The sequence below is a fragment of the Mesoplodon bidens genome (genome assembly GCF_964165515.1).
Source record: "Mesoplodon bidens genome assembly, chromosome: 13".
Classification (NCBI taxonomy): Eukaryota; Metazoa; Chordata; class Mammalia; order Artiodactyla; family Ziphiidae; genus Mesoplodon; species Mesoplodon bidens.
In genome coordinates this window covers 81,240,121-81,384,299 of record NC_138169.1, presented here as the reverse complement: position 1 = coordinate 81,384,299, position 144,179 = coordinate 81,240,121, and the positions used below count along the sequence as shown (strand labels likewise).

At 37.6% G+C, this 144,179-nt stretch overlaps 1 protein-coding gene and 1 long non-coding RNA gene across 3 annotated transcripts; one reads left to right on the top strand and one right to left on the bottom strand.

Annotated features, from left to right (window-relative positions):
* Positions 1-33,535: 33,535 nt before the first annotated feature.
* LOC308627013 lies at positions 33,536-46,082 on the bottom strand. 2 transcript variants are annotated; one of them, XR_014017339.1, is made up of 3 exons: positions 45,844-46,082; positions 41,473-41,613; positions 33,536-33,855 (listed from the first exon to the last, which is right to left on the bottom strand). It is a non-coding gene; the product is annotated as an uncharacterized lncRNA (long non-coding RNA). The 2 variants fall into 2 exon arrangements; XR_014017340.1 differs by lacking the exon at positions 33,536-33,855 and adding an exon at positions 35,273-35,597.
* A 53-nt stretch (positions 46,083-46,135) lies between these two features.
* On the top strand, positions 46,136-92,080 carry TMX3 (thioredoxin related transmembrane protein 3; the record flags this gene model as incomplete). Its single annotated transcript, XM_081251787.1, is given in 17 exon segments — positions 46,136-46,177; positions 46,179-46,368; positions 47,583-47,637; positions 54,500-54,539; positions 55,969-56,092; positions 63,908-63,953; positions 65,513-65,593; positions 67,721-67,820; positions 68,506-68,583; positions 71,106-71,172; positions 74,686-74,784; positions 77,601-77,658; positions 77,856-77,909; positions 81,242-81,298; positions 85,612-85,741; positions 87,071-87,139; positions 88,619-92,080. Coding segments are annotated over 17 exon segments (1,551 nt in total). The 3' UTR covers positions 88,880-92,080.
* Between the last annotated feature and the right edge of the window lie 52,099 nt (positions 92,081-144,179).

Here is a 144,179-nt window from a genome sequence, read left to right as displayed (position 1 = left end):
AAAGAAAGAAGAATGAAAAGAAATGAAGACAGCCTAACAGACCTGTCACACAACATTAAACGCAACAACATTCGCATTATAGGGGTCCCAGAAGGAGAAGAGAGAGAGAAAGGACCGAAGAAAATATCTGAAGAGATTACAGTCAAAAACTTCCCTAACGGGGAAAGGAAATAGCCATCAAAGTCCAGGAAGTGCAGAGAAACCCAGGAAGAATAAAACCGAGGAGAAACACACCAAGGCACATAGTAATCAAACTGAAAAGAATCAAAGACAAAGAAAAATTATTAAAAGCAATGAGGGAAAAACAACAAATAACATAAAAGTGAACTCCCATAAGGTTAACAGCTGATTTCTCAGCAGGAACTCTACAAGCCAGAAGCGAGTGGCATGATATACTTAAAGTGAGGAAAGGGAAGAACCTACAACCAAGCTTAATCTACCCAGCAAGGATCTCATTCAGATTCAATGGAGAAATCAAAAGCTTTACAGACAAACAAAAGTTAAGAGAATTCACCACCACCAAACCAGCTCTACAACAAATGCAAAAGGAACTTCTCTAAGTGGGCAACACAAAAGAAGGAAAGGACCTACAAAAACAAATCCAAAACAATTAAGAAAATGGTAATAGGAACATACATATCGATAGTTGCCTTAAATGTGAATGGATTAAATGCTCCAACCACAGACACAGGCTCGCTGAATGGATACAGAAACAAGACCCATATATATGCTGTCTACAAGAGACCCACTTCAGACCTAGGGACACATACAGACTGAAAGGGAGGGGATGGAAAAAGATATTCCATGCAAATGGAAATAAAAAGAAAGCTGAAGTAGCGGTTCTCATATCAGACAAAATAGACTTTAAAATAAAGAATGTTACAAGAGACAAGGAAGGACACTAACTAATGATAAAGGGATAAATCCAAGAAGAAGATACAACAATTATAAATATATATGCACCCAACATAGGAGCACAACAATACATAAGGCAAATGCTAACAGCTATAAAAGAGGAAATCAACAGTAACACAATAATAGTGGGGGAATTTAACACCTCACTTACACCAATGGACAGATCATTCAGACAGAAAATTAATAAGAAAACACAAGCTTTAAATGACACAAACGACCAGATAGACTTAATTGATATTCATAGGACATTCCATCTGAAAATAGCTGATTACAATTTCCTCTCAAGTGCACACGGAACATTCCCCAGGATACATTACATGTTGTGTCACAAATCAAGCCTTGGTAAATTTAAGAAAACTAAAATCATATCAAGCATCTTTTCTGACAACTATGCTATGAGATTAGAAATCAATTACAGGGGGAAAAACACAAAACACATGGAAGCTAAACACTACGTTACTAAATAACCAAGAGATAGCTGAAGAAATCACAGAGGAAATCAAAAAATACCTAGAGACAAATGACAATGAAAACACAATGATCCAAAACCTATGGGATGCAGCAAAAGCAGTTCTAAGCAGGAAGTTTATAGTTATACAAGCCTACCTCAAGAAACAAGAAAAATCTCAAATAAACAATCTAACCTTACACCTAAAGGAACTAGAGCAATAAGAACAAACAAAACCCAAAGTTAGCAGAAGGAAAGAAACCATAAAGATCAGAGCAGAAATAAATGAAATAGAAACAAAGAAAACAATAGCAAAGATCAATAAAATTAAAAGCTGGTTCTGTGAGAAAATAAACAAAATTGATAAACCATTAGCCACACTCATCAAGAAAAAGAGGGAGAGGACTCAAATCAATAAAATTAGAAAGGAGAAAGGAGAAGTTACAACAGACACTGCAGAAATACAAAGCATCCTAAGAGACTACTACAGACAACTCTATGCCAATAAAATGGACAACCTGGAAGAAATGGACAAATTCTTATAAAGGTACAACCTTCCAAGACTGAACCAGGAAGAAATAGAAAATATGAACAGACCAATCACAAGTAATGAAATTGAAACTGTGATTAAAAATCTTCCAAAAAACAGAAGTCCAGGACCAGATGGCTTCACAGGTGAATTCTATCAAACATTTAGAGAACAGCTATCACCCATCCTTCTCAAACTCTTCCAAAAAATTGCAGAGGAAGGAACACTCCCAAACTCATTCTATGAGGCCACCATCACCCTGACACCAAAACCAGACAAAGATACTATAAAAAAAGAAAATTACAGATCAATATCACTGATGAATACAGATGCAAAATCCTCAACAAAATACTAGCAAACAGAATCCAACAACACATTAAAAGGATCATACACCATGATCAAGTGGGATTTATCCCAGGGATGAAAGGATTCTTCAATATATGCAAATCAATCAATGTGATACACCATATTAACAAAGTGAAGAAGAAAAACCATATGATCATCTCAATAGATGCAGAAAAAGCTTTTGACAAAATTCAACACCAATTTATGATAAAAAAAAAAACTCTCCAGAAAGTGCGCATAGAGGGAACCTACCTCAACGTAATAAAGGCCATATACGACAAACCCACAGCAAACATCATTCTCAATGGTGAAAAACTGACAGCATTTCCTCTAAGATCAGGAACAATACAAGGGTGTCCACTCTCACCACTATTATTCAATATAGTTTTGGAAGTCCTAGCCACAGCAATCAGAGAAGAAAAATAAATAAAAGGAATACAAATTGGAAAAGAAGAAGTAAAATTGTCACTGTTTGCAGAGGACATGATACTATACATAGAGAATCCTAAAGATGCCACGAGGAAACTACTAGAGCTAATAAATGAATTTGGTAAAGTTGCACAATACAAAGTTAATGCACAGAAATCTCTTGCATTCCTATACACTAATGATGAAAAATCTGAAAGAGAAATTAAGGAAACACTCCCATTTACCACTGCAACAAAAAGAATAAAATGCCTAGGAATAAACCTATCTAGGGAGACAAAAGACCTGTATGCAGAAAACTATAAGACACTGATGAAAGAAATTAAAGATGATACCAACAGATGGAGAGATATACCATGTTCTTGGATTGGAAGAATCAACATTGTGAAAATGACTATACTACCCAAAGCAATCTACAGATTCAGTGCAATCCCTATCAGATTACCAATGGCATTTTTTTTGGAACTAGAACAAAAAATCTTAAAATTTGTATGGAGACCCCAAAGACCCCAAAGAGCCAAAGCAGTCTTGAGGGAAAAAAACAGAGCTGGAGGAATCAGACTCTCTGACTTCAGACTATACTATAAAGCTACAGTAATCAAGACAATATGGTACAGGCACAAAAACAGAAACATAGATCAGTGGAACAAGATAGAGAGCCAGAGATAAACCCACGCACCTATGGTCAACTAATCTATGACAAAGGAGGCAAGGATATACAATGGAGAAAAGACAGTCTCTTCAATAAGTAGTGCTGGGAAAACTGGACAGCTACATGTAAAAGAATGAAATTAGAACATTCTCTAACACCATACACAAAAATAAACTCAAAATGGATTAGAGACCTAAATGTAAGACCAGACACTATAAAACTCTTAGAGGAAAAAATAGGAAGCACACTCTTTGACATAAATCACAGCAAGATATTTTTTGATCCACCTCCTAGAGTAATGGAAATAAAAACAAAATAAATGAATGGGGCCTAATGAAACTTAAAAGCTTTTGCACAGCAAAGGAAACCATAAACAAGACGAAAAGACAACCCTCAGAATGGGAGAAAATATTTTCAAACGAATCAACGGACAAAGGACTAATCTTCAAAATATATAAACAGCTCATGCAGCTCAATATTAAAAAAACAAACAACCCAATCCAAAAATGGGCAGAAGACTTAAATAGACTTTTCTCCAAAGAAGACATACAGATGGCCAAGAAGCACAGGGAAAGATGCTCAACATCACCAATTACTAGAGAAATGCAAATCAAAACTACAATGAGGTATCACCTCACACCAGTTAGAATGGGCTTCATCAGAAAATCTACAAACAACAAATGCTAGAGAGGGTATGGAGAAAAGGGAACCCTCTTGCACTGTTGGTGGGAATGTAAGTTGATAGAGTCACTATGGAGAACAGTATGGAGGTTCCTTAAAAAACTAAAAATATAATTACCATATGATCCAGCAATCCCACTACTGGGCATATACCCAGAGAAATCTGTAATTCGGAAAGACACATGGACCCCAATGTTCACTGCAGCACTATTTAGAATAGCCAGGTCATTGAAGCAACCTAAATGCCCATCGACACACGAATAGATAAAGACGATGTGTTACATATATACAATGGAATATTACTCAACCATGAAAAAGGAATGAAATTGGGTCATTTTTTAAGACGTGGATGGATCTAGAGACTGTCATACTGAGTGAAGTAAGTTAGAAAGAGAAAAACAAATATTGTATATGAATGCATATATGTGGAATCTAGAAAAATGGTACAGATGAACTGGTTTGCAAGGCAGAAATAGAGACAAAGATGTAGGGACAAATGTATGGACACAAAGGGGGGAAAGTGAGGGCAGGGGGTGGTGGTGGTGGTGTGATGAATTGGGAAATTAGGATTGACATATATACACTAATATGCATAAGCTAGATAACTAATAAGAACCTGCTGTATAAAAAAATTTTTTTTGATGTATCAAAGACCTAAATTTAAGAGTTAAAACTATAAAACTCTTAGAAATAAACATAAGGTCAGATCTTCATTACCATGGATTTTGTCAGTGGCTTCTTTAATGTGACACCAAGCATAAGCAACAACAAAAAATAGATAAATTGAACTTAATCGGAATTTAAAATTTTGTGTTCATGAAAGAACACTATGTAGAAAAGAAAAAAAAAACCCAGAGTATGAGAGAAAATATTTGCAAATCACATATGTGATAATGGCCTAGCACCCAGGATGTATAAATAACTCTTACAACTCAACAACAAAGAGATAAACAACCCAATTAATAAGTGTTCAAAGAACTTGAATAGACATATCTTCAAAAAAGATACACAGACAGATAAAAAGCACATGAAAAGATGCTCAGCATCTTCATCATTAGGAAATGGAAATCAAAGCCACAATGAGACACTATATTATATCCACTGGGATAACTATAATCAAAAAGACATATAACGAGTATTGGCAAGGATGTGGAAGAAATGGGATCCTCATCTGTTGCTGGTAGAAATGTAAAATGGTCCAGTTGCTTTGGGAAATAGTCTGGCAGTTCCTCAGAATGTTGAACATAGAATTTCCATATGACCCAGTGATTTTACTATTAGGCATATATGCAATTGAAATAAAATCCTACATCCACACAAAAACTTGTGCTCAAATGTTTACAGCAGCATTGTTTATAATAGCCAAAAAATAGGGAAAAAATGCTCAATGACTAATAAATATATAAACAAAATGTTGTATATCCATTCAATGGAATATTATTTAGCAATGAAAAAGGATGCAGTCCTGGTACATGCTATAACATTGAGGAAAACTGAAAATATTATGCCAAGTAAAAGAAGTCGGAAAAAGAAAACATGTTGTGTGATTTCCTTTATATGAAATGTCCAGAATTGGAAAATATATAGAAACAAAGTAGACTATTGTTTGCATATAGTTGTGGTTGGTGGGAAATGGAGGATAACTGCTAAAGGTCACAGATTTCTTTCCTCTTTTTCTTTCATCTTGGGTGATAAAAATGTTCTAAAACTGATTGTAATAATGGTTGCACAACTCTGTGAATTTACTAAAGCCATTGAATTATACATTTTAAATGGGTGAAATGTATGGCATAGAATTATATCTCAACAAAGCTGTTTTATTAAAAAAAGTCAACCCATGTGTAAGGCAGCAAGTCTGCCTAAGTTATCAGAGCTCCTTATAATCAATAGCAAGGCTCTGTAGAATTATTAATATAACTCATCTCTATAGTCAGCTATATTTTTTACTGCTTTTTTCCTTCCCTCACTGCATGATTTTCTGCTTGTCTACATTAGTCCTCTGCAAGCATTTTGATTATGAAGTCACCAGCAAGTCATTCAATGTGAACCCATAATACAAGTACATGAATTCATGTATAAAATACAGCATTTATACCACTGTGCCAGTATGTGATGTATATTATTAGAGTACTATGAAAATACAAATTTAAGAAAAATAAAATTTTGAAATGTAAATAACTGTTTATTACTTTCTTTCTACTTTCCAATTGCCTTAAGCAATCCACCCACATAGTAAGTGGAAAGGATATAATTCCCAGGATCCACTGCTCATAGGTTTCCTGCTGTCATACCCCCTTATAATGATTTTGTGATGAAGACTATACTTTTCATAATTTCTGGCTACACTGCCAGCTCACACACCTCTATAAAGACACAAACACACATGTGTGCACAAAGATTTCCTACCAGAGTAAACTGTTGGCATTTGCATTCTTTATTTACCAAGGTACCTGGAGGGTGAGAGCAAAGTATTTGGAAACAACACCTGCCACCCTCATAAAAAAACACTTGAGAGTGGCTGGTTGCCAATTTCTCAGGGTGGTATACATCATTAAACAGGAACACGAAAAGCATCTTCATATTTTTATTCAGAATAATCTCTATCAAAATTTAGGATGGGTCAGATGTTGAGGTCTAGTTTTTCACATACGCACCTTATTTACCTTATAATTATCTTCAATTCTTCAAAATTCCAGCACTAGGTTTTCTCAGTTTTTGTTTTGTTCTGGTGTTCCCTTGAGTTTTCTCCTTTTTCTTCCTTGTAATGATAAATTTGGAAAGGAGGCTTTGAAGGCTATAACTAGACACTATTTTAACCGGGAGTCAAAATTATTTCTTTATAGTTATACTCCTCTGATCTGTGAGTTCCTTCAGAGCAGTGCCCATGCCTTGTTCACCTTTTATACCAAATTTCCAGTACACTGGCTTGATAAGTACTAGGTTTTCAATAAACACACTTTGAATAAGCATATGAGTTACTCAATCAGTTATGCATCAGGGATTTGGATAGTTTTTTTAATATAAAGATATTTAATTAATTAAATGACTTTGGGAAAAGTTCCTCAAATCACTGTGACTTTGTATTTTTTGTTTGTTTTTTTGTACTTACTTTTTTAAAAAGGATTTGGCCTGATGATACCCCAAATCCTGTTCATATCTGACATTTGGTGAGGTAGCAAACTAAAACTGAGTACATCTCACCCAAAATGGTGGCAACTACTCAATTACAAATACAGGATTATCAGAGGTAAAAGAAGGCATTCTTGGACCTCTGGTTCATACAAAAATGGTAGATAATCAATATGAACTCAAAAAGAGTAAATCAGTTGATGAAAAGGAAATGAGAAAACTTAGATAAAACTAAATGATGTTATATTTGGAATATTAATCAAGAAAATTATTTTGCTGGCAAATAAAGATTTTGGATCCAGTAACCAGTAATTTTTGTCAGTAATTAAAGGACAGTCACACATATGGGAAGGAAGCATGTTGATTATCTCAAGATTCCCAAGTACAGCAAACCGTCATGAAGTTGTTTCCTAATATTAGACTATAGGTGCAAATATTTCGAGTTATATCTCTCACTTTCTTGCCAGAAAGTGCTGCCTCCCTTGTTAAACTTGTGAATCAGTGGTTTAATTAAGACCCTCACACAAACCCTATCGTTTTTAAACTAGTTTCTAATCTAGTCCCTTTAACACGCTAGCAAATGATAACTTAGTAATAATAATTTTCCTTTAAAACGGTAAAGAAAAATTTCCATTGAATTTACTGCAATATGCTTGCCAACCCTGAGTCTTGTTTCTGTCCCTAGGGAATCCAACAATCGTAATAACTGTGTTTGATGTATTTAGGAAACTCTTCTTAATTTTTGTTGTTTTTTTACTTCCAGGCAAGAAACTCTTAGAGTTACTTTTTAATCTGCTTCATTTGAGGTATGTGATGCTGAGTCCTTTGTTTTAATAGCTTATCATATATACCAACTTTAAAATTCTGTATACCATGAAATAGTTCTCTCTGGCAGCACAGAGATCTAAATATCTCCTTAAGATTCTCTAATGATACGATTTTAAATAGCTGGTATAAAAAGAAACAATGTTTTGTTAAACTGTAAAGAAACTAAGAAATATTAGGCCAAATGTGAAGTGAAAGTTAGAAATCAAGGAATAGAATGTTAAAGTCAGTTTTCATTGTGAGGTTATTTTCCAAAAATCGGTAAACTTGAGCCTAGAACCTGTCAAGGTGGGGATCTAATAGCAGAGACCCTCACATTGAACTGGAACTCCAAACAGCTACCACTTCAGCACAAAAGTAAACGATCAATTAGCCTGCTATGCAGGAAGTAAATGTTCAATTAACATCTGCCTGTCTTGAACTTATGTTGAATATTAGAGGTGGAAATATCCCCTGAACATCTGGAAGCAGAGCTGGACCTGTATGAGTGTGCTGCTCGACTTCCTGTGGACCTGCTTAGTCCAAAAATTCTCAGCAAATTTATTTTAAAATGATTCTGACTTGAAAATATTCCCAAGACCTCAAACAACTCTCACAGACAAAGTTCCAAGGAAAATTATCTGCACACACACACACACACACACACACATATAGAGAGCACAGTGCATGAGTGTATGTGATGTGATGAGTAAAACCAGGAAGAAAAAATGAAGTGTAACAAAAACTATAAAGACTTCTGTAGTAGAATTATGGAGACAGACACAAAACAACTATGCCCAAAGTGTATCCATGTCTTAAAAATATAAGCAAAATCAAGAGCTATGAAAGTTGTCCAAGTAGCTTTAAAATAAAGACATTCTACACGTAAAAACTAAATGATTGAATATTTAAAAATTCATTGGAAGGGTTAACCAGCAGATTAGACTCAGCTGAGGTGACAATTAGTGAATTTGAAAATAGAATCAAAAGAAAAACCTAGGATGTACCCCAGAAATAAAAGATATGGAAAATTTGAAATAGAGGTTATGAAACATGTAGGATGATGAGGAGATATAGGACATACATCTAATCATAATTCCAGAAGGAGAACACAAAGAGAACAGGGGATATAAATAATCAAAGATACATTACAATAGAATTAGAGTATCATTCTGTGAATCACTAATTAACAATGAATCCAGGAGATTGTTATCAGTGACTATCAACATCACAACATCACACAAGGAGAGCCGTCCAGTTGTTACATGTCTCCTTGTGGAAATACCCAACAGCTCTTGTATAGAAGTTTTGGGCACTTCATGCCAAAAAAAAATAACCTAAACCAAATCAAACCTTTAAATCAACCACTGAGTTTATAAGAAACACAGGAAAGAGAAGAAAATGCAGTTCTACACATGGTTACATCAATAAATAAATTTCAAGGGAAAAAGAAAGAAAGAGATATACAGATTAAAAGAGAAAAAATATATATCAACTCAATGTAATATGTCGATCTTATCTAGATCAATTCTAGAGAAACAACATAAAAAATGAGATCACATATAATGAAAGGAACTTGGTACTATAAATTAAATATACCTTTTATCTTTTCATGCTGTAGCAATGACCCTTTTACAAATATATACCAAAGATAAACTGGTTAAAATACAAAAAGACATATACACAATACCATTAATTGTAAGAATAATTTAAAAAGCATAGATAGGAAATAGCACAAATATGTGTCAATATTAGAATGGATGAATAAGTAGTAGCATATTAACACAACAAATTATCCAGTTATAAAAAGGAATGAGGGATATTTCCACACATGACTATAAAGTGATATCTAGAATATAGTGCTTAAAAAACAAAACAAAAACTAGAAAAGAAAATATTGTATGCTATAAATTACCTAGGAAAGACAAGATATGAATATATACATATAATTTTAATATATATTTTATATATGATTATTGTAAAATAAATGGTAAACTATATAATATTTTTAAAATGACAATTATTGGAGTTCTTGGATAACGAGAACAGACGTTAAACTTGTTTGCATTCCTTAGTTGGTAGATTCAACTTTGGGACCATGTAAAAATAAATGAAAGAGTAATCAATCTCTAAAGCTCCAAACTAAAATGAAACAAATGAATTAATATGTATATCCAGTTAGTGTCATAGCCACACAGTGATTAATGATTCCAATTTATTTAAATCATGATAATTTGACCCCCAAAAACCTGCAAACATTTTACACTGTTTTCAGTGGTCAAATTCTTGGTGGTAGTGTTGGTATTGTTATTCGGAAACTGTTATGTGTATATTGTGCAGAAAGTCAATGAAAAATTATGTTTTCTGTGATATGCTTGTTATCATGCCAGGATTTGTAACATGGGAGAAGAGAGATACAGACGGAAGATGAAAGAGGTTAGTATAAATCCTAGTCCTGATTGTTAATGGATACATCTGTTAGAATTCATTCTGGTTTTTTTTTTTTTTTTTTTTGCAGTACCCGGGCCTCTCACTGTTGTGGCCTCTCCCGTTGCGGAGCACAGACTCCGGATGCGCAGGCTCAGCGGCCATGGCTCACGGGCCCAGCTGCTCCGCGGCATGTGGGATCTTCCCGGACCGGGGCACGAACCCGTGTCCCCTGCATCGGCAGGCGGACTCTCAACCACTGCGCCACCAGGGAAGCCCCACCTGCCTGATTTTAAATTTTGTTGTGTTCTAGTGTTTCCTTTTTTTATCAGATTTTAAAACTAATAGTATTATGGTCACTTTACCCCTTAACAAATAATAAGTACCATTTAAAGAAAAGGTGTACATTTTTGCAAACATGTTTTCTCTCTTAGGCACAAACAAAATTTCAATCATGGGCAAAATTCATACTGAATTAATTTAATATTTGGCTACATTGACTTTGGTATTATTATTGTTTTTATTGTTCAAAGAAAGGAATGGATGTTTGAAGAAGAGAATATTTAGTCAAAACTAAGTGTATGCTAATGTGAAAATCAGTTATGACATCTTAGTGTTTTTTCACTCAAATATTTTAATACCAGTCACATCAAACCTGCTTATATTTCAGACAACTATCTTTAAAATGAAAGAGTGTTTTTACACCTCTCAAAATCTTCACCCTTAATGATAGCCAATAAAGAATATGCTTTATATTTTTGTATACTTGAAAAGTACATATTTATTAGAGAAATTGTATTCAATTTTAAGAAATAAAATTATTCTAAGGAAAGCTGCTTAAAAACAATCACAATTTAGTATTAATTTATTATTAGGGTGCTATTCAACAAAGGGTTTTAGTCATTTAAGTTTTTACAAATTCCAGTAGGTCCATTTAAATTAAAACTTTATGGAAAAAAATTAAGATATAGAAGATTAACTTTAAAGCTATTTATTTTGGGTAGATTTGGATCTGCTTTTACCGCATATGAAGTAAACTAATTTCCTGGATGCTGCAGGACCTATCAAGTTAACCTTCCCTTTCTCTCTGGCTCCCCTCCTCGCTGCCTTGTTCTTAGCACTTTCCTACAAATTATTTACATCCTGTAGATATCCTCTTACACTGAAAACAATGACCAGGTTTAACATTTAAGGGAGATAGATACTCAATCCAATTCCATTGTCTTGGCATTTTTTTCTAGTTATGAAGAGATTATTTCCAAGAATGAAAACATACTATATTACTCTGGAAGAAGCTCTTATAGCTAATGATACATTTTTGAGTGCATGTTGATATTGATTCATTCCTTTTCTTCACTTGGTAATTCTCTTTTAAGGTCCACCTTTCATGGTCTATGTCCCAGGAATCAAAATTCTGTAACATTCATTTGCCCTTTTTCCACTTACCAGAGAGTTTTAAATCCCTTTTCCAGACTCATGCCATTTTTTTTTTCTCTCTCTCTTTTAAATATATTTTTCATCTCTTTTATATTCTTCCAGGATTTTTTTCTGTTAAACTATTGAGTGTTCTGGCAACACGTACTAGCTAGCTCTCCCAAAGAAAATATTAAGCCTATTCTTTTAATTGGTCTGTTTAGAGTGATCAAGACAAATCTGGCTCCAGTGTTAACATTCCTTCTTTCCTTGGACTAGACAAATTATTTCCAAATCTCAATTTCTAAATAAACATAAAATTAATGTTTGGATTATTTCAATCATTTATCAAGAGACAGTATATCTCAATGAATAATAAATGACTTGTTAAATAGTTCAGCTTTATTTTACAAAATTAAGAACAAAATTATCCAGTTTCTTAGCAGTCCAGATTTTGCCCAAGTCCAGAAAGTACAAAACAAAATGGAAAGTTGGCCATAATGCTTGTGGAGAGAGCCAAGCTATACAGTTTGGGTCAAAAGCAAAATGTTTACCCAATGCTTAACGATTAGAAGTTATTCACAGCTGCAGATAATTTGTACTCTACAGGTTCTAAGAATATGGTGCTGAGTGTAGCTTTGTGCTAATTATCTCGTTTGGCTACTTATGCTGACTAGGTTTTCAGGCTTATTTCCAACTTTCTATTTCACCTTGTGCTGGCAACAACAACAAAAAAGATTTTAGTAAAATAAATCCACTTGAGTGAACAAATCTTCATTCTGTTGAATGGTACTAGACTGTGTACATGGCTGTTACTTTGACAGCCAAGCCAGCATGTTCAGATTTGGGGTTGCGACCTCTTGGATCTTTGGCTGATATCATGGGAGAAGAATTTGATTCTGCTCCTCGTTACATTGGATTATGTACTTTGTTACATTAATCTCTAACCTTGGAAATGCATATAACTGAAACAATAAAAATCAAAACAACTGCGTGGTGAAACAATAATCCTAAAGTATTACAAAACAGGGGAGACTTATTTACCTTAAGAGACTCTGACCAGACATTTAAGAACTAAGCATCTTGGGAATTCTTATTTCCAAATGATATGTGTGTGTTTATATTTCATAGTAACAACTCATACGTGCAGAAATCTAACTTTCCCTCTTATGAATAAATTCAATTTCCAGGTGACCTCAATTTTGACGTCTAATTCCACTGATGGCAGAAAGCTCTTATTTTTCTCAATTCAAGGTAACTCAGTAACTTCCAGGTTGAAACTTTAGGTTCTGCTGCTAGATATCCAAGTGTATTCACAGCCACATGTCTGCATAACTCCAAGGTTCATGCTCCCCTGACACCACCCCTCCTCATTCTGCAGAGCCAGTGGTCCCATCGCCCCGTTTTACAAGCTGGCCCCATGTAACACAAGCATTAAAAACAATGTATTCAAGGTTTCTCCAAATTTCCTTCTCCTATGCTTTTTTCTAGGAGTTACGGAAATCCAGGGAGCAAGAGGTAAGGAGAGGCACTCCAGTAAAGGATGTGTGATTTGCCTTTCTCCTGAATGGGCAGCACCTTTAGTCATTGCTATCTGGTGCCCTGACATACTACATCCCTGATGATTTTAGGTATTTAGAAGTGGTACCGTGGGTGTCACTCCTCCCTTAAGGCTGCTCGTCTTGACTTGTCATAAATTCTACATTTTCTCATCTGGAGGTAAGGTCTCTTCTAAGGATTTCTTCTCCCCTTTATGGGGCTCGGGAACTCCCTGGCTACTTCAGCCACACCACCCCGGGCTATGCCACATTCTACAAGGCCATCTCCAGGTCCATTTGCCTCAACACCGTCCCTCAGCTGCTGATAATTTAAACAGATTTTATATTTTTCTCCTTGCAGTCTGGAAGGCCAGGCACAAAACCCCTCATCGATGAGTCCCCCAAATCAGACACCGTCTCGCTCAGAGGCCTTCTTAACCTACAAGCATTGAGACCAGTCTAGGTACCCTCAGAACTGTCTCTTCTAACCTACTGACAACCGTTCTTTCTTTCAAGGTAGAGCAACTCGTATTTTGTGTAAAAGCCTGTGCTCGGTACTCTGGACTTAGTTCTCAGTTTTTAAAACTTAGCTTTTGGGGCTTCCCTGGTGGCGCAGTGGTTGAGAGTCCGCCTGCCGATGCAGGGGACACGGGTTTGTGCCCCGGTCCGGGAAGATCCCACATGCCGCGGAGCGGCTGGGCCCGTGAGCCATGGCCGCTGAGCCTGCGCGTCCGGAGCCTGTGCTCCACAGCGGGAGAGGCCACAACAGTGAGAGGCCCGCGTACCGCAGGAAAAAAAAAAAACTTAGCTTTTGAAAATCACAGAAAATCCTTTCTGACTTCTACTAAGCCTGGCTCTTATGAATAAATATATTTGTCTTTACAAATGTCGTTGCAACTTCGAATTTGAGAAACACCTTACAAAATTACATAGACTTCTCTGTGAAAGAATTTATCAACCATCCCTTTAAGAAAAAGGTACACAGAACCACTTTTGGCTAGTTAGGGAAGAATTGAGGTAAAAGGAACTGTCAAAATTCTTTCAGCTTTTGTGGGGCAGAGGTGGCCCTGGTGTTATTTTCTGTGATAGGCTGAGTATCAGCCACGATCCTCCCCTCCTGTTAATGGTAATTTGCATCCACAGTCTTGCCTTGGCCTCTTAGAGGCAGAGTACATGTCCCCAACTCACAGATAGTGGTCTTCACCTTGTGACTTCTTTTGTCCAGTGGAAAATGGAAGAAGAAGCACTCTGCCACTTGTAAGCCTCGGAAGCATGAGTTACTCCTTGTGCTTCTGTGGCTGCTGCGACTGCAGCCCGGGCCTCAGGATGCTGATTATTCACGGCTCACACCTGAGCCCAACCCCCAGCAAGTTCCAAGCCCAGCCAGACACACACCTTGAAGGAGAAACCACAGCGGTGCCTCTCCTAGATCAGCTGACCCACAGCTGACACACGGATGCTCAAGCAATAAACACTTCCTGTTGTATGCTATGGAGATGCTGGAGTGTTGGTTAAGCTGGCTGAACGATACTGTTTGGAATGGAGAAATATAGATGTTGTTTTCCTTGTGTTGTATCAACTAGTAGCGATTTAAAAGCAAAAGAAGACTGAGGAAATCAGGATTTTTATTAAGTGGTTTCTTGCTTTTTAGTGAAATAATCAGACACTCTCAAAGGGTATTCAGAGGGGCCACTACAGTCAACTGGTCAAATCTTCCATTAAATGCAGAAATGTTTGTTCTTTTTAAAATTCCAGGCAAGGTCCCTATGGCCTCTGCTTCCCGCCGACCTCCTGGTCCAAGCTACCACCCTTTCTCCCCTGGACTAATGCAATAGCCTCTAAACCCACCTCCCAGGGTCCTCTCTTGTCACCACCCACCCCTTTCTAGTCTGTTCCTCATGCTAATACGTTCAATGCAAATATGACCATGTTGCTCCACAGCTTAAGGTCCTTCTATGCTTTCCTATATGCTTTAGGAGAAAGACCAAACTGAAACATGTCCTACAAGGATCAGCATGATCTGGCCCCATTTTACCTCTCCAGCCTTGGTTCTTGGGCTCAGCCGTGCTCTGTGCAGTCCAGCCAGGACAATTACTGTCAGTTCCTTGAACAGAACTTGCCTCTTTTTGACTCACAGCCTTCACTTACCACTAGCCACAGTCTTCTTGCCAGTTGGCCAGTGAGTTCCTCAATTCCAGCGTCAACTCCTTAGTCCGGATTCCTGTTGAAAACAGAACTTGAGACAAAAGTTTGAATGCAGTTAGTTCATCTGGGCATGATTCCAGCAGCAAGAGTAGGAGTAGAGAGAGTGAGAAGTGGAAAATGGAAAATAGGGTGTGCTATGAGCCAGTTGTGTCCCTTTCAAAATTCATGTGTTGAAGCCCTAACCACCAGTATGATGGTATCTGGAGATGGAGTCTTTGGGAGGTAATTAGATTCTGATGAGGTCATGAAGACAGGGGGCCCTTATGATGGGATTAGTGACCTTATAAGGAGAGATACCAAGGAACTTGCTTCCTTTCTGTCTCCACCATAGTGAGGACACAGCCGGAAAAGGGCCACCTGTAAGCCAGAAAGAGGGCACTCACTGGGGAATCGAACCAGCCAGCCACCTTCATTTTGGACTTTCCAGCCTCCAGAACTGTGAAAAAATAAATTCTTGTTGCTTAAGTCATCCAGTCTGTACTATTTTGTTATGGCAGCCTAAGCTGACTGATAATTTTTAATTATTGAAAAATTGGTAAGTTTTTAATACTAATACATTTATAAATATTCTCTTTCATGTTGGAGATTTTCATGTCTTGTTTAAGAAATCCTACCCTGCCATACTGATACGTTATCTATCTAGATCTAAAAGTGTTTTACTTTGGCTTTTTATATGCATGTGTGTAATCTACCCAGAATTTCTTAAAGAGGTGAAGTAGGAGTCCAATTTCATTTTGTTCCCCATACGAGTATTCAATTCGCTCTGGTATTACTCCTGACAAATTCATTTACATACCGCTCCATACTAGTTATCTAGTGGTAAGACTTACCAGGCTGTTCTCATACTTAAAAACCTGCAATGATTCCCTATTACTTATCAAATCAAGTCTAAGTTCCTTGGTATTTAACGTAAAGTTGATTAAAGTAACAGCTCCCACCGTAGGCTTCCTACTTCTTATACTCTGTGAACACTTAATTACCTAATTTCCCAAATACATTCTTTTCTCAGTGAACACACCCTTGACTCATCTTCATTTCTAACTCAGAGTTTGTCTCACGTATGTTATCCTCCACTTCAGGATTAATACACATCAAACCTTGTACACCCTTTGCCTTTGGTTATTCTCTCCTTACTCTGTGATGGTTTTCATCGTCTTCTGTGCTTATAAAAAACATACTTATCTATAAAGTCCATCTTTACATGTTACCTTATTTCTCTTTATCTCAGTTAAAATTATGCCTCTGCAATATCTTCTACTGCATGCTATGGTGTCATACTGAATTCTTTATGCATGTTTTCTCTTTAGCTTGAAAACTACTTGAGTAGTTTTATCTCATATGTTCATTAGATATTAATACAATAAACATTAATTAAATTAATCAAAAAATGTTAATATATCTAATTCTGTTTACTGAATCTAGAAGTACAGACTACATGAAATTTTGAGGCAGGAAAAATAGATTGTTTGTATATATTTACCTTGCATTTAACAAAACCATTGAATGACCCCTCTTTGAACTTTCATGCTTTTGATTTTTGTTACCTAAGTTCTTTTGCTTCCCATTTAGTAATTACATGCTAAATAACTTATAAAAATGTGCAATATTCCAAAGGAAAGTCATCAGTAACACAAAATAAGAGGATATAAGGCCAAGGAGGCACTCAGCTTCTTGACTCTGGGTAAGAGACAAAGAATAATGTGACTCTATATGTTTAGGTATAGAAAGGTTATCTTGGGTAATATTCACTAGCTGCTTTTCCTATCTGAAAAGGAGAGCATGGATTTAATGAGATCAAAAGAGAATTGTCTAAGTGAATATGTGATTAAACCCTGGAAAAAGCTGTCATCGAGGAGCAACTACTGTTCCTGTGATAATAAAACCCATCATTGCTGGTTTAAGAATAGTCTTTAGAAGCAGGAAATTGGATCCATTGCCCTATCATTTAATGGGAGATCAACAACTTCACTCTTTAAAGTCTTTCTACTTGGATTATAAATCCTTCTAGACTCCCATTAAGATATATTTAGATTTGTAATGCTATCAATGTGATTACCAGTTGTAATAAATTAGCCTGAGAGTTTAAATTGCATATTGATGACTGTAAACCACAAAAAGATTCAGAAAAAAAGGTCAGTCTCCAAAAATAAGTGCTTATTTAAGTACCACCATTTTTTTTTTTTTTTTTTTTTTTTTGCAGTACGTGGGCCTCTCACTGTTGTGGTCTCTCCCGTTGCAGAGCACAGGCTCCAGACGCGCAGGCTCCGTGGCATGTGGGATCCTCCCGGACCGGGGCACGAACCCGAGTCCTCTGCATCGGCAGGCGGACTCTCAACCACTGCGCCACCAGGGAAGCCCAAGTACCACCATTTTTATTTTGGTTTATTCTTTAAGTATAGACAAGTACAATAATGATAACTTGAAACCTCAAATTTAATTATTCATTCAATATACTAGAGATAAAAACATTTTTAAGTTGCTTGCACATATTTTATCATAAATGATTTTAATTTCTCTTACTAAAATGTGTTCTGTGGAAGAATCAACTTTAATATATTTAACATTAATTTTGCTTGTATTTGTTAAAAAATTTAAATGACTGTAAACAACTATTATTATTACACTATTCTTTGTAAATCATATCTAATGATAAGAATGAACTTTTAAGAACATTACCATGAACTTTTAATACTTTAATACAACATCGTGAGTGTACTCAATGCTACTGAATTATATTCTTTAAAATGGTTAAAATGGTGAATTTAATGATATGTGTATTTTCTCACAATAAAAAATTATATTGTGATCCTTGGATGGTAGATTAATGTTTGTTAATTCTTCTGTAAATATTGTTATTATCGTTTCTTTCAATAATTCTTTCTTCTCACTTCTCCTCTTCTAGAACTCCAGTTACTCACATTCTATGCTCCATATCACCCCCCCTCTCTTCAGGTGTCTCTTTTTATTCTCTTTGCTGCACTTTGGATTATGTATACATGGTTCTGAGCTCTGAGTTCACTAATTCTTTTTTCAACCTGTTCATTGAGTTTTTGTCTCAATAGTGATTTAATTTTCATTTCTAAAAGTTCCGTTTGTGTTCTTTTTCAAACTTATGTGCACAAATTCCTTACTGTATAACTGCATTTTAACTGTATCCTTTATTACTTTAAATATTTTACACTCATTTTTCTCACGTTCTGTATTTGACAGTTCCAACACCTAAAGTTCCTTCATGGTTAAATCTGTTTTTTCTTGTTACTGCTGAATACGTGACTTATCTCAATTTTTCAGAGGCAAGCTCTTTTTAATTCTCTTGACATATCAAAGACCCCAGTTTTAGTCCCCCCCACCCCGCTAACTCAAAACAAAAAGGAATTCCATTAGTGAGTAAGTAGAAGAAAATTGTCTCTGCTGCAGTGTTCCTGGGAAGCTCCATGCTACTTAAGGTTTCTGAGCATCTGTGTATGTTTCTCAATCACCTGGAATATCATTCTCCACATTCTTCACATGGATAATTCCCTCTTTTACCTCCCAGACCCATCACAGGTACATCCTTCAGAAGGCCTTTCTTGACACTCCCTCTACTCTTACAAAGTACTCTTGGGCACCTCATATCCACTTCTTCAGAAATGTTTATTTCCTTGTAAAACTTTCTATTTTAATTTTTCTAACTCTCTCACTAAACTACAGAATCCCTGAAAGCATATGATATTGTTGTTCTCCTGACTTACAGCCCCACCCCCAATCTTATGGAGTATTAGGCGATCGATATATGTTTGCTGAATAAAAGGCTGAATAAAGTAAAAATCTGGAATGTTGAAAATGAATTTATCTATCAGGGCATTTGGTAACTGTACTGGATATTTCGTCTCTCCCTTCTCAGCTCCCACAAGCACTCTCTGTTCTACCTGCTCTGTGCCCAGGAGGCTGACATCAAGCTCACTGCTCTCTAGCCTCCTGTTGGGCTTGGTCAGTGAGAAGCATGAGTCAAGGATGTGAAGCAGGAGGGTGTTGACTTCCCCAGTTTTCTCCTGGTGGAGTCAGCACATGTCAGCTATGTGACCTTCCACCAAAGACCACAGCTCCTTTCATGAACTGCTCTCCATTCAGCTATTATTTTGGGTTCTGTGTACCCCTCCTTTCTCCCCCAGCCTGCCCCCCACATCTGAAGTACGAATGGTAAAGCCACTCCACTGTGTCTAGTTCCAGGATCATGTGTTAGCTCTTGTTAGGTTCATTATGCCTTACCAAAACCTTTGCAAATATTCCCTTTAAACTCTTGTCTGAGAGACTGTTGGCTCTTGACGGGTAACAATAATGTCACAATGCAGAACTGACTGTGATTGGGGGGAAATCTAGCCTTCCTTATGAAAGATAATACAATTCAAGAAGAATTTTTTAGAATGTAGTACACTAAATTTAAGTAAAATGTTCAAAATGACATGGATGAACCTGAAGGACATTGTGCTAAGTAAAATAAGCCAGTTATAGAAAGACAGATACTCCATATTTCTACCTATATGAGGTATCTAAAATAGTCAAACTCACAGAAGCAAGAATCGAATAGTTGTTCTAGGTGATGGAACGGGGTGTAGGAGAAATGGGAGTTGTTGTTCAATGGATATAAATCTTCAGTTATGCTCAGTGAGTAAGTTCTAGAGATCGGCTGGACAACATAGTACCTATCGTTGACAATACAGTATTGTGCACTTCAAAATTTGTTAAGAAAGTAGATCTCACGTTGAGTGTTCTTACCACCAAAAAACAAAAGGGAGGTGGAGACATAAGAAACTCAGAATGATGTGGGAAATGCCTGTTACGTTGATGGTGATAATGGTATGGGTGTTTTCATATGTCCAAGTTAATCAAATTGTACACATTAAGTATTCTCAGTTCCTTGTATATTAATTATTCCTTAGGAAAGCTGTTAAAATTATATAAATTATTTAAGGTTTACCTTTAAGGCAGAACCAAATATAATAGTAACTGTTTTTTTTTAAAATAAAAGATGAAAACCTTGTAATGGTATAGATTCTGTGGGGCTAAAGAGAAAAAAATTAGCAGGTAATTTAAGGGCTAGTGTATAAAACCAAACACTCTGAAGGAGAATTTCAGAAGTAAATTTTAGCCTATAGATGTACAAGTTTCACGACTGCATTTATCTTAAGACCAAAGAAGATGCTGTGCTATTGCTAGTTCTGAAGCCAGACCATCACTGCCCCTCAGAAATGCTGTGATCAGGGACCTTGGTATTCTTTTGCACAATCTCAGTATGGTTTGGATTAGAAAAGAAGCATAGCACACTGAGTAAGAAACTGTTTAAGATTCCTTTCTGAGAAAAAGTTAATAAATATTCCAACAGCCCTTTGAAATTTCTTTTTGATAGAACAGGATTCCCAGCCAAAAACACTTAAAGTGTCTTTTTAGTAATCTCCAAATGTTTTATCACCTCTTTAGGTGATGAATTGTATTCAGAAATAGTGAAAGTAAGGGTTAGTCTAAGGGCCCAGAAATTATGCAAAGGTTGTTTCTTTTGAAAGAAACTCTTAATCTGGTAGTAATATATTGAGAGACTGGTGTTCAAGCACACATCTGGAGCCCATTTCTAAGGATTAAGACAAGACGTTGTACACTGTATGTATTTTTAAAATTTGCTATGTTAGTACAAACGTTAAAGGTCTACTCTGTCCTGTGTTAGGTAATTCACATGACAGTGCAAATAATATGACTGAGTGTAAGAGATAAATACAGAGAAATTGTCTCGGCATCTTAAGAGAGTCCAATAAATAGCACCCTTCATCCCCATCTGAGTTCTGAACATAATAAAAATTAGGCTAGGAATAAGGCCTTTGGAAACATCATCTTTATTCTTCATGAGAGTAAGTTGCAGGAGGTAGCATGTAGTAGGGGATGAAATAAGCTATCTGACCTGCAGGCTTAGTCCTAGTCACAGAAGAAGCTGGAAGGTCACATGATTTCCTCACAAGAGCTGGGCCCCTGAGCACAGGACATGGTCAAAGCAGCAGAGAATGTGGGTTGCCTGTGGTCAGGCTGGCTTCCAAAGAGGATAGCAGATCTGAGCTTAACCAAGCCTAGTACATTCCTTCTTCTCAAATTTCCACCAGGTACCTCACTCCCTCCCACCTGAGGGAATGACTGAGAAGGTAGAGGGACCAGGAGTGTTGAAGGAAAAGCTCCTCCCCTGACCCCAGAAGTAGGGAAGGACAGGTCAGCCCCAACATGGCTCAGTTCTTCTTTCTCTTAGCTCACTGAGCCAACCCCACGTTCGATCAGGTCGTGGCTATTCTTCTAGGGGAAGGAAACCAAATGTCAATCAGCCTTAATGGGACTGAATCCACAATACCAACTGCTGCTCCCTTGGATAGACTTCTGAGCCCCTGCCCTGGTTACACTTGCTGCATGACTATATTGCTGAAAACATAGTGGTATACAGTAACAATATTTTAATGCTCACATAATGACACAGTGTGGATGTCTTGTCTCTGCTTCACCTGCTCTGGGGCCTTGACCAGGGTGACTCAAGAGCTGGGGGTAACTGGATAGGTGGGAATCATCTGGAGGCATCTTCACATGCATGTCTGGGTTGAAGCTGTTGGATGGACCTCAGTTGGAGCTGTCGGCAGGAGCGCTGCACATGGCCACTCCATGTGTCTGAGCTTCTTCTCAACCTGGACACCTCAACGCGGTGGACTTCTTACATAGCAACTCAAGGATTCCAGACAAGTGTCCCAGGAGAACTAGATGGAAACTGCATGGCTTTCCTTTATCTGGTCCCAGAGTTTAAGCACTTCACTTCTGCTGCACTTGATTCTTTACAAGCTAGTCACTAAAAGGTCCAGATTCCAGAGGAGAGAACATCATCAACCCTCAACTCTCATGAGAGGAATAGCAAAAGATTTCCAGACATGTTGTAAAACCTCCACAGTCCAATAGCTGTTAGAGTTGATTTTGTCTCATAAGATCTGAAATTATTCAGAAGAATATATTATCTCCAATACAAGTTTGCCACTAAGACTGAAAATTACCTCTCTGTTCTATTTCCTATCTAACCTGTGTCCAGTTAAGTAATTAAACAAAGCATATCAGAAGACCTTGAATGAGATTAAATGACACCAATAAGGTAATCCAATAATAAGTTACAAAAAGATATTCCAATAATAAAATTCCAACAGTATAGAAATGTTCCATATGTTGAATATAGTTTCTCATTAATGAAATTCCCAGGAAGAAATTAATGTAAATACTAAAAGTTTTCAATTTCAAAGACTTCAAAATCTGAAGGAATTAAAATCCAATAAAATTTTCTTGCACTTTTAAGTTAAAGTTCAAAGAAATTAATTCCTCCTCAATTTCTTTTTCTGCTCAGTCTCAGCTAAAAATGATTCTTAATAACTGGATAAATTGGAGGTTCTTTCTGTAGCAGCAGGCTAGGGAATCACTCCCTGAAATGACTAAAGTTCCTCAGGCTTCAAAAGTTGTGTTAATTCAATCCCAAGTTTTCCATCAGCCTCCACAAAGATTTGAGAAGTTCAGATATCTGAAAGGACACGAGTCCACAGAACTTACTCTGACCTGGCTCTTATATAAAGTCAAAGTATATGATCCATTAAGAGACAGAGAATGGGGGGCAGGCAGCGCTGAGGCTTTGAGAGACATCTAGGTGCTGCCTCCCCAGGGTTCTTACTCGCAAACTGACGTGCTCTCTGGATTGAACCATCAAGATGTGTGCAATGAATCTAGGCTTCCAGAGAGCTCAAGGCAGAACTTCCAAGAGATATTTTCAATCTACCTCTGATCACATAGTCAGGTCAGACGGTCTAACCCATTATGCCAGTTGAAAATCATAAGTAAACAAAGCAGCCCTCTGGGTCAGAATTAAATGGCACATTATAAATTCTATTACCCTTATCTTGGCCTAGAGTCAAAGCCAGACGTCTAGGCATCCCCAGAAATAAAGACAGATCCATTACAGACCAACTGTACATTTCCTTATCCTATAGTCTCTCTTTCAAAGATTATCACTACACTGTCCCTATACCCAGCAAATTTAGAAAACAAAGCAATCTGCAGCCTCGAAAAGCAGTTAAGTAAGCAAAATTTGATTCATACTACCCAATACTTAGTAGAACATAGTAGAAGAATGAAGAACATAGTAGAAACCCACTGGCATTGAGGGAAGGAGTGTAGATGAGAAAAATGACTGCTTTCATCTCTGTCAGAACACCCACACCCACCAATCTGCAGTATGGTCCACGAGCAATTAATTTAAACCTACAGAATGGATAAATTAGCCATCAAGAAGTGAATTCTGCCATGGTGTTTATCTTACATCCAGGCATAAATCACTTCTATCAGAGTGACATATGGAATTTAATGGTCTTTTGTGACTTGAATTGTGTCTCCAAAAGGGTACACTGAAGTCTTAACCCCTGGTATCTGTGAATGTGAACTTCAGAAATAGAGTCTTTGCAGAAAGCCTTAAGGTGCTAGTTAAGATGAAGTTATCCTGGAGGAGGGTGGGCCTTTAATCCAACATGACTGGAGTCCTTACAAGAAGAGGAGAAGAGACAGAAAGGGAGAACGCCATGTGACGGGAAAGGCAGGGATCTGAGTGAGGCATCTATAAGCCAAGGATGCCGAGGATTGCCTGCCATCACCAGAAACTAGGAAAGAGGCATGAAACAAATTTTCCCCCCAGAGCATCCAGAGGGAACCAACCTTGCAGACATTTTGATATTGGATTTCCAGCCGTCGTAACTTAGAGACAATACTGTGGTATCATTTTAAGCCTTCACTTTGTGGTCAATTGTTAAGCATACCTAGAAAACTAATACACACCCTGACTCCATTTTTTGACTTGACTGCTGGCAGGTATTAAGCCTCACCTCTCCCTCTTTTCCTCCTGCCCCGTATCTGGGAAAGCAGATACGGATGCCCAGCGCCCCACCCCGCCTTATCACCTGCTGTAATCCTCACCCTGATCCCACCCACTAATCACAACAAAAGCCCCAGCCTCCTTTCCCTGCCCCCTCAAGCCATTCTGCACCTCTCACCAGAAAGCCCCGTTATGTGAGTAATAAACATTTATACTTTCTTTGCATGTTTATGGTGTCAACACTCTTGACATCTGGACCAAATTTTGGATAGTGGTTCTTTCTCTTTCTTCAGGGAGGCCACATGCGGAACATACCTGCCTGTTGCAAAGTTGAGACATCTGCCACATTGGCGATCCTATCCCTGAGTCTTACTAGTAGCACAGTAATTCCTACCCCATTCACCATATTCAGAACCTCTTCATTCCTGCTTCCTTTTGGATCCCGTTTCTCTGCTACCCCAGGATTGCACTGGAAGTGGTCCTGTTTACTGACAGAGGCATCAGGTTCTCTTGTGAGGAAGAATTCAATCCCTGGCTCAATCCTGTCTACTCAGGAAAGATGCATGTCTTTGGTTCAGCTCATGAGTGTTTGCTGGAGCTGGTTCGACCCCCTGGGTATAAGTCACAGCGTTGGAACCAGCTCTGCAGCAGGGGCTACCCTTGGTCCCATCAGCCCTTCTCTTACAGTTTTCCCAGAAAATGTAGCCAACTGGAATCCTAGAGAATCAGAGCCTGCGTTGAAAGAATGTAATGTGAGAACAAGTGTACATGAACAGTGCAGTGAATACTTAGTTGAATACCCAGGTCCCCTTCATGGCAGGTACACCCACCTGCCACCTGGCAAAACTCACAGACGACACTTTCCCCAGAAAAATGCCCTCAGCCAAACAGAAGCCACTGCCCTTCTGGGCCACCCTACCCAACTCTCTGAGGGTAACTTATAGCCAATAACCGACTGAAATATGGGAGGTTACAAAGGTTGACTCCTTTGTCTCAAGATAGGGCCAATCTTGTGCAGTTCATGCTTAGAGCTGTGCTGTTGAATATGGTAGCCACCAGACACACGTGGCTATCAAGCACCTGAAATGAGATATGCTGTTTAGCCATGGGATTTCAAAGATTTAGTGTGAAAAAAGGGAAGATATTTCATTAATAGGTTTAATATTGATATATGCTGAAATGACAATATCTGGTTTAAGACATAGATATGATATAAATCATCAAGATAAAAATGTATGAAGAAAACATAGTGCAAATATAATAACTAGCACTATGGCATAAAGAAGAAGTTCCAAGTGTGATGTGCTTAACTGATAGCATTAGGACACAATGCCAAGTGCTGTGCCCGGAGCAACTACATGAATAATGGTTTTGATCAGAGTACTACAAAAACACTCCTTAAGTCAGACAGGTCTTATGTTGGCTCACACTCAGTTAACATGAATTTACTCTCAAGTTGGGGAGAGATCTTCGTGTTTTACAGATGTCATTCCGGGGCTCAATATTTAAGATTATCATCATTGTTTTGATGAACAAAAAAAAATTCACACTTCTTTAAAAAGGTAGGAACCCACAGAATAAGATGGGACTAGGATTCAAATTTTAAATACTTTTAAATTTGAGACTTTCTCAAAAATGACATCCACTGGGGAGTTTTGCACTTTTTTTTTTTTTTTTTTTGCAGTACGCGGGCCTCTCACTGTCGTGGACTCTCCCGTTGCGGAGCACAGGCTCCGGGTTCACGGGCCCAGCCGCTCCGCGGCATGTGGGATCCTCCCGGACCGGGGCACGAACCCGTATGCCCTGCATCGGCAGGCGGACTCCACCACTGCGCCACCAGGGAAACCCTTCACTTTTGACTGGTGTTTGTCATAGGACAGCCTTTTGTTACTCCAAATACTTACTTCAAAAAGAATATTTCTAAACATTATGAAAATTCTTGTCCAGTTTAACTCTATTATGCAGTGATAAAATATTGCTTATGTACAAAAAGGTATGGTATTTGGTAAAAAAGAGCTGTTAGAAAAAGTGTATCCGGTCACTAGATTAAACAGGTGATGTTACCAACAACGCTGCCTGCATAACCTCATCCTGCCACATGATGTCGCTCTAACGTAAGGTTCAAAGGATGGAACAAAATCTCTAGAAGAAAATGCAAAAGACATACTTTGCAAATAAAAATGTTCAGTTAGAACTACTGTGAGCAACACATATTTTACAACATTAGGCGTTCCTAATGGGTGAGTTTATACTGTATCTCACATGTCACTTATCAAAAAAAGGACTTCCTGTTAGAGAGTCCTGAACATATGGAAACCTGCAGCTTGGTGAGAGCCCCCGGTAAGAAGTGTCCAGGAAAGTCATGGGTGTGTGTGCACTTGAGTTTCCTTACCAGATCTGCCTTCATGCCAAACAGGTTATATAAAAAACAAAAACAAACAAACAACAAAAACACTACACCAGGAAATGCTACAGTAGAATTTAAGTACATCAAAGACATAGATGAATTTATAAAGCTTACAGTGTGTTAGAGCAGATCACCTGCAAAGGAACAAGGATCAGAAAGACATTAGGGGGCTTCCCTGGTGGCGCAGTGGTTGAGAGTCCGCCTGCCGATGCAGGGGACAAGGGTTCGTGCCCCAGTCCGGGAAGATCCCACATGCTGCGGAGCAGCTGGGCCCGTGAGCCATGGCCGTCGAGCCTGCGCGTCCGGAGCCTGTGCTCCGCAATGGGAGAGGCCACAACAGTGAGAGGCCCACATATCGCAAAAAAAAAAAGAAAAAAAAAGAAAGAAAGACATTAGGAATCACACACACGGAAAAAACGGACACAAGAAAACAAGAAGTAGAATGATTTTTTAATATTTAAGGAAAAGAATTTTGGATATAAAATGATATACCCAGGACTTCCCTGGTGGCGCAGTGGTTAAGAATCCGTCTGCCAATGCAGGGGACACGGGTTCCAGCCCTGGTCTGGGAAGATCCCACATGCCGTGGAGCAACTAATCCTGTGCACCACAACTACTGAGCCTGTGCTCTAGAGCCCGCGAGCCACAACTACTGAGCTCACGTGCCACAACTGCTGAAGCCCGTGCGCCTAGAGTCCGTGCTCCGCAACAAGAGAAGCCACCACAATGAGAAGCCTGCGCACTGCAACAAAGAGTAGCCCCCGCTCGCTGCAACCAGAGAAAGCCCGCATGCAGCAATGAAGACCAAATGCAGCCAGAATTAAATAAAATTTAAAAAAGAAAGTCAAATAGAGACATGGAAAATATTAAAAAAAAGAAATTATATACCCAAGCAAATACCCTTTTAAATATGTTGTTATAATAAAAATATATATATATCAGCAATATAAGGCTTCAGATAATTGTCTAAATTAAGTCCTTTATAAACACTCATGAAGGAAATACTAAAATGAGTTGTTTCAAGAGATATGGGAATGATGATCACATGACATCATAAAGTATTGTGTAGTGTAAAAAAACCAAATGCCAAAGAAATTCAAAAGAAAGAATATCCATAAAAGCTCTGTTCTAAATTCTAGACAATATCAGGAGGAAGAAGACAATGTAACTACTCATACCTTTCACTCCCTCTTTGTCCTGCCAGGTTGTAGGAAATAAGATGGAACATGACTAGAGAATGGCACATAAAATGATCAAGTGTTTCTTTCAAGAAATGCACTTATATGGTTGTGATCTTTGGCCTGAAGAAATATCTGAAAAGGTTAACATTTATGAAAGTCTGAATGGAAATAAATGGGAGAAACTCATTTTGAGAAGAGTTTAGGAAGCATTGCTTTAAATCTGAAATAGACTGAAAACTGCACATAAAAAACCCTTGGCATTTGTGGATTCCTATTTGTGGTTTAAATATACGTGATACATAAAATTTCTCCCTAAGCAAGGTGATGACAGTCATTGCTTGCTATTGTCATCTTGTGGCATTCAAAACATACTGCTGACTCTAAAATGCAGGTTGGATTTAAAATAATACATATATTGGTCCCCTGCTGTTTTGGCTAATCTCTACTTCTGATGCTGCAGCCTTGTGTAATAAACACACTTACAGAGGACACTTCTCTAGCTGTTTGTGTTTTCCAAGCTAGGTATCTCTTATCACCCTGGGCCTCTTAATGAGCCCTGAAACCAACTTCCTCAGGGGCAGCAAACTATTCTTTTCAGTTCTTCCCAGAGGACAGGTTTATTTTTGCAAATATAGCAACCACTGCTAAATGCTTTTTCTCTGGCTTTTTAAGCTTCTTATTGTTGTGTGTCTCTTTGCAAAGATAATGTAGAAGGTTTCAGCTCTTTAGAACTCTTGCCTTAAAAAGCCAGGCTTTGTCCATAATAAATCTTTATTATAAATAAAGCATGGACTTTCTTGCTCTCCATTTATTTGTATGTGTATCTGTAGCCTCTCCTGGGAAATGCAGGCACAACTTGGGCAAATAACAGTAGTCAGTTGCTCTTTGATGTTGAAACCCATGGCTCCAGCAGATGTCGCCATTCTCATTATTAAACAAAATTTGAACCTAAGGGTCCTTCCAGGTGGATAGAAACCACCTTAGCTCTTATGAAGGAAATATCACAAAAGAGAAGTAAACACAGGCGATCAAGTATAAATTTTCTTTTTTAATAATTGAAATTATAGAGACGGTTGGTTGGAAGACCTTTTAGGTAAGTTCTCATTTTAGGAAAGTTATTGGTAGTTTATTTCCAAAGTCTTAGTTTACTTGTCTATAAAGAAGAGTTACCAATTCATAACATTTGAAGTTGCTACGAGTGTTACGTAGTAACACATGCCATGAGCCCAGCATGCGTGGCATGCGGTATGCATTTAACAAAGAATTTTGCTGTGCTTCAAAAATAGGATTTGCCTGGCAAAGCCAAATTATCAAGAACTCAATCCCTAAGTAGTCAGCAGTGTGAGCAATACAGTCTCAACAGAATGATAGTTCCTTAATATTTTATTAGAAAAACGTTTATGGTCCCATTGAAATCTACATTTTCAGTGCCTCTCTCAAAGAACTTTTTTTTTTTTTTTTTTGCGGTAGGCGGGCCTCTCACTGTTGTGGCCTCTCCCCTTGCAGAGCACAGGCTCCGGATGCGCAGGCTCAGCAGCCATGGCTCACGGGCCTAGCCGCTCTGCGGCATGTGGGATCTTCCCAGACCGGGGCACGAACCCGTGTCCCCTGCATCGGCAGGCGGACTCTCAACCACTGCGCCACCAGGGAAGCCCTCAAAGAACTTTTTGAAATTTCCAAACTTATGACTCGAAGTTCAGCCTTCCTCTCCCTTGGTTACTATCACAGTATCTTCTCTTCCCTGTCTGTTCCCGGTAACCACGAGGTAATTCTCAAAGGGACTTAAATAACCAGATTTGTAATTTTGATACATTAAGAAAGTAATATGTGATGTGTATTCCTCTCCTTTCCTTCATTTATTTCTTCATGTGTTTCTTAGTGAACAATACTTATTTTTAAGTCTGAATATGTGGTCTTGTTTTCCACAACAAAGATTATAAGTATGCCAGAGGTATGAGTAATTGGTATCTTACTTTCAGGCCCATCTCATATCTCCCCTTCACCGCCTGAGGCTGACCTGGTTGGCCTTTGGCTTCATTTCTGAGCTGCTTTAGTGCAGAAAGACTTGTGAATTCACATAAGGATCACAAACTGAGCTTGTTTAGCCTCTGCATAACCTTTTCCCCAGCTCTTACATCTCTATATAGTTCTCCTTATAAAATGGACGTCTTCCTCTTGTCCCTAGCCTAGATCACTCTAGGGCACATTCCCAGTCCAAAGATCAGGTCAGGTCAGGCCCTGACTGGGTTCCATCGATGTTAAACCTTTATAGACCCAGGTCTGTAAATATGCAACTGGCTTGGCAGGGATGACTCAAAATTATGGTTTTCTATCCATGATTCTGAGAGCCACAATATTCTGAAACATATAAGAGAGAACTGGAAAACTTCAACCCTGAATAGATGAAATCATATTATCTGTGGGCAGGTGAGAGTTACAAAAGAAAGATAACCTGGAGACCTTCCTACAAAAGCCCTCAAGAAATGCCAAACACCCATTTAGAGGAATAAGACCTCAAGGTATGATTACTGTTTTCTGAGCCCTTTGTGGGGTCCATCTTAGAAATACCAGAAACGCTTAAAATACACAGGGTACTCACATAAAAGCCCTGAACTCCAGAAAACTCTGCCTGGCCCACATAAAGGAGATTCAGGATCACTTCCCCAAAGCACTATATTTTATTGAAATTAACTCGCCACTCTCTGAATTTTAACACTTGAGTAACTGAACATGTATCAAAATGGAGACAGTTCCTCTGAGTGATTTTAGAATACTAAAGTCAGAGGATTGAGAAATTATTTTTATTTGAAAGAAAAACATCAGGAAATATATATTTCCTCCAAAAAGAGCTTGGACTACACCAATTCAAATAATTGTCTGCATTTTAATTGAAGTGGAAATGGTGTTCAGACGCTCAAAGTGGAACAATTGTCTGTTTGAAGAGCTTTCCTCTAAATGAATTTGACAATTGATATATACCTGAGTTAACATTATTATGTAGCATATTATGTAACAGATATATATTTACATATATATAATTATTAATAAAATTAATGGTTTCTCCCTCTGTCCAGTGAACTGGCCTAAGGGCAATGGCATCTCAGAAGGGACCAGCCTAATACGTAAATTAAAGCCCAGATTATAGTTTCTAAAATTAATTTTCCATGAAAAGGAAGCAGGATGTTTTGAAAGATAATTGATTCCACGTCTGGGGAAGGAAGGTATAAAAGAATGTAGAACTTCTTCATCAGAAGCCAAGGTTTCATTCAAGGGTTAGTGAAATCAGATCAAAAGAGAATAGGAACCAAATTATAGAGGTTTGCTTGTGACAAGACGAGCATCAAAAACAGAATAATGGGGCTTCCCTGGTGGCGCAGTGGTTGAGAGTCTGCCTGCCGATGCAGGGGACACGGGTTCGTGCCCCGGTCTGGGAGGATCCCACGTGCCGCGGAGCGGTTGGGCCCGTGAGCCATGGCCGTTGGGCCTGCGCGTCCGGAGCCTGTGCTCCGCAACGGGAGAGGCCACGACAGTGAGAGGCCCACGTACAGCAAAAAAAAAAAAAAAAAAAAAAAAAACAGAATAATGACGGCCGTTAACTGAAATACATTAAATCTATTAAAGTCCTGAGTCCATGATACACAAAAAGATAAATATTAATTAAATACACCTTCTTGAAGAAAGTCAAGAGATCAGAATATATTCCTACTGGATCTTACTAGTTATTGTTGACACACTGATCATACTGATGAATGATACACAATCTAGGAAGCATTAAATATATCACCTAAAAGACATTTTTTGACTCAAGGAAATGGCCTTATAAGTGAGACATGCAGTCAGATTGAAGGCATATGACAACTATGATCAATCTATCATTTTAAAAATCAGTCAGATTTGTATGCTTTTAAGAATATGAATGAGTCGAACATTGCATTAACGTTTAAAAGTCCTTAAAATTCAGAGGAAAAGATACTTACAGATCTAAGTGTTCTAATCAGCTACTTATCCTGGGTGGAGCTGCAGACTTCTATGAGCAGACAGAATTACGTGAGTCAATACTCTGTTGAAATTATGAAGGAATTATAATAACTAAAAAGGTTTAAAGAGTTTCTGCAGATCGACAAGAATCTAAGTTTATTCCTCTGGGCAAATTCTCTAGAAGTGAATAACCTAATTAACTAGACTATTAACTGACTTCCATAATTGGGTTAGCCCCTTTCAACCTTAGGGAGATTTAGTAAATACAGGCATTTTTGTGAAAGTTAAAATAGAGCATTGATATTTTTGCATTTCTAAGAGAATCTGACCTATTATCATAGCTTGGAATCTAATCTAAGATATGTAATCAAGGAGTTTATTTAGATGAAACCTTACATTTTATATTCAGGATTAAAACATCTAAGAGAACCTTAGGTCAACTGTCTTCATAAATAAATTTTACTCACAGGGTGTGAGAATTCCCAATGTTCCACAACCACATACAAAATGAAAGCCAAATGGTATGCCAGTGAAGTTAATGCCTTTTTATGAAGTAGAGCATTTTGCAAATTGTTTGATATTTGTGTTTCCTTTTTGTAAGATGCCTGGTCATGTGTTTTGCTCATTATTATATGCTTTGTATTTTTTCTTTCTTTTTTTTTTTTTTTTTTTTTTGCCGTACGCGGGCCTCTCACTGTTGTGGCCTCTCCCGTTGTGGAGCACAGGCTCCGGATGCGCAGGCCCAGCGGCCATGGCTCACGGGCCCAGCCACTCCGCGGCACGTCGGATCCTCCCAGACCGGGGCACGAACCCTCATCCCCTGCATCGGCAGGTGGACTCTCATCCACTGCGCCACCAGGGAAGCCCTAAGTGATATGTTTTTAAAATGTATGTTTTCTCTTTATTGCTATTTTTAAAAAATACAGTTAATTTTTGCATAATGATCTTAACCTAGACATTTTGCTGAACCTTGACTAGTGCTAATAACTTGCATGAAATCTTTTTAAATTTTTCAATATACATAGTTTTATCTAGGATTAATAACTGTTTCCTTTTCTTCCCATCCTTTTGCTATCTCCTTTTCTTCTTTATTTTACTAGGACTTTATTTAGCTAGGACTTTCAGTGCAATATCCAATAGGTGTGATAATAATAAACTTTTAATCTGGTTCCTGATATTAAAGGAAATTCTTCTATTTTTTTTTTACCCTTATAATGTTGAGTGTAAATTATTGACCCTTGTTATGTATCTGGTACTTCCCAACCTTTTGAGCATGATTAACACCCACAGAAAATACAGTTTTTAGCATGCAATGATGGAAATGGATGAGGCTTCTCAAGGCAGGAGACAACAGACCAGGTTGTTCTGCCGACTCAGGCCACACCAGCTGCACCTAAGGCTGAGGAGATAACATGGTAGCATAGCTGCAACATATTCTTGTTTTGCAGGTTAAAGCTTTATCTTGATCTGAGGAATGTATTGGGTTGGCCAAAAGGTTCGTTCCTTTTTTTCCGTAAGATGGCTCTAGTAGAACTTAGTTGTCTTTAACTTCATTCGAAACAATTTTGTTAGATTGTATGTGACAGCTGTCATATCAGTGTGCATTTAAAAAAAGACATCAAAATTGGTGAGTTTTTGTGTAGCCATTTTAATACTGAAGATGGAAGAAAAAAAGCAACATTTTCACGCCTATTGTGCTTTATTATTTCAAGAAAGGTAAAAACACAACTGAAATGCAAAAAAGATTTGTGCAGAGTATGGAGAAGGTGCTGTGACTGATTGAACACATCATAAGTGGCTTGTGAAGTTTTATGCTGGAGATTTCTCCCTGGATTATGTTCCATGGTCGGGTAGACCAGTTGAAGTTGATAGCGATCAAATCTAGACATTAATTGAGAACAATCAACGTTATCCCACGTGGGAGATAGCCAACATACTCACAATAGTCAAATCAAATGTTGGAAATCACTGCATCAGCTTGGTTACGTGAATCGCTTTGATATTTGGGTTCTACATAAGTGAAGACAACATTCTTGTCCGTATTTCCTCATGCGATTCTCTACTGAAACGTAATGAAAACGTTCCGTTTTTAAAACAAATTGTGGCGGGCAATGAAAGGTGGATACTGTTCAATAATATGAAATGGAAGAGATCATGAGGCAAGCTAAATGAAACACCACCAACCACTCCAAAGGCCAGTCTTCATCCAAAGAAGGTGATGTTGTGTATTTGGTAGGATTGGAAGGGAGTCCTCTATTACAAGCCCCTTCCGGAAAACCAAACGATTAATTCCAACAAGTACTACTCCCAATTAGACCAACTGAAAGCAGCACTTGACAAAAAGCATCCAGAATTAGTCAACAGAAAACGCATAATCTTCCATCAGGATAACGCATGTTTCTTTAATGACCAGGTAAAAACTGTCAAATCTTGGCTGGGAAGTTCTGATTCATCTGCCATATTCACCAGACATTGCACCTTGGATTTACACTTACTTAGGTCTTAACAAAATTCTCTTAATGGAAAAAATTTTATTCCCTGGAAAACTGTAAAAGGCACCTTGAACAGTTCTTTGCTCAAAAAGATTAAAAGTTTTGGGAAGATGGAATCATGAAGTTGCCTGAAAAATGGCAGAAGGTAGTGGAAGAAAAGGGTGAATACGTTGTTCTATAGTTCTTGGTGAAAATGAAAAATGTGTCTTTTATTTTTACTTAAAAACTCAAGGCACTTTTTGGCTAACCCAATAACTAGGAGGACCAAACTGGCCCAGTATTTTTATTTCTTTTTTTCAGTCCTTGGGTACTATTAGCAGCAGTGGTTTCAGTTGCTGGGTATACAAAGGCAAATCAAGAATAAATATCACACCTGCATATTCCATTCGAGTCCTCTTGGAACAATAGGAAAAAAGTCAGTGTAATCTGCTATGTGCTGAACCTTCTCCCCAGGAATATTTCTCAGAAATAGCTGCAAATGTTGCTTTTCCTATTGGAAAGCAGCATAATTTTATGAACTATTTGAACTTCAGCAGAGCCCAGTGGTATATGTTGCCATTCAGCCCATCACTGCATGGCTTGAGTTCCACTATGTCTACTCCTTTCCTGGGCCCACTTTGCTACTTCAAGTGATAGAACTAGAGCATCAACTTGATTTCAGTCACCTTCAGAACCTAGAAAGAATTCTTTGGTGAGCAAGAGTTCTACCTTGATTTGCACTCAGGATTGCCATAGTGATTTCTGAAGAATGGTACGTGACACAGGGTCCCTTTATCATTCAGTTATCTATGTCCACTTACCAGACCAAACGGCAAGTCCATAAGCAACTATTCAAGATTCAATAAGCACGTAATTGCGGGGATTTTACTTGTGTCCAGTTCTCTTACTGCCAGGAATAGGGACTGTAGCTCAGCCCACCGGGCTGCTGACTTGCTTTTGCCTTCTTCTGTGAAGGGTTTGTGATTTGCTGGACACAGGACAGCTATTTTCCTCATGGAGCCACGGCTCTCCATTCTGGAACTGCCACCTGTGAATCAGGCCAAGTCCCTCATATCCTTGGGAAATCGTTGGAATGATGAGCCCCATCAGTAAGAGCAGCAGACACGTCTTCAGATGGCCTTTTCGGAGGTCCTAGTGGAAAACAGGCTACTTGCTCATGAATAAGTTATGAATAGGTTGAGTCCCATTGTGTATCATGGCTGTAATATCGCTTCCATTTTATGAAGGAATTCAACATTTCCCTTCTTGTTGGGATGCTTTTTTGATACTACTCATGACACGGGGGTAATTCAGCAGTTGATATAATTTTATGTTCTTCAGTTAATGGGGCTGTCATAGTAAACACCCAATAACTAGCTAGTAACTATCTTTAAAATAAATACACCACAGTATATCTGAGCAGTATAAGATAATTTTCTAGTTGACCATGATTATGGGCTTTTGCCAAGAAGACTTGAGTCTGCATGAAGGCAGGTGGTTGACACTTTGAATATCATTTCTGCATTGGTGTCTGTATTAGTCAGCACAGGCTGCTTTTAACAAAATATCATAGAGTGGGTGGGTTAAACAACAGACATTTATTTCACAGGTCTCGAGGCTGGGAAGTCTGAGATGAGGGTGCCAGCATGGTCCGTTTCTGATGAAAGCTCTCTTCCTGGCAGGCAAGTGGCTTCCTCATATGGGGGAAAGAGAGCTCTCCTGTCTCTTCCTCTTCCTATAAGAACACTAATCCCAACATGGGGGCCCCACCCACCCCATGACCTCATCTAAACCTAATTATCTCCCAAAGACCCCATGTCCAAATACCACCACATTAGGAGTTAGGGCTTCAACATATGAATTTGCAGGGGGGCACAAACATTCAGTCTATAACATTATGCCTCTTGATGCCCCAAATTCATGTCCTTCTTGCATGCAAAATACATTCACCCATCCCAACAGCCCCCCAAATCCTAACTCCTTCCAGCATCAACTCAAAATAAGTCCAAAGTCTCATCTAAATTAGACGTGGTGAGATGTGAGGTATGATTCATCTTGAGGTAAATTCCTCTCCAGATGAGAACCTGTGAAACCAGCTGCTTTAGTCAGTTCAGGCTACTGTAACAAAATACCACCAACTGGGTGGCTTAAACAACAAAGGTTTACAATTCTGGAGGCTGGAAACCCAACATTGGAGAGCAGCATGGCTGAGCTTTGGTATGGCCCTCCTCCTGGCTTGCAGGTGGCTGTCTTCTCTCTGAATCCTCCCGTGGTGGAGAGAGAGCATGAGTTCTGGTCTCTTACTGATCTTATAAGGACACTAACCCCATCATGTGCCCACTGTGATCTCATTTAAACCTAACTGCCTCACAAACACCCACCTCAAAATACCATCAGATTGGGCATTAGTGCTCCAACATATGAATTTAAAGCTCCAACACAATTCAGTCCATTACGGTCCACACAGGATAGTTTGAGCTACAGACTCTGCAGTTTCAAGAAGGCTTGTGTTGTTCCAGCTTCTAACCAAAAATGACCTTTTCCCAGGTGATGTAAATTAATTAGGCCCAATCACGTCTTTAAGTGGGGGATATGATTTCTCCAAAAGCAAGTAGGCCTATTAGGCATTAGGCCTCTTGTCTAGTCTAATAAAGGAGGTTGGGAAATAAGAACATTGTATTCCTAGTGGTCTGCAGTGTATCACAGGGCACTCCAGCCCATATAATCCTCCCAAAGTTTATAGTCTATGTAAGGTTCTGGATTTTTTTCAGGGTTCATAAACCATCTTCCATCAGTCATACGATCATAGTAAATTTGCTTTCAGGTTGATTCTCTGTTTCAGAAATAATCATAATGTCATCTCTATTGAGCACTAGAACACTGTAATCTAGTTGTTATTACACTAGATCTGCCTCACTATACTTGTGACAGTACTTAAGGGAGTTCAAATATCCTTGAGGCAAATGTACATTGGAAAAAATTCCACATGAATGCACACTGTTGATGACACTCCCTAGCAACCGATATTGAAAAAAGGCATTAGCCAAGTCAACTATGGAAAACTGGTCATCTTTAGTTTGTTGAGTAATGTGTAGCAGTTGAATAGTCTGGACTACTGGGGACTGCAGAAGCTATTAGGGCTGCTGTTTACTGGAGTCTCCTGTAGCTCTGGGTCAGCCTCCAAGATGCATCATCTTCCTCACAGGCAACATCAGCTTACTGTGGAGTGAAGGTGTGGGATCAACACACCTGTCCTTAATTAGGACGGTAATTTTTTGTGGCTGTAGGTACATGACCGTGGTTCAAATTAACCACTTCAAAACTCTAAAGGCTCCCATTATTCAAACCCAGTTACTACTGGATTTAGGGCAGATCTACAAGTTGTTTATCTTCCTTGTTCTACTCAGTACAGGGAAGGATTTTTAGTCAATGACTACATAGATAGCAATGATACATTCAGGTGAGGAAGTTACCCCCACAGCAGAATTTTGAAAATCACTTATTCCAACTTTTAATGACTTTAATTTTTATTCTTCTTATAGTAGCATCATTCTATTCCCCTAAATTAATTCTATCACCTCCCCAAGGGGCTCACGAGCAGGCCAAGGCAGTGCTCCTGTATCCAGCTGACCTAAAAGAGTTTCTTCTCCATCGGCAGGCCACCTCACCCACACATTTGTAAAAGGCCTTGGTTCTGGCACAGGAATTGGTCAGGAGAGCCCATCCTTCGTGTCATGCTCTTCCTCTATTCCTGCTGGTGGTTGGCAGTATTCTAAAGATGTCCTATCAAGATTCACATACCCTGTTGATTCAGTTGAAAACTAATCTAGGCACTTCCCTGAAGGGACTTTAAAGATGGAATTAAGGTTACTAATCAGGTGAATTTACAATGGCGAGAGCATCCTGGATTATCCAGGTGGACCCAGTGTAGCCACATGAGCCCTTGAAAACTGAAGAGGAAGGCAGAATCCAGAGAGTTGCAGCAGAAGGGAAAGTTAGAGAGATCTGAAGCATGAGGACTGGATCGACTGCTGCTGGCTTTGAAGGGGACCACAATCAGGGAATGTAGGTGGTCTTTAGAAGCCGAGAACTCCCAGCCACCAGCCAGCAAGGTAGCGGGCTGCAGTTCCGCACCCACATGGAAGTAGATTCTACCAGCAACTGGAATGAGCATGTAAGTTCTTTTCCAGAGCCTTCTGACACCTTGACTTTGGCTTTGTGGGACCTGGAGCAAGGAAACTAGCTGAGCTTACTAGGCTTCTAATCTATAGAACCATGAGATAGTAAAGTCTATTGTTTCAAGAAGTAGTAATAGAAAACCCATACCTTGCCTTATTAGTAAATGTGTGCATTTTGGAAACTCGATGTTGTAGGCTCATGAGAACCTTTCTCTATCTGAATTTCCCCTAATTTTGGACAAGACAAGCATTTCCGCTTTGATATTTTTATATCTTTGGAAGTTCAAGGAGAGACAGTTGTGTTTCCTTGGCTACATATAAAATTCTATCCAATTTCCTCCTTTTTAATACCATTTTAAATTAACCATCTAAAGACTTCTATACCATTAGGTCATGAATTCTTGCCCTTTACTTGTTTTGATTACTTTTTTTGGTAAAACCCTAACATTTGTATTATCTTGAAGTCTTATGGGAGGAAGCTAGGATTAAAGATCCCAAACGGCCTCTTTTATATCCTCTGAGGTCTCAAGAGCAAAATCACATATGGTGTCAATGGTGGTGGGACATCAAATAGTGAGTTTGTTTCACTGTCACAGAGCCAGTCCAGCACTGCCTGCATCAGCAGCATTTCTGCAGCTTCAGTAGATACTGACATTTCAATGACAAGGGAAGGACACAGCAATTACTCTTCTCTTCTATTCATTCTAGGAATGAATAGCTCCTGTCCTAATCCACTCTTGTCAGCAATGATTTTTCCTAGAACTATCCCCACAAAGATAGCAGCCAAGAGGATCAGGGATGAATGCAAACATCCCCCTCTACTCAACAGTGTTCCAAGCCAGAGACACTGCAACTTGATCTAAAATTCTCAGGAGCCATTTTAACAAGGGTCATCAGGACAGTGCTTGTAACAATTTACAAAATGCCTCCACTTTGTTACTAATTAATCCCTTTCTCCACTGGCTTCCTGCCCTCCATGATCTACTGGCCCTGCCTGGATTACCTTCTTGGCTGTAGTGGGTCTCCCAGGCTAAACTGACCCATCAGAAGTTATATTGCCCAGGTTCCTGTGGTTGGAGCTCCACTTGCTAGCCAAAGAGGATGAAACTCAACCCAAGGATATTCTGAACCTTTACTTTTGCTAACGTTAAAAGCTTCAACTGGAACGGATTTAGCCAACCTGCCATCAGTTTGCTCTTGTCTTCTAATTTTGCTTGCTCTTGGCATTTAGGTTCTATCATTTCTAGATTGCAATGGAAAGTCTTATAATCAGTAACTGATTTCAAACCCTGTGCAACTTCAAACCAAGTGTGGAAACCACCTCTGCACCAATAGTTCATTTTCATCCCCTTTCTCAGAATCATCCTTTTTCTTTCTAATTAATGCCTAAGCCACACTTTCAGCAAAAAGGAAGTCAGAAGTCTACTAAGCAATCCCACGTCTAATGCCAACTGTACCAGAAGAGTGTTTGATTGCTAAAGAAGACTGCTTAGGACCCCGAAACAACAATGCTTATAAATTTATACTCTACTATAGGAAAATGATACAATATAACTATAGTGTTGAAATAAAGGTTCAGATCACTGCCAAAGACTATCTCATAGCGAGGGGTCTGGGAAGGCTTGGTACAAGTTTCTGTCTTCTATAAGGGTCATGGTTGTAAGCACTTTCTTTCTTGGATCAGAAAGATCTACACGTGCATGGAATGCCTTGGAACTAGGGAGCCCAAAATGGAATATCACTGGGTTATAAAATATTTTGCTGGTCATATACACATATTCTTGCTACAAAATCAGCCTTAACAGTAGAAGTTTGCAGGTGGGGGGAGATGCAAATCATCAGTCTCATTCTTGCCAATAAACAATGCTGACAGGCTCGTAAAAACCACCCTAAAACTCCTCCAAACCATGGTTACAAAAGCGACATTACTAATCAGCATGTTTCACATGTTGGAACCAGAGGTTAGTGTCATGCAGGAACTTTAGCAATACAGTTCAGACAGATTCCAGGTCTGCCAGAAATTAACCTGCACAGCACATCATGTTGAAGAATGGTCCTATTCTTAATTTTCTATTATGACTGGGGAGTTGATAGATATCAAATTCTTTCACTGCATTTAATCATTTCAATGACTACATATTTTTCATCTTTTATCCGTTACTATGCAAAATTTACACTAATTTTCCCCCTAATGTTAACCCACGTTTGTTTTTTCGGTGCTTTGCTAGATCTGGTCTGATAATATTTTATTTGGAATTATTTTCCATTTTTGTTCATGAATGAATTGACGTGTATAATTCCTTTCTCATTCCATGCCTCCTCTGGTTTTGTTACCAAGTTTATACAAGCTTTATTGAACCCACTGGGGGTGTTACCTATTTTTCTATTCTCTGGAAGAGTTTGTAACAGATTTTTTTTTCCATAAAAGTTGTATAGCATATTTTCTTTTTAATTTCAAACTTCTGATTTGACTTTTTAATGGCTATCCAATTACCGTCTTTTTAGTTTTAGAATCTCTCTTGGTATGTTGAATTTTTATAACTTTCCGATTTTATTTTTTCATAGATTTTGTGATAAAGTTGATCTTTTTAATCTTGGCTATCTATATTTATGTCCCTCTTTTGGTCCTAATATTATTAATTAGTAATTAGTTTATTGAATAATCAATAATGGCAACATTTTCTCCTTCCCCTCCAAGAGACTGTTGTAGGCTGGAAACATGCAGTGGGATAGAGGGTCTTGATTTACCTTCTCTCTTTTTGCCTTTCCAAGCTAGCTAACTGGGCCTGGACTCTTCAAGACTTGGTATGTAGGGAATAAGAATGGGATGAATGAAGGAGCTGTCTTACTTTAACTGGTCCAATATTAAAATGACTTCCACTTCCCTGGGCCTGAAGAATGATTCAGCCTGTATCCTGGTGATTTCTGAATGCTTTAGATGTATTTTCATTTTTTCATCCTCTTTCATGTCTTCTCTATTTCTGGATTCACTATAACAAGAAATGTACCCATTTTATCGATTGCTTCAAAAAACACACTTTAGGACTTCTTTGAGTCTCTCTTCTGTATCTTTTTTCCCTATCTCTCTAAATGAGTTAAGGTTTAAAGCATTTAGAACACAGCCTGACTGTATATGTACCATAAGTGATAACTCTTATAACCCACTAGGAAATAAACTTCACTAAAGTCCACTTTGTTCAATGCTATGTTCTCAGCCCATAGAACAGTTCCTAGCACAATAAAATAAAATGAATGTTTTTTATCTTTTGAGCCTTCTTTTTCTGTTGTTTCTCCCACTTCTTAAAGAGAATATTTATTTCACTAATTTTCATTCTTTTTCATTCTAAAATAAAAGAACATTTACGTCTATAAATTTCTCTAAATGTACAGATTTTCCTGAATCCTACAATTTTAATAAGCATATTTTCCTTTCTTGTTTTGTTCTAAGTATATTTTAGTTCCTATCATTTTCAAACATGTTATTTGTGTTTTTAAATTTCTAGATTTGGGTAATATTTTCTTTTGTTATAAATTTATAAACTAATTGTGTTGTGGTCAAAGAATATATTAGTAATAACAAATTTTTTTCAATCTGTTGAAACTTACTTTATGATACACTGGGTATATGATTTTCTCTTACTTTTTCCATGTATATACATTCCCTGCTTGTTGAATGTAGAGTTCTATAAATGTCTACTTTGTTTTCAAACTTTTGGTCTCAGAAACTCTGTATATTCTTAAAAATATACCGAGGACACCAAAGACCTTTTTTAAAAAAATGTGGGTTGTATCTAACAGTATTTCCCATATTAGAAGTTAAAACTGAGACATATAAAATAAAACTTTTTAAAATTGTCATTTAAAATTAACAATAAAATCATTAAACAACATCAAGAAACAACAACCATAAAATGTATTTTTTTCTAGTTTTTTTCCTCATATATGTTACACAAATCAATCTAAAAATTAATAGTATTTTCTGAATTTATTTTCCCTCAACACCACTAAGTGAGATCTGCAGACCAGAAGCAACAGCATCACCCAGGAACTTGTGCGAAATACAAATTCAGAACTACTGACTCAGATTCTGTAAGGAGTGGTTGGAAACTGTGTTTGATCAGGCTCTCCAGGTAACTGATGCTTAGTACATATGAGAAGCATCGCTTTAATGCTGTACAATGATATTTCCATTTAAAAAAATATAGTTTTATTCTTATTTTTAAACTTTTATTGTTAGAGTCTATATACAGAAAAGTACATGAACCATAAGGGCAGAGCTCAATGCATTTTCACAAAGTAAACACATCTGTGTAACAGCACTCAGATCAAGAAACAAAACATTAGCTGTACCCCTGACTTTTAACACTCGATTAATTTGCTGTTTTTTGAGCTTTAAGCTCAAATCATATCATGTAGTGAGTACCTTTCTTTGGTTTCTCACTTTTGCTCAACATTTTGTTCATGAGATGCATCAATGCAGTTCCCTCCACAAAAGTTAATTCATTCTCTATTGCTACATAGCACATTGCTATAGTATCCATTCTGCTATTAGACATTTGAGTTGTTCAGTTTTTTTACAATTACAAATAGACCTGCTATAGACATCCTTGTACATGCCTTTTGGTTAGGATGTGTATGTATAACACACAAGGCATATATATGTATAATATGTAGTTCATTTGAAAGGGTTCCTAAAAACATGTCATATTTAATACAGAACCTTCTAAATGTCAAGGAAATTCATCACCACTGGAGACAGATAATCAGGAAAAACACACATTTTTAATTAAAAATGTATTCCATATTGTACTATGAACCTACTAAACACAAGTTTTAGCATTTGTAAATTTAGCCTGTTTTCTATACAAAAACCTTTAAAAAGTTTGTTTTGTTTTGACCATTTTCAGATCAATGCTCTATTCTGATTATTTTCAGGTTGTCTAGGTCAGCAGTGTGCAATGGAAATATAATGCAAGCCACATATGTAGTTTTAAATTTTCTAGTAGTCTCATTGAAAAATAAACAGGTTAAATTAAGTTTAATACATTTTATGATCTCATATCTAAAATATTATAATTTCTACATAATCAAGATAATGAGAAACATTACATTCTTTTTTTACTGTCTTCAAAGTCCAATGTATTTTTAGGTTTTTCCAGTCATACTTAAACATTTTCCAGTAACTGAATCAAGTATCAATTTAAAATGTAAGTTTATCAAAATTAAATAAAACTAGTATTCAGTAACTGCATCACACTAGCCATATTTCAAGAGCTCAATAGCCACATGTGGCTAGTGGTTATGCTATTGGGAAGCACAGGCCTGGGTCAAGAGTGGTTTTGTTGTGCTCCACCTGCTAGTTTAAGCTGTGATGAAAATTCTAAAAAAATATATTTCCTTTTACACACTGTGGAAGACAGAATTTTGAAACAGATGAGAATGAGAATTGTTTAGTCTACTTCTTTTTGGGGGATACCTTTGTGCTTTCCTCTCAATTTGTGAATCTAAAACTGCTTTTAAAAAAGTAAAGCCTTTTTTAAAGAGAGTGCAATATAGGAGATTTTTGCTAAAATAGCAAACACAAAATAGCTGATGATAATAGGATTCAATCTAACTAATGAAGATTATTTTACACAAGGTACAAGGGATGAGAACAGCAAGGCTAGTTCAGTAGGGAACTGTTGTGAGCGCTGCATAGTTAGTGGAGGACGGGACTAATGGGGGAGAAATTAGAGGAAACAACAGATAATGAAAGTACTAGCACATAGTATAGAGCTAGGATTTTATTCTGTATCCCAGTGAGCAGTGTTAAAGTTTAAAGTAATCTGATTTTATATTAAAGTTCTGAATTGTATTTCTGAAACATCCATTTAGGAAGTGACACACAGAGTGCCTTAAGAGGGGAAACTAGAGGCTAGGAGCCCAATTAGGAGGCTATTTCAATTATCCAAGCAAGAGAAGATGAGACCCTGACCTGGGGATAACGGACATGAAGAAAATGGGGACAGATTGAAGAGATATTTAGGCAATAAAAGCAACAAGATGTGGTGAGCAGTTGAATATGGAAAATACTAAGTAGGGAAATACCTAGCATAACTTCCAGGGAAATTGGTCAAACATTTGTACCATGAGCCAAAATAGGATGACTGAAAAAGGAGACAAGCAAGGGAGAGGGAGAAAATTCCAGGGCAGAAAGAAATCCTGAGAGGTAAGTCCAGCTCTGGAGTCTGGGACTTTGTTTCAAATGGCAACTCCATCATTTTAAATTATTAACCAAATTAGCTTCTGAGCCCCTTGGTCCTCATTTACACTATTTCTTTGAGAACTTTCGTGAGGATTAAATATTTACATATGTTAAACTTTTACAATAAACTAGATGTTCAATTTAAAAATATACGTATTTGAATCTGCTGAATGCCTCCACTGGCTACTATGCTGTATGCATAAAAGGGATGAAACCTAGGGTTTGCTCTCAATCAGATTATAACTTAATCTTCTAGTCATTAGGAATAGCACCCTACAGTGAATGGGCTGACATCATAATCCATTTCCGTTCTCACAACACACGTTCAATAATTGACTTAATCTAAATCCTCTGCTATTTCTCCTCCTATAAAAGTTTCATGTTAAGTCAGATGTAGTTCCCGCAGCAGTCACTACCGTATAAAACTAGATCCCTTTTATAAATTACTTTTGTTACGCAGAAAAACAGATAGCAATATAATTTTTTTTTTTTTTTTTTTTTTGCCGTACGCGGGCCTCTCACTGTTGTGGCCTCTCCCGTTGCGGAGCACAGGCTCCGGACGCGCAGACTCAGCGGCCATGGATCACGGGCCTAACCGCTCCGCGGCATGTGGGCTCTTCCCAGACCAGGGCTCGAACCCGTGTCCCCTGCATCGGCAGGTGGACTCTCAACCACTGCGCCACCAGGGAAGCCCCAATATAAATATTTTATGGTAAGTGTCTTATTTCAAAAATCAGGAAACTGGAACAAATCATCAAAAAAAAAAAATCCCATGATTAGCTTCATGTTTTCAGGCTTCAAGAGAAGCACTTTTTTAAAGGGGACTCTTGGCAAAAACGCATTCATGGAGCAAAATGAGACAGACCCCGCATTTTGCAAACAGGGCCAAAGAAAATTCCAAATTCATTCTGGAGACATATGTAAGGTCACGCAGCACCCAGAGCCTTCCATCTTTCTACCCACTGCTAACACCCACCTCTTTTCACGAATTTGATTGCTAACTGCTCAAGAGCAGCAGGTGAAAGAGACGGCAGGATTCAGCCTCAAGCGTGGCCAGTCTCCCTCAGCTTCCGCTCAAAGTCTAGCAGGCGTTTAACTTCCCGGAAACGCCCCCGACCCCCACGCACACACACGCAACACTCCGCCCCCACAGGATAAGCGCCCCTACACTAGGTTCCCACGCTCCCCGAGGCGGTCCCCGCAGCAGAAGCTTTGAGGACGCGACCGCGCAGGCGTCCCAGTTTCACGCAGGCGCCGTAGTTCCGCGCATGCTCAGAGGCGGAGGTCGGAGGGGTCCTGGGACGGTAGCGGAGGTCGGCCTGTCCCGCCTCCGCCGCGCTTCCCTTCCACGCCCAGGCCGGCCGGCTTCCCTTTCCGGGAGCGCAGGCGGCAGCCGCTGGTGTCTTTTTCTCTCCGCTCTGCAGAGTCGGCTCTTGCAGCTCCTCTGCGGCGAGCATGGCAGCTCGGAGACGCGGGGCCGCCCTGCGGCTCTGCGCCACAGGTAAAGGCCGCGCGGGGCAATGCGGACGGGCGCGGGGACCCTTCCCCGATGGGATCGGGTGCGGGGGCCTGGCAGGGTCTTGGCCCGGGGTGGGGAGACGCCTGCGGGGCCGCCGAGATGCCCTCCGGGTCCTGGGTCCCGAGACTGTGCGGACGCCTTAGGGTCCTTCCCCGGCGCAGCTTCGCTGGGTATCCGCGCCTTCCGTTTGCTTCCGTTCTCGGTGCGGCAGGAAGTTTCAGGAGCGCTGACTCCGTCGATGGGTGTCAAGGATGCTGCCTTCCCAGCTGGTGGCCAAACCTGCTTTGCTTTTAGGTTCTGAGTCTTGTCACATCTGAAGAGTCTTTACCCACGCGGGGGCCAAGAGAGGGAGGTTCAAGGACGGGTCCTGGTCGGGCCTCCGGGGGCTGTGCGATGTGAGAAGTGACCTGCGGGCGTGTTGGCCTTTCTCATCCTCCGGCCGGCATCGGGTACCCTGGTTCTCACCTCAGTGTGTCCACTTACACAGCAGCCGTTTAGTTCCCGCTACGTGCCAGGCACTGTTCTATAATCAGTATTAGGAGCGTAGCTCAATTTTGTTTCTATCAATTTGGGGGCGGGGGAGACGGTATTTTGAATGGCGTTTGAACTTTATACTGAGAAGATAATTGTTACTAGAGAAAAAGAAATATAGAAGAACAATTTTCATCTCTACTCCAAAAAGATGGAGTAGTAAAAAGGAAAAATAGGGCTTCCCTGGTGGCGCAGTGGTTGAGAGTCCGCCTGCCAATGCGGGGGACACGGGTTCGTGCCCCAGTCCGCGAAGATCCCACGTGCCGCGGAGCGGCTAGGCCCGTGAGCCATGGCCGCTGAGCCTGCACGTCCGGAGCACCGCAGTGGGAGAGGCCACAGCAGTGAGAGGCCCGCGTACCGCAAAAAAAAAAAAAAAAAAGGAAAAATAGGATGAAAATAAACATATATTTAAAGAGAAATTCGGTGTCTCAGATTTACTAGACTACATAGAACTTGCTGTCACCATACGGTCGTAAATATTTATTAAACAGGTGAACTGCAGTACTTATGCTTTTGCATCATTTGTGCCCTGGGATGGATGAATGATGAGTTTTTTGGTAGGCTGTAAAAAACCAAAAACATTTTATAGGTGAATAAGCATATAAGCCAAAAGATAAATCAGCATTTATTATACTGTATACATTTTGTCTTTTTATTTTTTTCAGTTTTTTTACTTGATATGGCTTTCTGTAAAGGATATGTAGAAGATTTAGATGAATCGTGAGTATATATTTTTTAAAATAGTATCTTCACTTCCAACTGTGATGTTATCTGAATATTTGTATGAATCTAATATTTTTTTAAATAACACTTGTTTTATTGAGCACTTAATCTACACTACATAATTTGCTAATTCTGTATGGAGGTAGATTTTTTTTTAAAGTATAGTTGATTTACAATATTATATTAGTTTCTAATGTACTACGAAGTGTGAATGGAATCTTTTAATAACAGAGACAGTAATGACCAATGCTGATGTAGCACCAGTTTTGTTCCAGGAGTTGCCTTAAGTGCTATATATGTATGAAATGGGATTGTCCTCAAGAGTTTTATGAACAGTTATAAGAATAAAAAATTGGCAAACTCTTCTATCTTACCATTTTACCTGTACATTTGTTAAGTCTTTTGGCCTTAGTCACTACTGAGTGGGGGCTGGAATTTGCTAACCACACAGTAACACAGCATTAATCACAGGGCCTTGCTTATAGTAGGTGAGGAGTGCTGCTTCAGACCAAAATCCTGTGTGTGATTGATCTTTCAGGCCTGACCATAGGCAATTACAAGGCTTTTCCTGGCAGGCCTCCAGCGGGAAGCTGCCCTCCCCACACCAGCCTTGGGGCACAGCCAATGCACTGCAGTCTCTGGAGGGAGTTGTAGTCATAGACTCAGGCCCCCAGGGCAGCCGTGCTCATGTGTGCGTGTCTTCATTCTTAGCCCAGTTGCCTCTTTTGAAGGCCTCCTTGTTGGGGGTCTCACCTAAGGCACTTCTTAGGAAAACCTCCTCTGGGAAACTCCTTATCGAGGGGTGTGGCTGAGGCACTTTCCTCCACTTGGACTCAGTACCCTTCCATTCCTGTCCTTTCCCTCCTCCCTCCCTCTGCCCACGGGTCCTGAGAGAGGCAGGAGCCTTTGGTTCAGGGCTCCTCAGCAGTGAGGGGAATTTCTCCGACTGTGCTGTGTTCGCCTGCCCCTCGCCTCTTCCAGTTCCACTCAGAAAAATGGGACACTGAGGAGCTGGCACCTGTTTGTTCTGCCTCTTGGCTTGCACTGTCGTAGTAAGTGAATAAAGTCTTGATTGTGACTTTCAGTTTGGCTTGTTGTCCTAATTAACCACCTGTACACGACAGAATTGGTACAGCAGCAGGGTGGTCCGTTGAGCACAGTCCTGCTCTGGAAGGGAGGAAAGCCCAAAGATCCCACGGGGCACTCGGCAGCCTTGCTAATGGGTACTGGGGCGCCCTAGTGGGTTGTTGATGGGCAGTTTGATTCTCAGGGAAACCATTGTTAACACAGAGGTGATTCTGTTAAACTTCATGGTGCCTGGAAGGGTGTTGCTCTAGACCTGGTCCTTGAGAACGCCCCAGCAGCGTGACTTTGCTCAAGGAGGGGGAAGCAGCAGGGATAGGCAGGTGCGGATGCCCAACGCCCTAACCTTCCTCGGCCGGGTGCCACGTGAACTAATGGTTTGGGCCCATCTGTAGTGAGTCTCCGGGACCTGAAGAACACACGTGGCCCACCTTCACAGAGGCTGAAGTGGCCCTGCAAGCCTCCTGGTGGTCTCCTGGGCCTGTGGGGAGGGCTAGGAACAGTGGGTAATGAGACTGTTAGACTCAGAGTTGTAGGTTTGTCCTTTCTGTTCCTGTTTGTTACTGGACCCAGTTAAGCCTCCTCATGAAGTCAGGTCAGTCAGGCTGTGACACAATCGAAGCCTTAACTGACAAATTTCTGGACATGGAAAAAGCAGCCACCGTGAAGAGCACAAAGGTTGACCAGCACAGAGTGACAGTAAGTGGGAACTGGGTGCCCTCTCCGGGTGACCCATGCAAGAGCCTTTCCAGAAGCTCTGAGTGAGGTTGCTCAGTGATGGGGTCTCAAAGGAGGGGATTGATAGGCTCCTTACCAAGGACCTCATGGCCAGGTACCAACCTGTGAGGGGTCTGATGGGATTTTTCAAAGGTCAGCATGATGACAGCCCTTTGGCTATTAGAATTACACCCACCATCCTGCCTGTGAGTCTGGAGACAAGTCAGAGAGTCCCAAAACCTTTACCCAGACCTTGACAGGGTGTTCAGTTGAGGCCTCTCTCTCCCCCAGGGGGCTGCCAAGGTCAGAGTTGATTGGGGAGGTGGAGGGGAATTGCACGTCTTGGGCCTTTTGGAGATGAGTATACAGGTGAGTGTGATGCCTAAAACCCCTGCTCCCAGGAGGAGCAGGGTACACATAATGCCCTCAGGGTTTGAGTCTGTGATGACCAGTACCAGCACGCTTGCCCAGGCCCGGTCCTGGCTGAGTGCTTTTGGGCCCCTACTCATCAACGTGCTAACTGGCACAGTTGTGTTAGCTGTGTGCAGTCCTGCTCGCCTTGGTCCCCAAGCCCCAGTGGGGATTGCTGCACTTCAGGCCATCTTCCTGCAGCACTGGAAGACTGAACCTACCCAACATTCAGCTTTCAGTGCCATTGTCTCCCCAAAACGGTGTTGGCTGCCTGGTGAGTAAAAGAAATAACTGAGCTGAAGGAAGCCACAGTGCTCTGTGAGCCTTTTTCTATTCAGGAGCCCCACCCCCCACCCCCTTCTGGCCTGTGCACAAGGTCTTGGGTACCTGGAGACTCAACATTGATGACAGGTGGCTCAGTACCATGGTGGCATCTGACATCAGGAAGATGCTACTAGAGGGAGCTTGGTCTGTGGCATTAATGATGTCCCGTGCCACCATGTGTCTTCACTGGGCTGATAAGGATCAATTTCCTTCATTTGGAATGGATTCAACACACCTTTAATATCCTATGCTTATCTAAATTCCCTGCCTGTCTGCTCTCAGTAGGTAGGCCATGACCTGGAAAAACTCCTAGAGGGAGTACAGACCTTCCACTATATTGATACCAGCTCCTAGATTGCCCAGACATGGTCACTGTCCAACAAGGACCCGACACCATGATGACTCACAGGTGGCAACATGGCTGGGCTGTTAATACCGACAAAGTGTAACAACTGAGATTCCTGGGGGGTGATCTGGGAAGCTGTACAACATCTCATTCTAGAGGAGATCATTACCAAACTCTTGGCCCTTTCTGACCCCCAAAATAAAAAAGGCTCAGGGATTGATGGGCTTATTGGGCTACTGATGTTTTCACATAACTCGTGCAGGGACCTGGCACCCATCTGTCAGGTACTAGAAAGGCCACTGCCTTTGAGTTGGGCACCAACCAACAGGATACTCTAGAGGCCCTTAGGCCGGCCGCCAGGCTTCCCTTCTCCTGGGTCTCACTGGTCCACATCTGCCATTTGAGTTACACGTCTCAGCAACCTGTCAGTTGACTGATGGGAGCCTGTGGCAGAAGGATGACATCACAAACCAGCACAGACCTGGAAAGCCCCCCAAGTTGGCTGAAAGATACGTAGCTTTTTTTTTTTTTTTTTTTTGCGGTAAACGGGCCTCTCACTGCCGTGGCCTCTCCCGTTGCGGAGCACAGGCTCCGGACGCGCAGGCTCAGCGGCCATGGCTCACGGGCCCAGCTGCTCTGCGGCATGTGGGATCTTCCCTGGCCGGGGCACGAACCCATGTCCCCTGCATCAGCAGGCGGACTCTTAACCACTGCGCCACCAGGGAAGCCCAGATACGTAGCTTTTGAGAGGCAGTTACTGGCCTGTTGGCCCTTGGTGGACGAGTGTGGTAGCAGACTCACGAGCAGATGTTCTAATCATGTTGCTGAAGAACCATAGCTTTGGAATCTCATGAACTAGGAATGGCACCTCCAGGAGCTCAGCTAGAGTCTCACAATTCAGTGAAAAGGTCTCCCGAGTGTCCCTCCACCTCCCAGGAGTGACACCCAAGGAGCCACTGCCTCCTCTGGCCCAAGGGGGACCCAGACATAGAGACCTCCCATACCACACCACCTGTGGGCCTGGTTCACTGGTGGCTCCTCCTGGGATGCAACTCGAGGCAGCCCACTTCCAATCTGAGAGAGACCTGTCCTTCCCAAGCGTGGTGAAGGACCTTTGCACAACGGGCAGCTTCATGCAGTGTGGAAGACTGAGATCTGTTCCGCTGTTCCCCCACCTGCTCCTTGCTCCAGCCCTCGCATAGGCCCTGCTGTATGTTCACCGACTCGCTGGGCTCTGGCAGATGGCTTGGCCATTGGTTGTGTGGCATATAAAGCAAACCCCCTGTGAGGATGGGACATTGGGATGAAGATCGGTTCTGCCCCTACTAAGCGTTTTGTTCTCTCCATGGTTGCTCACCAGTAAGGCCCCCTGTGCTGACAAAGGGAAACGACCAATGAGCATCCCATGCTTGTCCGCTGAACACGGGAACTGAATTGTTCTCCACCCCAGAGCAAGCAGATGTGCAGCTAACTGCCTCCTCGTGGATCCACAAGAGGATGGCCCTTGGAAATTCAGACACCGTTGTAGGTTGAGCTGGCAGGCACAGATTGCCACTGCTGTGGGAAGACTGAACCAGTGTGAAAAAGCTGTCCCGCTTGTCAGACCCTGGTCAGGGCTAAACATAACTACCCAGGAACACGTTACTTCACGTTGGGCCAGGGCGTTCTCAGTAGATAGAACACATTAGGCACCTCGTCCCACCCACAGTACCCCCGGATCCTGACCGCAGTTGACACTTTGTCTAGCCATCCCCACACATTCCACTGACTCGGGCCACACTGTCAGGCCCTATAGGATGACATTTGTTTCCTATCCAGGTTTCCTGAGAGCACTGTATCTGGTAACAGCCCTGGACTTGCAGTCCAAGCTACACATCAGTGAGCTCAGTCATGGGGCATACAGTGGACTCTCTGTATCACCCCTAATCCACAGGGGTGTTGAGCATTTTAATGAACAGTTAAAGGACAGGTTTAATCAGCAGATGGGAGGGGACAAGACTACCACGGCCTGGATTACACATCTCAGGCAAGCGGCCTGGGGGCTGAAGGCAGCAGTTCCCCAGTCCGGTACTTCTCATGAACCCTGCACGTGCGAACACGTTGTCTGCCCCTCCCTTTAACTGTGTGCCCTTCTACAATGACGACACTTTCCACTCCATGTGGGGCCCTGTAAGGGACTTCTGTACCCTTCGACTCCTTCCCAAAGACTCAAACTGGTGGGAGAGGAGGATGGCTATTAAACATCAAGGGCGGGGGGACGGCAGCCTCCAACATTGGCCGCTGGGTGCAGAGCGTGGGGTTTTGTCTACAAAGACCTCAAGAATAATGACTGTGAATTAGAGGGCTCTGGTTCAACAGCTTGCTTAAGGTGGCCGTGACGCTTTCCTGGGTAGCCCCACGAGATGAATATAAAATAGAATTTTTTACTATAAACCACAAGGGGAGCCAAGCCAGAATATTTGGGGGATTGATTAAGGGCGCTGTCCTTGTCCATGGTACACAGCAGACTGTGTTGCAGTTGTGTAGATGTGAACACCTTTGGGCCTAACAGCTATGATATGGGGATATGTTCTCTGTCTTACCTATAGGGTTAAGAATCTTATTAAAATATCCCCACAGAGAATTTTTGTCATTCATCTAGTACAAATTGAATATAGATCACTGTGCAAGGCACTAGGAGATGAAACAAATACACACTCCTTCTCACTTAGTGTATCTGTGGTTGGATAATATGTAAGTAACTACAACGTGTGGAAATTGAGGAGAATCATAAAGAGGGTGAAGATGATATGGAGAGATGGTTTCTAGCTTTGAGGAATTTAGGAAGGCATTACAGAGTTAGCAGTGCTTTTGGCTGGATAGGATTTGAATACGAAAGAATGTAGAAAGTCAAACATTGTGAATTTAGCTGTGGTAAGTACCATAGTCTGATTGGAAATCATACTCATATTTGAGTATGATTATATGCTCAAATATATAATAATATATATTGGATTGGGTGCTTATATTTGAGTGGTAAGATAAGTTGGAGCCAGAGTAGTGTAGCAATTTGTACTTTTTTTTGTAGGTGGTGGCAAGGGACCTAGAAAATGTCAGATAAGAATAACATGATCAGAACTGTGTTTCAGGAAAATTCTTTGTATTGTGTCAGGGTTCCCCAAAGCACCCCCAGCTTCACTGATTGACTGGGAACACTCAGAGGACTGAGCCTGTCTGGAAGTCAGAGCCATGATATGTTACAGTGAGAGAACACAAAGCAAAACCAACAAAGGGAAAGGGCACGTGGGGTGAATTCCAGGGGAAACCAGGAACAAGTTTCCAGAGTCCTCTCAGTAGAGTCACACAGGACATGCTTAGTTTCTTCATCAGGAGTTGCAACCACAAGTGTGAAATGCTACCTAACGAGGAACCTCATTAGAGACTCTGCCCAGGAACTTTTATTGGGGATTGGCCATGCAAGCACCCCTCTGCCTATCCATTACCAAAATTCCAGAGCCCCTGAAGGAAAGTAGCTGTTTATCACAAAACCACATTGTTTGTACAGTGGGAGACCAGTGAACCACCCTTAACAGGAAATGGTGGGAACCCTCCTGAAATTCAGGTTCCCAGATGCCACCCAGGGACCAGTCCTGCAAGCAGACCTTTCTAAGGCTAACCCCTCAGGCCTGCTCTGTAATGCACAGGTATAAGTGGAGTAGCGGGGCTACAAGCTAAAGCATTTGTCTGTCGGTGTTTCTACAAAGTCCCACTTTAATTGTTTTTTTTTTTTTGACTCTTTACTCCTAATTATCATTTCTCTACTTTTATTAAGATGTTTAATGGATAAGATCTAGAGGTCTCTCAGTAAAAATAAAAATTTATTGAAAGAATTTGTTCTATGCTCCTATATTTATCAATTTATTATCTTTACCTGTACTATTCAGTTGTAAAGTGGAAACCTACAATCAAAGATTTGTTTTCTTGTTTTTTGTTTTTTAGATTTAAAGAAAATCGAAAAGATGACATTTGGCTTGTAGATGTGAGTATGTAAACTTTTTGTACTAAGTAACCGTCCCTACCATTTTAAGTGTTATTTTGCATTCTCTTCACCCCAATATGTAATAGACAGTACTAATGTATATTACCCACTTTGTTTGCTCAGGTAGTACCATTTGGGTTTTTATATTAAAGTGAACCTCAAAGCCTTAGGATTCCTGGCAGGGGAGTGATGAAATTCAATGAGGTCCACTTGTGGATTATGTCTGAGGTAGATCATGGTATGATTTTATTACAGAATTCACTCTTATTTTTTTCATATTATCCAAGAGATTGAGTATATTAATATCACTTGGCAGTCAAAATCATATTTTCATCTTAGTAGTGAACAAAATCAGATTTTCATCTTCCTTTCCTCACTTTGACACTTTGAATGTATTTAAACCTTACGATGTTTTGGATTCATTTTGACATGGCTCAGTAAAAAAGTAGAGTGGCAGCAAAAGAGATGGAATGAGAATGGCAGAGCTGACAGTTATTGAAGCCAGGCAATGAGGCGTAAAGGTCCCTGGTTTAATTCTGTCTGTTTTCCTTTTGTATATGTTTGAACATTTCCATAGTGTAATATTAAAAGAGAGATAAGTCTTGTTTCATAAAAGTACAACAAGCAGTTTGTTACACCATTTTACTGGAGGAACCTCAGTACCACCCCAGCCGTCTGGTGATTCTGAAGAACGAACTAGGGTTTTCGTTTCATCAGCCTGACTTGTCACTGTACCGAACCAGTCGTCCTCATGATCCCCCACGTCTCACCAGTGATTACGCTTAGAACAGCAGAGGCACCTACTGTGTTGGAATTTTTGTAATATAAATTTTATCATTAACACTTAAGGGGTGTGCATATGATATATGAAGTGTATTTGGTGGTTTAATTTTATATATAACATGGACATACTTGGGAGCAAAGATGCTTTATTGTAGATCATCTACTTTGAATAGGTATCAGTAGTCATTTAAACTTAAAGTAGTATCAGTGTTGAGGTATATCCTAGGAGATGACCTGTCTTGTTTGTGTATATGTGTGTTCTTTTATTTTGAAACCACTTTTTTTTTTTTTTTTGCGGTACGCGGGCTCTCACTGTTTGTAGCCTCTCCCGTTGTGGAGCACAGGCTCCGGACTCGCAGGCTCAGCGGCCATGGCTCACGGGCCCAGCCGCTCCGCGGCATGTGGGATCTTCCCAGACTGGGGCACGAACCCATGTCCCCTGCATCGGCAGGCGGACTCTCAACCACTGCGCCACCAGGGAAGCCCCTATTTTGAAACCACTTTAAAACTTACATTTAGACTTCTTGTCTAAAATAGATTATTATCCAATCATGTAGTCAAAAAGATTCTTTTAAAATTAAGATTGATACCCAAAGTAGCACAGCATCTTAGTGGTTTTCTCTCTCTCTTTTTTTTTTCAAACAAGTTTTATGCACCATGGTGTGGCCATTGTAAAAAACTGGAACCAATTTGGAATGAAGTTGGTCTCGAGATGAAAAACATTGGTTCTCCAGTTAAAGTTGGAAAGATGGACGCTACTTCCTATTCCAGTAAGCATCTACTCAGTTTATCATTCTACTGTTCTCGTAATGAAAGTGTTTTAATTACATGAAGCAGTATTCAAGGTAAGAGGAAGAAATATATATATATATATTTTTGCTCATGTAAAATTAAAATAATCTTAGAGATTTCAAACTATATTTTATGAGTTAGATGAATTAACCATTGAATGTGTAATATGCAGTCTATGTTAATCTTATACCCAATATAGATGTATGAGCCATTGTTCCTATTTTGAGCCCACTTGAGATAATCAGTTGCCTGAGACAGCCACAGAAATTTGAGTGTTGAACTCTTGATATAGCTGCATGGCTTAAGAGTGAGAGTTTGCTGTCTGAGTAGCCTGAATGGCATGGAAGAGGAGTAATGGGAACTCGAAGGACAAGCTGAGTTAGGATAAATACAAGTGAGGATCGGGAAAGTGTTCACATTAGAGAGAACATTAAACCCAAATCATAGAGCTGAGAAAGAGTTTAGTGAGTCTGTACCAGAGACTAATGTCTTCGAGCAGAAACTGGCAAACCACAGCGCTGGACAGTCTGGCCCCTGCCTGCTTTGTACGTACAGCTCGACTGGAACAAGTCACTCTCCTTTGTTTACCCTTATTTATGGCTGTTTTCATGTCCCAGAGGCAGATTCAAGTAGTTACAGCAGAGACTGTAGGCCCCACGAAGCCTGAAGTATTTATTATCAGACCCTGTACAGATAAAGTTTACCAACACCTGTCTTAAAGGATTTGGGAAAAGGCAAAATTAAGTTTAGAGAAGTATGAGGCATCACACAGATTTGGAAAGAGCATGGCTTCAGAAAGTAGATCAGATATGGCTCTCCTACTACTTTTGCCCTGTAGCATGGGAAAGTTTCTTGACGTCTCTAAACTTTGATTTCCACACAGGTAAATATTTAATTATAATGAATTTTTTATTGGTTGTTTTGAGATTAGAGTGAGGTAGCACATGTACAGTCCCTTGTAGTATGCAATAAATGTAGGTTCCCTTTTCCTTTAATTAATGAAGAAAGTGGAAGTATGAAATGCAAAATGCATATTTCATTTTAGGAAATCAGCATTGTACTCTGGATATAAGTTTGGAACAAGACAGACGTGTGTTTTAAGCCCAAGTCTATCATCTCTTGCTTTTGTGGCTTTGGGGAAGTGCTTAACCTCTCTTAATTTTAGTTTCCTTGTCTGTAAATGAGAGAGTGATAATTCTCAAGGTTGTGAGGACTGTATTAATATTTCTTATTCAAAACCCCTAGCACAATGGCTAGTACTTACAAGGTGCTAAGGGATAATACCAGATTTTAAGAGCCTCTCAGGTGGGACAAAGTGTTTTGGATTTTATCAGTTGTCAATTGAGAGGTAATAGACATATTTGAGAAGGCATATGATTTGATAAAAATGTTTTTGAAAAGAAGAACAGATGAAAAGAAGAACAGTTAGAGACAAACAGATCATCTAAGTGGACTTTTTATGCATCTTGGTATAGGGTGCTGGGAGGGCAGACTTGGGTGGTTGGCAGGGCAGTAAAGAGGAAACAGTAATTCTTATAGACATTTGCAAGGGTTAAATCACGGATGGTATAAAGAAAAACAATTGAAAATAGTGTAAGATTCCTAGCACAATTCACATTGAACTACATTACCACTGGTTAAATGGAAAAGAATAATACATTTAATTTTGTGTGTTTTCATGTTAGCAGCTGTTTTGAATTTGTGGTATTTTGCTTTATTGATGTTTGGGAATATGGGGAACTAGAGTGCAGGTGTGAGATGTTAGAACTGGAATTACTGAGTCACACAAGTGACTTGCTGCGACTTTGAGAGGGAATGAGATCGATGGCAGGAAGTTATCTTAGAGAGAGATAAGATAATATTCTTGAGTTGGTATTTCTTGAAATAAACTTTTACAGTGTTTAAGAAATTATTCCTTTTAACTGTTGTGAAAGTAAATTCTTGTGTCTAGGCATATATGTTGATTAGACATGCATACACATACATTCGTCCATAGAGTCATTCATTTATTTCAGTCAGTCAAAGGATAACTAATACACATAAATAAATTGTCTGGCATTTAATGTTTGATGTCAGTGATGGATGAATTTTTCATTCTGTTTTAGAATCAAGAAGATGTTTTATGTGCTATGGAGAAAAGAAATATCATCTTCCTAAAAAAAAAGTAGTTAAGTATTCAAAAACTACCGTCTAGAGATTACAAATAGATTTTTGGCATATAATTCTTAAAGTTTTCTTAAATATTTCAAGGCAGCTCAAATACAGGCATTTTAGTAGAACTTGGAATCAAATAGGTGAAGAAATTGAATTTCTTTTTTCAGGCTAGCTGTTGGCAGTATTCTGCATCTAACTATAGAGCACTAAATGATTGGTTGTTTTGTACATATTTCTTCCATCCCCATAGATTGCTTTTTAGACGGTTATAGCATCGGTGTTTCCCAGAGTTTATTCTGCAGGCTGCCTGTATTAGGATTTCCTGGGGTGCTCAGGATAAATTCAGAATTCAAAGGCCCACACCAACCCTACCAAATGAAAATCAGATTGAGTCATAAGAATCTGTATTTTTAACATGGACTTCAGGTGATTATGCTGCACACTCAAGTTAGAGAATCACAGAGTGAAGTATTATTTTGATGGATAGTTATTTATAGGATCTCAGTTTAGGGTGGGATAGGATTATTCAGTGATCAAGTGTAGAAAATCTCTTAGACTGTTTGATGGTAGCTTATTTCCCAATCATGTAATTGCAGTGATTGAAATAAATGCCATCACACTCAGTCCAACAAGTCTCTGTGTATAGAAGTTTTGAACAGGAGAGATTTGAACTTTCATGACTTACCCTGCCCTGTGTGTATCAAAAATTTCTTGATGCATGGTTTTAATTAATACTATATCAAATAACATTAAAAAGTTGTATAATGTTCAGTGTAAATTCACATATTATTTTAGCCTTTCTTTTTCTACATATTCCTTCAAAAATGAGCACAAAGGGCTTCCCTGGTGGCGCAGTGGTTGAGAGTCCGCCTGCCAATGCAGGGGACACGTGTTCGTGCCCCGGTCCGGGAAGATCCCACATGCCGTGGAGCGGCTGGGCCCGTGAGCCATGGCCACTGAGCCTGCACGTCCAGAGCCTGTGCTCTGCAACGGGAGAGGCCACAACAGTGAGAGGCCTACGTACCGAAAGGAAAAAAAAAAAAGAGCACAAAAATTGTTTCTCATTCACCGGTTAAAATGTTATGATGTTACCTGTAGTCATGTACTGATTTCTATTATGAAACCACTGAAATTCCATTTATTCCTCAACCTAAGTGTGACATCATTTTATAGTAAAGATCATATTTTACCCCCCTTTCATGTATAAACTTTCAAGGGCATTTGGCCAATAACATTCTTATTCTGATTCTTAGATGTCAGATATATTTGCAGATCAGTCTTACCTTTCTAGATTATAAGCCCTTTTAGTCAGTGATTATATTTTAGGGTTGCTCAAACTTGGTACTGTTGACATTTTGGGCCAGATAATTCTTAGTTTTGGGGTGGGGGGGAGAAGAGTTTTCCTATGCATTGTAGGATATTTAGCAACATTCTTGGCCTCTACCCACTAGATGCCAGTAGCTCCCTTCTCTCCCCACCCCCTAAGTTGTGGCAACCAGAAATGTCTCCAGACATTGAGGGCAAAATCACCCCCAGTTGAGAACCTCTGCATTATTTTATTGCCTTCCCATTTTAGACACATAGTGACACTCAGTAAACACTAAGAAAAATAGTATTTTTTAGCTGAAAAGGATTTCAGGTTGAGTTCAACTCCTCACTTTTTCCCTCCTTTCATTGTGTAGATGAAGTAACAGAAGGTAATTAGCAGTGAACTGACTTTACTAATTTCAGACATCAAAGTTAGCAACAGAATTAGGCCCAGAATCCAAGGTCACCATGATTCAAAACCAGGCCTATCTTCACCATCAAGTTGTTATCATTTCAAGGAGAAAACAAATGAAATAGGGAGCTTTATGCTTGACCTTATTTTCTGAACATTTTAAAATTACAAAATTTCAGGGGAAGTTACTCACGTTGCACATGGATTCTTCAGTTTGTAATGGAATCGATCTCAGGTTTCTATATAAACCATTGTTCTTCGATAGGAAAAGATAAAGAACAAAAGATTTAAACTCAGACTTGAGTTTCAGTATCGGCCCTGCTGCCTAATCAATGCTTGCTTTCTAACAAGTTAACAAGTCTTCCGAAGTATTAGCTTATCTGAAAGATAACATTAGCATCTGTCACCCCACCTCACAAAATTGTTTTGAGGGGTAGTTGAAGGCATATTAATGCCAGTTATAAGATATCTACACATGCTAATTCTTATTAATATTTTTTGCACATTAGTGTGTCAACAGGTAATTACTTAACAGTGAGGTCAGGACCAAGAATAGAAGAAAATGGACTCAGCATTTGAGCATCTGTATGTGCCGAACTCTCTGTTAGATTCTTTTCCACACTTCCTTGTTTTAAATGCCACCCATAGCCCTACAAGATGAGTGGTATCCCCAGAAGTGGAAACAGAATCCAAAGTGAAGGAGCTTACACTGAGCTGCATGGACAATAAATGGAGACGTTGGAACCCTAACCTGGGTCATTATGTGCCTGTAACTCATGCCTTGCTGTGTGCCTCTTTAATTATACAATCATTTACATTTAGGAAAACCTACCTTTGAAGTTTTAGCAGTCATTGTCAGTTGAAATTCTGTCAGAGATGAAAGTAATGTTTAAAGAACCAAAAGGGGTGGGTGGTATCATCTCCATCTTATAGGTAAGAAAACTGAGGTCAAGGAAATTAAGTGATGGGGTGATGTGTGGAGCTGGGATTTTTCTCTCTGAAGCCTATCATGAGAACCATGACGTCAGCTATAAAATACCACCACTGTATTTTCTCATTGATTGCATATTTCACTTTTTAAATTTGATTTGTGTACAGTTAAATTTTACACTAAATTATGTAAGCAATTGCTACTGGGCTACACCACCCCCTCCAGTCAATTTTATTAGTTTTTATATTTTGGCAGTTTTTAATGAGGTTTAGTTGAAAGTAATAATGGCTTATATTTACCTGTCTTCTTAATTTGGGATGGGGAGCATTAAGAACATACATTACACACATAATCTGTGTTTTTTCTTGGAAGAGGGCAATCTCAATAACAGCAGTATTCAATTAGAATATGCTTGACCTGAAAATACTTGCAAATGATGTAACCAATAAGGGTTTAATACCAAAATATATAAACAGCTTATACAACTCAATATAAAAAAAAACCTGATTAAAAAATGGGCAGAAGACCTAAACAGACATTTCTCCAAAGGGGACATACAGATGGCTAACAGGCACATGAAAATATGCTTAACGTCGCTAATTATTAGAGAAATGCAAATCAAAACTACAGTGGGATATCACCTCTTACTTCTCAGAATGGCCATCATCAAAAAGTCTACAAATAACAAATGTTGGCGAGGATGTGGAGAAAATAGTTGTATACTGTTGGTGGGAATTAAATTGATGCAGCCACTACGGAAAACAGTATGGAGGTTCCTTAAAAAACTAAAAGTAGAGCTACCATATGATCCAGCAATCCCACTCCTGGGTATATATCTGGAAAAAATGAAAACTCTAATTTGAAAAAATGCATGCACTCTAGTGTTCACAGCAGCACTATTTATAATACCCAAGACATGGAAACAACCCAAGGGCCAACAGACGATTGGCTTAAGAATATGTGGTATATATATATACAATGGTATATTACTCAGCCATAAAAAAAGAATGAAACTCTGCCATTTGTAACAATGTGGATGGACCTAAAAAGTATTATGCTTAGTGAAATAAGTCAGACAGAGAAAGATAAATACTTTATGTTATCACTTACTTGTGGAATCTGAAAAATAAAATGAATGTGTATAACAGCACTGAAACGGACTCACAGATAATAGAAAACAAACTAGTGGATACCAGTAGGGAGAGGGAAGCAAGGAGAGGCAAGATAAGAATGTGGGATTAAGAGCTACCAACTAGTATATATAAAATAAATAAGCACCAAGGATATATTGTACAGCACAGGGAAATACAGCTATAATAACTGTAGATGAAGTATAATCTATAAAAATATTGTCACTATGCTGTACACCTGAAACTAATATTGTAAATCAACTATACTTCAATAAAATGTATGTGTGTATGTATGTATGTGTGTGTGTGTATATATATATATATAATATATATGTATATACTTGACAGAATAAGTCCTAAATTAGAAATAGGCACAAATAAATTACGTAATTGGTCTAAGTTCACATGACTATTCAGAGGCAGAGCCTGTATCTTCATATATATATATACCAAGTTCCTATTTTTGTTACCTCTGTTGTTTGTGTTGCCTCTAATAAAAACCATTGTTGATCACTGTCTGGAACCTTCTGGTCACCTCTCTCCATGCGTTTAAGGGAGAAGCTCTAGAGTTGACAAGGAAAGGAGGAGAGATTTTCGATATTATTTGCCACAAATTCACTTTGTCTTTATTATTGTGTATTGATGGGGAGTGATGAGAAACCAAAATTAATGATTACTAAAGTGATGAGTAAATCAGAACTCACAAATAGAGGTAGTTTTCTTATACCCAGCTATCATAAGAATATATTCTGGAAATAAAAGAAAATTAACAAAAGGAGAGATCATGTGAGTAAATACAGTATACTTTGCATATACTAGGATAAGTATAAGTATATTGTATTTTGTCTACTAACTGAGAATATTTTATTTCTTCTTTCCTGTCCTAATTGCCTTGAATCTGTAAAGTAGTATAGTATTAATTTCCCATAGTGATTACTATCTCTTAAAGCCCTAATTCTCTATTGTTTGCTTGTTTTCATTACTATTTCTCCTTTCCCTCAAAAAGATGCCACTGTAGTGACTGCGTCTCATTTTAATTAACGTGCGATTTCATAATAATCTTTGAAATAACTGGAATTACTCTAGGTTATTACAGAAGCAGAAACTTTTAAAACAAGTAGATAAAGTTGCTTTTAGATCATATATTAAATTAATTTTGCAATTATGATTTATGCTTTTAACATTAAAATACAAAGCAATTCTTTTAAGACTCAGAAAACACTAAAGTAAGAGACGGGCCTTTTTTTTTTTTTTTTTTTTGTGGTATGCGGGCCTCTCACTGCCGTGGCCTCTCCCGTTGCGGAGCACAGGCTCCGGACGCGCAGGCCCAGCGGCCATGGCTCACGGGCCCAGCCGCTCCGCGGCATGTGGGATCCTCCCAGACCAGGGCACGAACCAGTGTCCCCTGCATCGGCAGGCAGACTCTCAACCACTGCGCCACCAGGGAAGCCCCAGAGACGGGCCTTTTTTGAAGAAATATTTGTCCTGGAAATGAAGTCAAATGAGGAGTGAGTCTTTATTTATATATGTGTGTGCGTATATATATATTATTTTTTTAAAACAAGAGTATCTTTTAAAGTAAGTACTTTAGAGATAAAAATTTACTCTTTTGGCTTTTTAAAATTTTGTTATAGTATTTTTGTGCAGGTCATAAGTTGGATTATTAAGTAATTACTTTGTATGAGAATGTCATGTTTTTTCTTTTTTGTATGTGTTTATATTCTTTTATAAGAATTGAAAACAGCATATCTATATGGGTTTGTATAAATATATATATATTTTTAAGTAAAAGGCTCATTTATTACCTAGTTTCTCATTTTAAAACAATTTAGAATTATTTATTCTTTTTCTTATCAAGGCATTGCTTCAGAGTTTGGAGTTCGAGGTTATCCAACAATTAAGCTGTAAGTTGAGTGTTGTATGTTTATATGTGTATTTTTATTAGTTCACTCTACTTACATTTTATTACATTAATTTCTAGTAGCTTCCTTGGAGGACTGAAGATTTGGGTTCCGCAGTTCTTTCTAGGTGCAGTGTGTGATCCAGGGAGAGGGACTTCATCCGTGCTTTTCTTTGCACTTAAGTTAATGTGTGGTTTATGGCTAATTCACCAAATGTGTTTTGAGTTTACTGTGACAGGTGCTGAGCAGGACAAGGTATACAGTTGTAAATTAGGAAAGCTCTACCCCTGAGGAGCTCAAGGGTATATTCTGTTTAACTTGTGAATCCTGTCTCCTAACCAATTTTACTTTTCTGTGATTGAAATAGACTTATTTCACTAGAGATGAAGGAAAAGAGAATCAAACTGATGGATGTTAATTCTCATCTGTAGATGTTGATCACGTCTAAGACAGAGCATATACGGTAGAAGAAATACTGTGATAATTCTAAAGGACTTGTGTTTTATAATCATAATGTTGTTGAATTTTCTCATGAGTTTAATCCTGATCTCATCCTTATTTCAATAATGTGGAGAGTTAAGGAATTATTTTGAAATTTATTTTTATTATAAAGTAAGTTATTTTAGTATTTTAAAATCTCAGATTTTAAAATTTGACTAATTTTAATTTTTGTATTTCTTGGATTTTGTGTTGGCCTCCCTTCCTTCCCCCACTGTTTAAAAATGTTTGCTAAGGGAATTCCCTGGCAGTCCAGTGGTTGGGACTCTTTGCTTTCACTGCTGAGGGCACAGGTTCAGTCCCTGGTCAGGGAACTAAGATCCCACAGGCCACACGGCGTGGCCAAAAAAATAAATAATATAAAATAAAATTAAAAAAACACACGCACATACACAAAATACTTCCAGGGCAGAACCTTTAAAAAAAAAAAGTTTATAAGCCTCTTTGACTTTCTTGTGTTCAGTAAATTATCTTTTCTATTCTTTCTGTTTAATTATAGATGTTCTACTGTGCTTTCACAATTTTCTTTAAAATTTCAGTTAGTTGGACACAATTCATTGGCAGGCTTTTGGAAAAATATCTAATTTTCTAGAAGAGGTATTTTTATGCATTGTTTTACTCTTTAATCTTGGAGCATCTGTCATGTTACTCTGATGTTGTATTGCTTAAAACTGGTTTTACCTTTACAAAAATACTTTTAATTCCCTGTCCTTTCACTTACTTTTTAATAGAGAAGATAGTGAGAATTAAGCTTTGATGAGTTCTTGACTGTGAATGTATATATTTTTCATTTATCAGAAGGCATAGACACAATGTAATTATCAAATACAGAGTAAAATATTTTCATGTAATTTTAATAAAATACAGCCTTTTTCTTTGCATTTTGGTTGTTGGTTCCCTGAAGCCAGTTATTGGCTGTTTTTTACATGATTATGCTACTTCTAAAACTCCACTGCATTTACTATTTTATATGCTGTAATTTGTGTTACAATAGAGAGTGATTATCATTAAATGTGAAAATAGTTGAAATAATCTAAACTTTTACCCTATTTTCTTTTTTTAAGATTAAAAGGGGACCTGGCATATAATTATAGAGGACCACGAACTAAAGACGATATAATAGAGTTTGCTCACAGAGTGTCTGGGTAAGTTCGTATTATGAAGGGCCTTTACTATATAATATTAGTATTTGCAAGTTAAATGTATTTGAGTAGGCAATATTGAACATACATATTTTTAGGTGTTTAGCCTAAATAAAATTTGTCTATTTATTTATAAAGGAAAGCTAGGGTTGCATAGCATAAGCAAAGAGCTCCTCGAGAGGAATAAAAGGGTCCGTGATCTTATGTACTTGTTAGCCTCACATTTAAATTCACTTTGTGTATAGAAGAATATTTTCCCCAATGGATTTTTAATACATTTTCAAAACTTGATTACTTCTAACAACTTTGTGAATCTCAATTTTTTTTATTATAATTTTGCCTTTGTACTGCCTGGTTTATATTCATTTATTTTTCTTGTTATCTAATTTCAGTTTTAAGAGAAACCCCACAGTATTATATTCTAAATAAATTTGGGCTTTAATCCCTAGCCTTTAATACCAGAAAGTGCTTTTTAGATGCAGCTAAAATACCTTCCCTCATCTTTTACATGGTGCTTTATGCCAACTGTGAGATATTATTGCACATTTTGCTTAGAAGGTAATATAATTAGAACCCAGAGATCTTTTTGAGTTACAGATCTCTGAAGTTTAACTGCTAAGGAAACAGAAATTCTTCTGTGTTTCCTTTTGGTTTGAATGTGGTGATTTTTTTTTTTTTTTTTTTTACTCTACATCTTGCTGGTGTATAAAGAAAGTTGGTGCATATAATTATTTAAGGTGATTATGTGTAACTTCTGGAAGAGAACATTTATCAAAATAGGTTAACCTACTTTGACTTTGAAAGTATGGTTGCTTATGAGTTTGACAGGATATATTATATTGATAACTTTAAATAATTTTAAGATAAGTTAAAATATTGGAATGGATTTGTTGGGTGGCATGATACTATCTAGCTTAAATTATTTGAGAAAAGGCACAGAATTAGGAATGGTCTTTATATATTAAAGTTTGCAAAGCTTTAGTAAAGTATAATTTTCACTGTATTTTCTCATTGATTGCATATTTCATTTTATTTGTTTTGTGAATAAATAAATTTTGAGATAACTTTATATTACATGAGGGAGTTGCCAGTAGGATTATTTTATTCCCCTATAGTTTAAATTAGTCTTTATGTTTTGGCAATTTTTAATGAGTTTTAGTTTAAGCTTAAGATGGCGTTCTGATGTAACTGGGAGTGACTCTACAGCAAAGGAAATTTCAAGAGTCAGTTCTGGGGTTGCATCACTTACTTAATTACTAAAGTATTAAAATAGAGGCTAGAGTATAGTGATGCAATGCATTTAAAGAATTGTGTGTTTCGAAAATGTTTGCCTTTGCAGAATACATTTTATTCTGTTTTGCAAATGTGATGGAGTAAAAATCTAATAATATAGACCACACTAAAAAAAGACTGCCTCTTAACTTTTAGTAGTACTTCATAAATGATATGTTTTATAATAATCTTTGGTATAATTCATTTCTCAGTCTATTTGGCTTTGAAAATGACTGTGTAATAAAACTTTTTGTAGTTTTGTTTTCTCTTCATGAGATTCTTATATGCTATTATGACTACCATTTTCCATTTTATTTTTCCTGAGAAGAATAACATACTTAGGAAACATTTTAGATTTTAACCTTTATAGTGTGTTTTAAAACTAGCATTTAAATGGTCAGAGTAAGACATAAATATTCTAAACATAATATTATAAACTCCTGGGATAGTATTTCACAGTGTGTTTGTGTGAATGATCTTCCGAAAGGGAGAAAAAAAATAATTCTCATGCGGATTGTTTTGTTTTTAGCTGAGGATTCTAAATGGATTATAGTTCCATCTTTGCCTATCAAAACATTTGTTAAGATGATACTCTCTAAAGGGATGTATTTAAAGCTTATTTTTTAAACTGGTAGATTAAATTGTAGGTACTGTATTTTTATTATATGGGTATAATAGTGGTCATGGGCCATAGTTTATTAGATTTATATAGATTGAGTGATATACTTAAAATGCAATTCATACAATATTAAAGCTTTGTAACTTTAGATATGATAGGATGACATATAAATAGGAGTTAATTATGTACTATCCTTAGTTCAAGTGCAAGTTTTTTTGTTTTGTTTTATTTTCAAACAGGGCTCTAATTCGGCCACTTCCAAGTCAGCAAATGTTTGAACATGTGCAGAAGAGGCATCGTGTATTTTTTGTTTATATAGGTGGAGAGTCACCTCTGAAGGTATCAAATGATTTTATTCTTTAATCCACAAGCACAGATATATTGTAATGTAATTTTCTGTATAACGAGGGCTTCACCAAAAACTCAGGACTTATTTCACTCTTATTAGAAATACTTTAGTTGAATCTAAGTATTTTTATAATAAAAACACTTTGTCATATACCTTCTATAGTATTTGCCTTTATGAAACAGAATTGAGTAAAAAGTGGGTGGGTGTTGCCTGTGTTAGTATATTTCTTCTCTTGACCTGGTTATTTAGATTTTGTATTGCTTTTTAGCATTTTGAGTCTTTGAAACTGCAACATGCAGTTTGAGTGTAAACTTTTTAAAAGCGAAAGCTCATTGTCTTAAGATTATTGTACGTATGTATGTTTGTGTTTGCATGTCAGACACATCTTTTCCTATAATCATCAAATTAAATTAATAAATATGAATTGAGCTTGTTATATTTAATGAACTTTATTTGAAGGCATATAAAAGCACTTAGTTACAATGGTCTTTTGCCTTAGAAACAGTTTATTTCATTTTCTTATATTTAATCTTTTCACATGAAAAGACTTAAGGTAGCTAATTGTGATGATACTACTTAGCAGTGATACTACTTGCTCTGAATGTTTAATGAGGAATGAATTTTGATCTTGATTAATATTTAAAAGTCACCTTTTTTCTGTTTATATCTTCACAGGAGAAATACATTGATGCTGCTTCAGAATTAATTGTATATACATACTTTTTTTCTGCCTCAGAAGAAGTCGTCCCTGAGGTAATATTTAAAGTTGGATTTTAAGTAGTGTATTAATTACTATATATATTCAGCAACTGTTTGTTGTCCTTTAATTGTGTGCCATGCACAGTTTTAAGTCCTGGATTATTGATGGCAAGCAAAATCATCAGGACCCTGATAGGATGGAGTTTACGTTCTCATGGGTGGGGGAAGTGGACTAAGTTTTAGTATTGTAGATAAGAGCCTTCTCTTGGGTCCTCAGACTGAGATAGTGGTCCTCGGTAAACAAAGCTATAAACAGGATATCATAACTGCTCTAAAAAATAATAAAGGAGCAGTGTGAGAGTAAGGACGTTTAGAGGTGGGATGGCTACTCTCGACTGATTGATCAAGAAATGTCTGTCTGAGGAGAAAATACATCTGAACTGGGACTTACAGGATGTGAAGGGGCCACGCACAGATCTGTGGCCATAGTAAACCAGAAGCAAGGAACAGATGTTACAGATGGCCAAGATGAGAACCTGCCTGGCATAGTGGAGTAACAGAGCCGTAGCCAGGGTGGCTGAACTGCAGTGAGAAAGGAGATGGGAGGTGGGCAGAGGCCAGTGGAGGCCTTCTAGGTCATGGCCACGCACGTGAGGACTTGGTCTCAAGTTCATTTTAAGGACATTACTCTGTGCTAAGTGCAGAAACAATTGGATCAGGATGAGACTAGATCAGGAAGCTCAGTTGAACTCTTGAAATAATCTAGGATTTAGGCTTGAACGTTGGTAAGAGAATTAGGAAGAAGTGAAAGAATTGTATTTGGAGATCGAATTTTTTGAGCTTGTTCTAGAGGAAAAGAGGTGCATCAAGGATGACTCTTAGGTTTTGGCCTGAACAGCTGGTTAGATGGTGGTGGTATTTATGAGCTGGGGGATACTGGGGAAGGAACAAGTTGGAGTATGGGAGGAGTGATGGAGTTTTGAAGGTTTATTTATTTATTTATTTATTTTTGTGGGACACGGGCCTCTCACTGTTGCGGCCTCTCCCGTTGCGGAGCACAGTCTCCGGACGCACAGGCTCAGCGGCCATGGCTCACGGGCCCAGCCGCTCCGCAGCATGTGGGATCTTCCGGGACTGGGGCACGAACCCGTGTCCCCTGCATCGGCAGGCGGACTCTCAACCACTGCACCACCAGGGAAGCCCCTGAAGGTTTATTTTAATTTAAGTTGATGTATTAGGCATCCAAGTACAAGCATCAGATAAGGGTTTGGAGATAAGTCACGGCTGCATAAATGAAATAAACTTCTTAGACATGGGATGCAAATCTGGGGGGAGATAAGAGGGTCCAGGTCCTAACAGCAAAGGACAATGAGAAGAAATTTCCAGTAAAGTAGGAAAACAAGGTGAATGGGAAGCCAGGATAAAAAGTGTTTAAGAAAGGAGTGGCCAATTGTGCAAGATGCTGTGAAGCAACCAAGGTGAGGAGAGGAAAGAACCATGGTGTTTGTCCCCATAGAGGTTGTTGGTGGTTTTAAGAGAAACAGTTTCAGAGGAGTAATGGGGACAAGTGACTCACTGGTGTGATTTCAGAGACTGGTTCACTCAGGGATACCCTTGAAAGGGAGAGATGCTGAATGCTGTGAAATACTCCCAGGGTACCTGTGTGGATGAGTTGCCAACCATGGGTGAATAGAGGCATGCTGGATGGTAGAGCCTCACCTGAGAGCTTTACCACTGCCCTTACAATAGTTGTTTTCATGGTGCTGTAATGTAACCAGATCATTCTAGATCACCTGTGACATACCTTCCTCCCTGTTTAATCTTTCCAGGATAGCTGTCCTTATTTTAATTTTATTATTATTTTTACTTGATTAGTTATCTACTGATTTATTTGTTGTTGTGCTCGGTATTACCACACTCATGTAGTAATTCTGTGTGGCTTACCTAAATTATATCTTTTCTGCTCTGATACTGATTTCTCTACTGTAATTTTATTATTTTGAAATAAGTGCAACACAGGTATAAGAAGCAGGTACCCACTGAATGGATTCCTTATTATTAATGGCCATTGTAAACTCCCATTCGTAAAGCAGTTTAGCGTTGAAGCCTGCTCTCACCTCTCAACGTGTGTTAGCAGATCTCACTCTCCTAACTCCCCAGTGAGGTGGGTGCTCTGAGTCCTGGATTCACGTGAAGCCGACTCCCCAGATGAAGTGATGGACTCGTTGTTTCACAGCCTGGGAGTGCTGTGAACCTACCTGTGCTGATTGCTACCTTAGCCCCTGCTCTTCTGCCGTTTCAGAGTGCCTCCTGGCCTTCACTTCCTGTGGTATCTTTGAGTCTGTTAACAACTCTAAGAATATTTCATGGTTTCACCAAGGCAAACAGGGCACCGTGCCAGGGGGTGTATAAAGAGGTATCAAGCCCAGTCCTTGGATGAGCTAGGGATTGACTGTGTTCTTTTTAACTGTTGGTAACTTTTTTGTGGTTGTCATTGTGGTTTTTCTCCCCCCGGTAACTTTCAATGCTTCTGAACTCACTGCTACCAACTGAAATTTTTTTTCTGATTTTCGCAGTATGTGACCCTGAAAGAGATGCCTGCTGTGCTTGTTTTCAAAGATGAAACTTACTTTGTTTATGATGGTAAGTTCCAAAGTTTTAACTCATGTAAACACTTTATAATTACAATGTTGTATCTATTATAGGGCTGAGGTGTTGATGAAAGATTTAGTAAATGCAGCTAATGCTTACATTTCCTGTTAGTTGAATGACTGCTAGGTTTTTCTTACCCTTCAACTTTAGTTTTTCCACTCAGCGTTCTTTCATTCTGAGTTTGGCTACAGTACATTTCTCTTTTTGTCAGATCATTTGCCTTTTTTTAGAAATGAGCCCTAGGCAATTTCTATACATTACTTTAAAATATTCAAAATTAATTTTAAAAAGGTCTAACATTTGAGACACACAAAGATGTGAAAGAAGTAAACCATCTTCAGTAGTGGTGAAGCCCTGGGGTGTTCTTCTGTAGCCCCTTCTCTCCCTCCCTGACCGAAGTAACCACCCACCTGCTATTAGCATTTCTTTGTTGAAGCAAATACTTGCTCTATTTTAAAATTATTTTTATTATATCAAACACACATTATAGTAAAGAGAATGCTAAAATAATAAGACGCTACATACCTGTCACCCAGGTGAGACAGTTACTAAGATCTTACCACGTTTGCTTCAACAATTTTTTTTCTTTGCTGAAGCATTTTAACAAATCCCAGTGGCATTTCATCGCTATGTGCTTCATTATACGTCCCTGACTACATGTTTATTATGCATTTCTTTAAAAATGGGGGCTTTTTGGAGTTTCTTTCTTTAAGATAACCACATGCTATTGTAACACTTAACAAAATTAACAGTAATTCCTTGGTATTATCAAATACTACCAGAGTTCGCAGACTGGGCTTTGAGGTAGCTTAGGGCAGTGCAGCAGACTCACAAGGGCATGCGGAGATAGTTCGGATTTCAGGAAGCATTGAAACTCCACATCTGTTGGACAGTACACAGCCACTGAAAATCAAAAGCGAATGCAAAATCTCACCTACTAGCGATGTTAGTAACATTGTAAATTACATACAATTGATGAAATAAAAAATTCAGTTTCTCATTCTAACTAGCTACTTTTCATATACTCAGTGGCCTTGTGTGGCTTTTGTTGGAGAGCACAGATAGGGACCATTTTATTTGTATCAGAAACATTCTAGAGAGTTGTTTTTACTGAATCAAACTTGGGTCCACTCTTCCTGTGTGCAGTAAAGCCAATCTGCTGACGCCGGGTTGTGGTGAAGGAAAGGGCGGCTTCAGTGCAGGGCACCAAGCAGGGAGTCCAGGGCAGATAGTGCTCAAAGGCCAGGTGAGGGAGGGGAGTCACAGGGTATGTGATCAGCTGGTGCACAGCCCTCTGATTGGTTGATGGTGAGGTAACAGCAAGGGCCATGTCAGGTAACACTGTCCATCCTCAGGCTCCAGTAGGCCTGGGGGATAAGTGCTCCTGGTCATCAAAACAACTGAGGAAATGTGCAACAGATACGGTTACATAAGCAGAGAATATGGGGGAAGGGTCGCCCAGGACTGCCCCTTAGGGGTTCTGCTCAGTCATTTTATGATGGAGAAGAAACTAGAAGTGTTTGAGAGCTGTAAGCTTTGAGTTGCTTAAATGACTCAAATGAATAGAAGGATATCTAATAAAAGGAATATTTTGATTGTCTTGTTTTAGTCAAAGGAGCATTTTAATTGTTTTGACAATAACATGAAGACAAAGCAGTTCTAAAATCTTATATCTTCACTATCTTTAGATAAATGTGAGGACCTTAATCTGGTAGTAAGGCAGATAGATAAATATCCTGAGATTACAGAGAGAGTAACTAAGAATGTTAGATAAAGGAGAGAGATATGTAGTTAAATTGCAGGTGCATTCCTTTGCTCATTCATTGGATATTTGTTGAATGGCTGCATGAGACATTGGGCTTAAAAAGGAAATTAAGAGGAACTTACATATGTGAAAATGTGTTAAGGAAAATTCATATTCCATCCACTTATTCTTTATCTACACTCCTTGTATGATAAGCACTTAGTATATTCAATATATTGTCTTATTTGATCATTACAACAATCTTTTGAGATCAGCAGTCTTACTGTTTTATAAACAAACAGGATTAAAGAGATTGTTTTTGTTTTTTCCAAGTTAAAATAGTACGTGGTATAATCAAGATTCAGCCTTCAAATCTCTTGTTCTAGTTGCATTATGAGTTTCTTAACTCAGAGAGCCACTTCGCTTTTTTTGGAAAAAGGCCTGATTTTCTTTATTAAGGAATACATTGAAGTCTAAATAATGGCTAAGAAGTGCCCTTCCCCATCCATGTTTCAGATGTGGCCTCCGATGCATAAGAAAGAGAGGGGTAATCTGTTCAGTATCTACAGCTGTTTTGAAGGCCAACATTTTCTAACTCAGTAGTCAGTACTTAGAACCTGCCTGAAGTCTTCAGATAAAAGGTTACTTTGGAAGCTTATCCTACTATTACATTGTTGTTAATAATTTCAGGAACAGTGGGATGGGGCTTAGGAGGATAGTTTATTTCCTAATGAGTTTTAGATTTATCACTTTTGTGAATAACCTTTAGAAAATTTGGTTTTGACCTGGAGTGGAGATTATGGCCCAATAATCAACTTCTAGTTTTATGTTTGTTTTCCTAATTCATAAATCCAAATCCATAAATACTTTCAGATTTGCATTATATTACTTATTTTATAGGTTTGATAACTTGAAAATGTTTTGTTTAGCAATGCAAGTGACAGAAAAAGCACATCTTTCAAGAAATCAGTAAAATCCAGTCTTCATCCATATTGGTAGGCTTTTACATCAACTTCTTTTTCATGCAGTTGTAATAATTTTTCAGAATTACTTCAGAATTACATTTCTAATCAGGACATAATTCTCTTGGATATTGTAAATGTTTCCTGTCTGCTTATCAGAGGAAGTATTTGACGTTGAAAAGGACTGAAATAGTACGTGTGACTTTATATGTGAGTTTGTTTTACATATGAAGGAGGGTTGTAAACTGAGGTCAAAATGTCATAAAATAGAGAAGAACAAAGAAATTGTAATAAGAATTGCCCATAATGCCATCATCTAAGAATAACCATCAACTCAGGAAACCTATTTAATAGGAGTATATATATGCCTTCATTTTATCATTCTATCAGTTTTTTTCATACTTTATTTTTTACAGAGTTACAGTCATATTGTAATATTGTTTTGTTACCTGATTTACCACTTAATTACTATAATTTTTTTAAATCTATAAATGATCTTTCTCAACATGTACCATAATGATTTAAATTATTTCCTGTTTAGGATATTTCAGTTATTTCCTTTATTTTTATTTATCTATCTTTTGCTATTTTCAGTGGTGCTATAATGATGAATTGTTTTGTGCATTAATCCTTTTTTTACATTTGATTGCTTCAAATAGCTTTCTAAAAATGAAATTTATGAATTTAAGATTATGATCCTATGTCAGGTATTTTATACATGCTGCTAGATTAAACGTTATAAACATTTTAACGTCATATTTACACTATAATTTATCAACTTTGTTTTGTTTTTTTAAGAGTACGAAGATGGTGATCTATCATCTTGGATCAACAGGGAGAGGTTTCAGAATTATCTTACAATGGATGGCTTCCTCTTGTATGAACTTGGAGATACCGGTAACAAGCATATATACAACTCTCCATCACACTACAAAACTTTTCCTTAACTGATTACTCCAATCTGTAGAAAACGAACTTTTTAAGTTCTATTTCATAATATCATTCCTTCTTTCAGATCTGAATGCCACTTTAACTTTATGAGAATATAGATTAACATTAACCAAAGAACATACCTTTGCATGTGGAATAAAGATTAGCTAGAAAGCGTTTACTAATAGAAGTGATAGTGACAGGGAAAACAGAGCCTGGAGAATAAGGAAATGAAAAAAAATAACCAAACAGAAAGCTGTCTGCAGGACGCTGATTTTGTAATAGGAGTTGGAATACAAATTATCACAACCTTTGAAAGCCCACTTTTACCTGTGAAGAAAATATGGGCATCAGATTGGCATGGTTTCTTGAAGTTATGTAATTGAAAATGATAAGCAAAGCAAATATAAATATAGATGCAAAAAAGAAAGCTGTAAGGAACTACAGCTGTAAGGACTGGTCTAAGATGTGAACTACAAAAATTCTAAGAAGCTAATAAGCATGTAAATTTTAGGAGGAAGTGTTTTGTAAATTTATAATGAATTACAAATAAGAAATAAGTCATGGTTATTGTTGCCACATTTGTTTCCATTCACAACTTTATGACAGTTGGATGAACTGTATAGTTTTAGATTAAGAATGGGAAAATGTTACTCAAGGCTCAGTTTTTTTATCTGAGAAATAATAGGTATAGAGAGAGTTTCATCTTCATGATTTCCTGCTCTTGGATCTGGTTAAGAATACAAATTAGAAGCGCTCTAACACATTTTTCTGTTACTTTGTAACTTTCACAGGATGGTATTTGTTCTGGTTCCTGAGCCTTCTTTTAATGTTCTGTGTCTGATGATGCTTCTGTCTTTGCTTTCCTTACAGAGGGAGGTGTGTATTAGCTCGGTATTGGAAGTTGATGCGGAGACTGTCAGAGACTGTGGGTTTACTTGCTGATTCATGCAGGCCCGTGTGAAGGGAAAAGGAGGAGAATGTAGGAATACGGTAGTTCTGCTGTCAGTACAGCATCGTAGGAGGCGGCAATTAAAATAGGCAGCTTTGCCAAAGCTCTTCAGTGTCTTCTCCCAGATTGATTTGGAAAGAAGTTGGCTATGGCAGTGTTTCTTTCTGTTCCCAGCGTAATTGCCCTGGTTGGGTGTCGGCTTCAGCTGTGCCCTGCTTGTGGTCCTACCTGGCCACTTGTCATATAAGCCCCGCAACAGACTCCTGGCCCTCGGTGGCTTCAGACACCTAGTGTATTTTCAGGACTTCTGGCGACTGCAGGTCCCTGCATCTTCCGACTCCTGCTTACTTTCCCGTTTTGTCCCACTCTCTCCCGTCTCCAGCCACGCTGACTGTTCAGTTTCCTGAAAAGGCTGTGTACCTTGCACCAGAGCACCTTTAAACATTCTGTTGTCTTTGCCTGGAAAAGTGTAGTGAATTTATATTCATCTGTCAAACTCAGACCAAATACTGCTTTCTTAGGAAAGTCTTTCACTAACCCCCTGGAACTCATTAGTTTACTCTTATAAAATGTTCTTTTATAAACCCCATGTCCCCGTCCTCCCCAAGTCTTCTGATTGTTAACCACACGTCTCTGTGTGTGTGATTGTCTTCCCCAAGTGCAGAGCTGTGTCTGTGTGCTCCTCACTGTGGCCTCGGGAACTAGCCCTGTGCCGGGTCCACTGCTCGGCACCCAGTGACTGTGAACTTAATACGCGAGGAACCCCCCGTGTCGGCCTGTGGGAAGATGCTGGACATGTAGGCATTTTGAAAAAACTCATGAAGCACTTCAAATTAAAGACATAACAGTAAAAACCAAACACTGAACAGTAAATGCAGTAATATTTCAAGAGGGGAAATAAACATTATGAACTAATGTTTTTAGCTGAAGGTTAAAAGAAGTGTCAAGATTGTGTAGAATTTAAGGTTTGTATAGACTTTAAGTATGAAATTAGAGAAGATATGGGGATGAGATTGAAAGATTGTCGATTTAATCCTACGTTTATGTACCTACTCTGAGCCAGAAACTATCCCAGTATTTTTGTACATGTAATCTCATTCAACTCTCCAGATGACTTTGAAATAGATAATAGTTCCTAAAATAAGTTGGCATCCGCTGAGGTTAAGGCACATGGCTAATGGATGCTGTGCTTCACTGTTGTTCTCCCAGGCCTGGAACATAATAGACCCTGCTGGGTCTGGTCTTCTGACTTCCATACCAGTGCTCTGGTTGTTACATCACGCTGCTGTCCTAGAGGATGTCAGAGATGAATATGATTTATGTTCTGTTGAGGGTTAAATAAATTTGAGTCAGTTTTATTTTGTGCATTAATTACTAGCAAACAGTGGCCCGTGGTACCAAAGGGAATAACACTGTAAAAATCATTTTCTTGTTCTATACCATTTTTTCAGAGCTGTAGTAATTCTTAGTATATTTCTTTTATCAACTGGTTCCTTATAGATTTAGTTTTCAACAAAATACTTACTTTAGTTTGTGGATTGTGTGAAAAAAATAACAATTTGAGTATATGAATTGTTAAATATTTACTGTTATTGATTACTGATATTTACTGTTATTGATATTGATATTTGCATTTCAGGGATGGGAAGTAGGTGGGAGTTTATCACTTGGAGTCAACAGTTCACTGTTTCACTCTGCTAAGCATAACATGTTTAAGATAATTGGAATTGAATTCTGGAAACTATATACTATTTTCCTATTCATTGCTACAGTAATAATTGAAAAGTTTAATGAGGATTATTGAATTTAGATATGTCATTCTTAATTTCAGGAAAGCTTGTGGCTATCGCAGTAATTGATGAGAAAAATACATCAGTTGAACATACCAGGTATGGTGCCTTGAAATAGTTTTAAGCTTCAAATATCATCCAATTCAGACTTTACATGGCTTCAGATAAACTTGACATAGTATCTTTCTTTTCCTGCAGTGTTAGATATTAGATAAGGTAGCATATATTATAATTGAGTAATTATATTTTTCAAGTTGATGAAATGGAATATTCATGTATTTTTTGTTTTCTCACAGATTAAAGTCAGTTATTCAGGAAGTTGCTAGAGATTATAGAGACCAGTTCCACAGGTAGGTGTTTGCATTCTAGAAGTCTCCATTATCTTTGTCTAATTAGGTTTTGTAATACAGTAAAGCAAAAATAGGAGTATTTCATACTTTCAAAGATGAATCAAGGAGCTGAAGTGAATTACAGCATGTAGCATTTCAGTATGAATTGTTGGGACTTGAAATTTATTGATATATGCCTTACAAGTTTAGAAAAAACTTGTAATTTGTATCATACCTGAGTCTTGATAGGATTTGGGATAAGTTGGTGGTAAGAAAATATGCACATACAGGCATATACCTCAGAGGTATTGCGGGTTTGGCTCCAGCCCAGTGCAGTACAGCAAGTCACATGAAATTTTTGGTTTCCTAGTACATATAAAAGTTATGTTTTTGTATATTAAGTGTGCAGTCGCATTGTGTCTAAAAACTGTACGTACTTTAAAAATGCTGACCATCATCTGAGGCTTCAATGAGTTGTAATCTTTTTGCTGGTGGAGGGTCTTGCCCCGATGTTGATGGCTGCTGACTGACCAGGGTGGTGGTCACTGCAGGTCAGGGTGGCCGTGGCTTTTTCTTAAAATGGGACAGCAGTGAAGTTTGCCTCATCCATTCACTCTTCCTTTCATGAACGATTTCTCCGTAGCATTGGTAGCATTTTACCCATAGTAGAACATTCAAAATCTGAAGCAGTCCTCTCAAACCTTGCTCCTTTGTCAACTAAGTTTATGTAATATTCTAAATCCTCTAAATGTTGTCATTTCTATAGTCTTCACAGCCTCTTCACCAGGAGTAGATTCCTGGAACCACTTTTAAGGAGCCTCTTTGTTTGCTCATCCATAAGAAGCAGCTCCTCATCCATTCAAGTTTGTTTCTGTGTTTGTTTTTGTTTTAGCGGTACGCGGCCCTCTCACTGTTGTGGCCTCTCCCGTTGCGGAGCACAGGCTCCGGACGCGCAGGCTCAGCGGCCATGGCTCATGGGCCCAGCCGCTCCGCGGCATGTGGGATCTTCCCAGACCGGGGCACGAACCCGTGTCCCCTGCATCGGCAGGCGGACTCCCAACCACTGCACCACCAGGGAAGCCCCATTCAAGTTTTATCACAAGATTATACCAATTCATTCACATCTTCAGGCTCCACTTCTAAGTCTGGTTTTCTTACTGTATTCACCACATCTGCAATTACTTCCTCTCCTGAAATCTTGTACCCCTCAAAATCATCCATGAGGGTTGGAATCAGCTTCTTCCAAACTCCTGTTAATGTTGATATTTGACCTCTTCCTGTTAATCATGAATGTCCTTAATGGCATCTAGAATGGTGAATCCTTGCCAGAGGTTTTCAGTTTACTTTGCCCAGATTCATCAGAGGAATCACTATCTATGGCAGCTGTGGCCTTAGGAAACGCATTTCTTCAATAAGAAGACTTGAAAGTCAAAATGACTCCTTGATCCGTGAGCTGCAGAATGGGGGTTGTGTTAGCAGGAGTGAAACAACATGAATCTTACTGTGCATCTCCATCAGAGCTCCTGGGTGACCCAAGCGCATTGTCGATGAGTAGTCATATTTTGAAAGGAATCTTTTTTTTTCTGAGCAGTAGGTCTCAACAGTGGGGCTTAAAATATTCAGTAAACCGTGTTGTAAATAGATGTGCTGCATCCAGGCTTTGTTCATTTGTAGGGCAAAAGGCAGGATAGATTTAGCATAAATCTTAAGGACCCTAGTATTTTCAGAATGGTAAATGAGCACTGGCTTCAACTTAAAGTCACCAACTATGTTTGCCCCTAACAAGATAGTCAGCCTGTCCTTTGAAGTTTTGAAGCCAGGCATTGTTGACTTCTCTCTAGCTACAAAGTCCTAGATGGTGGCTTCTTCCAGTATAGGGCTGTTTCATGTACACTGAAAATCTGTTGTTTAGTGTAGCCACCTTCATGTCTTATCTTAGCTAGACCTTCTGGATAACTTGCTGCAGCTTCTACATCAGCACTTGCTGATTCACCTTGCACTTCATGTTATGAAGATGGCTTCTTTCCTTAAACCTCATGAACCCACCTCTGCTAGCTTCAGACTTTTCTTCTACAGCTTCCTCTCCTCTCTTAGCCTTCATAGAATTGAAGAGAGTTTGGGCTTTGCTTTGGATTAGGCTTCGCCTTAAGGAAATATTGTGGCTGGTTTGACCTTCTACCCAGACCACAAAAACTTTTCTGCATATCAGTAATAAGGTTGTTTTACCTTCTTACCATTTGTGTATTCACTGGAGTAGCACTTTTAATTTCCTTCAAGAAGTTTTCCTTTGCATTCACAACTTGGCTAATTGTTTGCTGGAAGAGGCCTAGCTTTCAGCCTATCTGAGCTTTCAACTTCCATTCCTTACTAAGCTTGATCTTTTATAGCTTTTGATTTAAAGTGAAAGACGTGGGACTCTTACACTTAAACATTTAGAGGCCATTGTAGTGTTATTAACTGGTCTAATTTCAATATTGTTGTGTCTCAAGGAATAGGGAGGCCCAGGGAGAAGGGGAGGGAGAGAGATGCGGGAACGGCTGGTTGGTGGAGCAGTCAGAACACACAAAACATTTATTGCTTAAATTCGAAGTCTTGTGTGGGCCCAGTTCGTGGCACCCCGAACATCACAATAGTAACATCAAAAATCACTGCTCACAGATCGCCAGAGCAGATATAATAATAATGAAAAAAGTTTGACATATTGTGAGAATTACCAAAAATGTGACACAGAGACATGAAGTGAGCAAATGCTGTTGGGAAAAATAGCACAGATAGACTCACTCAAAGCAGGGTTGCCAGAAACCTTCAGATTGTAAAAAACATAGTATCTGGGAACTGCAGTAAAGCAAAGCCCAATAAAAGGAGGTTGCCTGTATACTCATACGTTTGAAATAAAATTAAATGAGCAATCACAAGTCAGATACAGACAGATGACGATTTTAATAGGAACTCAAAGAATAATGGAACATAAAAAATAGGTGATATTTTTTCCTGTATGCTAAATCAGTTTATTACTGTCATAAAAGACAGTCAATATAAATTTGTTGCATTACTTAACTATTATGCCCTTTTCTAAGTCTTCTAACGATATATCAATGGTATATGTATTTCTTGTGTTACACAGTATGAAACAAAATAGAAATGTCTTAAAATTAGCTTAATTTGTTACGTGTTTGTATCTCAAAAGCCAGTAGAATTCATAATTTTTTATATTTATTGTATGTGATTGATATGTTAAATGTTTACAGTGTTTGCATGCTTACCAAACCCTAAATTCAGTGCTTTGTATTTATCTTTTTTTGTATTTAATATTGTCCTCTCTTTCTCTGTTCTTTTTGGTTGTTGTTGATTAGGGATTTTCAGTTTGGCCATATGGATGGAAATGACTATATAAATACCTTGCTGATGGAGTAAGTAAAATGCTAAATGACAAAATGATTTTGCTATCAACTCTATCAATTTATTTTTTATTTTATTTTTTTTTTTGCCACACTGTGTGGCTTGTGGGATTTTAGTTCCCTGACCAGGGATTGAACCTGTGCCCCCTGCAGTGGAAGCAAAGAGTCCTAACCACTGGACCTCCAGGGAAGTCCCAACTCTATAAATTTTTAAATTTCTGTTTTTCAGAGACAGGCAGGACTAATAGCTGAAAAAAGCAAACCTTTGTATATGCTAATGCAGATATTCTCTACCATTAAATATTTACTTTAGTTTTAAAATCTGTATTTGAAACTTAATAAACTTTAAAGTTCTCTATACTAAAAAAAATCACTCCCAATTTAATGTTGACAATTTATAGTATTTTGGAAAGAAAACATCATTCAAAAACTTGTAAACTTTGTAGTTTCTGTTTAATATGAACCCTAAGTTCAGTTTTAATGAATAAATGTAACTTAGAACATTTTTAGCATTCAAGAGTTAATTGCTGGGCTTCCCTGGTGGCGCAGTGGTTGAGAGTCCGCCTGCCGATGCAGGGGACATGGGTTCGTGCCCCGGTCCGGGAAGATCCCACATGCCGCGGAGCGGCTGGGCCCGTGAGCCATAGCCGCTGAGCATGCGCGTCCGGAGCCTGTGCTCCGCAACGGGAGAGGCCACAACAGTGAGAGGCCCGCGTACGGCAAAAAAAAAAAGAATTAATTGCTATTCTAGAAGAATTTAACAGACTAAAGTAAGCTTATAGGAAAACTTTGCAGCTTTAATATAATATTGATTATGCTTATGATGTAAAGATCTGATTTGTCACTTCAGAAAGTTGATATTAGAAAACATTTACCAGACCTATACTGAATTAATAAGTTTCAAATAAAAGCCTACTCTATTCAGCGGACGTTTAGTGAATATTTGCTGTAAGTCACACACTGTGTTTGGCATTGCACTGTTGATGCAAAAAAATGAGTAAATTATAGAGGCCCTGTCTTCAGATGCTCACCGTCCGCTGGGTGAGACAGCACGGTGACTCCAGCACTGTGTGGGAAGGCCTGTGTGGTACGGAGCTCTGCAAGCACGGACAGACCCACCCACACCAAAATGCACAGCAAGGCTCGGGCTCAGGAAACGCTTGCCACAAGAGCCGGTAATTAAGGGAGATTCTAAAGAATGAGAAGTAGCTGAATGAAGAATGCAGCGAGGTTATTTCAGGCAGAGTGTAATAGCAAACACAAGAGTGTTTGGAAAATGGGTCTTAAAATAGCCCGGACGTGAAGATGGCGGAAGCCCTCCAGAGCTTTACCAACTTATAAACCCAGAATAACATTCATAATTTTCAGGTAAGAGCCTAAAATTACGAAGTAAAGTACCTTTTTTTTTTTTTTTTTTGCGGTACTCGGGCCTCTCACTGCTGTGGCCTCTCCCGTCACGGAGTACAGGCTCCGGATGCGCAGGCTCAGCAGCCATGGCTCACGGGCCCAGCCGCTCTGCGGCATGTGGGATCCTCCCGGACCAGGGCACGAACCCGCGTCCCCTGTATCGGCAGGCAGACTCTCAACCACTGCACCACCAGGGAAGCCCTAAAGTACCTTTATTTATTTATAATCAATTCATTATCCTTATTCCAATAAGAATTTGAGAGGTTTTACCGAAGACATAAAGTACCAGATGTAATATATAATGAAGAAATCAAGACAAAGGGAAATAAAATAAAGGATCTATACAATTACTAAAGGTACTTAAACAATTTGAATTTTTAATACTCAAGACAAAGTAGAAAAACATTGTTTATACATTTCCCTTCCCCTATAGAATAACTATTGCTTATAGGAGTATGGCTGACCTTGTAGAAACCTAAGAGAAATTGCTATGCTATATAATCTCATAAAGGGGGGCACATTATAATAGAAATGTATTTTTAATAGGATCTTTACAGTATATATAGTAGGGACTTCATTACAACCATTTATAATGTCCTTGGAGGCAAGCCAATAAAGTGATGCAGTAAAACATTTTGGGCAAGAGGCCAAAGCAATTTGCATCTGATAAATAACTCCTTGATTCAGGATAATATTCAGAATTTCTAGAGATGGATGGACATTCCTTCATGAGTATTATTTCTAATGTGAGTTGTGAGATAGAAGTTTTGCTACAGTTATGATCAGAGAACAATAATCTCTACCACCAACCCCTTATTGTTTGTTTTTTTTTAAATTCATACTTGGCTTTTTTTTGAGAGAAGAGAGAAGGCATATAATGATGGCTATATAATAATCGAAAGTCCTTAATGAGCACTTACCCTGTGACCAACACTGTACTGAGTTGTCAATGTATGTTTTCTGACTTTTACACTAACTCAGTAAGGTATAAGTACTGTTATTTCCATTTTATATAGATAAGGAAATTGAAATTTCTTAGAAGAAACTCAAGGAAGTTAAATAATAAGCCAAAGGATGCTCAGCAAGTAAGTCAAAGAGATGCAGTCCTCAAATGCAGATCTCTTACTGCAAAATCTCCTAGCTACTGTAAGATCAGTATTGACACATAAATTAGTAGAATTTAATAAGTATTGATGCCTAAAAGTTTTTGACTTAGGGCAAATACGTGATATCATATAAGATAGTTAACACTGTAGCATTGACGATGTTTTTTACTTTTTCTCAAAGTAAACAGGGTACTCTCAGACCTTTGGTCTATTAAATTATTTTGTGTTTGATTTTTGTGAGTATAGTTAAGAGGGAATAGGATGAGGTGCTATTTTTCATCGTTATTCAGATGGAATTATTTCAGAACAAACTGTTTCTAGTTCAGCTGTGTATTTAACTTTTTCATAAGATATATTTTTATAGGAAGACCAGGTTCTACTTCATTCCATAAAAATAGAATTTTGCTACTGATGCAGTATGATGATAACTAAACTGCTATAAGTTAAAAAGTTGTCTCATGTTTTTATAAACAAGAATGAAGCTAAGATTTTTTTAAAATTACAGTTAATTATTGCCTAACAATAATACTGGATAACAAAACACCCTGATACCCAGTGGCATAAAACAGCAATCCTTTATTCTCTCTCACTCGTCTGCACTTGGCTAACCTTAGCTGGGCACAGACGTGGCTCCAAGCTCCCAGTTAAGTCCAGGTCTACCCTACGTGTCTTCCATGTCCTTGACCCTGGAGGGATATTTTCCTGGGGGATATTCTTCTCATGGCAATAGCAGAAACACAAGAAGGCAAGCACATTTCAAGCCTCTGCTTCAGTCATTTCTGTGCCTTCCCATTGGCCAAACCACACGGCTGAGCCCAACCTCAGGGATCATGTTTTGCCTCAATGAGAGAAGGACGTGGTGTGGGGAGGGATAGAGAATTAGAAACAAGAAAGCAACCTCCTGGACCCAGTTACTTATGTGGTGATAATACAGTGCTGTAAATTGTTTCTACTGTAGAGTTTTGTGCTTTTGCATAATACATTCATATAGACATATGAATAACCGTAAACTGGTATGTAGGTGGCATACAGAATTAAGCACCTTTTTATGATTATGCAAAACCCTATTGAAGGGAAAAAAATTATTTGAAGTAAATGACACATTAGTAATATTATGGTTTTTGTCTGCAAAGTGAATTGACGTCTAGTATATCACTGAAGCACCCATGAGGATGGGGCGATTATACCATAGGGTAGTGGGAGTTCAGAGAATTTGGAATAGTATTTATTGAATGTGTATTATGTATTGATACAAGGAATGTGCTGGATATTTAACTTGAATTTTCTCATTTAACTTCTGTAGCAAGATAGGTACCCTGCCCCCCACACCTTTATTCATTTATAAATGAAAAATATTAGACTTAAACAAAGTTGTGGGAAAGCATCAGATCCGAACACAGGCAATGTAATTCTGGAGACCCTGCTGTTCCCTCTCTAGTTGCCTGAACGCCCTTTAACTGAGGTGGGCTGTATATGATTAAAGTGATGGTATTTAAGGTGAACTTGTGGCCAGGAATTATATTGCCCAGAAATTGATACTTCATACATAATAATTTTTATCCTTAGGTTTGATAGTGAATATTCATTTGTCTGATGTTGTATACTAATAGTTTTCATAAATGTTAATTTAGCTGTTGTTTAAATTGATGCACAATTTGAAATTTTCTTTATGTAAACAAAGGAAGGCAAAGCTATGATAGCGCCCTCCTTTTGTACTTCTAGTTATTTAGATATAATTCAAATAAGTATCAGAATATTTGCTGTTTCTGTGTTTAACATGTATTTTGATTTCTTTTGTTTTTCTATTTTCAGTGAATTAAAAGTCCCAACTGTGGTTGTACTGAATACTTCAAACCAACAGTACTTTTTACTAGATAGACAGATTAAGAATGCAGAAGACATGGTCCAGTTCATTAATAACATTTTGGATGGCACAGTAGATGTGAGTTTTTGCTTTAACTGCAATGGGGTGATGGGAGGAGGTGGAGGAGAAATGAGTTATTTTCTTCTGATTCTGAAAGAAAGAGTCGGCCATCACCCGGGGTGAGGGGCAGGCCTCCATCCTTGCTTCTCGCACATGATGGGCAGAGTCACACTCCCCAGGACCTAAGTGGCAGAGGCTGCTAATGGGTGGAATGTTATTTGGAGGACATAGGTTGTCGTAGTGACGGGGGGAGGTGTTCCTGGCATTTGGAGTCAGGGGCTGGGGATGCTAAGAGGTCTGCAGGGTACAGAGCTATCCGATAGCGAACTTCCTGACTCTTAGTACCTCTCTGGATTCAAGAATACAATTGCATTAAGTTACTTGGATTGGTTTTCTAAAAAAACCTGTGAATAGCACCACAGTTTCTTAAAAGATCAGGAAATGTATTTAAAACCAGCCCCAGTGGAGTGTTCCAAATATAATCCTATAAAATATTTCTCAGAAATGATGAAAGGATAATCTTAACTGCTTTTTTTCTGTAAACCATATTGCAGTGTTTTTCAAACTGGGTTGTAGCCCGTATTAGAGGGTCATGAAATCACTTCAGCAGGTTGTGGCCAACATGCATCTTAATTCCATATACTAGAATAAAATAAGAAAAGAAGAGACTTCAGTGCTTTTGTGACGTGTAGTTATTACTTTGTGAGACTTGTTTCAGCTTTACACAAACTGTATTTGAAAGTTGCCTCACAGAGTAACAAGTATTTCTTCTTTGGAAACGCTGTTAATCACATAGTAGGAATTTTATATTTGTGAAAATAACACTTGGTGAAATGATGCTCACCTGTATGAGTGAGAACCCTTCTATTTGTAAGTTAGTGAAATTCAAGGAATGAGCCAGACTTTAGGCATGGCTGAATGCAGGGGTTTGATGGATTTTCATCAGGAATTTTTCTCCCTCTGCCTTCCAGCACTTTTTTCTTTTTGGGTTTCATCATCGGAGAGACTTTCCCTGCAGGACAGTGAGGATATCCTGCAGCAGCTGTAACACTCTCAGCTAAACTGAAAAGCTGAGCAGGCTGGCACTTGGGTGGGTCAGCCTCAGCCGAGCTGCTCGGACTGTGACCAGGGAGGATGCATTTTCAGAGGAGAAGCAGACTGTGTTCACACAAGAGAGCAGAAGGAGGGTGGGGCAGGAAAACCAGTAAATATTTACTCCGTGGCTCTGTCAGGTGCTCTGTGTAATCTTTTGTAGTCAACTCTGGACCTGCAATTGTAAGATTATCTACCAGAAAAATGAAATAATAGTACTGAAATAACAGTTGTTTTTTGCTTGTTAAATTTAAGGCCCAAGGAGGGGATAGCATTTTCCAGAGATTGAAAAGAATAGTATTTGATGCCAAGTCTACTATTGTGGTAAGTTGTGACAGTGTGTTTAGTGTCACTAATAATTGAGACTATATAGGTATATAGGTTATGTCTAACTAAGGTAAAATCTAGAATTTCAAAGGATTCGGTAAAAATACGTATTCTTAACTTGCAAGATAAGAACTAGTACATATTTACGTTAAGAAAAGATACTAATCAGGTGGATATGAAGTTTCTCCAGTTATTCATTTCTGTATGATTGGTGAGTTAACTGGAATTCAGAGTCACTTAACCTGATAGCATGACTTAAAGTGTTTTCAGAGTTTCTTTGCTCCTCCTGCCCTTTTCAGTCCTTGGATCTGAAGCCTTCTTGCTGAGAACTCTAAGACATCTCTCTTACTACCCCAGCTTCAGCTGTCAGTCAGCTTGACTGCAGGGCAGCCCTAAATTTGTTGGAGCCTTAAACTTAGTTCTAGTTGTCTGTCTTGAGCTCCTCCACGGGTATTTTCATTCATTACGGCCAAAAGCAAAATAGAGCCAACCTTCTGTTGGTGAGAAGTCAAGTCATGCTAATAACTCATTAGTTACTCCGTGCATCCTTCAGTTTGTCAGTGACCTCCTTGCCACGGATTGGGCCCTTATCCCATATGTGTGGCTGCTGCACTAGCCTCCACTTGGTGTTCACACTTGCTCTTGTCCCGCCTCCAGTCCTCTACCTAATTAGTATTACTAAAGTAATCAGTTCTGATCACTTTCCTTCCCTTTTCCAGTGATGCCCCTCACAATTCTCTGTCCGTCTCACATATTCTCCTCCTCAGTCTTTGAGCTCACACTGTACCCTGGCCTGCCCTGTTCTTACGCTTAAATTTCTGCCTCAAAACACCTTTATTCTGTGATGCCTTTTTCCATTATCTCAATCCGAAGTGACCCTGCTCTCCTCTGAACTTGTCTCTTTAGTTCTCAAGAGTTATAGTCACAATCCATAGAATATATTATAGTTGAAAAACCTATTCAGTTAAATTGCTTTTACTTTTCTGGGAGCCGAGGAGACAGTATATAAACTGAGGGAAATTATTAAGTTAATGTTGCTTTACTACTAACCAGACAAGTAAAAAATGTTAAAAATGTTACGTGACGAGAATATCACCTTCTTTATGGTCAATAACCACCCTTCTCCATAGCAGATTCCTACAGCCAGGATATAACTGTACAGCTCTTGGCACATAATAGCCATCTCAAAGAGACTTTTGTGATTAATGTGAGAAAAATCAACATCCTTTGAAAAGGTAGTGGAGAATTTGGTGCCTTTTTCTGCTGCCAGTAGCTGGTTATACATACACACATACATGGGTATAAAATTTCTAAAGGGTCTTTCACATGATAGTCACAACGGAAATATTGACATTGATTCACTGGAGCTAGAGGCAAGTTGGATGGCAGCAAGAGGAAGAAATCTGTAGTGGCTTTAAATTCATTTGTGCTTTTTATATCAGAATACAAATGAGGGATGCAATTCTCTTTCCACAGTCTATATTCAAGAGCTCTCCACTTATGGGCTGCTTTCTCTTTGGCCTGCCACTGGGTGTCATCAGCATCATGTGCTACGGCATCTACACGGCTGACACAGATGGAGGTTACGTAGAAGAACGGTATGAAGTGTCGAAAAGTGAGACGGAAAGCCCAGAACCGGTAGAAGAGAGCAGAGAAAAACAGGAGCCCAGGAGTGGGGACTCTCTGGTGCCTGCAGTGCAAGAACCCAAAGATGTGTTAGAAAAGAAGAAAGACTGAGACTTTACTAAGATAAAATATTTCATAGGATTTCAAATTATTAAAGAGTCTATTTATTGAATTTAGACATTTAATCATGACCTTTACAGAAGAGAACATGGTGTTTGTATTTTGCTAACATCAACTGCATGGGTTATAAAATAGACCTTCCGTAAATGGGGAGATGCTTGGAGCAAAGAGATGAAACGTTTGTCTAAAACAAACAAAATCAAAACACACCTTGTAGATGTTGTTCTGCCAGATCAGTTCTATTTGCATGTTTCTCCGTCTGAATATTCTGTGACAAAATTAAGATTCTTGGGCAGAATATTTAAATTGGCCAGGCAGGTAGAAGATACATGTATGATAGAGAAAAATAACACCTCCACCTCCTACCATCCATTCTCCTCATGTTTTGGATAAGATTTATATGGACAAAATTAAGTCTTTAAAATTTAGGCACTTTAAGGAGAACTAATAACTTTTTCCAAGGATCAAATTAAGATTATGAGATAAAATAATTTGGTTTTATACAGCATAGTGATTTTATTTTGTTATTTTTAAAGGAGAGGAAATGTTACTTTTTACCTTTATACTCAGTTGCATTATAAAACTTTCATATGGGCCTATATCATGGGAAAAAAATAGTCTTACGTTTAATCTTTGCAGCAGAAACAGGATTTACTTGGATCAGTGATTTCAAATGATGCCCTGGACACTGAGAAGGTGTCTCAGCCAACACAGCAGAAAGCGGGGGGGGGGGGGGGTCTCTGTCACCCCTACACTGCTTTAGCCAGAACAGCATACTTTTATTTCTGTTTTATATATTGGGATTTTGTGTAAAATTTTTTCTTTGGTAAAAAGCTCCTGCTGCTTTTTAAAAAGTAATATATATCATGTTTTTATTTTATGGTATGGTAACTTTATAGTAATTTATAATGTAGTGTGTGTGTATGTATATCTGTATATACACATACACACATACATATACACATATAAAATTTATTGACATACATCTGTTATGTGATATTATGGACGTGTCTGTGTTCATAATGAGTAAAGAGTGGCATAATCAGCCTGTTTAGAAACTTCATGTCTGGTGATGAAAGACATCTGCCAGTACCTTCTCTATCCTCCCTGTTGTTATCCATTTCAGCTAATGACCTCTCATCTTCTCTCCATAACGGAATAACATAGGAATTCTATCCCAAGTTATGTACAAAAACTGGTATTTTTTAAATAACAGTGTGGTATGTTTATTGTAGATTAGTTTATGTTTGAGACCTTCGTTTTAGCTAAGTTTAGGATTTTTATTAAGTGACTATAGTCTGGGTGGTTATTCATTGAGTTATGAAACATTTAAAAATGTTTCATCACTTTAAAACTATGTAATTCATGGTCCTGATAGGGAAGCTGTTTAGCATGGCTATTTCTGATGCCATGCTGATCACTACTAACCTGACACTCTTATGCCTTTGTCCTAAGGAGTTACTAGGAATTGCTCTCCCGTACCATTTAGTATATAGTCATTACTTGTTCTTCATGTTCGGCACCCCATTATTATCATTTTTATAAATGAAGCACGTATGCAGTCACAGGAAATTTCACGAAATACTAGAATGAAATGTTATTCTTAAATGGAAATTGGAGATAAATGCTGTTAATTTAACAAGGAAATTTCTCTCTAAAGAGTAATGAGAGAGTCTTTTGGAAAATAGATATTAATGTTGGCAGCAGTCAAGCTTACTTTGCAGCTGTGAAAAGCTTAGCTAAATACACATGCCTCATGTTAGTCTCAGCCTGGTAGGGAAGTTACAGCTTAGCCACTACCAGTGACAGGAGGAAGCTGTAAAAATGTCATGGCTTTTTTCTTCATGTTTATCACTAACAGATGTCTGTTATCTGCATGGTTCTGTCTTTTGTCAAGCACACCTATAAATTAAAGACCAAAACAGGGAAAAGAAAAAAAAAGGAGCAATGCTTAATATGTATCAGCAAAGTCCAGTGTTCTTTGTATTTCGAGATTTTCTTGTCTATAAATTAATGCCTTAGTTCTCTGTTATCTTTTTTCACAACAATATACTGTTGCCCCATATTCTTACTTGTGTTTTCAAAATGTGTCTATTTGGGAAACAAAAAGTGTAGCTGGTTTGTAAGTGAATATTTTTTTAATTAAAATTTTGCTTTTTACTCATCTCTAGGATATTGTCACAATGTCCTCACAAAACAAGTTGAAAACTTTTGCTCACTAGTATGGTTTTCCCCTCAATGTGATATCAGCGTTTACTAGAAATGCTATTTTCATTTTAGGAAAAATTACTTCAAAATAAAGGTAGGTTTCTTAATGAATCTTGTAGAAGAACATAGATATCATCCTAATTCAGTGATGAATCTCACTGTGATTACATATCAATAGGGGGAATACCCTTCAGTAAGTTGGAGTTTTGCCTTCTCTTTCAGTTGCAATAAAGTTCTGTTTCTGACTTCTAATATTCAAGATCCTAGATGCTTGCTGTTGCTGAATCTGGTGCTCAGACAGTATTTAAAGATATTTCAAAGAGAGAAAGTGCATGTTTTTAATGGAGCAGCACACCTCATTATAGCTTGCAGTCCCTTTTGTTTCATTGTATACGTTAATATTTCTCTGTATCTGAAACTTAGGTGGATTAGACCTGGAATTTTCATTTGCTTCTTTATCCATAGTGCTCCCTGGTATCTGAGTTAGAAATAACATGAAGAGCCAAATGTCTAGAGGCTGAAGGATGGGTCTATATGAATAGTAAAACAATTAGCTATATTGTTTTTATTCAGTGGATATTTGTTCTTGTTGATATTTCTTGTGTTTTGTTTCAGGGGCTTTTGGGTTTTGATTTTGCAAACAGTAATTTAAATATTCTCATCTTTGCTTCATATGATATGGAAGTAGGACAGGGAAAAATCACTCAGCTATTCTTTTTATATAGAGAGTGTTCAAATAAACAAGTGTAGGATGTTAAGACTATCAATTAATTGGTGGGATTAGGTTTGCCATTTTATTTTTATAAATATATATTTTTTCTGAATGTGTCTGAGTCCAAGAGTGGGCAAAAAATAATTTTCTACTTTGGACTAATCTATAAAGGTTTTTGAAAGTTTGTGTTACTAACTCGTTGAATTCATGATATCCTGCCTTAAGGCACCAATTGTAAATCTTCATTTTTTAAAATAAATTAATTGATAATATGTAACCGTTTGTTATTTTTACCATTTATCTTTTGGTTGTCTGGGATGTAAATAATTCTCTATGCAAAGCAAAAAGGACAGTTGAGACTTCATCTTCCACAGTGTTTTTTTTTTCCTTTTATTAATTGTAAGTTATTTGTAATTATAGAAACATAGTTCTAAAATTTAAACAGACTTGATAGAGATAAGATTGTAATCTAATTCTTTCATATTGAAGGTGAAGAACCTGAGATTCATAGGTTTGATATATTTTGTATTTGTAAAACCTGATCATTTTAAATATTAATTACAGAGTTTAAAGCTAGAATAATTGGATTGGAGTCCTTGATCCAACTGCCAGAGTGTCATCTTGGATACAACACAACCACCCCTCACTTTCACTGTCACTAAAATGGGAATCTAAAGCCTCAAGGTTTTCTTTTTTAAAATAGCAAACAAATGGGGAAAGTATATTATGAAAAAACAAAACTTTATGCAGATTAATGTTTTGTAATTTGTTTTTCCCATTTTATGCCATGAGCATATCTTTTAGTGAGAATCACTCTGGCAAAGGAATAACAGCCACAAAATTGGTTCCACACAGCCTGTGGATGTGTGCAGACTGACTGGTTAGAACAGGCCTCTTCTGATAAGAGCCCTCAACTTTTTTTTTTTTCTAAGTCCATTCCTATAAACAGAAAAGATGTTTTAAACAAGTAGTAAAAAAAGGGGGCTATTATTTTGTTGCAGTTTATTCTTTCAGCAAATGTTTATTACATGTCTTCTATGGCGCCCTGAGGATACAGCAGTAAAAAGGCAGTCACAGCCTCACTCCTCATGGGGTTTTTAGCTGCAATAACTGGTACTCAGGCTTACTTAAAGCACTCATTTGTAAGTTTTCTACTTTTCTGTTTTTCTTAGTTTCCCTTCTCATATAATTTGTTGTTCAGCATCTCATTGTTGCTATTAGATCTTTGGGACTCAGAGGGTAAGAGACCAGGACAATACAGCTGGCATCAGTACGAAGGGGTGGGATTTACTCAGCGCGTCTGTGACTGTCTGTGGGTGGATGATGGGGAGGGGGAGCAGTTCAGCGTGAGGGACACTGGACAAAAGGGACCTCCAGGGACACAGCTGGCTTCCTGGGGGGTCAGAATTCCCACATGGAAAATATGTAAACATAAGCCGACATTTCCTTCTGAGACAGATTCTGTAAGGCCATAAATGCAAGCACTAAAGCCACCCTCTACGCCGATGTTTACAACCGTTCCTTCCCTTTCCAGCAAAAAGTCCAGAAGGAGTGTTGGCCAGCTTTTATATAGTAAATTTTAGTTGGGTGGATGAAGCAGTCAAATGAAACTGATGAATATGTAATAGGAACTGAGGATATTTTTCCTCTCATTCAGAGTTTTCATATCGATCCGGCATCCCTGTCTTCATCACTAGGGTCACTTAAAGATTTATAGAACAGTGGTTTTCTCCCTTCAAAGTTGTTTGATACTCTGCAGTTTCTGAACATGTGTTTGATGTTAGTAGAAATTCTGTATCAAACCATAAGAATCCAGTCAAAACTACAGTAAATGATCAGATTTTAATGACTCATACAATGACATTTAGCATTTTGATGTTGTACACTCAAAAATAATCTGTGTAACTAATAAATCTGTGTTAAATTCCTTTGTCTCCTTTTTATTCTTTGACTGTTAAAGAAACTATAAGATTCTGAATTGGCATTATTGAGACTTCTGGACTATATGACTTTTCCAAACAATACTTTATTGTTCTAAACCAAATAATTGATAGAAGGACTTAATAAAGAGTTTTGTAAAGTAAAAGATTACTCCCTTTTTGTACAACAGGTGATTTTGAAAGGAGTAAAAGAATTTAGAAAATTCACCCTATTTTTGGACATAAGTTAATTTCACATTTTTAATAAAAACTAGGTAGTTTAGTTTTCAGGATTATCATATAAACCTCTTATGCCCAAATTATTACCCTTACTACAATCCATCCCTCTCAGTTGACAGCATGATCTCAAATTGTGAATTGCTGGCCTTCAAAATAATGAGTTTTTCTCTATGGTCCTTGTAAATACATAGAGTGATTCAAATATTAACTGTGAAGCATAACGGTAATTTCCACAGGTGCCTAAGGACCTCTAGGAAGATACACCGGGAACATTTTTTTTCCAGAAAGATCCAGTTATTTATTAAATTATGAGGTACTCAGATATTATGGAGGAAAGTTGATGATTAATCTTTTTAAATTTATAGTATGAAGTATAGTTTAAAGAGCCTTTGGAGATAAACTGCAGTTGATATCTGAGTAGAATCACCCAATAATTGTTTAAATCTGAACAAGTCACTTAAACTCCCTTGCTCATTATCTCTGATGGGGGGCAGTGGCTTGTCCCCCCCCATTCCCTTCTCAGGAGTGAAGTTGGGAACCTTAAACTCGGTGGTGTTATCATGTATGTGCATAAAGAGGCTGAAGTTGTATGGGACTCGGTAGAAAAATGTCAAGACGTTAGGGTGTGCTGGCCACGGCCTGTGATCCTCGGGAAGATCCTTATAGGAAAGAGACCGCATGGGAAAACAGGAAGGGAGCATACAGCTCTGCAGAGAGCCTTCTCCCTGAAGCCAACAGTATGTGACTGAGATAACCATTTTCCTTTTTTACTTGCAAAACCCAAACTCCTTGCTCCAGGATTAATTTAAGAATCCCTCACATATGGCCACAGGGAACGACAGTTTAAGAGTCTCCTAACCACATAGCTCACTCTACTGCCAAATGATGAACTCCTAACTCTCTATCTGGAAAAACACGGTATTTCTAGGAAGTAGTAAGTGCTGTACGTTGTTTTCTTATCTAAATTTCTGTGGGGAAAAGGATTTCAGTCAATGATGCTAAATCCCATGGGGGAAAAGAGTGACCACTGATTGATCCCACCTAACACCAGACACACAAATTAATTCAAAATGGATCATAGACCTAAATATGAAAAATTTTCTTAGAGAAAATCTTCCTGACCTTTGGTGTAGAACAGTTGCTTAAAGAGAACACAAGACAACTAACATGAAAAAAAGTATAAATTGAATCTCATTAGAATTAAGAATTTCTGTTTATCAAAAGACACCATTAGACAGTGAAAAGAAAGATGTTCACAATTTTTACATCTACCAAAGGACTTGTATCCAGAATATACAAAGAACATTTGCAAATCAATAAGGAAAAGACAACCCAATATAAACAATGAACAAAGGATGGGAATAGGAACTTCACAAAAGAGAATTTCCAAGTGGTCAATGAGACTACTAGCAGGTACTCAACATCATTCCTCATTCAGTCTCTTGATTTTAAAAAACTCACCAATCTGTATCTCCAGCTTGTATATCTGACTTGACATCTCTACTTGGGTGTTTAATAGGCAGTTAAACACCATGTCCTAAACACTTTGATTTTCCACCAAATGCCTGCTTTTACTCAGTCTTTCTCATCTCAGTAAATGGTAACTTCGTTTTTCTAGTTACTCAGGTCAGAAACCCTGGATCTATCCATAGCTTCTTTCCTTCAACACCTGATATCTAATCTGTGAGAAATTGTTAGCTGTATCTTTATTTTTTTAAATTTATTTATTTTATTTATTTTTGGCTGCGTTGGGTCTTCATTGCTGCGCGCGGGCTTTCTCTAGCTGCAGCGAGTGAGGGCTACTTTTTGTTGCCGTGCGCGGGCTTCTCATTGCAGTGGCTTCTCTTGGGAAGCACGGGCTCTAGGCACGTGGACTCAGTAGTTGGCTCACAGGCTCTAGAGTGCAGGCTCAGTAGTTGTGGCACACGGGCTTAGCTGCTCCGCAGCATGTGGGATTTTCCTGGACCAGGGCTCGAACCTGTATCCCCTGCATTGGCAGGCGGATTCTTAACCACTGTGCCACCAGGGAAGCCTTAGCTGTATCTTTAAAGAAGTCAGGCTTCACACCATTTTCCAGGTTCCCATCTCTATTCAGGCTGCTGTAGCCGTTACCAGGCTTTGCTGTTCCACCCTTGCCTGACTGCAGTCCACCATCAGAAGAGCAGCTAAAGGGATCCTCTTAAAATACAAGGAGGATTGTGGCATTTGTCTGCTCAGAACATTCCAGTGGCTTCTTATCTTACTCAGCATACTACCCATGTTTTTGGTTATGTTATTGGTTGAAATATGTCCCCCAAAATTCATACATTGAAGTTCTAACCCCTAGTGTCTCAGAATGTGACCTTATTTGGAAATAGGTGTGTTACAGATATAATTATTTACCATAAAGTCATACTGAAGTAGGGTGAATCCTAATTCAGTATGACCGGTGTCCTCACAAAAAGGGAAACTTGGAGACAGACACACATGCAGGGAGAATGCCATACAAAGATGAAGGCACAGATTGGAGTGATGCTTTTACAAGCCAAGAAACGCCAAAGATTGCCAACAAACCACCAGAAGCTGGGAAAGAGACATGGATTCTCTCTCGCAGCCTCAAGAACTAATCCTGACAACATGTTGATCTTTGACTTCTGGCCTCCAGAGCAGTGAGGCAATAAAATTCTGTTATTTAAGTCACCCAGTTTGTGGTTCTCTGTTATGGCAGCCCTAGCAAACGGATACAGCCTATAATGCTTTTTCTCAATCCCCACTCATTACCACTTTTCTCTCCTCCCTACCTCGCCCCTCCTCTTGTTCATTCCATTACAGCCTTCTGCCGCTTGCTGTTCCCCAAACCCACCAAGCATGCTTCTTTGTCCTTGCTGTTCCCTTTGCCTGGAATAACGTTCTCCTGGATGTCCTCATAGCTCACTCTCTCCTTATTTTAGGTCACCTACCCATTAACACCTTTATTAACCAGTCTGTATGGATTACACCTCCTGCCCTCCCACTTTCCCTAACCCCTTTATTCTGCAGCTTTGTTTTGTATAAGCTCTTCTTTATAATATTATCCATGGTTTGTTGCCTGCTTCCCCTCTCAAGTACACAATAAATGTAAGCTCTGAATGGTCAGACTTTATTTTTTTTTCAAGGCTATACTCCCAGTTGCTAAAACATGCTTGGCATGAAGTATGCATTCAGTAAGTACTTGTAGAATGAATGAACGAGTAACTGAATATAGTGTATTTATATACACTATTTATATAGTGTATTTATATAGTGTATTATTTATATAATGCTGTATTTATCACTAGGGTGTTAGAGTTGAAGGTTTCTGATTTTTTAAAAAATCAAAAGCACACATTTTTAGCTGAAGATATTAAATACATGTTCCAAAATTATCTAAATGCTTAATGACTTAAGCAATAAAAAAAGATAATTAACATAAAAGAATCATAAGCTTTGGAAATATTTTTGTATTTATAAAACATGTAAAATATGTATTAATATGGAAGATTTTTATATTATTTAGCTTAGGATCTAAAATCTTAAAATCTATACGGTCACTGAAAATAAGAATAGATTAGAGGCAAGAACATGGAAACTTTTAGGTAATCAGACATTCTCCGCCCCTCAAATATAATGGAAAAATAAATATCTCTTTTGCAAATGTCCATCTAAAATTGTTAGACTTTGTAATAATTACTATATTTTAAGTCAAGGATTCTTAACCAGTAGGGCTTATCAGGGATTCTTAACCAGCAGAGTTTATCAGAGTTACAAGAGCATCAATTGCCTCAGATGAAATATACATAAATCCTAGAAAATCGATTTGGTTGGTCTTGGATGAAATTCTGCTTGAAGCCAGAACAAAGAAAAAAACCTTCCCCGGTTGATTTCGACGTGTACTCCACGTGGTGAACCAATGGCTTAACTGATTAGTAGGAGGGGTCAGAGTGTCAGTGCCTTTGAGAGAAGTTGTATTTTTTGTGATTTCCTTGTGAGCCTTCAGAAGTCAAAGATGGTGCAAGAGCATGACATGCTTCAATAGCCCCATTGTGACCCCTCGGCCTTGGCCGACTGCGAGTCAAGTCACTGGCCTAACAGTAGCAGCTTCAGGAAAATGATTTTTATTCTTGAACACAAGAAAGCAGGTTATGTGCAGCTGGGATGATTTACTTCTCATTTCCCCTCAAGATGAGCGATGGCTCAGGGGACTGAAATCAACCCCTTCTGTAAGGGGGCGTGTGAGACAGGGGAGGTCTAAGGAGATATGACCCTCAAGCTTTCAAACTTTCACTTCATCCTCATGAGTCATTTGTGTGGAAAATGAAAGTTAAAATGCAAAAGTGTACGCACAGTTGTGCTTCCTGCTTCTACACAATTTAATGTAAAACAAGATTTTATGTGACCAGTAACTGTTCCCAAATATAAATTGTATGCCGAGATGTCCACTTAGTAATGTTAAGACCAAAGCCAGAAACAGCCAAAGCACAGCTCTGCAGGAGGGCATTTCTGCTGGACCATCCTATAGTGCAGTGCAGTTCTAGATAATGGGACTCCTGTGCTCAAGAATAGTTTCTTCACTAGGAAATTGGATTATTTGACTTCAGACTGTAGAATAATAAGAAAACACGAGGAACTAAAATTTCCAGTGCCCATGCAGTGATGCCCATTAGAGAAGAGATGGTACATGGCTTTGCCCCAATAACTCTGCTTTTCATTAGTTTTGGGTGTTCTAGTGTTTTTTAAAAAACACATTATAAAGACTTCTTTTTGTGTATATTAGAAAGAAAAATAAGTAAAGCAAATGTGGCTCATTGTTCACAATTGATAATTCTAAGTAAAGGACATATGGGTATTATGTACCCTTCACCTAGAATCACCAGTTGTACTACTCTGACAACTTTTATGTAGGTTTAAAATTTTTCAAAATGAATGTTGGGGAAAAAAATAGAGTAGGCATTATAGTAAATTCTTGTTTCCTTGTGATAATCTTGGCAATACATCGAGATTTTTTTTTTTTTGAACACTCATAAATTACTTTCCAACACTTGCTTTCAGCTCAGATCCCAAGTTTGAGTAAAATTTGCTCTGAAAGTCCTCAAAACACAGAAACATAAAAATATTTTCTTTAAAGCCCCACAGTGGGTCAGCAAACCTTTTTTTTTTCTGTAGACGGCCAGATAATAATTTAGGCTTTGAGGACCACATATAGACTCTGTCACATATTCTTTACTTTTTTTTTTTTTTTTTTTTGCGGTACGCGGGCCTCTCACCGCTGTGGCCTGTCCCCTTGCGGAGCACAGGCTCCGGACGCGCAGGCCCAGTGGCCATGGCTCACGGGCCCAACCGCTCCGCGGCATGTGGGATCTTCCCGGACCGGGGCACGAACCCGTGTCCCCTGCATCGGCAGGCGGACTCTCAACCACTGCGCCACCAGGGAAGCCCCTCTTTACTTTTTTTAAACTCTTAAAAAATGTAAAAATATTTTTTAGCTCAAGGCCTCTTCAAAAACAGGCTACAGGCTGGATTTGGGCAGCACACCATAGCTTGCCTGGTACGGAGTATTTACCCGATCAATAGCTACCTACCAGATACAAGGGGATGTGTTCTGTGCTCCAGCAAAGAAATCACATCTGGAAGAGCAGCTGCAGTTGGAGTCACCACCTGATTAAATTTTCAATAATCTACTTTCATTCTTCAATACTCATCTGTTTTCTATACAGGCACAACAGGCGACTGGAATGGAACCACCACCCCTGCATTTTTTTAAGTCCTTGATGATAGCAGTAAGTTCTGCAGTTCCTCCAGGAATGTGGTATTGCCTTTGGTTTACTATTTTCAAAGACAGAGCCTTTGGAAGGGGGAGGGGGAGAGGGAATGAGTGGGAGTTTGGGATTAGCAGATGCAAACTATTATATATAGAATGGATAAACAACAAGGTCCTATTGTATAGCCCAGAGAGCTATATTCACTATCCTGTGATAAACCATAATGGAAAAGAATATATAACTGTTCATTTTGTTGTACAGCAGAAATTAACACACATTGTAGATCAACTATACTTCAGTAAAATGTAAAAAAAAAAAAAAAGTAAAAACAAAACCAGAAGACAAAGGCAGAGCCAGTTTGAATGGCTTCCATTTAACTCTCCCTGTCATAGCCCTCGCTCCATGGTCAGATAACATGTGGAGATCCTGTGAGCTGCTATATATTATTTCTTTTTTTTTTTGCGGTACGCAGGCCTCTCACTGTTGTGGCCTCTCCCGTTGCAAAGCACAGGCTCTGGATGCACAGGCTCAGCGGCCATGGCTCATGGGCCCAGCCGCTCCGTGGCATGTGGGATCTTCCCAGACCGGGGCTCGAACCCGTGTCCCCTGCATTGGCAGGCGGACTCTCAACCACTGCGCCACCAGGGAAGCCGGAGCCTTGCTTTTTATAGGCACTTGAATACAAAAATCTAAATGGTTTTGCCACTGCATGCCATGGATTACTAATGCCCCATTACCACTGGAAATCATGTCATTTATGCCTTTACATCTAATTAGATCAGAGAACAAATTCCAGAAAACCCAGACCAATTCATAGACCTTAAGATGCTGCTCCTCTGGAACCATTCTCAGTACCAAACTCTGTATCATTCTATATCAGTAGTATTTAATCAGAGAAGCAAACACACTAGAAGATATATATGCATATATGTATATATATATATATATATATATATATATATATATATACAAAGACACATACACACACATATGAATTGGTTACAAGGATTTCTTAGAGCTGGTTAAGCAGTTAAGCAGTCTCGCTAAGGCTGTCTGTCATCTTCACATCTGATGCTGGAGCTTGAAGTTCACAGGGTAGGCAGTTCGGAAGGAAAGATGAATGTAAGTAAGGTGGTAGAGATCAAGAGCAAGCTGGAGCACGTAAGGATGGGTTGAAACCTGTGTTAGCTTCTGTTGCATTGACCTTGTGGTATGGATGTCATGCAGAAGCCAGGACCCTTCATTGAGGACGTGGCCTGAGACTCATAGAAGCAGGAGTACCAGGGAATAGGGCAGCATCAGCAGGCCCAGCAGCACCCCAAGCCAACATGAGAGTCAGCAGAACAGTAACACAGCATGGGTTACAAATGTCTACTACTTATTCCTGCTCACCACATCTCACTCAAAAAATTCTCTTGTGGGGAGAAAATATTTGCAAATTATGTGACTGACAGGGGGTTCATAGCCAAAATATATAAGCAGCTCATACAACTCAATATCAAAAAAACAAACAACCCAATCAAAAAATGGGCAGAAGACCTGAACAGACATTTTTCCAAAGAAGACATATAGATGGCAAACAAGCACATGAAAAGATGCTCAACATTGTTAATTATTAGAGAAATGCAAATCAAAAACACAATGAGATATCATCTCACACCTGTCAGAATGGCTGTCATCAACAGTCTACAGATAACAAATATTGGTGAGGATGTAGCAAAAACAGTTGTACACAGTTGGTGGGGATGTAACTTGATGCATCCACTACAGAAAACAGTATGGAGGTTCCTCAAAAAACTAAAAATAGAACCACCATATGATCCAGCAATTCCACTCCTAGGTATATATCCAGAAAAAACAAAAACACTAATTCAAAAAGATACATGCACCTCATTATTCATAACAGCACTATTTACAATAGCTGTAATGTGAAAGCAACTTAAGTGTCCATCAACAGATGAATGGAGAAAGAAAATATTTTATATATATAATGGAATATTACTCAGTCATTAAAAAGAATGATATTCTGCCATTTGCAGCAACATGGATGGATGGACCTAGAGATTATTATGCTTAGTGAAGTAAGTCACACAAAGACAAATACTGCATTATATCACTTATATGTAGAATCTTAAAAAAAATCAGTGAATATATATGCAAAACAGAAATAGACTCACAGATATAGAAAACAAACTAGTGGTTACCAGTTGGGAGAGGGATGGGGGGAGGAGCATGTTAGGGGTAGGGGATTAAGAAGTACAAACTACTATGTATAAAATAGATAAGCAACAATGATATATTGTATAGCACAGGGAGTTATAGCCATTATCTCATAAAAATTTTTTTTTTTTGTGGTACGCGGGCCTCTCACTGTTGTGGCCTCTCCCGTTGCGGAGCACAGGCTCCGGACGTGCAGGCTCAGCGGCCATGGCTCACGGGCCCAGCCGCTCCGCGGCATGTGGGATCTTCCCGGATCGGGGCACGAACCTGTGTCCCCTACATCGGCAGGCGGACTCTCAACCACTGCGCCACCAGGGAAGCCCTCATAAAAAGTTTTAATGAAGTATAATCTATAAAAATACTGAATCACTATGCTGTACACCTGAAACTAATATAATATTTTAAATCAACTACCCTTCAATTAAAAAAATTATCTTGCGGCCCATCCTAATGAGAGGCATACAGGAAAGGGAATTCTGGAAAATGCTTTACAGCCTAGCCAAGTAGTTGCATAAAAAACCCATCTCATGTGGTTATATAAATCTTGTTCTTTGTGACAGTTATATTGATACAAAAACTGCACATATTTAATGTTATAATTTGATAAATCTGGACATATGCATGTACCCATGAAACCATCACCACAATCAAGATAATAGACACAGCTGTCATCTCTGAAAGTTTCCTCATGCCCTTTTGTTTTATTTTGATTTTTATACTAAGAACATTTAAGATGAGATCTATCTACTCTCTTAACAAACTTTTTAAGTACCCAATACAGTATCGTTAATTATAGGCATGATGTTACACAGCAGGTTTCTAGAAGTCATTCATCTTGCTTAATTGAAACTTTATACCCATTGAACTCCCTATACTTTTTTCAGTTCTATTGTACATTAAGACTTTCAAACCATTGTATCATTCATAATTCATTTGATATTAGCAAAGTGAAAGGTGCAGAATTATTTTCACATTTTTAAAACGAGAGTAGTAAGGCTCTAGAAGATTTAATGATGTGGGTAGTAAAATCAAACAAGAAAATTTTTGACTTGTCAACTTGTAAAGTTCACCTTATATAAAAACTCCAATCTTCCAACGTATAGAGAGCACTCAGAACACCTATAACTCTGAACATTTCATTATTACCTTCCATATTATTACATCATCATATGTGAAAAAGACAGCCTTAAATAGAACTATTATTACAGAGATTATTTTTTAGTTGTCTAATAATGTAGTGTTTTAGATGCTACAAAATCATCCATTATTATTAACTCTATGATTAGATTTACCTTTATGTTTACTAACCTCTTTGCTCACAAGCATTCCATGTCTTGTGCCTTTATTGTACATTAATTTTGTACTACTATATTACATTTTTAAAGTAGCACCTTTAGTGGCATTCTGGGAGCAGTAAATATATAGTATTACTAGACAGTAAATATGTATAGTTTTAGCTACTGCTAAATTACATATGTCTACTACTATATGACATATAGAATGTGGGTTTGAACAAACATATAATGACGTGTAGCCCACCTCATAGTATCCCACAGATTTTAACTGCCCTAAAAATCCTCTGTGCTCCATCTAGTCATTTCCCCTCCACCCCCACCAACCCGTAACCCAACCTCTGGTCTTTTACTGTCTCTTTAGTTTTGACTTTTCCAGAATGTCATATAGTTGGAATCATATAGTGTGTAGCTTTCTCAGGTTGGCTTCTTTCACTCAGTAATGTGCACTTAAGGTTCCTCCAGGTCTTTTCATGGCTTGATGGCTCATTTCTTTTTGGCCCTTGAATAATAAATAGCTCATTGGCTGGATGTACCACAGTTGATTTATCCATTCACCTGCCGAAGAACATCTTGGTTGCCTCCAAGTTTCAGGAATTGTGAATGAAGCTGCTGTAAACATCCATGTGCAGGCTTTTTGTATGGACATGAGCTTTTAGCTCCTTTGGGTAAACACCAAGGATCATGATTGCTGTTCGTATGGTAGGAGTATGTTTGGTTTTATAAGAAACTATTAAACTGTCCTCCAAAGTGGCTGCGCCGTTTACATTTCCATCCGCAATGAATGAGAGCTCTTGTTGCTCTACATCCTCGTCAGTATTAGACGTTGTCGGTGTTGTAGATTTGGGCCATTCTCATAGATGCATCATGCTATCTCATTGTTTTAATTTGCATTTCTCTGATAACATATGATGGGGAGCATCTTTTTATATGTTTCTTTGCTGATGATCATGTTTTGATTTTTGTACAGTAAGTACAGCTTCAATCCTCTAGGTACGCTTTTTGGGATTAAACCCCCAATCTGTGTGTGCATGTGTTATAAATGTATTTTTCATGATATCTCTATGGGGTTAATACCGTCTTTGTGTGTTTTGGAGTATAATAGTCCTATTCAGTATAGCAATTCAATTCTTACATGTATTACATATCTACCAAATGAAGAAGTCTATAATTTTTTAACATAATTATTAAATTGCTTCTCTGTTAAAAATTGGGAAAGATCCAGTTATTACAGGGATTGAAACAGTACATTTTAGAAAGGCTCTAGCACTTAAAGCTCCAACACAAGAATTATATCTATGGATTCCTACTGGAAAGCCATATTTCATGGGACTGAAGCCTTATTCAATTACTCCCTAGTTTTGTTACCTTGAGAGGGTTACTTATCTGTAAAATGGAAGCAATTAATATATGGACTTGAGTAATAAATGATAATATAATGTATCATTTAGCATTTACTTTGCACAAATTAAAACACTTAATACATCTTAGCTGCTAGTATCATTATCATCATCAAATTTACCACAACTACCATCCCCTCTACCTAGTCAGTTGCAACTTAAACAAATAATATATTCTTTCTGTTCTCCTAGAGAATTAAGGGGAAGATATAAAAATGGTAATTTAACTTGCTATATTTTTGCATTGCCTGTCTTCAATAGTTAATGTGAAAATTAATGTGATTAAAGAGTATTAAGTATAATTCACTCTTTTTTCTTTTTGTTAGGCTTAGCTTCCTTCCTATACTTTAGCCAGCTTATCTCATTTTATTTGACTTGTTTTATAATAAGTTGTGCCTGAAAACAGAATCAACACACTGGAATCAAAACTACTTTTTTTGCATGTCAACTTCTAGTATTTATTTTCATTACACATTGTCAAGGAGGAGCTAGTAATTAAAAATTTAATACTCTACTTTTCCTAAATGACATGAAATTGCAATATGGTAAGTAATATTGTATATACTTTTTAGTTCGATGGATTTCATTTCTAAAACCAGTATTTTGATAGTTTCATCTTAGGGAATTTTCTTTGATCACATGTACTACACCCCTAGGAAGTAGATGATAGCTGCTATGTATTTATGTGTGTGAAGAAACTGAATTTAATTAAAGTTCATTTCTCTGATGCTTAGTACAGTTATTATATTTGAAGAGGCTAAAAAATGCCCTGTAAATTGAAAGACATATGAGAAAAGGACACTCAGAGGCAAGGATCAAGTTACTCTAAAATCAAAGTAACTTAAATTATAATATCATTCAATTAATGCCTATATCTTAATTGACTCTCACTTGTTCAAACATGGGAGACATAAAAGGAAGTAAATGTCTAACTGACTTCTCACTCATAACAACTGTCTTAGGATTCCATGAATGCTGATGTTGCAGGCTCATTGGTAGGACTATCAGATTTGGGGAAAAAAACAAAATAGAATGTTCACTTAAATTTGAATTTCAGATAGTCCACAAATGTTTTAGTATAAGTATATCCCATGCAGTATTTGAATACATTAAGTAAAGAACATTAAAAAAAAAAAGCTATATACCCACTGGGCTAAAAGACATAAATAAAACGGACATCACCAGGCTAAAGTGAGAGGGAAATAGTTATACTAGGAACATAATTATACTAAAATATTATGTGTTGCTTACCTGAAATTGAAATGTAACTGGGCATTCTGTGTTTTTTCCTGGCAAATCTTGTCAGGTGAGCCATTCTATGTGCTCTTGATCTCTCTCTCCTTGGACAGCATCCATTTAGAAACACTAAGTTGCAGCCCAGCCTTCCCTAAATCCTCCACTGAAATTCAAGGATTTAAGGTGATACCTACTTTATCTCTTTTAGACCATAGAGATTTTTTTTAATGTTCTTTACTCAATGTATTCATTTTAATATTATGTATTATTACATTCATCTGAATAAATGTGTGCTAATCCACTTGTAACTTATAAATCATAATAATAAACAAACACAATATACTCTTTACCTGCAAAAGAGCCAGGACACTCCCAGTAACACTGAAGCCCCCTGTCCTCCCAGACGATGCCTTCACCTGCTTTTCCACAAAGCAGCACTGTTCTGAATTATGTGTGTTTCATTCCTTCACACTTTTTTAAAAAATGATTTATCACATACATATATATGCCTAGACAATATGTTATTTAGTTCTGCACGTCTCTAAACTTTATGTAATATGATACTCAGTGAATTCTTCTGCAACTATTTTTTTCACTCAAAATTGTTTTTGAGATTAAATATCCTAGTTTTTTATTCTCTCAGAAGCAGACCGCGAAACAGGGTTTGAGTGAAAGCAGCTTTTGTGGAAATTTCTGGGAACGCAAGTGGATAAAGGTGGGACTGATACGGAGGGCAGAGGAGGCAATAAGGCTGCATGTTAAAGCATCAAGCACAGTGGGTGGCTGAGGCTTCAATATGTAAGAGAACAGACACTTCCTGCAGAAGGCAGACAGTGGCAGCTGAAAGCTGGCCAAAGCAAAGTACATCATTCCCCTCTCTGAATGACTGAGAGAACCTTAAGAGTACAAATAACTGAAGTTTATTTCCCCTCAGAGATCCAAATGTACCATAAAAGGGTAACACTTGGAAATTACAACCCCAGGCATCACTACTTACTGGAAAGAAAAATGGATTAATCTATTTGAATGTGTCTGTTTTCTCATATGCAATATGGGAGTATTAATCACAGTTTTATCACGGAGTAATTATGAAAATTAAACATGGTCATCAGTGTATAACACGCTACTCGTGTGTCAAAGAGTTCATCTCTATCTATATTGTCCTCTTGCTGGAACAGAACTGGGCTCCCTTCCCAGCTACACCCCATGGCTGTGACACTGTGACTGAGGTCTAGCCAATGGGACGTGAGTAAAAAATGACTTGTAACATTTCTAAGCCTGGTTCATAAGAAGAACATGGTTTGCCCCATGCGCTGTGCCCATTCCAGCAGGCTGGAAAAGAGATAATCCCTCGGGAAAACTTGGAAATTAAAGATAGCAGAACCCTTCTTAACCTGGGTCCAGAAATGACCGCATGAGAGTGAGCCGCACTACTGCTGTTACCTGACAAGTACCTTTGGGCAGGCAAGAAACAAACTGTTATTTGTTTCTTTAGCTTTACACATTTGGGGACTAATTACAATTATAGTAGCTTGCATTAACCTAAATAAAACACTATTTATTATTTTGAAATTCATGACTGGAGGCAAGTTTCTTATGCCAAACCCTAGAGACAGTATTTTATTTATGACTTATATTTACAACATAATGAATTACAAAAAAAAAATGTTCACTGCATATCTATTTTGTGTATACTGAAAATACATAAAGGTGTAAGTTGATTGTCTTCAAAATAAAGGATTTTGAAATTTAGTATGTGAAAGCAAACATAAAAAAAGAGTACAGAGATATGGGAACATATGTATATGTATAACTGATTCACTTTTTTATAAAGCAGAAACTAACACACCATTGTAAAGCAATTATACTCCAATAAAGATGTTTAAAAAAAAAGAGTACAGAAAATGAATGGCACATGGTAAAGAATAATTAAGCAATGTCTCAATTGTTTATTATAATTTGCTTCTCAGAGTCCATAATGTTCACTATTACGCTATTAACTGTCCAAAGGATTCTGGCTGTTTGGAGATGCCAGGGAGTGAACCCAGGACAAATACTGTGTTATCTCATTTATATGTGGAATCTAAAAAACTGGAACTGACAAAATCAGAGAGTAGAATGGTGGTTTCCAGGTGCTCGGGAGTGGAGGAAATGGGGAGATGGTGGTCGAAGGGTACAAAGTTTCAGCTATGAATGACAAATAAGTTCTGGGGAGCTAATGTACTACATGGTGACTATAATTAATAATACAAATTATATACTTGAAATTTGCCAAAAAAGTAGATCTTAAGTGTTCTCACCACACACAAAAGGAAACTATATAAAGTGATGGATGTGTCAACTAGTTGATTGTGATTTCACAATGTATACATATATCAAAATATCACCTTGTATACCTTACATACATACAATGTTTATTTGTCAATTATACCTCAATAAAGCTGAGGAAAATTTTTGCTTCTCCATTGCAGAACAGCCAGTGATGGTGCTGCAGGATTTATTGTTAGGAAAAGATGTTGATTCATTCCTACGTCATGGTAATCCAATTTTCCTTGCCAGTGATGGATTTTAAAATGGGCTTGGAGCATATTTTCTGTCAACTCTCCCCTCAGAACACTTACCCTCAGAACAAAAGACACACAGGAAGATATTCATTCTATTTTTGCTAACTGTTGTGGAGTCAGCATGAGACTACTGGAACTGTAGCATCCATCTTGTGACTGTGAGACATTACGCTGAGAGCCATGCAGGTAGTGTGAAAGGATGAAGAGAACCCTGGACTTAAGCTATTCCTTTACCGAGCCCTGGAACTGCTCTCCTCAGGACCTCTTGCTATGTGAGATAATGCATTTTTCTCATTGTTTAAACTGGCTTGGGATGTGATTTTCTGTTACTGTCAGCTGTATGCATCTTAAATCTTCCCTTATCTTCAAAAGGTTTATGAAGAATATGTAGGAGCAAATAAAACCCAAACACTTGTTTTTGAAATTTTCCAAATCTGGTCTCATTTAACCTCAATTTTCTAGCGTTTAAATAAAGAGAAGAAAAAAAAAAGCCTTGAAACATTTCATGTTTAATAAAATAACATTTTTATACTCTTGTTCCTAATTTAGTGTGATAAGGATGAGTAGTACAGGAATTGCTTCCCAGGATGAAGGTATAAGCGATCACTGTCATACTGATCAACGGAGATACCAACTACGTATTCACGGATATGTTTCTGCTTTATGATCCTCCAAGATGAACTAGCAAGCTTAGAATTACTGACAACTGACTCAAAGCTGAGCAATCCTCTAAATATGCATATGAATAAAACAAGTCACTTTTCAGGAACAAAAAAAACCCCAATGCCAAATAGACTTACTAAACGTCTAACATTTTTTTCCAGCAGATCTTTTGAAAGTTAGCTTTTAAACAAATCAGCTCTTGCCCTGATCTCAGTTGAAGTCAGAAACTAAAACCTTATTGCCTGTGTGTGTGAAGTATGTGTGTTTTTCATTGCTGCTGGTGTAGTTTCTATTGGTTGGTCATAGTTATTTTGGATACGTATAGATATGTAATGTAAATTATATAGTAACTATTTCCAAACAGTTCTGAAGCCTATTTTATCAGGTTAAAAAGTCTTTTTATTTTAATACATCATAAAAGCGTTATTTTTGAGAACAAAACTTAACCTGGAAGTATATAGAAGTGGCTTAAATTTACCGTTTTTGAGAAAATACGTGAGCACTATCTAAATACATGTTTGCCATATGCTGGTTAATGCCAAGGAAAGGGGCCAGGATTTTTATTGCTGTGTTCTATTGAGTTAAATAGAGACAAGATACAGCCAGGAATCAAAACCAGAGCACTAAGAAAGAGTTACATGAATTGAAATCAGGTTAGGATGGATATGGAAATAAGGCATTTGAAAACCAATTTTTAATAATCCTTCAAATAGGAACAAGGTCAGGTATAAAGAAGGTTGGACACAGGAGGGTTAAGGAAGTAAATGTTTCATGTTCACATTTTGAAACTGGATGGGCCATGTGGAAATTTCATGACCTCCTGCACCTGGTATTATCTCCGTCATCCAACTCAAGCTCAGATGTTAACTTTTGACATAACTAGCTTGGCAATTATCTTGAAGTCATCAATGATTTATACTTATTTTTCCTCTCCAGATGCCTTAATAGAGTTTTTTTTTTTAATAAACTACTTTTTAGACCAGCTTTAGGTTCATAGCAAAATTCAGTGGTAAGTTCAGAGATTTCCCATATACCCACTGCCCACACACATGCATAGTCTCCACTATTATCCACTTTCCAAACCAGAGTGGTACATTTGTTACTAAGGATGAACCTACATTGACACATCATAATCACCCAAAGTCCATAGTTTACCTTAGGGTTAATTCTTCATCTGTACATTCTATGGGTTTGGGCAAATATATACTATAATGGTATGTTTCCATCATGATGGTATCATGCAGAGTACTTTCACTGCCAAAATCCTCTGTGCTGTGCCTATTCATTTCTCTCTCCCCCGTTACTCCTAGCAGCCACTGACCTTTTAACTTTCTCCACAGTTTTGCTTTTTCCAGAATGTCTTATAGTTGGAATCATATAGTATGGGTCCTTTCACTTGATAATATGCATTTAAGGTTCCTCCAGGTCTCTTCATGTCTTGATGGCTCATTTCTTTTTAGCCCTGAATAATATTCCATTGTCTGCATGTGCCACAGTTGATTTATCCATTCACCTTCTGAAGGACATCTTGGTTGCCTCCAAGTTTTGGCAATTATGAATAAAGCTGCTGTAAACATCCATGTGCGTGTTTTTGTATGGACATAAGCTTTCAACTCCTTTAGGTAAACACCAAGGAACACAATTGCTGGATCATATGGTAGGAGTATGTTTTGTAAGAAACTGTCAAACTGTCTTCCAAAGTGTCTGCACCATTACATTCCCACCAGCAATGAATCAGCATTCCTGTTGCTCTACATCCTCACCAGCATTTGGTGCTGTCAGTGTTTTGGATTCCACATTCTAATAGGTGTGTAGTTTTAAGTTTTAATTGTTTTAAGTTGCACTTCCCTGATGATATATCACGTTGAGTAACTTTTAAATGCTTATTTGCTATCTGTATATCTTCTTTGGTGAGGCATCTATTCAGATCTTTTGCCCATTTTCAAAATGGGTTGTTTGTTTTCCTACTGCTGAGTTTTAAAAGTTTTTTGTATATTTTGGAATCCACTCCTTTATCAGATATGTCTTTTGCAAATATTTTCTCCCAATCTGTAGCTTGTCTTTTCATTCTACTGACAGTATCTTTAATGAAGCAGAAGTCTTTAATTTTAATGAAGTCTAACTTATCAATTTTTTTTATTAATTATGCCTTGGTTTTGTATCCAAAAAGTCATTGTCATTCGCAAGGTCATCTAGATTTTCCCTTATGATATCTTATAGGAATTTTATAGTTTTGCATTTATGTCTGTGATATATTTTGAGTTAATTGTTGTGAATGCTGTAACCTAATGAATTTTTAATACATATTTTTGTATTTTATTACATGGAATCATTATGGATCACTGCATAGTTCATTTGGTATTAGGAAACTGTTTTTTAGAAAACATGCTACATAAGTAAGAGATAAAGGTTTAGTTTTCAGTTAATCATGAAGAAAAGTCGTGGTATCTGCTTAATCATGTTAGTTAATTACCTACTCAGATTTGATCATTCTAGTTCACTCCTCCTAAGACTAATGTTTTAGAGGAAATTTCCAAAGTTAGGGAACAAATCAGAGAACTTGCTTTTTGATAAAATTAACAGTTGCTAAACAATATTCCCTACTGTTATGAACCAGGTGTTATTATGCCTCATCTTATAGATGAGAAAACTTGAGTAATCAGAATTTAACCTATTTGTGCAAAGTCTCAAAGCTAGAATGTGATGGTCACCAAAACTCAGTTTTCTCACAGCTTCCCAATTGCTCTCCGTGTAGCAGGAACTTGGAGCTGTCTTGGGCAGACCATTTTCAAATTCTTCTATTTCCTTCCTTGGCTAATTCTTTCTCAGCTTTAGTCTTCTCAGTGTATGTAACCTTCTCTTCAGTGATTTTTATTACTGCTTCATCCTAAAACAAGGTTTTATTTCCATCACAAAAGGGTATGCCTGCTTTGTTTATTTACTCCTCCAATATTTTGTTCCAGAGAGAAACTCTCTTAAACAAATCACTCAAATCCTTAATTACTTCTGAAGAAAAGAGGTAATGAAATGTCAAATGAGACCCATCAAGTTAAACTCATTTGTTAATCTATTTAGTCATCTAGTTGAAAGAATAAGAAAAAGAACCCATCCACCTCTAATCAAATTTTACCAAATCAGGTGTTTGTCTAGTACTGTACTTACTACATGTTTTGCAGAACACCATAAAATTTCTGTACAATTTTTTTAGCAACCTCACTAAGGTTGCAATCTATTCTGGAGGGTAAGACAAAAGAACACAGTGTGCTATTCAACTGCTAGGTCGTATGCATAGATTCCAAGTGTAAGAGTAGCATATGGACATTTAAAAACAATTTATATGTTATAAATTTTGATGATTACCTGTTTTGAATTATTTCATTTTAGAACAACTGTATACTTGAGAAATAGGTATAATTACCATCCAGTTTTACAAATGAGGAATCTAAGGCTAAGTGAAATAAACTATGTGCCCAGTGTTATAGGAACAAACACTTAAGCCAGGACTAAAATGCAACTCATTATGTTTTTATTACACACTTCTTAAGAAATCTATGGATTACAATAGTTGCGGCAGGTTCTTGAGGAAGTGAATATTGGATATGAAAAGATTGTTGGGATTTAAATGAGCCTTGGGGGCTTCCCTGGTGGCGCAGTGGTTGAGAGTCTGCCTGCCGATGCAGGGGACACGGGTTCGTGCCCCAGTCGGGGAAGATCCCACATGCCGTGGAGCGGCTGGGCCCGTGAGACCTGGCCGCTGAGCCTGCACGTCCGGAGCCTGTGCTCCGCAACAAGAGAGGCCACAACAGTGAGAGGCCTGCGTACCGCAAAAAAAAAAAAAAGAGCCTTGGTAACAAGGAAAGAAATCCAAGATTATAGAATAAAATTAAGGCAGGTCCTGAATCAATGTGTTGCTAGTAATAAGTGAACTAGTCTGCACAGTCTGAAGGGTTTATGACTGAGAGTAATGGTGAATAATACTGTGTTGTACAAATAGCTATCAACACTGGTTGCTGATTTGCAGTTTCAGTTTGTAATATTGTATCATTCACTGCTTTTGAATTTGTGAGATATATTGATATATAATCTGAGTATATATAAGCAAATGATGCTGAAAATTGCTAAACGCAGCATGATTCATAGCTGATGTATTTCTGAAACACTGTAATTATTGAGAGCCCCCCAAAATCTAAATGTACATTCTATAAATACAGATTTTTATTCTCTCTTCAGTTGAAGGTAAAACATGACTATCTCAAGGGACCCAGAGTAATGTGATATAAACAAAGAACAAAAAATGTCATAGAACCTGAAAAATCATCAGCGGATCAGTGATTTACTGACAAGTCTGATTTGGCAGAAAATCGGCTTTAGAAAGTTGGGTAGCCAGCAGTTTCACATGAATAATAATAAATCTAAATTATAGGAAAGTAATGATGACTTAATTCACATTATACTATTTATTCCAAAGTTTTCCACTTGGTTGAAATATTAATATTCTGAATAAAAACTCTCAAACTGATATTGTTCATGGACATCCCATGTGATTCCTTATTTCTCCTCCTTAGCAATGTATAGAATCAATTAGAAGGTAATAAGTAGAATTGAAATATGATTACTCCTCAGAAGTATGATAGCCAAGAGAATAAAAATTATTATAAAGCCTTCAGCAAATCCAAAGCGCTATAGGAATGCCAAATGATTGGGCAAAGCTTGCTGGCAGGGGGCGTGACTGTAATTTGTTAAGCAATTCAGAATGTATTTCATTCTTGAAGAGAGAACCAAATGGGCATAAGTAGTTGAATTCAAAGTATATCAGAGGGCTGTAAAGAGCAGAGGTGGGGTGTGTGTTTGTGTATGTTTTGGGTCGTGCCGATGAAAATGCACAGAAAACAAATCATTTCAGTTATTTTATTTTAAAAGCCTGTATCGTTAGTAAAGTGGGTAGTGGTTTGAATTTACTTGAATTTAGGGAGACTTTATTCATCACCCACTATACATCAAATGTTATGTTTGGTAACTAGAATTAAAAAAAAAAAAGATGACATTAGGGGCCTCCCTCAGTCTTGAGGGGAGAGACATACATGGGAAAATTGTAATCAAGTGTGATTAAGAAATCAGTACGGTAACCCTGTGCCCCCCTCAGGAGCATGAATGAGGGCTGAAAAGTGCTTTGCGGTTTGCTGCGGTTGCTGCGGTACCATTGCCATGAGCTCTTTCAACCATCTTTAGTTGAAACGGTACCTTAGTGGTAATTCTGGGGGTAAGAAAACACTTGCCACAAATATTAGAACAAACTATGAGAAGCTTACATTTACAAATAGATCCAGCACCGAGAAAATCTAGAACTATAAATTGTTACTATTCTGTTGCTTCTGTGACTTAGAGGAGACAGCTTATCAAAACCAAGCATTTTTCAAGAAGCAGAAAGGACCCCCTAGTCCTCCTTTTGTATTCAGCACAGAGGCTACTTTTTGCTCTATGATGTAATGTGTTTTTTTTCCTAGTTACACCTTCTGCAGATTGGTACACTGACATGTTATTATTAATCTGGCTATTGAAATAAGATAAATAGAATTCTTTCAGCCTTCTGAAAAGGAAACACTTCAAGGTAATTCTTTAATATTTAACTAAAAATCTCCTAGTTGCTAATAAATGATAAGTAATTTTTATAGCTTGCCATATTTCATATTTTTCTCTCCACATCCAGGAGCCTGACCTTATAACAAAACAGACTGTTATTTTATAGTCTAATTAATAACTATATCATTTAATTTTAGTCTTTTGTCAGTAAAAATGATCAAAATTTGATTACTCTGTCATTAGCCTTAAATCACAAAAAAATTCATCCTAACAACTTCCATTCCTTACTCTATGCAATTATTTCAGTCTTACCATTTGCCACTCATTTTGATCCTACTTGAAATTTTAGGATCAACTCTTGGCATATGATTAATTAAAAATGAGAGATGCAGCTTATGTTCTTTTTAAGGGGAAAGGAACTCTCTGGTGTGCTAAAAATTTCCTCCTGTTGTTTATACTTATTTTTAAAAATGATATCCTGGCAGCAAATAATACCACAATCTGTACATAGTAACCTGTTGGGATGGCTGGAGGGGCAGCAAATTGGCGATTATCATCAACAGTGTGGGAGGCGGTAGCGTGACATGAGTTATTTAGGTTTATATTTCCTCCTTAGGAAAAAGTCCAGGGGTTGAGCAAACAAATGTTCTCATTACATCCTGTCACTCATCTCTAACCACACATTATTGGGTAGTTATTTAGAGAAAGATTATATCTGGAGGAGCAAGTACCAACTCTGAGACTTTTCAATAAAACACAGCCAAACTTTGAAAGAGCAGGTTTCCAGGGACAGATCACCCGCCTTGGCTCCCCAGTAAAGTTTATTATCTCTAAGCCATGCTGAGCAATCATTCTTAAATAAAAGGTAGCTCTTCACAGATCCTCTTGAAAGAGTAGGCAGAATCAGTGGAATGATATCAAGCCAGTGTGCTGACCTATGGTGACCAGCTCTACTTAAGATTATGAATTTGATGATGAGTGAGCAAACTCGAGGTGGGTTCAACTACCTTTCTATTCCTCCCCAGCTGTCCAGCCAGCTGAAGGGCGTTCTACTGAGAACCAAAAGGAAACATAAACAATTAAGAAAGACAACTCCTTAAAAGGGGCAACGGATCTCTCTGGAGCCCATTCATGAGGACTCTACTCTCAAGACCATGGCACCTCCCAAGGGCCCCACCTCCTAATACCCATCGACTCTAGCCTTAGGATTGCAACATTTGAACTGGGGGTGGAAGTGGGGCACAAACATTCAGACCATAGACCAAGCATCCAAAGGAAGGTAAAGGACAACTCCAGCCCACTGGGTCAGTCATCTCTGTCTGTGGAATGGTGACGCATTGATAAGGTTTAGGGAAAGGGACTAGGTGTAGTCCCTTTTCTGTACTTGGGTTTCTGCATTTGGATGAGATCAGCTCTCTGGAATAGTAAAATTTACAGATTACCATATTTCTGCAGATGTGATCAAAACGACATTTTTGTTAGGCATGGAGTGGCCTTTCCCAATTCACTTCCTGCTGACATACCTTGTAACAGCATACTTATTCTGTGATCAAATTAGTAAATAATTCTGCTCGTTTCACCTAAAAATCAGTCTCTGCTATTAAACACAAATTCTTAGTTAAAAATCACAACATTTTTATATTCCAATGTAATATGGTTGATAGCACATGAATAGGCTATTTTTCCATGACAGTTGGTAGAGACAACTTAGCCTTCACTAAAATGCTCAGAAAAATACTTCTAGTAATTTTCTGTAAAAATAGCAAATATCAAGGCCTATCTTAAAAGGTAACCAGGTAAATCATTTTCACATTTGGAAAATAAACAACAATGGTTTTAAGAGAAACTGAAAATTGAATGTGAATTAATTCTAATCTATTCAGTCTCTGTGATAGCATTTCTTAATTCAAATGTTGAAAATGATAAGTTTTGAGTTTTGATACACTGAGATGGGAGTTGGGGGGAACAGTGGGGGAGGGGAGATAGCTGAAAGATATGCTCATTCTGTATTAGGAGCTGTGAGTCTTCATATAAAAAGCTTTCTCTTTCTTTCAAATGACTTGGTTGTGTTTATTATTCCTTTTTTGGTGGGCACTTGTTCTGGGGTAGGAAGACCTATGTACCTACATTTTTTTTTTCCACTAATCCACTGATTAAGGCAGCCTGGATTTAACTGTTTTACAGGATGTTAATATATCTTGCTTAGCAAAGGGGCCTGTGGTCAAAAATGTTTGGTAAAGAAGTTAAATATATCACAATAGTTTTTTTTTAAACTGCAAATTTCATAGAGACTATTACATGCTAATGTGAATTATAAATCCATAAAATATATACACATACTCTTGATTTTATTTCATAACAGTTTATTAAAGAGCTAAGTTCCCACACTTTTATAAAAAATAGACACTATTTTTAAAACAGTGTAATCTAATATGAGAAAAGTAAACCTTGTTTGATTTTGCAGGTGAGGGTAAATATTACTTATATTATTCTTATTAGCCATTCATTCTTTTTTCTTCTTTGGTAAATTGTTCATTTTTCTATTGGCTTGTTTCTGTTTCAGTTCCATTATTTTCAGCCTTATTATATCTTTCTGATTTGATGCATCACTTGTAAAGGGAATGTAACTGAATATTTTAACCCCGTTTGATAATCTATATTATTTAATATGGTGATTTGATAGTTTTACATTTATTAGATTAGTGATAATTCTCTATTTGTTATTCTCTATTTGTGACACTTGATATTCTTTGTTACACTTTATTATTTAATATTTTTCTTTTTATTTCAGCTTTTTGATCAATTGTTAGAATTTCCTCTGTTCTTTTTGATTCCCCTAGTGATCTTTATACTCTTCATCTTATTTTAATTATTTTAGAAGATGATCTAAAATTTTTAAAAGGCTGATTTAAACATACTTATCTATCAAATAAAGAACCATCTGGGATTTTAATCTAATGCCTTTATTTTTAAGGAATACTTTCCTAACATTTGCAGTAATGATTCCAGTTATAATTGCTATTGTGATATATATCTTAAGTTATTTGTCTAATCTCATGCTTTCCTCTCTTGGAGTCCTTTATGATTTTGCTAAACTAGATCTTCAAATTATTGTTGTCTTTTGTTTTCCAGAATAGGTCAAAATATGATAATCTTTCTTAGTCTTTTATATCTGAGAAGGTCATCAGATTTCAATGAGAATTCAAATATAAAATTCTAGATTCAAGATTATTTTCCTTTAGAATCTTAAAAATATTGCTTCTTTTTTCTTAACTTTCTATATTAGCGATAGGAATATTATTCTTGTGCTTTGGGGTAACATCTTTTAATTAAACTTTTAATTTTAAGATCACTATAGAATTGCACGCAATTGTCAGAAATAATAGAGAGGTCGTGAACTTTAACTGTTTCGGCTAAAGATTACATCTTGCAAAACTGTAATAAACTATCACAACCAAGATATTGATGTATATACAATCCACTAATTTTCAGAGACCCCATTTTACTTGTTCTCATTTGTTGTGTATGCATGTGTATATATAGTTCTATGACGTATTATTACATGTGTAGTTTTCTGTATAAACCACCACAGTCAAGGTATGAACTAGTATTATAATTCCAACACCAAAAGGAACTCTCATATTGTTCTTTTATAACACACATCCTTACCACACCCTCTACCTCATTCTTCACCACGAACAACCACTAATCTGTTCTTTCTTAATTTTGTCATTAAAAGAATGTTATACCAAGAATAATACACTGTATAACCTTTGGGGATTGGCTTTTTTTACTCAGCATAGTTCTCAAGAGATTCATCCAGGTTGTCACCTGTATCAACTTAGCATTGAGTTATATTCTACAATATGGATGTATCACAGTTTATTTAACTATTTACCAATTGAAGGTCATCTGAGTTGTTTCTAACTTTTGGCTGTCATGAATAAAGCTGCTATGGACGTTGGTGTAAGGCTTTTTTTGTGGTTTTATTTCTCTGGGATACATGTGAAAGAGTACAATCTGTGAGTCTTATGGTAGTTGCATGCTAGTTTTATAAGAAACTTCCATCCTGTTTTCCAGAGTTGTTGTGCCTTTTTGCATTCATACCAGTGACACATGGAGGATCCAGTTTCTCTGCATCCTCATTAGCATTTGGTGTTGACACTATTTTTAAAGGTTTCTAGGATATCTTGTAACTTTAATTTGCATTTCTCTAATGGCTAATGAAATCGAACCTTTTCATATGTTTGCCTTCTCTATATTTTTTGGTGAAATGTCTGTTCATGTCTTTTGCCCATTTTCTAATTGCATTTGTAGCTATTTTCACTGTTGAGCTTTGAGAGTACTTTATATATTCTAGATACTAGTCTTTTGTCAGATATGTGGTTTGCAAATACGTCCTCCAGTCTGTAACTGTCTTTTCATCCTCTTAAGAGGAGCTTTCACAGAGCAAATATTTCAGATTTTGATTAGATTCAACTTTACAGTTTTTCCTTGTTATTGTGCTTTGGGTGACAAGTCTAAGATCTTTTTTGCCTAGTCCTAAATCATGAAGTTTTCTCCTATGTTTTTTCTGAAAGCCTTATAATTTTACATTTTACATTTGTCCAGGATTTATTTTAAGTTAGGTTTAAAATAAAATGTGAGGTATAGGTCTAGGCATTTTTTTTTTTTTTTTTTTGGTCTATGGATGTCCGATTGTAGCAGCACCATTTATTAAAAAGATTATTCTTTCTCTGTTGAATTGCTTTTGCATCTTTGTCAAAAATCATTTGGGTGCATTTGTGTGGATCTGTTTCTTGGTTCTCTATCCTGTTTCTGTTTCACTGATCTTTGAATCTGCCAATACTATATTGTCTTGATTACTGTAGCTAAATTGTAAACCATGACATTGGGAACAGTGATTCCTCCCATTTCATTCTTCCATTTCAAGATTGTTTTAATTATTCTAGAGTTTGTGCTTTTCCATATAGATTTTAGAATAAGCTTGTCTATTTCTACATTGAGTAACTGATTTTTATTTCTAACCTATATTCTATGTGTGGGTGAGGGGAGGGTGTAGGTGATTTCACTTCCTTGTAGCTGTTTTAACTAAAGCTGATAAGTTGAATGATTGTTTGGAACATAGTTTCATACATTGATTCTGCCTCTTGTTTCTCACAGTTCATTCTTTTTGGAAGTCTTGTTTAATGTAATGAAATGTAAGCTAATACTCTGGATATAGAAGCTAAGTTCTGTATGTCATCGTCATCACTATAAATGTTAAGCTCAGTTTAATGTCCTTTTTTGTCCTTTATAACTTGACTTCCTTATTTAATCTCATTTCTCCTCTCTTCCCTTATCTTCCTGAGTCCACTTTAAGAGGATTAAGTGAATAAAGAGCTAATAATAACAATAATGATAATAATAATAATGATAAATCACAAAGATTTAAAAGGGCTATTCAGGCGCTGAGCCTATTGCTTTAAATGTACTGGATATTCACTCAATAATTTTATGAGGTAAATATCAGTGTTATAAACCTATATTATTTAAGATTTTGATTATGTCTCAATAACAGATTAAGTACAACTCCCAGTGGCTTAATACACTGAGTTTTATCTCTTGTTTATAGTTCATAAGTGGATGGGTTAGCGGATGGAAAGCTCTGCTATACATAATTACTCAGGGGCCCAGACTGTGGGAGACTTTGCTGTCTTGTGCTACACCATCTTAAACAGGAGGACTCCTTTGTTGCCAAAGCAACTTATGTTCATAGCCAGTTGGTAAGGACCAGTTATACAGTCCTGATCCATTTTAGGGGCAGAAAAAAATAATCTGACTACATACCAAAATGAGAAAAGAATTGGTGTGGGTAACCACTAGACATCTCTACACTATTTTACAGTTTAGAAATGAGTTTTAGTGACTAGGTAATTTTTCAAAATCTGCATATCCAGTGTGTAAGCTTCATTTCCAGTAAGTTAACAATTTTAGTAAATTGAGCTACTTGGGACTTCAACACGAGTCTTTCTGCACTTAACATGTGACTACTTAATATGGTTTAGGAACACCTATGGTAGGAGAAATTTTTAAAATGTGATTTTTACTGAAGAATTTAATATAAACCTACTAATACTTTTATATATTTTGAGATGGAATAATGAGAATTACAAAGATCTTCATCTAGAATAACACTGTCAAACCACTATATCTGTCCAATGTGTACTTCCAATGAAAAGTATATTTTTTGGTGGCTAGAGCACATATCTTGGCACAAATCCTAGTTCTTAGTAGTCATTTCAATATCAGAATTGATTTAAAGCTGCAGATGTAGTTTTTTGTAAGTACTTGCATGCAAAAAATTTAAGGCACATTCTTAAATTTTTAAGCCACATTTTGAATGTAATGTGGTTAAACTAAAGTGATGACTCCAGGAAATAATACCTTCCTTCTAAAATATATTTTTATGGCAGATAACATATGGTTATAACTTATAGATTCATGCATTCAATTTATTGATTCAATAACTAGTGAGCTCCAAATATGTCATGGTCACATTTCTAGGATCTGGGAGCATAGTAGTAAACAAAAATAAAGCCTTCCCATCACTGAATGTATATACTGGTGGGAGAAACAGACAGTAAATAAGACAAATAAATAAAATACAGAATTTTAGTGAAAGCTAAAGATAAAAAAGGAAGCAGGAAAGAGGGCTGAGAAATATGGGTGCTGCTATGTCCAGGGATAGTTTGCACTTCTCAGGGAGCTGACTGCATGCCAAACTGCTGAGCCAAGGAACTAGGAATTAAATTTTTCTTTCAAGTCTACAGGCAGGAATGTGGTCCTCCAGAGCCAAAGTGATGGCATAGGAATAGTCACGCATAGAGTTCTTCCCTTGGTTAAGAAAATTCCTAGATGCTTATGTTAAATAAGACTATACTGATATCATCGTAGAAATATTTATTAAAGTTCTACTCTCCAGCAGTAATAGATTAGAAAAAAAAAGTGTCAATTAGCTTCATGTTCTACCAGATAATTTCATTGTTGAGTAGTAAGCTGTTGATATTAGTGTCACTTAGGACTACTTGTGCAGCAAAATGTCAAAGAGAAAATGATAAAAAGGATTGCCAAGAGACAATGATTTATGTTTATCATATCAGACTCCGATGTCAGTAACAGGGGAACATACCATTGTATAGTGGTTAATGCCACAGATTGCTTTTCTTTCCTAAAAGGTAATCTTTTGATTCAGCAACGATTGTCTTTTGATGAAAATGGACACTGTAAAAAACTGAATTGGTTTTTAGAAGCCCTGAGATTCTTCCTTTACCATTATGTGCTTTTCTTTGGGATGAATCATAAATTTAAGGATGAGTATTATCTTCTTTTAAAATTTTTTTTAGTTGTGGTAAGAACTTAAATACAAAATTATTTCTCCTGAATCTTCATATAGATCTGTAGGAATAGATGAAATTCAGGGGAAAAATGCTTTCATGATAAGAGACATTATTTACTGAGAGATTCTGCTCAAGTTAACAACAAAGACTATGAACGAAATTGGAGGAGGTGAGAGTCAGTTAAGGACTAGAGACATTTCTACTGTCTCATTATGAAAAATGAGGAAATCAATCTACTTACACTTCCTTCCACATTCACTCTCCTAAACTATTGATCTTGTTACATTTTTATTTTTAATAAGGTTTATAATTTTTACATTCTGTTCTGTAACCATAGTTCCCAGAGTTGTTTAGTTATGGTTTTATATGTAAATCAATGTAATGCTCACCACAAATCCATGTACCATATATTCCTTTCCTGAGTTCTTTGCTTTATACCTGCTCCAGGCTGACTGGATTTCACCTTAAAATAGATTCTTCTTTTCAAGAAGATCTTATGGGTCCTATGTTCCCTGAATTATATGTGCTTGAAAATGAATATCTATTTCCTTAATGCATTTAGAAAAAAAATGAAGAGGTATAAAATTCTCTCTTCACACTTTTCTTTTGCTCAAAACTTTGCTGAATTGGAAGTTCAGTGGAACATTCTGAGATACCTGATTTTTCTCATAAAATATTTTTCTTCCTCTAACCCAATATCAGTAAGTATACATTCTGGAATTAGTTATTCTTTACCATTTTTTCCTCTTTTAATATGAAAATTCAAAACTTTATTTCAGAAAGTTTATGTATTTACTTTTAAAATTTAAGTATAGTTGATTTACAATATTATTAGCTTCAGGTGTACAGCAGAGTGATTCAATATTTTTATAGATTATACTCCATTTAGTGTTTTGTAAAATATTGGCTATATTCCTTGTGCTGTACAATACATCCTCGTAGTTTATATATTTTATGCATAGTAGTTTGTATCTCTTAATCCCATACCCCTATCGTGCCCCTTCCCCCTTCCCTCTCCCTTCTGGCAATCACTAGTTTGTTTTCTGAGTCTGTTTCTATTTTGCTGTGTTCATTCATGTGTTGTATTTTTTTATGTTTCACATATAAGTGATAACACACAGTATTTGTCTTTCTCTGTCTGACATATTTCACTTAGCATAATGCCCTCCAAGTCCATCCATATTGTTGCAAATGGCAAAATTTGATTCTTTTCTATGGCTGAGTAATATTCTATTGTATATGTATACCACATACTCTTTTCCATTAATCTGTTGATGGACACTCAGTTTACTTTCATATCTTGGCAACTGTAAATAATGTTGCTATAAACATTGTGTGCATGTATATTTTCAAATCAGTGCTTTCATTTTCTTTGGATATATGCTCAGGAGTGAGATTGCTGGATCATATGGTAGTTCTATTTTTAGTTTTTTGAGGAACCTCCATGCTATTTTCCATAGTGGCCACACCAATTTACATTCCCAGCAACAATGTAAAAGGGTCCCTTTTCTCTACATCCTCTCCAACATTTGTTGTTTGTAGACTTTTTGATGAGAGTCATCTTGAGAGATGTGAGGTGATATCTCATTGTGGTTTTGATTTGCATTTCCCTGATGATTAGCAATGTTGAACATCTTTTCATGTGCTGTTGCCATCTGTATGTTTTCTTTGGAAAAATGTCTATTCAGGTCTTCTGCCCATTTGTGGATTGGGCTGTTTTTTTGATATTGAATTGTATGAACTGTTTGTATATTTTGGCTATTAACCTCTTATAAGTCATATCATTTGCAAATATTTTCTCCCTTTCAGTAGGTTGTCTTTTCATATGTTGATGGTTTCCTTTGTTGTGCAAAAGCTTTTAAGTTTAATTAGGTCCCATTTGTTTAATTTTGCTTTTATTTCTTTTGCCCTAGGAGACAGATCCAAAAAATTATTGCTACAATTTATATCAAAGAGTTTTCTGCCTATGTTTTCTTCATTTATGGCTTCTAGTCTTAAATTTAGATCTTTAATCCATTTTGAGTTTACTTTTGTATATATTGTGAGAAAATGTTCTAATTTCATTCTTTTACATGTTGCTGTCCAGCTTTCCCAGCACCACTTATTGAAGAGACTGTCCACCCCAAATAACGAAGCAATTTTCAAAGAACAAAGCTGGAGGTATCATGCTTCTGGCCTTCAGACTATACTACAAAGCTACAGTCATAAAACAAGATGGTACTGGCACAAAATCAGAAAGTTTACTTTTTATTATATATCTGAAGAGAATTTTTCTTTTCCATTTTCAAATTTATTCTCTGTGACCACAATTATGTGTACATATGGACCATTTTCCCCCATAAGTATAACTTTCCCTTTCTTTCTTTCCTTTCTTTCCTTTCTCTCTTTCTCTCTTTCTTTCTTTCTTTCATCTCAGGAGCACAGAAGTGAGATAAGAATGCCCCTTAAAATGTCCAAATCTTGATACTTACATGACCTACATTTAAAGTTTATTAGTTGATTTGGACCTTTTTCCAAAGATATACAAATGGTCAAGAGGTATATGAAGAGGTGCTCAACATCACTAATCATCAGGGAAATACACATCAAAACCACAATGAGATATCAACTCACAGCTGATAGGATGGTTCTTATCAAAAAGACAAGAGATAGTAAGTATCAATAAGGGTGTGAATGAAAGAGGACCCTTGTACATTGTTGGTGAGAATGTAAATTGGTACTGCCATTACGGAAAACGGTATTCAAAAAGTTAAAAATAGAATTACCATATGATCCAGCCATCCCACTCCTGGGCACGTATCTAAAGGAAAGAACATCAGTATCTTGAAGAGATAACTATACTCCCATGTTCATTGCACTGCTATTCACAATAGCCAAGATATGAAAACTACCTAAGTGTCCACTGACATATGAATGGAAAAAGCAGATGCCATATATACATATATATATATATATTATATAATATATTATAAATGTGGTATATATATGGGGATATTATTCTGTCATCAAAAGAAGGAAATTCTGACATTTGTGACAACATGGATGAATCTGGAGAACAGTATGCAAAGACACAGAAAGAAAAATACTGCATGTGGAATCTGAAGAGGTCAAACTCATAGTACCAGAGAGTAGAAAGGTGGATGCCAGGGGCTAGGAGTAGGGGGAGATGGGAACTTGTTGGTCAAGGGGTGCAAACTTTCATTTATAAGATGAATAAGTTCTGGGGATCTAATTCATAGCATGGTGACTATAGTTGATAATATTATATTGTACACTTGAAATTTGCTAAGACTAGCTCTTAAGTATTCTTAGATCACAAAGAAAAAAGATAACTATGTGAAATGATGGATGTGTTAATTAAATTGATTATGGTAATCATTCCACAATGTATACATATATTAAATCATCACATTTGTACACCTTAAATATATACAATTTTTAGCAATTAAATTTCAATAAAGCAGGGAAAAATTTTAGAAATAAAATTTGAAAAAAAAATAGATTGCCTATTGAAAATGGGGCCAGATCTTTTTTCATGATCATATTTAGGACATTGACACACATACAAATCAATGATATCTTTGTAGATTTAAATTAGATTATATAAAATAGTACTTTTAAATTTCAGGCAGCTTAGCTAATACAGTTTTATTGTAAGGATAAATTGGGAGTTTCAATGTATAGGGAATTGTCTCAGTGATTCAATCCTGTAAACAGGCCTCATGTTGATATGGAATTCCTTTCGGGATGTAACAATAGCCTTAGTGGCACCATCATATGCCCCCTCTTAGCTGGATGTCTGTTACTTGTTCAACACATGAACTCTGAACAGAGTAGGGAACTCTTTTTTTTTTTTTTTTTTAATTGTATTTTCTCTCTGGTTTTCTTGTCTCTTTGTGTGTCAATCCTCGCTTTGGCTTTATTAACTTCTTTTACCTGCTGCCTCTCTTGTTTCTTATATGGCTCTTTGTATGTCCTGTAAAGTTATTTAATCATCTTTCAACATGAGGTGCTTTTATTGAGCACTTTTGTATGGAATTTCTATCACACAGTCTAATTTGTGTACATTGTATAGATGGTTGTCAGTGTTAGGGAGCCCGGTCCGTGGATGCAATCAGGTAAGAAAACGAGGCAATTCACACGGTGGGATCCCTCACACCTGCTTTCTCCATGGGGACCAGAGAGTGGGGAGGCTTTAGAACCTCACAAATCCCTCTACAACGGTTATTTTATATATCACATAAATTGCCTTTTGAAATATTTTACAATCAAGCCCTTCTAGTTTTGCTTTTAAACGCTTTGTATGTGTGCTTGCGTGATTTTTGTTTTTTCATCCTATTTCTGTAAAAATCGCCAGGGGGCAGCAAACCCTCTTGAGAGAGAAAACCAGCCCCAAACAGTGCTGTTACCAGTATCTTTTAAATTGCCTTGGCATTTCAGTCCCTTTCCCCTTATTTTTAAAAATAAGGCTTGAATCTTTAAAAAATGATCAACTTTTTTTTCTTTTCCATACATGCTTTAACTCTGTAATATTAAAAATCGTGTGCCTGTTTTCTTCAGAGTAGAGGTGAGAGAATTGACAAATTTGGATCTTGGAATTTGATCAGGATAGAAAAAATTCAAGTATAAGGTAATCAGGTAATTTTCTGTAAAATTACCTTTATTTTAGAAGAAGGCTTTGAATCATAGCTACAACTCTTCTGAAATCATAATGCTTGGATAAAATATAGATTCATGATGTTGATTTCTAGAATATTTTAAATAAATTTAAGATAGAAAAGACATTTTGGTTAATTTTTTAATGAAATTAATCTTTCATTTTCCCTTTAGCATAATTTTTGCCATAGGTTTTATTATTTTATGAAAAAGAAAAAAGAAGACAGAGTGAGAGAGTGAGGGAGAAAGGATGAGAAAGACAAAAAGAGAGAAGAAAAATTAGTCCCTGGAAAATACTTGAAAATAGCAGATTTGGCAATATTATTTCATAACATAGGGTTTGATATCAAGAGCATTTAAAAGTCCAGAGAGATATTTCATCTTGATAGAATATAAAATCTAACAAGAAAGTATAAAAGTCATCAATGTTTATGTATATTACAAGTTTGAAATACCTGAAATAGAAAATGAAGAAAATATAAGAATATAAAAACAAAGTGATCAGTCTGGGAAACTTAAAAAGGTTTCTGGGCAACGGATAGACTGAGTAGAGAAGAATTAAGTAAGGATACTGTGGATTTAAATAATGCAATTGAGAAGTTTAAGCATCCATAAAAACAAACATCCAAAAGAGATTGCATATTATTTTCAAAAACTGATGAATAATCACAGAAACTGACCCTGCATTGAGCCATAAAGACTACCTCATTAAACCCCCCAAAGTATGCAATCACTATTAGCTATTATGAAATCAAGTTACAATCAACAACAAAGTCTATGCATTATATTTAAAATACATTTCTAAAAATATTCTTTTATAGAGTTTATCAAATTCAAAACTCCAAGCTATTTAATTACAGACAACAGGGATAGGACTAGAAGTTAGGAATTGTGGAGTGTGATCAAACTGATACTGAGAAGAAATCGTCCAGTTTTAAATACATTTTTTGGAAAGAAAAAGAATGAAAGCATGTAAACTAAGAATTCAATTTCACAAAGCAATAAAAGCACAAGAATAAATCCTAAGAAAGTAGAATGTCTAAATTAATAGGGAGAAAAGCAGAAAGGAATGAGATAGAAAATAGACAATAATAAAATTCAAATAGCAAACTGAACTAATTAAAGCAAGAGCCAAAAAGAAAAAAAAAAAAAAACCTTAAAAATAATTGGGTTAGGAGAGGAAATGCAATACTTGGAAAGAGAAAGATGTTAAATAGATGGTTACTTAAAAAAAAAAAAAGGATTGGAGATTCTTATCTTGACTATTATACCAACATATTTGGAATTTTATATTTTTAGATCAAATGGATAATTTCTAAGAAAATGCAACGTATCAAAAATAGAATAAAATATGTCAAGCTTAAGGAGCCAAAAATCAGAAGATATTTTAAAGTATTCTAGTTTGACTTAAAATAATGGAAATTGGGGGCTTCCCTCGTGGTGCAGTGGTTAAGAATCCGCCCACCAATGCAGGGGACACGGGTTCGAGCCCTGGTCCAGGAAGATCCCACATGCTGCGGAGCAACTAAGCCTGTGTGCCACAACTACTGAGACTGTGCTCTAGAGCCCGCGAGCCACAACTACTGAACCCACATGCCACAACTACTGAAGCCCACATGCCTAGAGCCCATGCTCCGCAACAAGAGAAGCCCGTGCACCACAACGAAGAGTAGCCCCCGCTCTCCGCCAATCAGAGAAAAGCCCATGGGCAGCAACAAAGACCCAATGCAGCCAAAAACAATAAATAAATAAAATAAATAAATTTAATAAATAAATAAATAAAATTATGGAAATTGGCTTAGTTAACTTAAAGGGAAAGTTCTATCAAACTTTCAAGTAAAGTTAATTCCAGTGTTGCTTAGTCTTCCAGATGATAGAAAAACGTAGAAAGTTTCTCAGTCTGGTATGTGATGCTGGCATATCCCTAATCCCCAAATTGAACCAAGGACAAAATTAATAATAAAAAAATATGATCCACACAATTCTAAACAAAGATGTAAATTCACTAATGCCTTTAAAGAATTATAGAGTGGCAAAATAAAGTTTAACCCATTAATCGTTTCCTTCTTACTTCCTGAAATTTCCTACCCTTTGTAACTATTTTTTTTTTTTTTTTTTTTTTTGCGGTATGTGGGCCTCACGCTGTTGTGGCCTCTCCCGTTGCGGAGCACAGGCTCTGGACGTGCAGGCTCAATGGCCATGGCTCACGGGCCCAGCCGCTCCGCGGCATGTGGGATCTTCCCGGACTGGGGCACGAACCCGTGTCCCCTGCATCGGCAGGCGGGCTCTCAACCACTGCGCCACCAGGGAAGCCCTGTAACTATTTTTTAAAATACGTTGTCCAATTTCTATGCCACCTGCTGTGATTCCTTCTCACTCTTTATCATGCAATCCACATACGTGCTTGCTTTCATATCACTTTGTTTTACCTCTAAATGGTAAGTGGGGGAACTTACCATTATTTATTATATTTTAGGTGATATATGTGTGTATTTTTCTTCCTGCAATATTGTATTCCACTTGAGGATAAAGATACATTTCTATGTGCTTTTGATCTTATATATAGTGGGTATTTAAGTAGTGCTTGCTGAGTTTAATTAGGCTGAAAATTAGAAAAGGAAAATCTGTAATAAAAAAAGGTCATAGAAAAGAAGGAGAGGATAAAAGTTCATAACAATGTTTCCTAAGATCGAGGCACATAAGTGCTTGAAACTTCATAAGTGTCCAAATGAATAAGTGAATATTATGCAGGAGTTAAAGTAAAATTATTTTCTTCTCCCCTCACTGCTCATGAAGATTAACCACAACTAAAAGCATTGTATCCTTATGTAAATATTTTATTAGAAGATTTTGCCATTGTTTTCTAACAGTATGAAATGAAGAAGCTGGAACATGTGAAAATGGCTAGAAAACAAGATACATCCCCTTCATTCCCGAGTGCCATTATTGCTGAGGCGTCCTAAATAAAAATGGATAGGAATCTAGGCACAAAACCCAGGTGACTTTTTTTAATTTCCCACAAAGAAAATGACACTTGTTTTCAATCCCAATCTTAAAATGTATTTCGTTACAGCATCCTAGAGAGTAGTTACACAGCCTTAACAGTCCTCTGTGCTCTAGCTATTCATTCCGCCCCACCCTCCCTAATTTCTTCAAATCCCTGGCAACCACTGATTTTTTTTTTCTGTCTTCATAGTTTTGTCTTTTCTAGAATGTCATAAGGGGAGGCTGGGATGAATTGAGAGAGTAGCATTAACATATATACACTACCATGTGTAAAATAGATAGCTAGTGGGAAGCAGCCACATAGCACAGGGAGATCAGCTGGGTGCTTTGTGTCCACCTAGAGGGGTGGGATACGGAGGGTGGGAGGGAGACTCAAGAGGGAAGGGATATCTGTATACATATAGCTGATTCACTTGGTTGTACAGCAGAAACTAACACAACATTGTAAAGCAATTATAATCCAATAAAGATGTAAAATGAAATTGAGACGCAGGTGCAGAGAACAAATGTGTGGACACCAAGGGGGGGAAGTGGCAGGGAGTGGTGGTGGTGTGATAAATTGGGAGATTGGGATTGACATACATAGACTAATATGTATAAAATAGATAACTAATAGGAACCTGCTGTATAAAAAGATAAATAAAATAAAATTTAAAGAAATACCACTCTACTCATCCAATTAGTGATCACTTTTATCTTTTTTTCCCTCTCTATTTGCCTATCTTCAGTTTTCATCTGTGTTTATCAAATGAAAAAAAAAGATGTAAAAAAAATAATGGAAAGCATACAGTATGTTGCCTTTTCAGATTGGCTTCTTTCACTTAGCAATGTGCATTTAAGGTTCCTCCATGTTTGTTTGTTTTTTCATGGCTTGGTGGCTCTTTTCTTTTTACTGTTGAATATCCCACTGTTTGGATATACCATAGCTTCCTTACCCATTCATGTCCTGTTGAAGGACATCTTGGTTGCTTTCAAATTTTGGCAATTATATATAAAGTTGTTGTAAAATTTCAGTAAAGGTTTTTGTGTGGATATAAATTTTCAACCAATTTGGGTAATGCAAGCACAACTGCTCGATCATATGGTAAGAGTATATTTAGTTTTGCAAGAAACTATCAAACTGTCTTCCAAACTTTCCTAGCAGCAATGAGTAAGAGTTTCTATTGTTTTACACCCTTGCCAGAATTTGGTGTTAATGTTTTGGATGTTACCCATTCTGATAGACGTGTAGTAGTATTGTATTGCTGTTTTAATATGCAATTTGCTAATGACATATAATATTGAGGATATTTTCATATGCTTATTTGCTATCTGTATATCTTCTTTGGTGGAGTGTCTGTTCAAATCTGTTGTTCATTTTTAAATTGAGTTGTTCATTTTGTTATTGTTGAGTTTTAAGATTTCTTTGTATAGTTTAGATACTGGTTCTTTATTATATATGTGTTCTGCAAATATTTTCTCCCAGTCTGTGGCTTGTCTTTTCATTCTCCGAACAATGTCTTTTATATAGCAGAACTGTGCATTTAAAACACAATTTTAAGACAACATTTTAAGGCAGTTTTAGGTTCATAGTAAAATGAAAGGAGGGTGTGGAGTTTCTCCCGAAACTGTGTATTATTATTATTATTATTATTTTATTTTTATTTTTTTTCTATACGCGGGCCTCTCACTGTTGTGGCCTCTCCCGTTGCGGAGCACAGGCTCCGGACGCGCAGGCCCAGCGGCTATGGCTCATGGGCCCAGCCGCTCTGCGGCATGTGGGATCTTCCCGGACTGAGGCACGAACCCGTGTCCCCTGCATCGGCAGGCGGACTCTCAACCACTGCACCACCAGGGAAGCCCAAACTGTGTATTATTAAACAGTATAATTTATAGGCAAAGAGGGTCCAGACCCAAGGTCATATCTCATAGGGATGTGATGAGGTCCACCAAGTCACTTGGGTGCTTGTCTATAGAATCAGTGACTCCACACTAATAGCTATGCATGCCTGTCTATTTTTCCCTTGTTTGGGTTTTTCCTTTGTCAGTAAAATGAACTAATTATGGTATTACCGAAAAACTGGCTTCAAGCCCAAATTTGTAAGAGATTTTTGCTTGCAATTTTACTGTTTCCCTTTTCTTTTTGGATAAATTGCAGGTGAACTTTTTATGTTAATTAACTCTAGGTGTGACTGGAAGCAGAAAATACCTAAAGGGAAAATACCTATTAGCTTTCTTACTATTCTGCCATCAGCAGAAAATGTCATGTCATGTGGCAAACTTGAAAATTCACATTAAGTTAAGGGAGGACACTTACTGAGGTGTATTAGTGTAATTGCACGTGCATGCTAACTAAGAAACCAAAGATTAAACCATCTAACTCTTAAGTATTAAGAACATGCAAGATAGAGCCAGCAACGTAAGCTAGTCCCTTCCAGATGAATACATTTGATTTGCAAAATGTATGTTTTCACACTCTGAAATCATTTTCAGATATTACATTCAACAATTTCCTGAAATGGTTAGCAGTTCCTTTAAGAGATAATCACCAGCGCTTGAATTGTATGGCATGAAAATATGTATATACAAGAACTATTTCAAAAGGCAGAATACAAATAGATCCGCTTGTGTCCTACACATCACCAAGCAATTGCTTCTCCTAATACATATTCTCCTACTGGGGAAAGGCACATAAGCCGAGTCTGTTCTGTTATATATTTCAGATGACTCACTCCGATCTCATCTTAAAGTGTCTGAAATGAATAACACATTTAAGGGCAATTACAAAAGTAAATATATATTTGTACATTTAATTTTAGTTACAATGTGTTGAGCTTTCTGTTTAGAAATGGCAAGATAGTCCTTCTTTTGATGCATGCAGTAACTACTTGTTAAAAAAATTTTTTTAAACATCTTTATTGGAGTATAATTGCTTTACAGTAGTGTGGTAGTTTCTGCTGTATAACAAAGTGAATCAACTATACATATACATATATCCCCATACCTCCTCCCTCTTGTGTCTCCCTCCCACCCTGCATATCCCAGCCCTATAGGTGGACACAGAGCACCCAGCTGATCTCCCTGTGCTATGCGGCTGCTTCCCACTAGCTATCTATTTTACATTTGGTAGTGTATATATGTCCACCCCACTCTCTCACTTCGTCCCAGCTTATCCTTACCCCACCCCATGTCCTCAAGTCCATTCTCTACATCTGCGTCTTTATTCCTGTCCTGCCCATAGGTTCTTCAGAACCATTTTTCATTTTTTTTAGATTCCATATACATGTGTTAGCATGGGGTATTTGTTTTTCTCTTTCTGACTTACTTCACTCTGTATGACAGACTCTAGGTCTCCATTCACCTCACTACAAATAACTCAATTTCGTTTCTTTTATGGTTGAGTAATATTCCATTGTATATATGTGCCACATCTTCTTTATCCATTCATCTGTCGATGGACACTTAGGTTGCTTCCATCTCCTGGCTATTGTAAATAGAGCTTCAATGAACATTGTGGTACATGACTCTTTTTGAATTATGTTTTCTCAGGATATAAGCCCAGTAGTGGTACTGCTGGGTCATATGGTAGTTCTATTTTTAGTTTTTTTAAGGAACCTCCATACTGTTGTCCATAGTGGCTGTATCAATTTACATTCCCACCAACAGTGCAAGAGGGTTCCCTTTTCTCCACACCCTCTCCAGCATTTATTGTTTGTAGATTTTTTGATGATGGCCATTCTGACTGGTGTGAGTTGATACCTCATTGAGTTTTGATTTGCATTTCTCTAATGATTAGTGATGTTGAGCATCTTTTCAAGTGTTTGTTGGCAATCTGTATGTCTTCTTTGGAGAAATGTCTATTTAGGTCTTCTGTCCATTTTTGGATTGGGTTGTTTGTTTTTTTGATATTGAGCTGCATGAGCTGGTTATATATTTTGGAGATTAATCCTTTGTCAGTTGCTTCATTTGCAAATATTTTCTCCCATTCTGAGGGTTGTCTTTTTGTCATGTTTATGGCTTCCTTTGCTGTGCAAAAGATTTTAAGTTTCATTAGGTTCCATTTGTTTATCTTTGTTTTTATTTCCATTTCTCTAGGAGGTGGGTCAAAAAGTGTTTGCTGTGACGTATGTCATAGAGTGTTGTGCCTAAGTTTTCCTCTAAGCGTTTTATAGTGTCTGGCCTTACATTTAGGTCTCTAATCCATTTTGAGTTTATTTTTGTGTATGGTGCTAGGGAGTGTTCTAATTTCATTCTTTTTCATGTAGTGGTCCAGATTTCCCAGAACCACTTATTGAAGAGTCTGTCTTTTCTCCATTGCATATTCTTGTCTCCTTTATCAAAAATAAGGTGATCATATGTCCGTGGGTTTATCTCTGGGCTTTCTATCTTGTTCCACTGATCTATATTTCTCTTTCTGTGCCACTACCATATTGTCTTGATTACTGTAGCTTTGCAGTATAGTCTGAAGTCAGGAAGTCTGATTCCTCCAGCTCTGTTTTGCTTTCTCAAGATTGCTTTGGCTATTCAGGGTCTTTTTGTGTTTCCATACAAATTGTAAAATTTTTTGTTCTAGTTCTGTGAAAAATGCCATTGGTAGTTTCATAGGGATTGCACTGAATCTGTAGATTGCTTTGGGTAGTATAGTCACTTTCACAATGTTGATTCTTCCAATCCAAGAACATGGTATATCTCTCCATCTGTTTGTACCTTCTTTAATTTCTTTCATCAGTGTCTAATAGTTTTCTGTATACAGGTCTTCTGTCTCCTTGGGTAGGTTTATTCCTAGGTATTTTATTATTTTTGTTGCAATGGTAAATGGGAGTGTTTCCTTAATTTCTCTTTCAGATTTTCATCATTAGTGTATAGGAATGCAAGAGATTTCTGTGCGTTAATTTTATATCCTGATACTTTACCAAATTCATTGATTAGTTCTAGTAGTTTTCTGGTAGCATCTATTGGATTCTCTATGTATAGTATCATGTCATCTGCAATGAGTGACAGCTGTAGTTCTTTTATGATTTGTATTCCTTTTATCTCTTTTTCTTCTCTGATTGCTGTGGCTAAAACTTCCAAAACTATGTTGAATAATAGCAGTGAGAGTGGGCAACCGTGTCTTGTTCCTGATCTTAGTGGAAATGGTTTCAGTTTTTCAACACTGAGAACGATGTTTGCTGGGGGTTTGTCGTATATGGCCTTTATTATGTTGAGGTAGTCTCCCTCTATGCCTACTTTTTGGAGGGTTTTTATCATAAATGGGTGCTGAATTTTGTCAAAATCTTTTTCTGCATCTATTGATCTTATCATATAGTTTTTACCCTTCAGTTTGTTATTATGGTATATTGCATTGACTGATTTGCATATATTGAAGAATCCTTGCAGTTTTGGGATAAACCCCACTTGATCATGGTGTATGATCCTTTTAATGTGCTTTTGGATTCTGTTTGCTACTATTTTGTTGAGGATTTTTGCATCTATGTTCACCAGTGATATTGGCCTATAGTTTCCTTTTTTTTGTGACATCTTTGTCTGGTTTTGGTATCAGGGTGATGGTGGCCGCATAGAATGAGTCTGGGAGTGTTCCTCTCTCTGCTATATTTTGGAAGAGTTTGAGAAGGACAGGTGTTAGCTCTTCTCTAAATGTTTGATAGAATTCACCTGTGAAGCCATCTGGTCCTGGACTTTAGTTTGTTGGAAGATTTTTAATCACAGTTTCAATTTCAGTGCTTGTGACTGGTCTGTATACATTTTCTATTTCTTCCTAATTCAGTCTCAGAAGGTTGTGCTTTTCTAAGAATTTGTCCATTTCTTCCTGGTTGTCCATTATATTGGCATATAGTTGCTTGTAGTAATCTCTCATGATCCTTTCTATTTCTGTAATGTCAGTTGTAACTTCTCCTTTTTCATTTCTAATTCTATTGACTTGAGTCTTTTCCCTTTTTTTCTTGATGAGTCTGGCTAATGGTTTATCAGTTTTGTTTATCTTCTCAAAGAACAAACTTTTATTTTTATTGATCTTTGCTATCATTTCCTTCATTTCTTTATCATTTATTTCTGATCTGATCTTTATGATTTCTTTCCTTCTGCTAACTTTGAGGGTTTTTTTGTTCTTCTTTCTCTAATTGCTTTACATATAAGGTTAGGTTGTTTATTTGACATGTTTCTTGTTTCTTGAGCTAGGATTGTATTGCTATAAACGTCCCTCTTAGAACTGCTTTTGCTGCATCCCATAGGTTTTGGGTCATCGTGTTTTCATTGTCATTTGTTTCTAGGTATTTTTTTATTTCCTCTTTGATTTCTTCAGTGATCTCTTGGTTATTTAGTAGTGTATTGTTCAGCCTCCATGTGTTTGTATTTTTTATAGATTTTTTCTTTTAATTGATATATAGTCTCATAGCATTGTGGTCGGAAAAGATACTTGATATGATTTCAATTTTCTTAAATTTACCAAGGCTTGACTTGTGATCCAAGATATGATCTATCCTGGAGAATGTTCCATGAGCACTTGAGAAGAAAGTGTATTCTGTTCTTTTTGGATGGAATGTCCTATAAATATCAATTAAGTCCATCTTGTTTAATGTATCATTTAAAGCTTGTGTTTCCTTAGTTATTTTCATTTTGGTTGATCTGTCCATTGGTGAAAATGGTGTGTTAAAGTCCCCTACTATGATTGTGTTACTGTCGATTTCCCCTTTTATGGCTGTTAGCATTTGCATTATGTATTGAGGTGTTCTTATGTTGGGTGCATAAATATTTAAAATTGATATATCTTGTTCATGGATTGATGCCTTGATCATTATGTGTGTCTTTTGTCGTCTCTTGTAATAGTCTTTATTTTAAAGTCTACTTTGTCTGATACGAGAATTTCTACTTCAGCTTTCTTTTGATCTCCATTTGCATGGAATATCTTTTTCCATCCCCTCGCTTTCAGTCTGTATGTGTCCCTAGGTCTGAAGTGGGTCTCTTGTAGGCAACATATATATGGGTCTTGTTTTTGTATCCATTCATCCAGTCTATGTCTTTTGGTTGGAGCATTTATTCCATTTACATGTAAGGCAGTTTTCAATATGTATGTTCCTATTACAATTTTCTTAATTTTTTTGGCTTTGTTATTGTAAGTCTTTACCTTCTCTTGTGTTTCCTGCCTAGAGAGGTTACTTTAGAATTTGTTGTAAAGCTCGGTTGGTGGTGCCTAATTCTCTTAACCTTTGCTTGTATGTAAAGGTTTTAATATCTCTGCTGAAACTGAATGAGATTCTTGCTGTGTAGAGCAATCTTGGTTGTAGGTTTTTCCCTTTCATTACTTTAAATACGTCCTGCCACTCCCTTCTGGCTTGCAGAGTTTCTGCTGAAACATCAGCTGTTAACCTTATGGGGATTCCCTTGTATGTTATTTGTTGCTCTTCCCTTGCTGCTTTTAATTTTTTCTTTGTATATATTTTTTGATAGTTTGATTAATATGTGTCTTGGCATGTTTCTCCTTGGATTTATCCTGTATGGGACTCTCTGCGCTTCCTGGACCTTATTGACTATTTCTTTTCCCACATTAGGGAATTTTTCAACTATAATCTCTGCAAATATTTTCTCAGTCCCTTTCCTTTTCTCTTCTTCTTCTGGGACCCCTATAATTTGAATGTTGGTGTGTTTAATGTGGTCCCAGAGGTCTCTGAGACTGTCCTCAATTCTTTTCATTCTTGTTTCTTTATTCTGTTCTGCAGTAGTTATTTCCACTATTTTATCTTTCAGGTCACTTATCCATTCTTCTGCCTCAGTTATTCTGCTATTGATTCCTTCTAGAGAATTTTTAATTTCATTTATTGTGTTGTTCATCATTGTTTGTTTACTCTTTAGTTCTTCTAGGTCCTTGTTAAATGTTTCTTGTATTTTCTCCATTCTATTTCCAAGATTTTGGATCATATTTACTATCATTACTCTGATTTGTTTTTCAGGTAGACTGCGTATTTCCTCTTCATTTTTTTGGTCTGGTGTGTTTTTACCTTGCTCCTTTATCTGCTGTGTATTTCTCTGTCTTCTCATTTTGGTTAACTTACTGTGTTTGGGGTCTCTTTTTTGCAGGCTGCAGGTTCGTAGTTCCCATTGTTTTTGGTGTCTGCCTGCAGTGGTTAAGGTTGGTTCAGTGGGTTGTGTAGGTTTCCTGGTGGAGGGGACTGGTGCCTGTATTCTGGTGGATGAGGCTGGATCTTGTCTTTCTGGTGGGCAGGACCATGTCTGGTAGTGTGTTTTGGGGTGTCTGTGAGCTTATTATGATTTTAGGCAGCCTCTCTGCTAATGGGTGGGGTTGTGTTCCTGTCTTGCTCCTTGTTTGGCATAGGGTGTCCAGCACCGTAGCTTGCTGGTCGTTGAGTGGAGCTGGGTCTTAGCATTGAGATAGAGATCTCTGGTAGAGCTTTTGCCGTTTGACATTACGTAGGGCCGGAGATCTCTGGTGGACTAACGTCCTGAACTTGGCTCGCCCACCTCAGAAGCTCATGCCTGACACCGGCCGGAGTACCAAGACCTTGTCAGCCTCTCGGTATAGAGCACAGGGAACTGTATTAAGTATCTTGTAATAGCCTGTAATGGAAAAGAATCTTGATTGTTTCACATCTGTGATGCAATGGAAAGAGTCGGCCTTCTGTTGCCGTTTCTTGGTGTGTTTCTTCAGTTCCTCTTTGTTTTTTAAGATAAAGATAGCATAAGCCTCCTGAAGTTTGCAGGAAAAATACATCTGCATGAACAGAAAATATTCATAACATGTGGTTTTATCACTAAATGGTTTCCCTCTGTGTTTCCACATCTATATTTACTTTATATAATTACATAATTTTCCATACTTTATTGCCCCTACATGGATATATAGTTTTATCTTTTATGTAGATGCTGTCACAGTATTCCAGGCATTAATGACTAGGTTCCAGGCATTGATCATGGCTGTTAACAAATTGCCATTTGGACTAAGACGTGACTCAGTCCTTGCATTAATCATCTAGGGCTGACATTTGAAAGTATCACAGACTGGGTGGCTTAAACTACATAAATTTATTTTCTCACAGTCTGGAGGCTAGAAGTCTAAGATCAAGATATCGGCAGGGTTTATTCCTTCTGAGGGACATGAAGGAAAAATCTGTTCCAGGCCTCCTCCTTGGCTTATAGATGGTTGTGTTTTGTCTGTGTTTTCACGTCATCTTCCCTCTGTCTGTATCCAAATTTTCCTGTTCTTATAAGGACACCAGTCACATTGGATTAAAGCAAATACTAGTGACCACATCTTAATTATCTCTACAAAGACCCTATCTCCAAATACTGTCATATTCCAAGGTAACTTAGGTTAGGATTTCAACATATGAATTTCCTGGTAAGCTATTGTTATGGATGGTTGGTGGGGGTGATCTCTGAATAGGGGCTGAAATTTTTGATGCCACTATGGAATTATTTTTCTTTCTTGGTGGAGCAGAGCACTAGTAGGTTAAAACTCTTGCTCATAAGCATGTTTGGTATGGTCTTTCAATGTCTTTCTTAAATCACAATTGCATATAGGCACTAAGAATGAATAAAATCTGCAAATTGCTTGTTTAAATCCCCCCTCCCTTTTTTTAGGAATCAACTTGGATCTGTTTTTGGTTTGTACGTCTTTAATGACAGACATGTTTTGCTTTATATTCCAAATAACACAAAATAAAATCCTAATGGGATTTCAGCATGGATTCCCAGGTTTTTGTTTTTCTTTTCTTCAGGGAATGAAATAGAATATGAATACACTTTGTCACTTGTAGAACAAATAATGCTAAAGGAAATTGCAGTGGGATGCCTTTATTAATCATCAGAGTTATGATACAGGATCCTGGCAACCTCCAGTAGTGGTCAACTAGTTTATTTACTATTATTATTAGTAATAATAATAATAATAATAATAATAATAATAATTCACGTACTTTAACATCTTTGATATTTTAATCCCTGCCATCATCATTCTTTCTGATACTGATCTATCTATCTATCTATCCAGCTTTATTGAGGTATAACTGACAAATAAAATGGTAAGATACTTAAAGTCTACAACATGGTGATTTGATATACAGAAACACTGTGACAGAGGTCCCCCCAGTGAATTAACTAATACATCATACCTCACAGATTTATCTCTTTTGTTTTTATTTTTGGTGAGAACATTTAAGCCCTACTCTCTTAGCAAATTTCAATTAAACAATACCGTGTTATCAACTATAGTCACCATGTTATACATCAGATCCTCAGACCTTACTCATCTTATTACCAAAAGTCTGTACCCATTTACCAACTTCTTCCTTCACCCCCTGGCCCCTCACAACCAGTTTTCTACTCTCTGTTTCTGTGAGTTAAGTTTTTTTTTAGGTTTCACATATAAGTGATACCATGTATATGATATTAAAACCTAAGAAGTAGATAATAATGGCTTCATTTCAGAAAAGAAGAGACTGGGTCACAGAGAAGTTAATTGGCTCAGCCTATTGCACACAGAGTTGAGACTTGAATTAGGTGTGTCTAACTCCAAAGCCCGTGTTCTACTTAGTAACACATACTGTCTTCCAGAGTCCTGTTTAGTTGGGGGTCAAAGATATGGATTTAAATAGCAATTATGTAATTATGTTGTGTTAAAACCAAGAATCACTGTATGAGTGCAAAGTATTGTAACCCACAATGTCATATAAAGTTGCCAAAGGATTTTTACCAGTTTGTCATCTATCTTTTAACTTTGTCTCTGATGTTTATTGCTATGTGAAGGTTTTTTATTTTTGAATTATGTAACCATATTAGTCTATCTTTTCTCTCACTGTTTCTGGTATGGTGGTACTGTGATGTGTGTTGACTTCCATGTGGAGAAACAGGCTTTTCTGAACATGATGTTATAATATTTAAAGCTTGAAATCAAGTTGAAAACAACATAAATAGGGAATAAAACTAAGTAGAGTTTGCACAAAAAAGTGCAAAAAGCCCACAAAGAGTTACATATTTCTAAGACTAGAATGATGTGGTAAAAACAGTTTGGGAGTGAAACATCTTTGCAGTGCTTAGGAGAAAAAAATGAAGTGAAAATACCAACAACAGTACCTTTGAGGCTCTGTAAAGTTAAGTAACTGCAGAATATGTTAAAGCAGTAAGTCATTTTATCAGTGTTATAACTCACAATGTCAGATGAAGGTGGTATCTTGAGATATATCTGCTAGTGTTTCCAAATGGTGCTGATCAGGCATTTCCTCTAAAGGGACAGAAAATAGAGACGGAGGTAAGTTGTACTCCTTCTACGTCATGTTTTTTTTCATCAGTCAAATCTATGAAACAACTGAGTGCAGTGAGAGGCCACATGCACCACAGCAAATGAGTATTTGCTGTAACTCTTAAATCGGAATTCCAGTTAGAAGGAGAATCTGTTGTGTGACTTCACAGTAATGCCACGATAGTTGTACTCAACGTGCTCTCACACGGTTCATTTCTAGCTTTGGCCTTGAATAAGTTTTGGTCATCTTCAGAAATTATATCCACTTTTAGAAGATGAGAATGCCCCAATTTCACAAATGCAAAAAAAAATACACAAATTGTGAAGAAACTGTCCACTGAGAGTTTAAAAAACAAATAGCACTGGAATACTTGAAATACACAAAGGACTTTCCAAAACTCCCTTGAACTGAACATTTACTTAGATACAAAACTTTACTCTTGTCTTTATTAAACACTTACTGAGCTTTCAGTCAAGCATAGAGAATGCAAAAATAATAATTCAGAGTTGCAAACTTGGTGCAGTTTATTCTGGTACATTTATTAAAATTCTTACATGTATGTTGAAAAACCTCTTGCTATATTATGGTCAGTAGGCTGGGCAGTAAAGCACACACAAACAGGTCTGACACTTCTCAGCCCTGTTACTTGTCTTTCTAAGCCTTAATTTGATGCCTGTTAAAGTAAGGTTATTCACAGATTGGTTTTGAGAGGTAGATGAGGTGATATAATTAAATTCCTCATCCCAGTGCCAGGCACATAGTAAGCCCTCAATAAAAAACAGTATGAGAGCTATTCATTACTCTTTCTAGATTTTTTAATGCAACATTTTTTATCCACTCATATTTTTTTGTTTTCTTTAGTTTTTGGAAGCAACAGTTAACTTATCTGTTTTCATTAAGTCTTATTTTCGTATATATATGCCACTTTAACATTTCAAACAGTCCTAAAGATTCATTCATTCCTTCAGTACATGTTTAATGAGCAATCACTTAGTGTAAGTAAACTTTTCATATGTTACATTATTTAATCCTCTCAAGAAACCTAAGAAGTAGATTGTAATGACTTCATTTCACAAGTGAAGAAAGTAGCCACAGAGAAGTTAATTGGCTCAGACTATTTCACAGAGAGTTGAGACTTGAATTAGGTGTGTCTAACACCAAGATTCATGCTCTATTTAGTACAGCATACTGTTTTCCATATTGTTTCCATTTAGTTGGGAGGGTCACATCAAAAGATACAGATTTGAATAGCAATTATGTCATTGTTCATCTATTTCCCACTAGAGCCGTAGTTCCAAGAAGGAAGAATGTTTTATGCACACTATATGGCCACTAGTAACTCCTCAAATATTTGTTTAATAAATACCTGGAATAAAATAGGAAGCTATATATGATCCCCAACATTTTATGAAGTTGATAAAATACTTGTACTATAAGGAATTAAGAGAAGATAGGGAGGAGAATAACGCCAGGTGGAGTGTTAAGAGAAGAGAGTGTGAAATAGGTTGTGGGACCTGTTGGTTGGGGAGGATGGAACAAGGAGAATGGAGAGGACTTTCCATGAATGCATGTGCAAGGTAGACCAGATGGCTGGAATGATGCCTGCATGTGGCTAGAGAAAAAAACATCAGATGGTAATCTACAGCCAAATTTCTTAAACATGAAACAAAGTGGGTGGACATTACCCTGTAGAGATGGAGGGTGGAGCTAAAAATGGAGTACAGGAATTTAATGGTCACTCAGAGCCTTGAGAGCAAGCTTCATTCTTTGACCTATTGTACTCTGGTATTGTGTCAATATTATCTAGGAGTGCTGGCTATTTGTTCTATTAATACAGATGCCTAGTACCATCTAGAAATACAGAGACATGAAGTGATGCAAATGTCTTCAAAGAAACCAGGAAAGGTAGTGGTTTCCTTACCCCTTGCAGAGGGTATCTTTCTGCCCAAGGGGAAGGATTCCTTGTAGTTATTTATGATGCAGTTTTTCTTAGGAAGGTAGGACCAGGAGATCAAGCTGCTCACATTTTGTTGGGCAAGGCATTGCTAACAGGGGCTGTGCTGGGCCTCAGGGCTTTTTTCACATTCACAGAGGTTAGGGCTCTGCTTTCATAAGTGCTGTGGCACTGCTTCTGCAGAAGCATAGCAATGCTCCTTGGCTAGCACCTGTTCTGAGCAGGAAATCAGGATGGAGAAGAAGTGTTATCTTTGTGAAATGCAGTAGGTTACATTGATTGTGCGGAATACAAGGGGGTGTAAAATCCTGAACACTAATTCATTTTGATCTGTTGGATTGTATGTTTCTTAGAGCATGTTTAGTGCCTTGTGGCTAGAATATTCTGAGCTACTTAGTGATTACATAATGTGCTGTTATATTGACTTAAGTTATTTGCTTGCATCTTCTATCTTAATGAAAATAAAGTTCCTCCCCCAACTGTATGTCTTTGCCCTTTTAGACCTCACTCACACCTGCCTTCACAGTCGAGTTCATGGAAATGGAGTCTTTCTTCACTCAGTAACGCACCCTTTCAACATATGGTAGTCAGCAGTCATGTGGCACTGCAGTTAAAATAGTTTCCCAAGATGGGTAGCAATCTCTTTTTCTCTCTTCTCTGAATCCCAAAGATAATTTCGATACCTCTCTTAGTTAATCACTTATAGTAGTTCCTGAATTTTATTTTTTATTCCTTTTCCTCAGCTTCTTTGTTGCCACATTATCTAGGTGTCCCACATGCCTGGCTATTCTTTTCCAGTCTTTGTAGGTGCTTCTTTTCTGTCCACCCCTTAAATGTTGGTATTTCTTAGGGTTTCCTTTATGATTCTCTCGCTCTTCATACGTAACCCCATTCCCTTCTGCATGCTACTAATTTCCAAATCCATACTTTGACTTCTGATTTATCTCCTAAAGTATGACAGACAAAGGCACACAGTATTTCCAATTTTAGCTCACTTTTTTTCTTTAATCCAGCTGATATTCCTATTTCCTAACTCATGGCTAAAATTTTCCTAGCTGTACTACACAGATCCTGAGAATCTTCTTTAACCTGTTCAATCCCTTTATTCACATACGCATCCCCTCCATATATTATCATGAGCTCAGCTAGGTGGAACATCTTTCCAAAACATTTTTTACACTACAGCTACAATTATCTTCCTTTTTCCTATTATCATCCAGCTTTAAAATCTTTAGTAGCTTCCCTTTGCTTCAGGGTAAGTCTCAACTTTTTAAA